General features: G+C 46.0%; 5 protein-coding genes across 7 annotated transcripts; 2 read left to right on the top strand and 3 right to left on the bottom strand.

The window, feature by feature from the left end:
• Positions 1 to 240: 240 nt before the first annotated feature.
• On the bottom strand, positions 241 to 13,023 carry ENO1 (enolase 1). The gene is made up of 12 exons (XM_062012781.1): positions 12,942 to 13,023; positions 8,767 to 8,860; positions 7,577 to 7,672; positions 5,050 to 5,108; positions 4,591 to 4,660; positions 4,262 to 4,395; positions 3,867 to 4,089; positions 2,610 to 2,807; positions 2,172 to 2,373; positions 1,690 to 1,798; positions 1,229 to 1,287; positions 241 to 719 (listed from the first exon to the last, which is right to left on the bottom strand). The coding sequence occupies exons 2-12, from the start codon at positions 8,849 to 8,851 to the stop codon at positions 650 to 652; spliced, it is 1,305 nt and encodes a 434-aa protein (XP_061868765.1). The 5' UTR covers positions 8,852 to 8,860; positions 12,942 to 13,023; the 3' UTR covers positions 241 to 649.
• Positions 13,024 to 24,717: 11,694 nt separating this feature from the next.
• Positions 24,718 to 35,031, top strand: CA6 (carbonic anhydrase 6). Its single transcript, XM_010201985.2, has 9 exons — positions 24,718 to 24,748; positions 26,819 to 27,001; positions 30,428 to 30,576; positions 30,963 to 31,058; positions 31,601 to 31,667; positions 32,110 to 32,267; positions 33,308 to 33,431; positions 33,782 to 33,871; positions 34,400 to 35,031. The coding sequence occupies exons 2-9, from the start codon at positions 26,980 to 26,982 to the stop codon at positions 35,029 to 35,031; spliced, it is 1,338 nt and encodes a 445-aa protein (XP_010200287.2). The 5' UTR covers positions 24,718 to 24,748; positions 26,819 to 26,979.
• Positions 35,032 to 35,862: 831 nt separating this feature from the next.
• LOC104557672 (solute carrier family 2, facilitated glucose transporter member 5) lies at positions 35,863 to 49,071 on the bottom strand. Its single transcript, XM_010201983.2, has 13 exons — positions 49,017 to 49,071; positions 47,100 to 47,230; positions 45,428 to 45,526; positions 44,814 to 44,974; positions 44,190 to 44,314; positions 41,541 to 41,693; positions 41,332 to 41,457; positions 40,871 to 41,058; positions 40,394 to 40,504; positions 39,811 to 39,912; positions 39,331 to 39,406; positions 37,963 to 38,090; positions 35,863 to 37,331 (listed from the first exon to the last, which is right to left on the bottom strand). The coding sequence occupies exons 2-13, from the start codon at positions 47,154 to 47,156 to the stop codon at positions 37,098 to 37,100; spliced, it is 1,560 nt and encodes a 519-aa protein (XP_010200285.2). The 5' UTR covers positions 47,157 to 47,230; positions 49,017 to 49,071; the 3' UTR covers positions 35,863 to 37,097.
• A 2,416-nt stretch (positions 49,072 to 51,487) lies between these two features.
• On the bottom strand, positions 51,488 to 64,656 carry GPR157 (G protein-coupled receptor 157). The gene is made up of 5 exons (XM_010201982.2): positions 64,085 to 64,656; positions 57,806 to 58,019; positions 55,265 to 55,459; positions 54,565 to 54,824; positions 51,488 to 52,259 (listed from the first exon to the last, which is right to left on the bottom strand). Exons 1-4 carry the CDS (start codon positions 64,459 to 64,461, stop codon positions 54,603 to 54,605), a joined length of 1,008 nt encoding a protein of 335 aa, XP_010200284.2. The 5' UTR covers positions 64,462 to 64,656; the 3' UTR covers positions 51,488 to 52,259; positions 54,565 to 54,602.
• A 35,194-nt stretch (positions 64,657 to 99,850) lies between these two features.
• Positions 99,851 to 111,442, top strand: H6PD (hexose-6-phosphate dehydrogenase/glucose 1-dehydrogenase). 3 transcript variants are annotated; one of them, XM_062012916.1, is made up of 7 exons: positions 99,851 to 99,908; positions 100,412 to 100,500; positions 102,418 to 102,538; positions 103,753 to 104,410; positions 105,554 to 105,671; positions 107,824 to 108,093; positions 108,711 to 111,442. In XM_062012916.1, exons 4-7 carry the CDS (start codon positions 103,784 to 103,786, stop codon positions 110,066 to 110,068), a joined length of 2,373 nt encoding a protein of 790 aa, XP_061868900.1. In that variant the 5' UTR covers positions 99,851 to 99,908; positions 100,412 to 100,500; positions 102,418 to 102,538; positions 103,753 to 103,783; the 3' UTR covers positions 110,069 to 111,442. The 3 variants fall into 3 exon arrangements, with proteins under 3 accessions (XP_061868900.1, XP_061868899.1, XP_061868901.1); XM_062012915.1 differs by having other exon boundaries at positions 102,369 to 102,538; XM_062012917.1 differs by lacking the exon at positions 100,412 to 100,500 and having other exon boundaries at positions 99,879 to 99,908; positions 102,369 to 102,538.
• Positions 111,443 to 117,409: the final 5,967 nt, after the last annotated feature.

The following is a 117,409-nucleotide window of genomic DNA, read 5'->3' as shown; positions in this document are numbered from 1 at the left end:
ATTGATCTCAGGGTTAGCCTTAGCCCTCCTTCCCATACCCTTGAAGGCCACTCTCCTAACAGCAGGCACATACATTCAGCTATTTCTTTGTCCATTTGCCACAAAGGAACATCAGTCTATCCCATGGCCATGACAGCAGCCCAGTTCCCTGCAGAACAACCTTAAAACAGGATCTGACGACACTGAGGTAGCTGTTCCTGCTCCTCAGCCTCCCCCAAAGCCACTCAAAGCCACACTTGGTTGAGTTGTCTGATGCTTTTATTTATCACATGTAAAAACACTACTGTTTCTGTTTGCAGGTACCTCTTGTTGCACTGCAAGCCACACAGCTCCAAATGTTGAAGACCAGAGAGGCAGAGAAAGGAAATGAAGAGTTTATGCCCAGAGTAACAAGGTCATGACCCCAGAGGGTGTTTAATATTCAGAACTCCCCCACAGGGACTGTTCTACAGAAGCAGTAGAGCATTACAAGTAACAGATGAGAGTGCCGGTGAAAACACTAGGTGAAGGGATCAACTATGAGGGGAAGAGGACCTGCAAAACTGGTCTTTTTCCTTCAGCTGCCCTTATCTTTCTAGTACAGGTAATTGTGATCTAAGCAGACGACTAGTGCTTTCAACCAGACCAGGGGTTGACTGATCCACACAGCTTAGTTGACACGAGGGTTCCTGAAGTTCCTTCCAGCAAAACGGGCCTTGCTGCCAAGCTCCTCTTCAATTCTGATGGAAAGGGAAGAGATGCTGGGTGTCAGCAGGTAGTGTCAGACTCCTGTACTGTGCAGCTGCTGGCCTTACAGTGTATGAACTCATCTGCCTGGTACTGAAGGGTCTACCAGAGTCACAAGCCAGATCCCAAACAACTGCAGTTACACACATTTACCACCCATATTACTTAACTTGGTCCCATCATTTTAAATGCTTGTCCAAGAGAACAGCATCATGCAGACAGGACAATGTCTCCTTTCTACCATCACAGGATGCTTTGTCTAGTGTCCCCTTGTAGTGTCTCAGGTATGGACACAAAGCCCACCCACAGCATTTAGCCTACAGCCTGCTCTGCAAGCACAGCACCAACTGCCCAAAAACACCTCCACCAGCCTCAGCTCCTGCTCTTAAGCTGCAGAGTGTTTCTGAAGTGCAGCAGCCCAAGTTGTGCCCCAAATGCATTAGTGGAGCACCCACTCTACATGAGGCTTAATCCTCAAACCTTTTCCCCGTGGGAGTCTCACCTCAGCAGCTGGTTGTACTTGGCTAGACGCTCAGATCGGCACGGGGCACCAGTTTTGATCTAAAAGGGAACCAGGAAGTTAATGAAGAACGACAGCAGTAGTAAAGGCACAGATGCCAAAACTATTCTACTTTGTTTACAGTAATAAGCACAATCACAAGCTTTATTTCAGCATCAGAATAAATGCCTAACACTTGATTAGAAGCAATCAGGAGTGTTCATTTGCTAATAGCTTCAGTATCAGAAAATCCTGATCCACCCACTGGAGTTTATGACAACTTTAAAGCCAGTGGGTAAAGGTGAGTTTACACAAGATAACACATTCCCTTGTCACACTCCCATTAGTCAAAGCAGCTTCCTATACACAGGATGAGCAGATCCCATCTACTGTGCAGCATAGCTTCATCACCATAAAAACCTCATCAGGCAAAAAAGGAAACTGCAACAGCTCCAGATACCAACCTGACCAGTGCAGAGCCCAACTACCAGATCAGCAATGAAGGTATCTTCCGTTTCTCCAGAGCGATGACTCACCATCACTCCCCAGCCATTGGACTGGGCGAGCTTGCAGCTGGAAGGGAGAAACACATCAAGTCCCACACTGTCGCCACGTGCCTCGCAGCCTTTGCTCTAGCCCTGCAGGCAAGTGGCAGGCATTTCTTGCTTGGGCAGGACAGAGCTGCCCTTTGGTACCTTAAGGTTAGGATCATGTGAGAACTCAGTGATAAGTAGCTGCTTTTACATGTGCTCAGACTCAGTAAAGCTGTTTAATGTCCCCATAAAACTTCAAGACCTTGAAGGTACAGGTTTACCTGTCAATACTGTTCCCCCTTCACAGATGCAAAAGTCAATTAACTTCTATTCTACCAGCTGTGGTCTACACCTTCACCTCCCCTCAATCACACAATCCTCCACCCTGTCACAGCCAAGAGGGGAGAACTTACGCTTGCAGGGACTCTGTCACTGAGCCAATCTGGTTGACCTTGAGGAGAAGGCAGTTGCAGGCTTTGTCCTCCACCGCCTTGGCAATACGCTTGGGATTGGTGACAGTCAGATCGTCACCGACCACCTGGATGCCAACACTGCCAGTGAACTTCTTCCAGGCAGGCCAGTCATCCTGGTCAAATGGGTCTTCAATGGACACCACTGCAGAGGGATACAAGGAGCTTTAGGTAACGCCACCCTGAAAGGTCCTGCTTGCAAACAGTTGTACCAAAGTGCTGCAGCCAAGCACCACCCACCTCAAAAAACATTCCTAAGACTCCTAAAAGGCCAACTCTGTTCTGCTCATCATCCCTCTTATAAGAGGGATGCATCTAACTCTTAGCTTCACAGTCAATCCCTACTTAGAATTACTACTGTGCCTCTTGTTGACAACTCACCAGGGTAGTTCTTGACAAAGCCCTTGTACAGGTCAGCCAGCTGATCAGGAGAAATGTATCTGCTGGGATCATCAGGGGATTTGAAGTCCAGGTCATACTTTCCATCACGGTAGAACTCTGAGGCAGCCACATCCATGCCAATGACAACCTTGTCAGTGTAACCAGCCTTGGCAATGGCAGTCTTCAGCAACTCCAGAGCTGAAATACAGTGAAGTGTTTGAGTCCCTGCTCAACATTTGAACTCAAAAGCTAGTCATTTACCAACACACATATGGCAAAAAATCTCCATTCCCCCCTAGAGAAAGCCTAAAGGCCACAGAAAAGGTTCTTACTCCCACTTCAGAACTCACTGGAACAAGATACTACTTTAATACTGCTTTTAGCTTGTAATAGCCTTGAGACACCATTATAGGATTCATAATCTGCTCAGGCACGCCTACATGTCAGCCCAGAAAGCTTAATACTAGAGGACACTACATCCTCTTTTAGCTTTATATGCATGTAGGAAGGAAGTAGTGACCACACTTTAATCCCTTTCAGCTCCAAGATCAGGTGTTGTCCATCCAAACCATGACAGGCAATGTGATCCACAGTCTGCCTCTCACAGGCTAACTGAAAACTTACAAGTTCTAGTCCTCTACTGTCTTATTAGCAGCTCCATTTCTGCAAAAGATGCAGAAAAACTGCTCTTCTGACACAGTTTATACAGGAACAAGTATTTCACTTGTTACAAGACAAACTGCCTCCCTCTCCCACAAGTTTGTGAACAGAACTGTTTGGCTATAGAAACAGCAAAAGCTTCAACTTCCCAGGCAAACCTCCACACACTCCCACACATCACCAGGCATACTTCAAACAGTTTTCCTCCTTTGTCAGCAGAGAAACAACTCCACCAAGCTTTTGACTATTGAGTTCTGGGAAATCTGCTGGGCACACAGCCATTCCCACACCACTTGTCAACAGAAATGGGGTAAGATTCCCTTAAGTTGCTACAGGAACAGAACAGCAAGGAGGCACTGAAGTCAGAGCCATCCTGTCAAGCTGTATGAACTGATGACCAAGAGAATTGCTTTGTGGTACAACACAGGACCACACCAGCATAGCATCTTGCAAAGTTGGTCAGGATAAGAAGCAGGGGAAAGAAAAAGCAGCAAGTCCTTTAACCTACTGATGCTGCCTTCCATTTCCAGTGGATAGGTATGATCTTTGTTCTCTGGCTATCACTTACACCTCCTCCCACACTTGGCTTACTCATACCTTCTTTATTTTCCAGGATGTTGGGAGCAAAGCCACCCTCATCACCCACGTTGGTTGCATCCTTGCCATACTTCTCCTTGATGACATTCTTGAGGTTGTGGTAGACCTCTGCACCGATGCGCATCGCCTCCTTGAAGTTGTTAGCACCCACAGGGAGGATCATGAACTCCTGCATTGCCAGCTTGTTGCCAGCATGGGAGCCACCATTGATCACGTTGAAAGCCTTGGAGTAAGCAGAAAGAAAAGCCAAAGTAGAGTATTTTCATGGTGAACTGACTTTTACAGCCTTTATGTTAAGGCTCTTTGTTCCCTGGCTAACTTGATTTGAGACCACAGGACATCACAAAGCTCCTGGTCAGATCAAGTCTTTAGCTGGCCCTTATCAGGAGACTTACGGGAACTGGAAGAATGACTTCTGCATTTCCAGCAAGGTCAGCAATGTGACGGTACAGAGGGACACCCTTCTCAGCAGCACCAGCTTTGCACACAGCCAGAGATACACCCAAGATGGCATTGGCACCAAACTTAGCTGAAACAGGAAAAAAATTGTTTCAGGAATGTTGTATCTTCATGAAAACACTCAGCAATACAGGCACTGCTGTGTTGCTTACAGAAGCACACAGCATATGCCATGTGCTGCCTGCTGTTTCTGATAAGGCAAGCTGGAATTCTATAAACCAATCTTCATCTTCTCATGCCTGGCTGCAACATAAAGCCCACTTACATTTGTTCTCTGATCCGTCCATTTCCAGCATCAGCTTGTCAACCTTCTCCTGCTCCACAACATTGACATTCTGCAGAGAAGCAAACAAAGCACAAATCCCCTCAGACTCCTCTCAAATTAACCAGCTTGGATAAAACCCAGTCCATACCCATCATCTATCCACCTTTTTAAGCGTAAAGCAGCTTCTATCTTAACTGCACACCACTGAAATTCCCAAGTGCTGAAGTATTTCCACACACTACAACACTATAGGCTGCTAGAGAGGGTTTTGATTAAGTGTGAGACACACAATCAAAGAAAGCAATTGCTGTAGGTCAGTTTGTTCACATGCAATCCACCACACAGGTTGACATCCCCCCATGTAATACAGTTTCTCTAACTGTTTCTAGAAAGAACCCATCTGTTAGGACACATTGGACTGGCATTAACTGATGTTAGCAGAAGACAGATTGCTCCTACCTTGCTAATCAGTGCAGGTGCAATTGTTTTATTGACGTGCTCAACAGCTTTTGAGACACCTGGAAGGAACAAGCAAATCAGACACTGGTCAACCACACTGGTTACACAGGCATTAGTAGGTGATCTCAGTAACCATAACATCAAGAACATCACCTCATGCTACTCAAATCCCAATCCAACCTGAGCCTACAGCCAAATCTGAACACTTCTGAGAGTCCATCTCGACTGAATGGAAGTTGCATGAAGTAAGCATCACCTAGGAATGCCTACTGCAGTTTTAGTCTGCAAGACCATGCACTGGAGAAATTCATCCAAGTGACAAGGTTGCACTGAAAGTACATCCATTACCTGCGTACACAATGCTGTCCCCAGGAACTCGTTAACATATTTAACAGCTCTGGATACACCTGACAGAAGCGAAATGGACAAGACAATCAAGGAAGAGATGGAGAGACACAGCCAAAAACAAAGCCAGTCATAGAAGAGAAAGGACACAAACAGGTTAACAGGCCTACAAGTCAGCAAACGTCTGATAGAGCAGCAGACCAGCAACAGAAAGGTTCGAAGGCAAGAGCAAATTGTGCATCAGCCAGCAAGGCTCTGTTTGGTCAATTGATCCAAACCTCAAGTGACTGAATGACAGCATTGAGAAAAGGTTTTAGGAGAGGTTACTGCTACCCACTCATACAACTGATGAAAAAGGGTAAAGAAAAAGGTTTTCCCCAGAAGTTCAACATGCAGCAGATGCACCATTTCATTATCTACTGTTACCTTGTACCACTGCTACATCTTCATCTTAGCACATGTTTTACCCTGGGTACAAAGCTGAAATAGTCTCTGTACCTGGATGCAGGCAAAGAAATGGGCTGTCTGCTCATGGCTTTGAACAGGGAATTAAGTGTGAACAGAACACCATCCTTTTTGAAGCTATGCAGACCCACTACTGCTTCAATCAGCAACTCCGGGATGAACTTGCATCTTCCCCACAAGCAGAGATCACCATCAGCTAGCTACCAATTTTAGGCTAAAGAATATTGTCATCCCTGTATCGTGCTTAAAGAAGTCTGAAGACCCAAGCTTCAGAACTGGTGAATGTTCATGAAGTGCAGCCTGAACCACATTCATTGTCTCCAGATGTATATTACAAAAGACTGACCAACTATCTGCAATTTATCTAATTTAGGGATTACTTGCTCATAAACTCATGTTATTCTCCAGCTGACCAAAGACTTCAGCTGCGATAAAGTGGTGTGAAAGCTCAAGACTGGTGTCTAGTTAAGTGCCACAAAGAACTGCCTGTAGGATCAGATTTAACAGATCTGAGCACAAATACATTTAGCACAGACGTAAGTACACATTCACTCTTCACAAGAGGCACTCTAGGTAAACAGCATGAGCCCTTCATCTCTTTGGGATATTCAGTCATCTAGGAGTTCATTCTGTGTAAGAGTAATAACCATCCATCTCCTCTGAGAAAGCTCAAGTTCAACTCATCACTCTGTCTTAAAAGACAAAATATTTCAGCTTCTTTTCACCTGACTGGCAGAGAAGACAAGTAACACTCTCTCCCAGCCAAAAGCTGACTGCATCACTGACACATTTACAGCAGTAAGATAAAAAGAAGTCCTGACTGTCCAAGCTCTCAGTAGTCCTAAGAATTACTATTACAATGTTCATTAGGTAACTACATCTTCTATGCTGCTATTTATTTTCCCCCTGTACTCGTTTCCAAGCCAGTCTGGTAACAGCTGTACTTTATTTCCTTTCAAAACCTACAATCAGTCCCTAGACAACTAAAACATTACATCACTACTACAAACTCAAGTATCCTGGCTACCTAAAATGACAAAAAGCTAAACTGTCTTGAGCTATTGTGCAGTCTAAAGCAAAACTATCTTCCATAATTACCAGTATAAAGCTCCACATTAGCTGTGGTCAGCAGCTGGTATAAGCCTCAGGTTCAGGACTTAACATGCAGGGATCTAAGGAATCCACAGTGGCCAAGCAGCTAAAGTTAACAGTTCTTTGAAAATCTGGTCTTTAAAGAGATCTTGTGACTAGCTGTAGTATCAACAAGCCCTCTAGAGCATGTGGTTTAGATACTCTTACAACACTTTGCTGAAGCACACTGTACTCTGACAAGTACCCACATGCACGGCAACACGAGTGGCGTAAGTCTGTTTGAACAAACTGCACTAGAGCCCTGAGCACTCAGCTGGCACGCCTGAGCCCCATGTATCCCCTGCACAATTACAGTTATCTCTACCACTATGTAGCTGCACTGCTGGAGGCAGAGTCACTGCACATTATCCCCTGCAGAAACTCAGTCTGTGCTTAATCCCTGCCCTAGCTATGCAGCCCACATGAAGCACATACTGCTGTCACCTTCCTGCTCCTCTCCACTGCTCCTGCTTCATTGCCATGCCCTGTGAAGGGAGCCCACAGGTCCTCTGCTACAATCTGACAAATCTACACAGCAACACAGTCACTGGAACAGGCCAAGCTGAGTATGAAAATTCAGGTTTACCTTTCCCCATGTAGCGTGTCTTGTCATTGTCACGAAGCTCCAGAGCTTCATAGATTCCAGTTGACGCACCACTGGGGACAGCAGCTCTGAACAGACCTGGTTACAACAGAAGAACTGCATTAACACATGGAAACCTCCAGAACATTCCTCATACGTACTCTACCCCTACCTAGCACATCCTTCCATCCCTGGAGATGATAGGCAACCTAAACCATATCCATGCTTACTTACACAGTGATCCCAAGATCACTGCCTGCCCTTACAGCATCACCAATTCATCTCCCTCATGCTGACCAACAGCAAGTCGATTCCCTTTCTTCTACTCTGTATTCCAAGTTAGGAAAGTCATCCATTCCCTCCTCAAAGGATAGCTTTATTAACTTAATGTACTGTTGAGCTCCGTCTGCCAAGCAAGCTCTTGAATTCTTCTAAGATACCACAGAGAAGGGACAATTAGAAGGTCTACTTCATTAATAGCAGTTCTGAGCATTTTGGTCAACAGCACAGCCACCCAGAAAGCCCCTTCTTCCAGCCAAGGATGCTGAACTTGGAATGAACCAGTACACTGAAGTCTGCTCTGCCTGTGGTTCAAGACACCAACTTCGGTTGCCAGTCTTTCCCTTATCCTGCTATAGCAAAGAGCTTAGAAGGGGCAATCTCATTTAATGACTGCATTAATCTTTTGAGGCAGAAAGATCAGCTATTTAGTTAAGTGTATTACAGCTATTGTGTTTGCTCATTCCACCAAACCACGCTGGTATGTGTTTGCACAATGCCTTTGTCAGATCCTATCAGATGTGGGATGAACAGCTAAGAAACCAAGGGAAAGTCCTACAATAATTAAAAATATAACACATTATAAGTGAAAACCCAATTAGAGAAGTTGTCCAGTCATGCCCAAATACTTGGGCAGAGAAGAAGCCATTACCCAAGACTCAACTCTGCAGCAGCAGACTGTTTCATTACACAGGGACCCCTAGACAAAACAAGCACTGAACTTTAAGTGCAGTCAATTCAGAGTTTGGGGAACACCAGTAGTTGCTCCAGGACAGGAACAATGGCAAATGCTATTCCAGTATATGCTGAGGACAAGGGTAGGAAAGCAGGTTTGGATTAACACTTGCAAACTTTAGACTCTTCAGTTTCATCAGATACAAGAAAGGAATAAATATCTACAGCTAAGGACTCACCTTTGTTGGTATAGAGGTCTACCTCAACAGTGGGATTCCCACGTGAGTCAAAGATTTCACGGGCATGGATCTTGAGAATAGACATCTTTAAGACCTGAAAAAGAAGAGTTTAGCATTAATCATACAATTGTTTGGGTTGGAATGGATCTTCCAAGATTCTCTAGCTCATCTCTGCCATGGGGAGGCACATCTTTCACTAGATCAAGTTGCTCAAAGGACCATCCAACTTGACTGGATACTTCCAGTGATGAAGCATCCATAAGTATCCCAACTACATCTCCCCTATTTCAGGTTAAAACTTGCAACTTGATCCTGTTTATCCATATTGTTCAAACACAGTCCTGTGAAATCAATCTTTCTTTTTTTCCTAAACACATGAAGGGTAACCACCACACCTCTCCTTCCTTGTCTGTCCCTTCTGAACAGCACCAGCTGCAGCACTCCAGTCATGTGATTCATCCCACCATTCACAGGATGCACTCCTCAGTCACAGCAATTAGGTAACAGGTTTCCAGGTGCACAGGGACTTCTACCTCATCCTGTTTGTTACACACACCACAATGGGCTGCTGCTATGTCAGAAAACTGCAGCCCCTCACTCTTAGCTAGACAAAATACTTTTTCCCTCCACTATGCCTAGCTTCCTTTGAAGTCTGGCTTGAAGTTTATTGGCTTGATATCTACATCCTGTAGGAATAACTGCAGTCATGAGACCCATACAAAAATGGTTCCCAAGTAACAAGTGAGAGGACAAGAGGAAACAACCCCAAGTTGCCCCAGGGGAGGTTTAGATTAGATATTGGGAAAAATCTCCTCACTGAGAAGGCTGTCAGACACTGTTCCAGGCTGCCCAGGGAGGCGGGGCAGTCCCCATCCCAGGAGCCATTGCAAAGCCATGGTGCTGAGGCTACTGGTGGGCTTGGTAGTGAGGGCAGTTTAAAGGTCTTCTCCAGCTAAAAGGATTCTACAATCCTGGAACACTTCACAGTACTTCAACTGGAAAACGTTTTTGTACTTAAGAGCCATCTGTTGAAATGACAGAAATCTTTACATAAATGGGAAGAACAGTCTGAAAAAACACAAACCTTACTTCCAGAGAAATCTATGGAAATGTCACTTTACCATGTAAGGGCAGCTGAGCAATCCTAACACAGAAAATCTCTGCTACCAGTTAGGATTCTCTTTGATAAAAGACTCAAGTGCAACAGATTTTAGTATGCACAGCAGCTGTTCAGAGCCAAACATAACCTAGCTTGAAATAGAAACAGTCGTGCCTCTAATTAAGAACTTGCATTAATAGTTACAGCCTTCTCGAGTATTTACAGGAATAGATTTTCCTCTTAAAGGAAAAATAGGACCAGTGTTTTGAATGTTTGCTTTTCCCCCTTCTCACGTAACTCAACACTCTTCCTTAAGGGAATTGCAGGAAGAAATGACTTATGTAAGCTCAGCTACATTTTAAAAGTCAAGTCATACAAATGCCTGCAAGTCATCGACTGGCACCAAACACAGTGCATCTGCAGCAAAGGAAGCTCTGCCTCAGAAGCAGAACTATCTGGAAGCTGGCTCCTTGGCAAGCCAGTGTGGGTGGTAACCCTGTTTACAGAAATGGTCATGAATCTCCGCACTTACGGCAAAGTTAAGAAAACAGGACCTGAGAAACACTGTTGCTTGTACAGACTGTGTGTGGGGGAGTTCAATTTCACATGCTCATTCTTCCTCCCCAGCAAATCTTCCCTCCAAGTTAAAAACATGGGTAGCTACTTGGTTTGTCCCCTTGGCTTTAAACTGTCCCTTTTAGTTATCCTGCTTCTATGTGGTCTAAGGCAGCTCAAGGATTTTACAGTAAGACTTGGTAGATGCTATGACTCACCTAAGAAGCAAGACAGCTCAGTTCAAGCTGGCCTTCACATTGCCACTACTTGGGCTTTAATCAGTAAATATTTAAGCTAAAAATAAATTCCTGCAACTCTCCAGCTATCAGTCCCATCCATACTAATGCTTATCACTCTGCACCTGCACTGAGAAATGACTAAGAAATCCTATTTATCAGAAAAGGGCTTTCAATCTTCGGCTGGCACCCCTTGTGCCTGACTATCATCTTCAGAACCACAGCTTCATGACAAAACCTTAAGTGGCTTATTCTTTGAAAGCACAGCCAGCTCACAGGAGGTCTTAGGACAATGCAGGAACTGTTTATCCACCTTCACAGAGGAGGTAGTGTAAGAGCTTCCACAAGGAACATCTGCCAGGTCTGACATTACTCAAACACCCTTGACAAGTGACCTCTCCAGTAGTCCCTTCATTTTGCTTTAGGAGACATTTCACAGCACCATGCCATTCCAGTGATCCCTCACACCATTTATTTGGAGGAGAGGAAAATGGTCATTTTGCAAACCCCCTCACTTATGTGTTCAAGAAACAGTTTTCCCACTAAGCTATTTGTGGTTAAAAATCTGAAGCTTCAGTTGATCACCAGTTGAGCATTCTGTGGAAACACTAACTGAAGCAAGAGAGCTCATCAGTAGCTCTGCCTGCTCCAGACCTTTGTACCCAGTGATGGAGCCAGCCAAACACACACAAATATCAGAGTGTTATTTAACAACTGCGCTGCCCTAAACCTTTTTTTGTACCATAATCTGCTGACAAGGTCAGTGTCTCCCTTTAGGAGAGGAACCACGTACGCTGGCCTTCTTAGGAGCACACATGTTACTACCTACTTCAAGGTTAAGTTACAGCCCACTGCACCACTGCCAGTTCTGAGTGTTATCTTCACCATCAACTGAAATCCAAGAAATTGCCATTTACCCCCCCCTAAGCCTGTGTTCTATGCAGGGAACAGAGTACTCTTACACTAATGTGGACTACTCCCACTTAAAATCTTTTCCAGAGATTTCATTTACAGCCCATTTAAACAGCAAAAGCTTTAAGTCAAGGCTGGGGTAAGACTGAGCACTGCTGGCATCTGAATGGACAGAAAATGCAGCAGCAAAATATGCCCACTGAAAGAACCACAGCAGTTAGCACCTCATTACAGAACGTCCATAGTTACCAGTGGAAGTCTTCCATGACATACAAAGGTCCTGTAAGACTGTAAGTCTCATATTATCACTGCTGGGGGAAAAAAAAGGCTTACTGCTCCTTAGGCCTTAGACCTCACTATGTGGGACCTGAACATACCAACTCTACTGCTGAAGCAGTCCTAACAACTGGACAAATATGGACCTACAAGGGCACCTTCCAATCCTATTCCGTGTTCCACACAGTAATAATTCACCTCTACAGTCTGCAACACGATGCAACGTGTTCTGAATAATGCCTGGCAGAGATTAAGTCATAGACACGTTGGACTACTTTCTCTCTCGTTGTTTAATAAGATGGAGGCCTGAAACTGCATTGCCTCAATCTGTGGGTTTGGATGACAAACTTCACTACTTCCTGCCAGGCTCAGAAAGTCACAGCCCTGTTCTGACTCAGCAGGCAAGTAACGGAACAGGAAAAAGCCCAAAATCCTCCCCAGCATCCCCGCACGAGGCAAGCTGGTCAAGAGGCAATTACTCTTCTACACCTTAACATCCAAAGATGCACATCGTCGAGTCCTACTCCCTACAGCGCTGCTTTACGATAACTAGTACTTAACTAGCCCCACTGGGAGACTTAAGGCAAGACCGGAATTCTGACACCAAACATTAAATATTCGAGATGCGAAGCTGAAGGACATCCTCTGTGCCTAGAGGGGAAGGTCCAAATCACGGCACACAATCCCAGAGCAACTGTTAATGATTAAGAGAAAAGAGGTTAAATCCTGCTTTTAAGAGAAGCCTTGACCCATCACAGCCCTCGGAAGAAAGATCTCACCGCCCGCCGCGCTGGCCGCCGGGGCAACGGCCGGCACAGGCCTCCCGCCGCCCCCCCGATGCGGCCCGCGCGCTGTGCGGCGAGAAGCGCTCCGGCAGCGGCCCGCATCCCCTCAGGGGTCGCCCAGGCCCGGCCGGGCCCGCGGGCAGCGCCGGCGGAGCCTCATCTCACGGAGCCGGCGAGAACTCCGCAGCTACTGCCCTGGGAGGCCAGGAGAGAGGAAACGGCGGCCTGAAGGGCCCCTCTGGCCCTCACACAAGGGCGGAGAGCCGAAAGGGCAGGCGGAGGGCGGGAAGGCCCCGCGGCCGCCTCACTCACCTTGAGCCGCTCTCGCACCGCCGAACGCGCCGCCTCACCTCAGACTGAGACCGAGCGACTGCGCGCAGGCCCGGCTATAGCCCACCCCATGCAGATGAGATCCCTCCTCCCGCCTCCTATTGGCCGGCTTAACCCCCTTCCGTATTCTCATTGGTCAGGCCGTCCCTTTGCCTCCTTCCCATTGGCTACAGCTTTCTCGCGCCAGAGGCGGGCTCGCGTGCGTGCGGTACGTGCCGCGGCGAATCTGCCGCCTCGTGGAAAAGTGCCATCGCGGTGGGGGCGGCGGGGCCGGGGGCGCGGGGTCCCTGTGCCGGGCCCGAGCCCCCAGCGCCCAGCCCCGGGGCTTTGCAGCTGCCCTGAGCCGGCAGAGAACGTGGCTCTTCTGTGCGTGAGTTGCGCCCGTGGGGTAGCTCGGGCAGTGGTGGGGAGAGATGGAATGTAACGGGCACAGGCTGGAACAGGAGCAGCAACTCCTGTGGTGCTGAGCTGAGGGAGCCCTGGCCCAGGCTGCCCAGGGAGGGTGTGCAGGCTCCTCGGCAGGCTTCCAAACCCACCTGGACACGTTCCTGTGCCCCGTGAACCTGCTTTAGCAGGGGCTTGATGATGGCTAAATGTCCCTTCCCATCCCCACCGTTCTGTGATTCTGTGGTTGAATGAAATCCCATCCTTGCACACTTGGAATAAAGGTACAGCCACGCTTTCACACCAAGAGGGTGTAGAAACAGACTAAAGCCAGCATGAAGCCAGCAATGCTGGTGAGAGGAAGGCTGGGGAGACAAAGGATGTTATTAGTCCTAGGAAAGGGCTAATTACAAATACAATAGTTTTTAACCTTTTGTTTTGAATAGCCATTACATCAGTTCAGACACATCAGTTACTACAGTGCCAACAGGAACAATTTCAAGTGCTTTACCTGGGTCTGCACAAGGGCATCTGATGCACCAAAACACATGTTTGAAGACTATGTTGTGACCAAAACATAATGGACCAGAACAGAGCTTAACATCAGGTCACTGAGTTAAAAGACCTTACCACAGTGAAGTAATTCCTGCTCCTGAAAAGCTCCAGCCCCTCTGTGGATGCTGGAAAAACACCATCGAATTATTCATTGATAATTCTTTAGCCTGCTGCATGATGAGTTGTGAACTGTGCACCACTCAATGAACTGGCTGCCCTGTGATCAACAAAAGCTCCATCCCTGGAAAGTAATATTCAGCTTCCTATGTTGTCAGTATTAAACACATGTCAGGGTGTTTCATAAGAACATGACTGCTCACATGAGTTGTTCCCATCTGCAGCACTGCAGAAGGATGCTGCTCCTTCCTGGACTTTTTTATCCAACACCCTTAGTAGCTGCTCCCTGCGGCTGGCTTGAGAGTGATTTGACTCCATCTGCTCCTCTGTGCTGGAGCAGTGGAGCGTGGGGGTGTGTGCTGGAGGGGGGACCTGCCTCCAGGCTCTCCCCAGTGGAATGGCTGCTGGGGAATATACTGATTTGGTTACCTTAAATAAATTGCAGTTGTAACGTGAGGTCTTTGTGGGGTTGTTATGGAGAATAGCTGTGCCCAAGATTCCCATAGGCCTGGTTTTCTTCCAGGATTGTTTAACTGAGGAATGGTCACACCTTGCACTGCAGGGGAATCTCATTGCAAGGTCAAAATATTTGACTGAAGCCCAGGTCTCACCTTCCCATGCTGTTAGCCTTCACTCCTGGACATGGTTGCTCCTGTTCAAGGCAGAGCATCATCCCCAGCCCTGAGAGTGTGAAGCCCAAAGCCCTGAGGGACTGGTGCTTTGTGTTTCTGGGACATTGCAGAACCCAAACTCTCAACTCCCCTGGATTTGCTTCCTCTCATTTCACCTGACGCTACACAGCCTGTCTTCAGACTGATGAGGGTCTGGCTCTGCACTATTTCAAGTACATAACATCAAACATGTGAAGTTCCCCAAGCCTGGAGTTGGGCTTCAAGGGTCTGACAGTGCCCAGTTCATCCTGACTGCACCATACAAAGCCATTTCATTGCTGTCAAAGTTAGTTATGCTTGTGCTTGCTCCAGAGCTGCCTCGCCCTTCCAGCCTGACTATCATCATTTCTGCAGGGCACATTTTTCTTTCCTTCCTGAGAACATGCCCTCAAGACAAGCTTTAATAAAAACCAAAGGACATCTGTTGAACCGACTGCCTTCCCTAGACACGCCACACTGACACGGGACCCCATGAGCCCCCCTCTATGACTCCTTGCCTCTTAGCAGGGAGTTGCTGTTTGAATCTCAAGCTGGTTTGTGACATTGCACTGTCCCACATGCCCATAGTGGCTCTGCATGCAGATCTTTTTGTGCTTTTTCTGCCTTGTGTGCAGATTGGTGTGGGCTGCACAGCCATGAATCAAGTTGAAACGCTGCTGGATTGCACACAAAGCAGTATTGGCCAAGAAAATGAAATGAAACTGTGACTTTGTGGGTAGATGATTCTTTGCAGTGCCAGCTTCACCAAAGCTATGTGTTATACCTCTTATAGCAGTGTCCTCAGCAGTCGTTGCTGACTTCTGGAGCTTCACCCTTCCTGGTACAAAGGAGGAGAGCATTCCCTGCAACGACATGCTCCTGAGCAATGAGATGCTGGAAATCATAAACCTGGATTTTTATGCTGGATAGCTGATGGATTAGAGATGCTTTACAATCTTTGCACTTTGTAAAAGTCCTTTGATTGCTATGCATGGACAATCAAGTAGTGGTGCAGTCTTATAATGAGCTAGAGAAGATGGAGCACCAGAAAGACTAAGGCTGAGGGAAATTCAACAGAAGACAGATTACAGAAGGTCATAATTAGCTTGCTGGTGGGCAGGAGTGGAGTGTAAAGTAAACCTTCTGGCCATGAAACTGAGCACTCAACCTTTTGCAGCTCTGTATTTCTGTTCAACCAAACCAAAGCTAGGGGAGAGAGGACTGGCTGTGCAACATCAGCCCAGACTGTTCCACTCGTTTAGGCTCTTCTTTCCTTGTGACTGCAAAAACAGCACAAAGCAAGCAAATTTCCTCTGCTGGAGTGTGAGCAACAAGCTCTGTGCTGAGAACCTGCATTCTCCTCTCCTCACACAGTCCCATCCCTGGCAGGAAGGACTCACTCCTGGTTCTGGCCACAGATACTGTGCCAAGAGCTGTGTCCGCTCCAGCGCATCGTGTGCCCGTGAGAGAGGGTGCAGCTGGAGACACTGGCACTGCAGTAGCTTGAGGCAGCATTGATCAGGCATCCATGATCACAAGGCTGGCACTGTCCAGGTGTTGGTATAATTTTTCCTGGATCAGCAGATATAAAATTGCATTGTACCATACATTTTGAAATAAGAGTCAGAGCTGATGTTAAAAATGCCACTGCTCAGTCATGTATCCTGCTTGGTTTTTCTTTAAAGAAGTTGAGCATCCCTAAGGGTAGGAGATATCTAGCTGGCATGAGTTTGTGTGGGAATCCAGGCTTGTTACCAGTTAATCAAGTACTCAGTGCACTCTTTTCATCTATTTCTGTCACGGTTTGGAAGGGGGGGTGTATGGCTAATGAAGGGAACAGAGAGTTCCAGGAGACATAAAGGCTCTGGAGCTCATAATCCAGTTTGACAGCCCACACAAGAACACTGACACAGTGGTATAACGTGCTGATGGTGCACAGGGAGGAAAAATGATGACACAGGTCTGGTTTACAGACATCCACCATCCTGAAATGGAAAATGATTCTCCTCATCAAAATCCCCTTTCATGGCAAGGCCCAGTCATTCCTTGTGCTTTACAGGCCATGATAGAATCATAAGTGTAATATATGTATGGTTTTTGATCACTTGCAACACGCTCATGAACAGAGAAGCTGACTAGGCCAGCATTTCCCTTCCCTGCTTAAAGTGGTTGGGCAGGAGAGTTGGGAGCTTTGCAGAGTGTGAAATTGCGGGTTCAAAGAGCTGAGGATGCCAAGGCAGGGAGCAGAACCACCACAGATCAGAACTTGTTTGCTGGTACATTAATATGCTTAATACCCATTATGCAGTGCAGGGTGCATTCCAGGGTGCGAGCTTTCAGAGCACCTTTGAAGCACTTCCTGAATACTCAGGGACTTCTCTTTCTCCCCAGTGCCTCACAAAACACCTGAACACCATGTGTCTGGATCTCTGTGTATGCACCACCCTCATCTGCTTTATCCAACAGCTCTGCAAGTGCCAGCCTGTTCATGCTAAGTTCCTTTTGCAAAGCAGGTGGCCCTTAGGACTGAGGCTCCCTGAGTGAGCTGCTACATCCCCACAGTAAATCCAGGTGAGATCTCTGCAGGAAAGTGATTGGATGCAGAAGTCGCTCAGATTCCTTCTCTTCATTGATTCTACAGACCGTGGTATTCTTAAGGAAGGTTCCTCTAGAAAGGTAATGGCAGAGCCTGACTAATGCTGTTTCTGGGTGCCTATTAACATTACTGAATGACTGTGTAATGACTGTTTTCTTCTCCAGGTACTCAAAACCTTTACATCCTTCTCTCTCACTTTTCATCCCTCTTTTCTGTCATGCTTTTGTCTTGCAGCTTAACTCTGCTGTTAACCACCACAGGTTTTAGGCACATGAATAAGGAAATGACCTGAGGTGACTGACCTGGTATCTTCCTGTGGCTAACTATCACCACTTCTCTTAATTCTCCTGTCTTCTCCAAGGGTTTTGTACTGGTTACTGTCCTTAAAATGATCTAAAAGCCAACAGTTCCTGTGTTTAATAGCCAGTAACTTCAGTACAATGACTGGGGTAAGGGAAGGATATTGACTGAATTAGGTCTTTTCAGGTCCTCATGTAGAGAGCTTGCAGTTATAGCACAAAAACTAACTTGCCAGGGAGGATCTGCTATCAGAGTAACAAACCCTACATGGCTACAGGGACCTCAGCCTGTAAATCTCACCTGACAGTCTGATTTCTGGTATTCTGCAACTCCAGCTGTCTTTGCTAGGTTTGGGATTTCAGTTTTCTCTGGAAGTTACTGTGCCTGCTTTGCAAAGCAGCAGTGACAGGGCAGGGGGCTTACAGACTTCAGCTGGAGAATTTTATGTCTGACTTGTATGAAATGAGTGCTCAGAGTTTATTCAGTACTAAAGGGGGTTTCATAGATGCTGATGGTGCAGGTGACATTAGACTAACTGGCCGTTTTTGAGAAGTGATGCTTTGTGTGCAGCTCTGAATGTCTATGGGTCAATCATCAGCCTACACAAGGATACAAGAGCTGGGTTAGACACTCATGTACTGGGAGAAGACTTGGAAGATAGATATATTGTGTAAAATGGAACATCACTGCACAATGACAAACCAGAGCAGGGAAGATGGCTGGAATAGGAAAAATATCTACTACTTTTTAACTACTCTAAATGCTAAACTACATAGAAAACTACTACATCAATTTTCAGGTGTTTGGAAGCAAACCAACACATCAATTGGGGTGCTAACACCAAAAAGAGCTTTTCCCAGCAGTTAAGCATTCAAGAGATGGTGATTTAAGGTGAAACTGAAAACTTTTAAACCAGCTGGGTATTAATTGCCAGGAATTGTGCATCCAAAGGCCAAAGCTGCTCATCCAAACCATGATAAAACCTTTAAAGAATCCCCCTTAGAGAGGCCAGTGTGCAAATCTTTCACTGCTGCTCACAGGGTGTTCCAGACTCCTCACTGAGCAAGTCTTTCCCTCTCACTTGGAAGTATATTCTGCTATAAAGGAGAAAGCAAGATAGGAATTGATTAGCCATTAATAAATTACATTTGGTGTGGAGGATTCTTTTAGAATGGAAACCTGAAAGAAAAACCAGTATGAGAAGACAAATAACAAGCCATTTGTTTTCTTAATGAGTGCATAATACTTATGGAAAGCACAGGAGTTATCAGGCAGGATTCTCTTGCTGCAGAACAGGTACAACACAGACAGGAGCATTTAAATTTCCTTCATGTGGCCTTCCTGCCTTAAAAATCGACATTCTCATGGGAATCACTTTTAACTCCTGCAGTCTTCCTCCCTCTTGCACAGGCAGACTGCAGTGGTGATGAAGTACTGGGAGAGGAGAGGCTGTGGGTGTTGTTGCTCTTGCTGAGTGTCCCTGCCTGGACTTTGCCTGCAGCAAACACCACTGCTGGTCTGAGAATGCAAACACTGGGGCACAGATGACTTGGGGAAAAGGCAGGGGGTGCTTTCTTGATCTCTGAAACGGGATACATCTGTCCATAGTTTTGATGTGAGTCATGGCAGGTCTGCTTTTATAACCAAAAGGAAATGGGCATGTCTGGATTGACCTCAAAAAACACAACATCTGTATCAAGGCTGTTTCTCTGCAGGAGCTAGAAAGCAAGTTTGAAGTGGCAAAGTCATATCTAGATGCATAACATTGACACATCTCCCTGGATGTTACGCTCTATAGGATACAAGGTAATTGCATCTCTAACACTCACTAAAAACAAGCTGTGAGCAGCTCAGCAAATACCCTCTGGCTCAGCCTCTCAGCTCATACCTCAAGCAAAGTCTGAAATGCAGCAGGTGCACTAAAGGCTACAACTCTAACAGAGACTTTATGCACACTAGTCCTTCCCATTAACATGGGTCTGGGAAAACCCATCTCTTGGTCCATTTCTTTCTTTCCTCCTTTGTGGAATGGATGACTGCTAGTAGCAATCTGGGATATCCTACTCTATGGGTGGCACCCAGATCCTCTTTTCCATTGTTTTCTGTATCTTCCAACTTACCTGTCACAACAGGAATCCCAGTTAACCACTGAGATCTCATTATAGACACCTTGCTTTGATGTCACCACTGTATTTCTTAATCCAAACTTGTACTTACACTGCCTCCCTACCTTCTATTAAAGTCCTCTTCCTCTGACAAAGCACCTCTTCCAAAACAACGCAAGTCCTGCTAAATCTTCTCACACAGTTTTCCCCAAGCCCTTACCACGGCATTGCTTGCTCTAGATAAAAAGAGCACAAACCTTCCCTCAGGTGTTGCCCTTTTGTTAGATGCTGAATGAGCTGCACCTTTCTGATTCCTTATCTCTCAGCAGCTGCTGTACTCTGGTCTGAGAGGCTGGTGCCTCATTTCCCTAGAGAGCTGGTTGCCATGCTTTTGGAGAGTTTGGAGAGTGGTTTCCTCTTCCTGTGTGTGCATTTAGGTCGCTCTGTTCAGCTGCCCCACTGAACCATGTAGGGGTTAATGAATTACTGTTTATACAGCTCTTTGAACATGAAAAGTGCAGTGCAAGGGCTCTGCTATTGTTACCATGTATGAAGAGTTCTATATCAAACCCAACTGTATTGTGTTTGGCCACTGGATGTCACAGCTGCTCAACACACAATTCAGCTGAAATAAGAAAGGAAAAGTGCTTACTCAGCAATGGGCAACAGCCACATTTCCACAGCCCTTATTTGCTTTGTGAAGAGCGTTCATTTGTTACAGGGCTTGGGGTCTTCTCCTGTGTTTATGCACTGCTAATAGTGATTTTCAGAGACAGAGCAGCAACTGTGCTTCCTCTGCGTGTTATGACACTGGGACATTGGGGGCAAAAAGAATATTTGTATGGAAGGAGGCACAGATATGTATTAAATAGGAATAACACAGTGTCTGAGAAGCTGGATGGGTACATGCTGACAAGCTGTCTTGTCACTGTATTATTCCTTCTTTATCTCAGCACAGCACAGAGCCCTGGTGTGATGGAAGAAAAATTCTGCTTTGATCCCCACACTGAGGCCACATTCCTGTGTACCTCACAGTAAATGCAGAGGGAAGATCGACCTCCCCCTTCCCAATCCTCCCTTCACGCTTTGGTTTTTTTCCAAGTCTCAAGTGGAGATCCAGAACATGAAGCCACTTTCAGCAAAGTCTGTAGAGCAGACCTAGACAAACATTACAAGAACTGTAATTACAATTTCCTGGAAATGAAAATGAAGACAGATTATTTGACCATGTTCTCCTCTTTAATAGCATCACATTGTCCTTTTTGCCACCTTGGGGAGACGGTGAGTGAAAGGCTTCTCATGCTCCTGGTGTGGTGAGGTGGCAACCACGCCAGAAGTGACCTGCACATCAAAGAGGGAAATGTGTTTTAAGATAAGGCAAGGGCTGTAGCTATAACTAAGAGTAATTAGCTGAAGCTGAGGGAAAGAAAACTGAGGCTGCTGATGAAGTGCAGACAGCTGATGCTGAGATCTGTTAGAGCGTGAAATGGAATTCGCAGAGCAAACCTCTCTGCTTTAAAATGGGCAAATCCTGCTTTTAGGGAACACTGGTCTAAACCTCTGGTGTCTACCTCTGCCTCAAAGCCCATTTCCACCACAAAGCTTCTGCAGAATCAACACATGTATATGAGCTTCTGTGGAAGGTGAACTCAGCCAAACACATCCAAATGTTCAGTAAGAGGAAGGAGGCCTAAAGGGATTGTGTGAAATGGAGAAATGAACTCCAGCACTCCTCTGCCTCTGACTCCTGTGATCTCTGTATGTAGGTGAAAAGAAAAACACCCCAAAAGCACAGCCAACATGTCAAAGCAGCAAGGGAGCATTTCAGAAGGAAGGTGTAAAAATGTGACAGGAATTGTTGAATAAAAGGCTCTCATGTTTCATTCCACACAGCTATTGCCAGCGTTACTCACAGGTCTGAGCCTACCAGCACTGGCTGCTTCTTGTATTTCATAAAACCTGTAGGCTCTGGGTGCTTTTATTCATTCAACATGACTTCCACAGAGAGCTCTATTTGGAGAGGTTATAGATTTGTTCAGGAAAACCTGGATAGCCTGGTTACAGGCAACCCGAATCACATCAAACAGCCTGCTCCTGGTCAAATGTTTGTTGGACTTGCAGCTATTACTGCAACCCCTGATGAAATTCCTGCTGATCCAGAGGGAAAGGAGTTAACCCTTTCAAGCTCTGGGTCAAAAGAGTACTGAGGTATTGAGCCAGCTACTTCAATGCAATGACAAGGTTTTAATGTGGCTACCAGTACTCAGAGCAAATCTCAAAGTCAGACTTGAGCTGAGCTTTAGGCCAGTGAGGACAGAGGGACTATCCTGGGAGAAGCAGGACTAAAAAGATGGCAAAGAGTCAGGGAAAACTGTAGAGATAAAAGTGGAGTGCATGGAAGCCAATGGTGTGGGATAAAAGGCTTATGTCCTGCTGTAGTCGAGGTGGGAGAGGAGAGGCTGGAGTCTGTGTAACTGCATCTGTGTGAAAGTAGCCTGCCTTTGTGAGGAAATCATGCCAAGAATATTCATGGCTCAGATACCTGACATTAGATATTCCCAGTGGCTACATTTGAGTGCAGAGATGAGTCCTGTTAGGCTTGAAATCTTTTTCACCTTGTAAAACACCAGTTTAATTCAAACATGGCCTGCTGTCATCTCTGGAGTTCCCAGGCACTGTATCTATACTTCTGTAATATTGAGTTATCTAAACAGATTGACAAAGGCCAGGTTTAATACCATATACACTAAAACAAGTTATGGCTCCAAGAACCAGTAAGCCATCATTGACAAGGGCAGCCCTTTATGCAGGAGGATTCCTTCCCCATTATTCAACTTGTAGTTAGAAGCTTAATAGTCAAACATATTTAGAGAGATTAATTAAAGTTACTGTTCTGTGCTAACTCCAAAACAAACTCATACCTGGTGCCCTTAGTAAATCCTCTCCCCAGATTGCTGTGTCTTCCAGAGTAGCCACTGGTTTGGGGGAAGCTAACAGAGGTGTGTTTTCGGCACGTGCTGAGCTCCTGCTGCTGTCAAGGGAAATGTCACCATTTTAGCGTGTTGCAAAAGCTCCATTAAAAATTAATTCACTGATGTCTCCAGTTTCCTGGCACCAGCTTTTGTTTCAAACCCTTTGTGCAGGCTGGGCCAGCTGATCGATAAAGCACAGGCAAGAGAAGCAGCTTGTCCCTAAATGACATCCATTTAAACACTCTTGGCTTTGCACACGGCCAAGGTGACGGGAGGGATGCTTTGGTGCAGAGGTGACCTCCTGTTCTGGGTGCTTCTGTGTGGAATCCTGGAGTGTAAACAGGTATAAACCTCCAAAATTTCTCCCTCAGCTGATTTCAAAGCCTATTTACTCAACTGGATACACAAAGATTATGAAGTGCATTGCAGGGCGTGTTTGATGAGTTTAGTCCTTACACAGTTCAGTGCAACTGTCAGAATAAATGACTTCTTCAGGGGAGAAAGGGAAGGACACATTTGGTTAATTAACTCAATATTACAGCACTTCTCAAATATTATATATGCACTGCACAAAGCAGCAAACCAGGAAAGGCCTTTTAATGTTAACAATTCCCTTGCAAAGAGTAAGAGCTTGAATAAAACCCCCTGCTTCTGTTCTTCAGCTCAGTCTGATCCCAGAAACCCAAGTTCACATGAAACCTGTAACTCACCTATGGCTCCTGGTGTTGAATTGCTGCTGTTACATACCTGACTGCTGAACAAACAATTGCAAATCTTATTGCAAGTCGCAAGGACGTTGCAAACAGCAGCACTGAGATGTCACTGATGGGAGTGCTTAATATTACTGCCTGTCACCTAAAATCAGCAGCAAAGCTGTTCTGCATTGGATGGCAACTGTAGCTCTGCTCAGTACCAGGTGAAAATTCCATTACTGGGGAGATTTCTGTTCCCCTTTTGTTACCAAACCATGGGTTTGTGGGTTGGGAGGCACTGCTGGGCAGAAAGGGCTGTCGGCAGCATGTTGTTCTTGTTGGGAGGAGAAGGCTTTGCAAAGGGAATGACATTTGCCTAGTAGCAGGATACAAAGAGGCAGCAGAAGATCTGTGGTCTGTTGCTTTGTTTTCCAAATGACTTTTTTACTAGACCTTATTTGGTTGGGACACATTATTAAGGGCCTGAAGATGCACAGAGCAGGTACTGTAATGCAGAAGAGCATCTAGACATGACACCTCTAGTTTTTATTTGACTTCCTGGATGATTTTTAAGGCAGGGTTTCCATGCCTTGTATCTTGCTTTTATCTTTCAACAGTGAACAGTTTTTCAGAGCTCTGAATTTTCCAAAGGTTGCAAATCTCTCACATTCAAAACTAGATTTTCAGTGACTGGGGAAGGTGTTGAAAGCAAAATGCTCTGAGGTACCAGGCTTGTGGGTGTGGAGCACTTTTAAATCTGGCCTCAGAAGTCTGATTTTCAAAAGAGCTAAGTGTCTGTATTCTGACTCCTAATGAGATTGTAAATGCTCAACAGTTTTGAAAACCAATCACTTAAATGCCTTCTGCCTTGGCTCCTTCCATTCTGTAACAAGTTGGCCACCACAGAATAGTGTTCTGAGACTGGTGATGGGTGTCTTTGCTTGGTTCTAAGGATACTTTCATTGAAGCTTCCCTGACTGCTCATTAGAAATGAACAGCCTGGAAAAGTGTGCAGAGAGTGTGTAGCAGCTGGAGTCAGACAGTGACTGTGAGACTGTCAGCTTTAGCTAGTGTAGGGAAACCTGTTCCATTTGCAGCTTTGTTGAGAGATCAATAAAGTGCCTTTAGTGTCTGACTGTCCAAATAAAATATTCAACACTGGCTGTCTAAATAAAACATCACAGTGGCATTGTTTGGTGTTAGTGTTTTGGATGGGTGAAGAGAAGGGCAAGATGGGTGCTGGAAGAGCCAGACCTGAAGTGAGCTGGTATTTATGCTTGAAGAGTTTAAAGGATATGCACTCCCCACCTTGGTTCTGTCTGCAGGTACAGGAATAGACATGTGGATCAGAGCTGCCTTGTCCCGCCTGCTCCTGCTGCAGCTGAGCTGCTCTCACCTAGTGCACTGGACATACAAAGGTAATGAAAACCGAGGCTGTTCTGGGATTACTATTGCTTGCTAAAGACACTCCCATTCTTTTTGTGCTGCAGAAGCAACCTCAGCACAACTGGCTTTCCATTAGTGAAAGATCTTCACAGAGCAGCTAATTTATTCTGGTTTATTGATGCCTGTGTGTCCTGAAAGTGACTCTCTTCAATGTCATCCCTTTTTTACTCCTTTGTGTGGTTAGGACACATTGTCACAGTTGGCAGACCATTGAGGTTCAAACAATGGAGGAAATCTTTACAAGGTGTTAGAATAAAAGCTGTCCTTTGGATGATCCTGGAAGGAAAAGCTTTAACTAGAGCCTGCTTATTATTGTATTGTCCTATTGCACAGAGCACTGAGAGGTGCTTGTTTATGTGATTATATATTTTGGTGAAATGTTATCTGTTTTTCTGGGGGTTTTTTTTAGGGGTTGTTTGCAGAGCTCTTCCAGTAAACAATCGTCCTCGTGTTGTGATCAGTGATCTTCAGAGGACTGGGAATCAAGATAACCTAAGGATATTATTGCATAGATACAATGTTGTAATTAGGACATAAAGCTGTTTGCAGAAGTTCTCTCTGGATTTTCTTTTAGCCAGGCTGTCTGCATCTCCTAAGCCTCTCCATGTCTAATCAATGGGAGGAAACAATCTGCAAACTGACATCTCTTCCAAGGAACAAAAAGAGAATAATTAGCAAATAGCAAATCCTCAGCTGTGGCTGTAATTCTAATGATTTGAAAATCAGGAAGGTGATGAAGTAGCTTTGATTTATGTCCTTTTTTACAACAAGCACCTCTCCTTTCAAACTGTCTCTGCAGGATTTGAAGTCAGCAAGTTCAGCAATCACACTGATGGTTCTTCCTGAGCTCTACTTGCTTGTCTCAGACAAACGTGTCTCTTATATTGATCAATATATTGCAGTTGTGGGGTGAAGAAGATAAGGTTTCCTTACTGATTTCCAGTCACAGCCATTACAGAAATGGCATCTAAATTTGTACTTATCCTTAAAGTCCTAAATATAGCACTATGGAGAGGGCAAACAGCCTTGAAGGGTTCAAGCATCTGTTAAGAGTTTCAGCAGCACTCAGACCTCTGCAGGAAAGATTCAAATTAGGGCCAAGAGGCTTAGAGCCACTGGGAAAAGGGTAACATCCAGTATGCCACCTCTCCTACACATTTGCTTCCTCCATAAGTGACCACTGGAGGATTTCAGTATTAAATACTCACAGATGGTAAGCACGTGCAGGTGAAGCCAGGGCCTTTTATTCTTAGCCCCATGTGCAAGGTCTGTGTCTGAGCTAGTGACACTGAGCAGGAATAAGAGTTGGTACTGACATTTAGCATGACCTTTAGGGGCTATCAGGCTTGGGGGCTGAGGCTGCACCAAGAGCTCAGAGCAAGCAACTGAATCCTGAAATTGAGACGTGTAGGTCCTATTCCACACCAGGATGTGTCTCACAAAAGCAAGGAATTGCTTTCTCCTTCTTTGTTGTGTATAAAAAGGGAGTGTCAGGAAGAAACATAGCACTATGGCGTGGGTTTTCTTAATACAAACAGACCCAGGATGTCAAAGCCACCCCAGCAAACGTACAAAAGGTTCCATTTATTTAAACCATTTCACTCCTATTCTTATGTTAGCCCTCTCCTTAGTTCAAAATAGCAAATTTACTGCCAGTTCCTGATCCTAAGCAGAGCTTTCCCCTCTATTGCCCTGTCCCTCTCACATTGGTTGAGAACCTTATTCCACAGCTTCGTGGTTGAAACCCATTTAAATCCCCATTTCTCCACAAACGCTGCTCATGTTTCTGGGGAGGTTCAGTCTCCAGGGATCAGTAAGCTGTTACTGCAATGCAGCTTTCTTATTTTGCAGCACAGTTGTCCTGCAGACAGATAATGTGTATTTTCACTAAAGGGAAGGCAGGGCAACCTTTTATTGCTGCAGCTCCTGGTGTTATAATAACCAGGTTGACAAGTCCTGCTGGCAAATGAGGAGAGTGTTCTGGCTCCTAACAGATGTTCTCACTGTGTCCTAATGCCCTGGTTTGCTTCTCATCCACACAGAAGGAGAGCTGGATGAAGAGCACTGGGGAAAGCACTATGCAGACTGTGCAGGCAAGCAGCAATCTCCCATTGACATCCAAAGGAAAAAAGTGAGGTACAACCCCCAGTTGCTGCAGCTGGAACTGAGTGGTTATGATGGGCCTTTGCAGGGGAATTTCACAATGACCAACAATGGTCACTCTGGTAAGACTGGGGGGATCCTTCCCATCACCTACCTGAGAAAAGGAGATGGTCAAGAAGTCTTTGCTGACAAAGGAGCAGCCTGAAACAAAACCAGGACACAGAGCTCAAGGAGTTTCTTTGGTCCTGCAGCAGCTCTAGCTGTCAGCCATCCTTCTGTCAGAAAGGGAAGCTTTAAGGCACAAGGAAGCAAGTGCTGCCTGTTCTCTCTAGCCCCATTTTGCCTCCAAGCACAGCTTGGTATGTGCTTGGATCACTGCACAGCAGCACCCAGGGGACTCCCATGCACCTGAGCAGCAGCATGCACTTATTACATGGTGTTTAGGGTACTAAGTAGACCTTATGAGTTCAGGTATGTGTTTTCCCAGCATATACAGGATGTGGGAACAAACACCTATATGTTCAGCACTCTGCCATAGCTAGAATGTGATCACAAACCTTCTGTGGCCAGCTAGCGCCAGGAGGTTGAAATGCAGTGGAATGAGAGACCTTTGGCATAGTGGTAGGCAATTTTTTCTTCCCTGGCTGAGCAAATGTCCTGGGAGGCTGTCAGGCTTGTTACAGTGCAGGAACAGATTGTTCCTTTTAGATGATTTAAATGCTATTTACAGACAATACCCCCTTTTTTTTGGAACTCACCTTACTTTGCTTTGCTGTTTCACTTCATTCTGCTCCAGTAGTTTTGGTGTTTTCCCCAAACACACAGGAAAGCTCTCCAGAAACACATATGTAAGCCAGAGGAACAAAAGGCAGTTGTGGTTCTGCAAGATACTTTCTCTGTTAGACATTAAAGAGGGATAAAGGGCAACTAGAGCATTATAGATGGATACTCTTTTAGCATACAAGACTGCAGGACTGGAGTAGTGGGGGGTACTTGGGGCATACTGACTCCCCTCCGCATGCAGAAAATGCATCTTTTACCTCTGTGCAGTAATAAAAGAATGGCAGGAATGGAGAATCACACTGCAGTAGCAAGTTTGCATCTAAGGTTTCATTAGATATAGGTCACAGAAAGTACAACACAGAGAATCCCTCCCTTCCAGTCAGAGGATTGGTATCTGAGGTCTCAGAAAAGGAGGCTGAAACACAGCACGGGTTAAATCTTTGCCTTCGGCTACACAGGGCAAGGCTTATAATTTAGGAGGTCCTGGATTCCCCTGCTGCAGTCTGTAATTCACTGTCTAAATAATTCATCAGCTGGTACTGTTGGGATAATGCTTTTGGACTACAGATGAGGATTTTCTAACAGCTGCAGTGGGGAGGGAAGGAATATTTTTGGGCAAGTTTGGAACAGAACCATTTGCTCTTTAATCCCACATGACAGTCCTTTATTCCTCTCTGTAAGAGAGAAATACGGTGTGAGAGGGATGAAATGAAGTGATGACAGACACATTGCTTTCAGAGGGAAACTGTTGTGACTGTGTTGCTGAAAAACCACCAGCCCTGTTTGTCGCCCACACAAGCTCCACATGCAGTTGGAAGCTCTCATGTCACCCTGACTGCCTACCAATTAATTCCTGCCGGTTGAGCTTTCAGATGTGACTGCACACATGTACTTTCCTATTCTGTTAACATCAAAACAATGATTTTCTGAAGCAGGGAATTCTAGTAAAGCATAAAGATAAATGGCAGTCCTTATTCACAGCTCCTGGCGAGTCAGGCAAGGTTTTCCCACTGGCTTCTGTGTGGGGGGACAGGATAGCACTATCTCTCAAGGAAAATACTCCACTGGGCCACATCACAAAACATTCAGCAGCTCTGAAAGGGACAGGAGATAGATTTATCAGCAGGACTCTCCTTACAGGCTCCCAGGAGCTCAAGACCAACTGTGTCACCTAAGAAACCAGCTACATTTTGTCTGTAGTTGTACAATTACCAGCCTAAATCTCACCTACTAAAGCCTATTTCCAGCCACGGGGAGTGTCTGTGTGCAGACACACACAGAGAACCTTTGGTTAATGAAGCATTTTGTAGTTAGCATTTAGACTCTTTTTACTAAACAGGATTGTTTCCCTAGCAGGTGATGAGGGCACATCCTACATGGAAGATCAAAATGTCATCCATGCAGGATGTGTGTGACTTCCTTCAGCAGCAGATTTCTCTCAGAACTGGGACCTTAAGCGTGACCTTCATTAAATCAGCAGCCTCAGAGACCAGAGATGGGGAAGATAGGCTGCCTCTGTGCTGTAATCTGCAAGGCAGTAACACACAAGAGTCCAAATTGCAGAGCAGAAACGCTAGAGAAAGGCATTGCAACACTTGGATTCACACTGCACAATCCCAGGTGATTTTCCACTGCCTGGCAAAACTAGAACTAAGCAGGAGTAAGGCATTGCCAGCTCTGAGCACTCAGACTCTCCACACACTTTACAGGGGTGAAATGTTGGAGCAAACTGGGATGTTACCTATCAGCAAGGTGTTTGCATAAAATACCTTACAGGAGACTTAAGCTTCCCATCAACTCAGAACATAATTCCCTGACTGTATTTTGCAGAAAGCAGGGAGCATAGTGAGGAACCTGAGGAAAACAACCCCAATTATGGAAGGCAGTCAGCAGGGATCTTATGTAAAAAGCAAGATGGGGCTTTTCCCCTCTCAAGACTCTTTGGGATATAACAAGGAAACATGTTTTCAACTTCTCTGTCTAGAAGCAGTTCAAAAACAATAGAAACTTCTCAGAAACCCAAACTACAAGTGATGAATCACATAGTATGCTACCTTTTGCAAGGATAGTTGCTATTTTTTGTAGCATGCTTTGACCTTTCATTAGGGATGAGGCAACTCTCCATTTTCAATCTTAGATAATATATGATTAGTGGCAGTACAGTAGCAGGAAGACAAATGTTTCACTGTCTCTTTGTGAATACTCCTTGGCAAGGAGAAGCAAAGAGATTTATCTCTAAAAAGCCTTCAGTATTAACATGTCCTTTTCACAAATAGAGGGCTCTGACCTAGTATACTTGTTCCTAGAAGATGCAGAGCCCACAATACTGGAGATGATGATGCCATGTTAGCTGAGGCCAGTCCCTAGGTTGACTTCTGTCCCCATTTTCTTCCTTGGAAATCAGGTAGTTAACAAACCTGTGCAGAGCCTTGCAAGCTGTGATGTACTATGAGATGAGCATTAAAGCACTCATTACTGCCTGAGGGGAAAAACCAGAGCTGCACAGATGGAAAAGAAGGCTGCAGACACAGCTAGTGCCCAGTCCTCTTTGTGCCTGCTGTGGTCTTTGTGGTGCACAAGCCTGAGGTCAGGAAGGATTGTAAGCACACCTCACTTCAAGCTTCTGAGGTTTTCCTGGAGTGAGTTCCCTGAATGGGACTGTGACAGCCTATGTTACAGGGTGTTATTGTCACAAAGCAGCAAGCACCATACCTACAAGAATGGGCATGGCTGCAGCCAGTGCTGTCTCCAATCCTGTTTTTCAGTTCAGATTGATTTGCCACCCAGCATGCACATCTCCCAGGGGCTCCCAGGACTCTACACAGCTGTACAGATGCACCTGCACTGGGGTGGGCTGGACCTGGAGACCAGCGGCTCTGAACACACCATAGATGGGATGAGATACTTTGCAGAGGTAAATGGAGTGGGCTGGAGGGAGGGAGTGTGCAGGTCCAGCAATTAGGAAATGGGAAGCTACTGCCCACAAAGGCTGCAGGAAGCAATGCAGAGGCAAGTGGGAGAAATGAGGCTCTCACAAGTACAGGGGGTTGGTGCAACGTGAGGGCTGAGCATGCTGGCACAGAAGACTAAGAGAAGCTGCTGCAATAGCACTAATACTCTTCAAAGATGGAGTAGTTCCTTCGCATTTATCACAGACCTATTAAAGTAAAGGTCTATTTGGCTGTGCTGTGAGGCACAAGCAGCAGGAGGTGGGATGGTGACTCTGTATTTGGTCCTTTGAAGCACTGAGAAAGCCATTTATCACTTCCTTCCTAAATGACCCTGTTTTCCTTCTGACAGCTACACATTGTCCATTACAACTCAGCTGACTACTCAAGCTTTGAAGAAGCCAAAGACAAACCAAATGGCTTGGCTGTGCTTGCCTTCCTGTATGTGGTAGGTTTGCTGTCCAGGTTACTGAGCAAGACCAGTCTGAGCACTGTTTATGGCAGCCTGAGCAGGTCCAGAAAAGCAGCCTGTACTGGATTTGCACATCTATCCTAAGAGATGTCTGACAGCAGTCTGAGGAAACTGCTGTAGCAGGACTGTCCTTTGCTTCTGTCATCTGGGGCTCACACAATACCAGCCAACAGGACTTGGGAGCCTCAGAAAAAGTTGCCCCTAAGAAGCACAGATGGATTATCAGGTGTGGCAGCTGGGTTTTCCCTGCTGTACCTCAAGGCTTTGCTCGGACTTACAACACTTGATTTTGTGTGGATTTAGAAGCAGTAAAAAAAGATCCCTAGAGTTCACTACTCTGCTGAGATCTATGTGTACACACCCTACCCTGCCTGGGATTGTCCAGCTTATCAAGGGATCTGCGATAGTATTTGTTCTCTTTGTCTCCCAGTTCATCAATTAGTCCCCCAAGCTGAGTAGTAGTATAGCAGGACAGGCAGGTCATTAACCTTTTGTTCAAGTTTCTATGCTGTGTTTAGGATGGGCACTTGGAGAATACCTACTACAGTGAATTCATTTCCAAACTGGCAAAAATCAGGTTTGCAGGTAAGATATGGGAATGCCTTTCTCTATCCTTGATATCCCCAAAGCCTGTGCTGCCTCTGAGGACAGACATTTTGCTGATGCTTTTCTTGCAACTACCTGGCCAAGCATCCTTAGCCCTGCACAACTTCCCACCATCCCTGCCCACTCATGTCAGGCAGCATCCCACATAGCAGAGTGGGAGATGCTCAAGGTAGCAATAAACATACTCCTGGTATATCTACACAACACACTGCAGCACCACCAAAGAACATCCTATGGCCCAGCAGTCTGTACACCCAGCCAGCAGGTGCTCTGCTGCACCACCACCTCCAGGACCTCAGGTATCTCAATGACACACTGCAGATCCACTGAAAGGACCATTCATTCCCCTCCATTTTCATCCACTTCTGCCAAAGGTCTAACATAACAGTGCTCTGATATTACTTCTCTGTTTCCTTTTGAGGTCAATCAACAAAGCTCATTTCTCTGGATGTCCAAGCCATGCTGCCTGAAAACCTCTCGCACTTCTACAGGTACCAGGGCTCACTGACCACCCCACCTTGCTCTGAGAGTGTTATCTGGACCATCTTTCATTCTCCCATTGTCCTGTCACACACACAGGTAAGAGATAGTTGCTCACCAAACAGCCTCCTAAGCAGCTGGACTTACAGGTGGCTGCAATGACACCATGATGCTACATGAGAGTGAGGGTCGGTTTCAGTGTGGCAGCACTTCACCTGAGCTCTGGTGAGCAATAACAAAGCTCTCTTCTCACTGAAGCTCAACCATACTGAAACACTATTAAAAGCAAGAGACCAGCCAGAATCAACAAGGCAAAAACTACTCCAAGAGAGTCCAACACCTCACCCTCCCAAAAAACAACCACCAAACCCATGAAAGAGCTATTCACAACATGCAAATGATGACACAATAATCAGCACATTTATAGAAAAGTGTTTCTTTGTTTTTCTCTTGCCTACACATACATTGTGCAGCCACATTGGACCATTTCAGGAGTGGCCTGCTGTGAGTTCTGGTGAGTGACAGGACAGGGTTTGTCCAGACTACAGCAGAGGCAATGCAGAGGACCTTGTTGTGTGCACGGTTGCCCTGGGCAGTAACCTCACCTGTGCCAGCAGCTGAATACCATTACATAGCAGGATCCCCTTCTCTTCTGTCTGCCTTGTGAGCACAAAGGCTTTAGCAAGGAAAAAAAGTAACACAAGTGAAATAAGCCTGTTGTTGAGTCTTGCAGAGTGGTTCGTCTTCCTTAATGAAAGTAAAGCATCAGAAAGCATCTCCTGGGAGAAGAACAAGATGAAGTGGAGACTACAGTAGCAGAGGGCCACAGTGTGTTCTCATTTGGAAAAGAGAGAGACTTTTGGACAGGAGGAAGGCTAGTGAGCACTTGTGAGAAAGCAGCACCCTATGGAATAGCAGCCAAATCTCCATCCATGTGTACCATCAAGCAAAACACCTTGGTCACTGATGAGCTGACAAGAGGCCTCACATTCTCTTCCCCTTGCTAACACGCAGCAAGAGACCCTGCAGGTTCCTCTATAGCAAATTGCTAGGTCTAATCCTGAGCTGCAGGATCTGCATTGCACTTGTAAGCAAAATTGTTGTCCTTGCCCTCTGTGCTAAGCCTGCCTTGCTCCCAGATCAGCCTCCTGGAGAACACCTTGCTGGACTGGGAGAACAGGACGCTGCGCAACGACTACCGGCACGCTCAGCCCCTCAACGGGAGGGTGGTGGAGGCCTCCTTCAGAGCCAGGCTCACCCCAGGTAAAGGGACAAGAAACATATGTGGAAGGAGTTTAAGGGCAAATGACTTCAGCTAGGCATGCTGGAGATGGTCTTTCCCAGGAGTAGCAGTGTCCTACAGAGCAGGGGGAGGTGGTCCATGTGCCTCTGCTCCCTGGCAACACATCTTGCTCCTGATGGTGCAATGGTGGCTGCAGGTTTAAGTGTGTGCATCTGTATGGATGGGGCACACTGACCATTGCTTAGTCAGGAGGTTAGATGCTGCATTTTCAATCAGTCTCTTCTCCAAACATTCTATCCATTAGAAAGCAGGAAGTCTCCCCATGTGCATGTCCCAACCTCCTGTAAATTCAGCTGTCTGATTGCTCTAGAACAATGCCATCCAGAGGAAATCAACCTCAGGCTGGAACAAATCCAGATGCAGCTCCAAGACATGAAGACAGAGCTGCTGACTGGACTGAGCCCCATGGGTAAGAAATACACATCTCCTCAAGCTTATCTTGCAAGGATGAAGAGCCCATTCCCTGCTCTCCCTGATGGCCTAAATCCTTAACAGGTCTGGTACTGATATGTGCAGCTAGAATTTTCTCCCATATCTAGGCCTGCTGATGGAAATTCAGCTACAGCATCATTAAGGCCAGTCCTAATCTAGCTCCTCTCACAGCAACTACAGCTTTATCCTGCAACATGTAAGCACATCTTTATAAACACTGAGGGATTGAAGCTCACAGTTCTCCTAAAATACATAATCATTGCTATTTAACAGAAGATGAGAAAACAGGAAGGGAGGGAAAGGGAAAGTGATTTTCCCAAACAGTTAAGTGAGGAGCTAAACTTTCCATCATTTCAAGCCTTTTCTCTGTTGGTACAACACATACCAGTAACTGTGGCTCAAGGGAGTTAGGGCTGCCACAGCCCTGCCAGTTCTTGTGGGTGTATTCTTCAGGATTTGGGCTTATTTATAGGCACAGCAGGAAATGTAACTGCAGGCTTTTTGATTATTTCAGGTATTAAATCCAGCACTTTTCCAGCTTTCTACTTTCCTGTGGAAAACATTGAGAGTTTTGTGAACGTTCATCCCCTCCATGACATGTCTCTCCAAGCCTTCACCTTATGTTTCTGGACAAAAGCCCACCATGCTGGCAGTCAGACTGTTCTTTCCTACTCCACACAGGAGAGGAATAACGAGCTAGCTATGACTGTGGGCACAGATGTGGGATTGTGGATAGGTGGCCACTTCACCAGCTTTCCTCTGTCCCACAAGGCAGAAGGTTGGCTGCACTACTGCATAGCATGGGCCTCCCAGTCTGGAATGGCCAATTTATGGCTCAATGGAGCAGTTGGTAAAGCAAAGAGTATCCAGAAGGGGTATGTGAGCCAGGCTGGAGGGACACTTGTCCTTGGGAAAGACAGAGACATTCTTCTTGGGACATTCTCCAATGGCTTTGCAGGGTGGATGACTCAAGTAAACCTGTGGAGCCAAGTTCTCAGTGCTGCAGATGTTCGGGCACTCGCCCTGTGCAAAGCAGGGCAGCTGAAGGGAGATATCATAGCATGGGGAGAAACCCCCATGACTCTGTTGGGGGGAGTGGTTCTGGAGCCTGACACCAGCTGTCAGTGACCCCAGTTGGTTTTGTTTTCTTTCTTAAAGGCAGTAGAAGAATCCAAACTGCTTGCTATGGAAACTGAGGAAACAAAACTTAGATCTTTGCTTGTGTTTGCTTTGTGTACGCTCACTATGCACCTGCTAATGTTCCAGGTCATTTTTCCAAAAGCAAAGCTTCCATCAGTGGGATAGCAGCAAAAACCAGAGCAGCACTTGGCACAGTCCAGCACCTTGCATCATCACATCCCTCCCAGGAGCCTGGTTTAGGTCTCCACACATAGATCTTCCTACATGCCAAAAAATTGCTCTTTTTGGTCAAAAGGAGACACTTCAATAAAATTTCTCCCACATCCTTTACCCAGGCTCAGTTTCTCACCATCTTCCCTGCATGTGTCCTTCCTTCCCATTTCTCCTCATCAAACCAGCACCCCTTCCCCTGCAGATGGATCACAAAGGGTACATAAGAGTCCTTGCAGGACAGAGTGCAGCTCCCCTGCAATCACTCTGCTTTGATCAGTGACATTGCCTTCTCTTCTCTAAATAGATGTGGAGACAGAGCATGGAAACAGCTTCTTTTTCACATACATACACCACAACTTTGAGGGCAGGTATAAAACTCATTTTCTAAGGTCAGAGTACCTGACATAAGCGATGATCTCCATCGACATCACAGGATCCATGCCAGGCTGTTCCACACTTCTGGTGGTGTTTGCTTTTTTCAAACCAGAGGGCAGCAGCCCCACATAACAATTAACTAAACTGAATTTCCCCAAGTTAAATTATGCAGCAATTAACTCTAAAACTCCTTAAACTAATAAATACTTGAAGAAACACTCCATTCTTACCACTGTGCACTTTACTTTCAGAGTCAGCACAAACCCTCCAGCCTCACAACTTTTCCAACCAGTTTAGCCTGGGGGTGGAATGGTGCCCTTAGGGAACACCATCAGAACCCAGCAGAAAGACCAGAAGGCTAAACAATTTGAAGACTTTTTCAAGTGGTTTCAAGTATCCAACAGCTGAGTCATTTCAAAAACTTCATTGAAGCAACTCAATGTGAGAAGCTAAAGGCGAGTTTGAACGTGTTTGCAAACACATGCTCCAACCTGTAGCCCACTGTACAGGAATCAACCCGGGTTTGACTTGTGCAACACAGCAGGGAGGTTTTTACTGAGTTCTTTACCATGTATCTCTGGGGAATGATTGAGCTCCAACTGGCTCTGGGTACAGAGTGGGGAGATGGAGGTTATGAAATGATTAAGAGATTCAGTTGCTCTTTGGCAACTGATGTGTAAACACTGGGGAGTGAAATGAGCTGAACAGCTCAAAGACTAGACTGGAACAAATGGGTATAATTAGCTGTGAATATGCATCAGCCAGATGGATGAATCCTAACTTCAAGATTCAGGCTGAGGAAGGGCTCTTCAGCAACAGTTGAGGAATAGGTTTGATCAGGAGATATTTGTGGGAGCAGAGTGGGGGTGACATTACAGTGACACACATTTTCAGCTCAGTGGTCTTTTGAAGCACACAAAGGAAGGACAAAAGTTGACAGGATAAACACCATTATCAGCCCATCTAACAAAGTACCTCGGAGCAACTGACACTCTCCACTGGAGAGCTGGTGCTGGCATCACCCATGTGGGTGTCTCAAACACACGAATGGCTGTTCCTCAGAGGAATACACTGCACCCCTTAGAGATGACAGACCCAAATCCAGCCCAAGTGCTGGCTCGTGTCACCAGAAATGCTTCAGTCAAGACACCTGGGACATACATCTTATGACACAGGTTACTTGATCACAGAAACTGAGTTGGCTGAGGACATTGCCCTTTCCTGGTGACAAACACCACAAATTGGTCATTTGCCTTGGCAGTGGCTATGCCATGAAGCAGAATGGTCCTGCTAATTACTCACAAGAGAACAGTTTCAAGACACAATGGCTTATTTGGGAACTCCTGCTGTGGGAAGTTTGCAGAAGATCTGAATGAAGATGAGTAGCAAACAATGAGTCCATGTATTTGTTCTCCAGCTGAAGAGATCCCAAAAAATGTCTGGGCCAGGCCAAACACTGGGACAGGTCACAGGTCACTGCTGGACAATTCCTCCTTTTCTGCCTGTCCCCCTGGGACACTCTGGAAATCCTTAAACTCTTCTTTGTCTTCCTGAATCTCCACCTTGTTCCTCTTGGCCATGATCTTGTTGATTTCCATAAAGGTTTTGTTCTTTGTCTCAGGAACAACAATGAAGATGTAAACTATAGTGACAAGGCAGATGGCACCGAAGATGAGGAAGCAGTAGGGCCCCAGTCCAGCCTAGGGTAAGGAAAGAAGACAGAGCATGGATCAGAGGAATACTCCAGTTATGTACATCACATGATTTGGACATTCTGAACCCTGCAGTAGCTAAAAAAAAGCAGTTCTAGATTTTGTCTTCTCATACCACTGCCATGGATTTATTGGGAACAACCATGGATTTAGTGGAAAAGGAAAGTGAGGGTCTGTTAGACACATCAAACTAAACTCACCAGCTCCCTTTGCACAGGCTAAAAATCAACAACTGCAGCAATTTATGGGTCACTACTGCTGGGGATCAGTTTGAACTGGTGACCTGGAGATGAAAAGGTAAAACTGGCTCCCCTGGACACCCACCCACCCACCACCCCTCAATGCAAGACAGGGAATTTGCCATCTTTTCCATGCTCCTGAATTCAGGATCATGCATCCACCTGGAAAAATAACTGTTTTCTTTTAAAGCATGTGCAACAGACACATATTATGAAGAAAATGATGATGTATATCAGTTTCTTGCCCTTAATAATCCTGCATAGGTATAATGGGAAGCACCTTGGGCTATCACAGCTCTCAGGATGAAAATGCTCTTTAATTGGGGTGAAGAGAGCAATTTTAAGCTGAAGTTTTGGCCTGTCACAGGCTTGAGTCTTACCTCCATGTAGAGGAACACAAGCCCCACGGTGAAGTTGCACACCCAGTGCACAGACCCCCCCACCATGAAGGCTGCAGGCCGGGATGACTGCAGGAACATCTCCGTGATCATCACAAAGGGAATTGGACCTGGAAGGAAGTTGCATAGTTGGAAATCCTGAAAGCAATTCCCCCCACTCTGAATTCCTAGAGTGCATTGTTTATTTCTGTGGCAGACAATGGTTTAGTGTTTAGAAACACCCAATAAAATCCAATAAAGGATTAAACTAAAAACCCAAACAAACAGGGTAATTAAATGACTTGCCTCAGCTCACACACAGTAACCAGCCTCCTCTCTCCTATGGCTGCACCTTGGCCATGAACCCAGCCCCAGCATAAATTGTGAAGTAAGTGATAAACACTACTTGTCTCTCCAGAGACCTTATGAACAGCAACTAAGCAAGTCATTGCTTCTTAAAAAAAGCCCAAAAAAACAGCCTAACACATGCAGGTGTTGGAAAATGACTCATGGAACAAGCCCTCAGGCTCACAAACTGCACTGCTGCCCCACGGCATGGCTAAGCAGGAACGGGCTGTGTTCTCAGGCCAAAGGTCCAGCTGACCTGGTGTTCTCCCCCCAGCAATCTCCCTGCCCCTGGCACTTGAATCTGTCTGATGGCATAAATAGAAAAAAGAAAGGTTGAATGTAATCCAATCTGCCAGTGAAACCTGGATAGGATTTTTGAACGCTCACTGCTGCATGCAGCGAGGGGCTGGAAGGGCAGCGAGGGGCTGGAAGGGCAGCGAGGGGCTGGAAGGGCAATGAGGGGCTGGAAGGGCAGCGAGGGGCTGGAAGGGCAGCGAGGGGCTGGAAGGGCAGCGAGGGGCTGGAAGGGCTGGCCCAGCTCAACAGGCAACTCTGCCACACTGAGGAGCAGAGTCAGGGCAGAGCCTTTCCCACATACACATCTATCTGCACATCTTCTTTCTGCAAAGTGTTCTGCAGGGCCACCCACTTAACATAAGTTGCTTCTGATGTGATTTGTTGCCTGCAGATGCAAGCATACCACATCTCTGCCCGGTTGGCAAGGCTCATGATCTCAGCATAGTTTTGCTCCTGATTTCACTGGGGGTAATCTCAGGCACACAAGCACAATCATGCCTTTGCTTTTCCTCTTGAAGCCAGATGCTTCCCTGCCTCATGGACACAGCCAGCCAACCACTGGAACATAAATAAGCCCAACTAACACTAAACAAGGTGCATGCCCACACAGAGAAGAAATCTCATCTCCTTCAATTAGGTCCACAAAGCTTTTGATTTGAAACTGAACTTAACATTTGGCTTTACCTAGCTTGTGGAAGAGATTGAACTACACTATGCCATACTTACTGGCTCCAATGGCATGTCCAATGATGTAAACAATGACACACACTATGCTGAGGTAAGACATCCAGGAGACAGTGTTCTGTGAAGAATTTAATCACAGATTAGATGTGGTTCCTCTCTGAACATCACCAGCACACTCGAGGCACTATTTGTGCTACACTTTAAAGGCTTTTTAAAGTGAGTGGCACCCTCCATTGCCAGGTACATCCACACCTAGCCATGAAAATCATAGCCTGGGTAGGATCTTGGCTTCCAACAAATGGATGCAACAAGTACTATGAACCTGATGTATTGGAAGTAGCATTTAGACAAGCAGGCTCATAGCTTTTCCTGGCTTTGCTTTAGGTGGTAACCCAAATACAGTGACCTTTCATACTGTCCCCTCCACCCCCCAAGGTGTAGCAGCAACTTCAAAATATATCAATGGCCTGTTCCCTGGAAGGTCCAGAAATACATGAGTAAGATCACCTGAACCATACACACCTGGAGATTGAGAGCCACAGTTAACACTGCACAGGAGACACAGCACAATCCAAAGCCAGCGAGGAGAAGGATTCTCCTCCCCAGGCATTCCACAATGAAAACCTGAAAGAGACAGAAGAGGGTGAGAAACCAGACACCTGGGGAACAGCATTTCTAATCCCAGCAAAAAATTGTCAAGGTAGTCTTCATCTTGTAAGGAATTCAGTGCCATTCCCACCATCTATTGACAGCCTGTGGGCATAAAGCCACCCAGGAACTGCAAACAGCTGGATGTGTCACTAACACTGGGAGAAGCAGTAAGTCATTCTTCAGTACCCAGTCCAGTGGGAATGTGGAAAGCCTGCATGGTAACACTGGACAGTGAGAAAGGGCACATCAGCCTGCAGACCAGAGATGGGAAACTTCTGAGGCATATGAGAAATCATCATGATTAATCCTTTGGGTTTCAACCAAAGGGCACTGCAGGGCATCCACTGTGCAAAGCAGCTCACAGTATGTGTCAATAACATCACCTAATTTCATCAGTGACAGACAGTGAGAGGCTGGACAAGCTAAAACTCAAAGAGCCCTGATAAAGACTTACAGCAAGCAAAGTCATGACGACGTTGACGGCGCCGATGGACACGGTGACGTACTGAACACTGTTGTCATCCACACCTGCTGACTGGAAGATTCTGTCTGCATAGTAGAAAACCTGCAGCAAAACCACAGCTGTGTTGGGATATGGCCCAAAGCAGAGCATAAGAACTCCAGTTTGGCTGCTTTTACATCCTGGAGCTGGTGCACAGAAGCCCGGGAACTGAATTCTTTCATCTTTCATTTCTGGACTCTGGTGTTTGGCTCCAGGCACAAGCACTTTGCTCTAAAAGCATCCAAACTGTCTTTAACAGCTGGACTCTGTATCTAGTACATGTGTGTACTGGATCTGGTACCGGTCAGGGTCAACCCACCACAACGTGAACAGGACCAGTGCCCCTCATGTTCCTGTGTCGCAGCAGCCCACGACCCACACTCAAGTCTCATCTCTTTATTACTCACCCCACATGCCTTCCCCACTCACCCCATTGATCCCAGAGAGCTGCTGGCCCATCATCATGACGATGATGGAGATGAGCTGCCATCGCAGGCCTCTGAAGGTGCACAGGCTGAGCACAGTGAACTGTCCTTCTTCCTTTTCTGACCGGTCTTCTTGGCGCATTTCTTCTATCTCACCATCCACATTATCATGGCCTCTCAGCCTCTTTAGAGCTAGTTAGGAGAGGAAGATGAGTTATAGACCCTAGAGAGCAGGTCTACAGTGAGCTCTCACACTTCAAATCAAGCCAGTACACGGGCAGCAGTGCTTCCATGGAAGGAAGTCAAGGGTTCACAGAGAGAGGAGCAATGCTGTGGGAATTCCATCCACCAGCAACGTGGCAATGAAGAATTTCACTTGCTCACTTCACTGTAGATTGCTGTCAGTTGTGTCCCACAGACAGATCTATCCCATTCCACCTCCCCTTTCGTTAAATGGTTTTGTACCTTTTCGGGCTTGCTCTTCGTTGCCCTTTTGTATCAGCAGATATCTGGGACTCTCAGGGAAAAAAGGCAATGTAAGGAGCTGGATTAGTGATGGGATTCCAGTGAGACCCAGCAGCACAGGCCAGCCTGCAACAAGAGAAACAAGATGAGAGCTGTGAGGAATCTTGCCCCAGTGGAGCCCACAGAAGAGTCCTGAGCCAGGGCTTTACCTTCAGCATTCCCGAGGATGCTGTTGAGACCGAGGACCTGAGCTATGAGGATCCCAACAGTGATGAAGAGCTGGGGTACTACCCCAATAGCACCTCTCAGATTCCTGGGGGATATTTCTCCAAGGAACATGGGAACCACATTGGAGGCCAGACCTAGTAATTAGAGAACAATGTTAGAGATGCAGCTGCCTGCCATCAGCACGCTCACCATCATCAGTAAGATGCCTTTCTCCCGTGTGAGACCAAAGTGATGCCTGCTGGACCACAAGACACATGGAAACCTCACACACAGACCCTTCTGCTCCAGCTGAAGATTCAATGTCATCTTCTGGCCAGTGAACAAGCTGTGTATGCTTTCCTCACTTGTCAGTGGCAACAAAAACCATGTGGCATTGGTTCACTCCGTGGGTAGAGAGGTACAAACCCATCACTGCATTTGATACCCTCAGAAAGACCCAGGAAATGAGTTTCCTCCAGGAGCCAGAGAGAGTAGTTTGTCCCACTGCCTCTCTGCTCATAAGTAATGCTGTCCCTTGGCCAAGGCTGTCAATATTACACTCACATATACTAAATTTAAGCCAGAGATTGTGTCTGTGGCTAAGCTTCAGAGGCATTCCCATGCTGGAGCTAGTTGAAGGAGGCTGGATTATTTCACCTATTTCAATTGAAACACAGTAGGGAACCAACTACCTGTGCACAATGCACTTGGCAGTGCAACCTGCCCACCTTCTGATGCTTTGAGGGTCTAGCTTATGAACTGCTCAGTTGCAAAGCATTTTAGGAGTCCAGAGAATCTAGCAGTAGCCTATCTTGCCTACAGAGCTGGCAGATGATTTGGGAGCTCTCATGGTTTGTTCCTCTTTCTTGGTACCTTTCTCCCAGCGGGATCTACCAAGTATTTCAACACAACACATGTAAATAAAAGCTGTGTGCTACTTCAGGTTTGGAAACAAGCTCAAAGTGTAAGGGAGGAATTTCTCCTCCCTCTATACCAAGAAACTGCTATCCAAACAAGCTGATGTGAGGGCAGGGGGATGCTGCTTCTTGCTGTCTTTTAAAAACTCCCTACTCCTTTAATTGCTCAGTAACATTTTGCAGAGACCTTTGCTGGTCTGAGATCTCTTACATGTGGCATGCTGGAGTAGGCATTTCTACTCAAATAGGACACGAAGAACCCGGGTTATTTTGAGGAACATTGCATGGTTACCCAACAGTAACCTCAGAGAGCTGCCAGTTCCTATGCTCAGGCTGTAAATCCTGGCATGCAAAACCCAGACTCCTGGAGTCAAATGACCACATGAGACTCATATTACTAAAGTTCCTAACCTTCAGGGACTTGGAGTTAAAGGTGAACAAGCTGTTATCTGAAAGCCAAAAGGCACAGAAATGAGGGTTAAAGCAGCTAGAAAACCTTGTAAAACTAAACTCAGGAGATTTGGTGATTTAAGTTCACTCCCTAATCAGCCTTTTAATTGCTCACATTAAAACATGCCAGCAGTGACTCCTGGACTACTGCATTCAGGTAACAGTGGCTTCCCAGCTGCTCAGACCTACCTCTTGTGGCAGTGGGGCCCTGCATCCAGCACAGCTGCCAACGCTGCTCCCAGATGCCCCTCTGCAAGGAAGGGGGATGCTTACATCCTACTAGAGCCTGAAGCAGCTGGCTTGGCTCAGCATCTTGCCTCCCTGGACAACATCCACTGTTCCAGTAAGTGGTAAAGAGCAAGTCAGGACAGCCAGTCCAGATTTTTTTGTCAGTTATTTATAACTGGAGAGAGAGAGATCACACTTCACAGGTCCCTTGGTATTTTTTCTAAGAACCAATGCTAAGACCAGATCCATTTCCTTCCTTCCCTCACCAATTGCAACTGCTGCTTGTTACAGATCAAGTTGTTTTGCTGTCAGTTCCTTGTTTTCTCATTTTTATCTTCACAGGATATCTCAGCTCATTAATAAACCATGAAGCATGCCAGTCTCACTAGCCCCAAGCCAATTAATGCAGCCTAAATGCTGTTAGGACCCTTATCAACCTGGCTCTACACACACTCAGCACAGCACTGCGTGGGGTACCCAGCCATTCTGGCTTTCTGTTTGTTCCATGTTAGAGTAACTCTAACAGAGCCACTTATAACAGCAGCTCACACAGACCCCACTTCTTGGCTTCCCACTAACTTTGCAGCAAATGCAGCTCTGTACCCTTTACTCTATTTTTTAAACACTTCTGCAGGATGAGCAGTCAGTGCTAGGACTGGGTTATATGATCTGGCCTGGTCTCCAATGATTTGCCTCTGGAGGAATACTCTGTTTCTCATTATGTTGAAGAACTAGAGAAAAAAGCACCAGGCTATCTACTTTAAGATGTCTGGGAAAACAGATTGTCATCAGGTTTCCTGGCTGTTGGAGCTTCAGTGCCCAGGAGATGCTTGTTGCAGAGCATAGCTGCCTCCACAGACACATCTCCTCTGTGCATCTTAAATTCCAGCCTCCTTGCCACTGTTTACTAGACATCTTTGGTACTTCTGCCACAAGTACAGCACTGTTATGCAGATGTATGGGTAAAATATGCTACCCATGCAACCATCTGTTGTGAGAATAAAAAACCAAGAAGATATGTCTTGCTCTCCCTTTCCCATCCAGCCTCTCACTTACCAGCATATATTCCCATGATAATACGTGAAACAATGATTACTTCAAAGGTTTTTGCTATCTCTGAGGTTCCCATAAGGATTGCAGCAACAATGGAGAAGGAGTTATTTATCAGCAAAGTGCCCTTTCTGCAAAGTAACAGAGGAGGAGACAGATTCAGTTAACTTATTTAAGGCCCCAGGAGCAGATAGATCCCCTCTGCTATCCCCAGACCTCAAAGGAACCACCATCCTGAAGACTAATCAAAGCAAAAATGGTGATTGTCCCATTTGTTTCTTGCAGGGAATGAAGGCTTCAAGAAAGAGCTGAAGGTTCCCAGGAAACCCAAGCAGCAGCAGTTGTGTCTCATCACAGATCCCAACCCAGGACTTTCATCCTTGCTCTCTACCTGGCTCCATGCCCAGCACGTAGCCTGGCCTTGACCATAGTGAAACCATATAAATTCTTCCACACGTGGGAGATGGCGTGTGTTGCAGAGCCCAGTGAGTCATCACTGGCCCACCTGCTTTACAGTCAAGGTGTGCATGACACAAGTCATGCTCCTGCTGGGCTTGGCAAGCTGGAGTGACCGGTGAGGCAGGTCTTATCTGAGCCCAGCAAATGACGTTAGACACCACTGTCACGTACCGGCCGCAATTGTTGACCAGAGGCCACACCATGAGGGACCCAAACAAGCCTCCCAGAGGGAACATGGACACAGTGAGAGACCAGAGCAGTGTCTGGAAGCTACTGTCCATAGGAACTCCATTCCTGTCAAAGTAGGTTTTGTTGTAGAAAGCTTGCATGTACTGGAATGAAACACAGGGTATGTTTAGCACAGTGAGGAAACTTTTCACACAGCAAAAGCTAACCAACAATAAATGCCATAAAGCTTTAACCAAATGTCCTGAAAAAAAACCCAGCACAGAGTGGCTGAATTGGAAAACAAATGCAAACGAGGGATGGAGAAGCCTGGGCTGGGTAACTGGTACAAGAAGTCATCCTGCCTTCCAGGAGCTGCCTGGTTTGCAGAGGGGAAAGGCATTCCTTGTGTCTTTGCAGGGCAAATCTGCAGAGTAGTGTTACACGCTTCAACATCACCCCTTTCACGTCTTGGGGAACCACTTCTCACCAGATTACCAGTGACTGAAAGCAAGGAGAAGTCCAAGCATCTGCCCACCCATAATCTACTGTTACACTCCTGTTTTGCTTTGTTTATAAACCTTCTCCTAGGTCATGGTCCACTCCACAGCCCAACCTACCGGTGCTGGGGAATTGATCACAGACACGTTGTAGCCATACTGGAAAGAAGATCCAAACGCAGATATCAGTGTCACCAGAGCAAGCAAAAGTGTCATTTTCTGCAAAGGGGAAAGAAAACACACAAACAGCACCTTAGAAGCAGCTTTGGCTTTTGGGCATAAATGGCATTTGATAGAAAGAAATACCCTAAGACTTGCCTTCTGTGTTTCTCACTGCACGTGACTCTGTAACTAAAGCCCAATGGGTTGTTTTCCTAACTCCTTTTGTTCTGCTTGATTTGCAAGTAGTCCTCATAGTAATTAATCCTACTCTTTCCTGGTATTGGCTTATGAATAATTTTTAAGTTATCATGCTTAAAATGCAACCCCACAGAGAAAAAAATGTATGCAATTATTCTTCTCCTGACACGCAAATTGGTTATTGAAAGAACACAGGATATTGGCAGGAGAAAGCATCAAAAAAGGAGAGACTTTGCATCAGGTGGCAAAATCCCTTTCCTGTTCATTTGTTCTGCTTCCACTTGCTGGCTTGTTCTGCCTCTCACTTGTCAGGATCAAGCTGTTTGTGGATCTAATCCGATTGCCACCGAAGCCAATTAGAACTTATCCAAGTAGCTCAGCGAGGGCTTGGTTGTGAGGTATAAAAGCAGCACTTGGCAGTTAAACAGAAGGGTGGAATTGCCATCCAGAGTAAGATCAAACACCAACCAATGTTTGTGGGTACAGAGTCCTCAGGGTTACAAGCAAGTGGATGTTCACAGTTTAGCTGCTGTTCAGCCCCCAGGCTGGCCCTCCTGTGTGGACTCTGCTGTTCAGCTGGGGTTTTAAAACTAGTTGGCTAATATACATGTCATTGCTGCCACATCCATCAAGTAATGCTTTTTCATTCAGATGCATATGATTTTCTCTCACCATCATTAGCTTTAATATCTGTAAGCTTTTATGTCTCAGCACTCATCTCAGGTGCCAGATGAAGGAGATGTCATTTCCCTAATGGAACATTTGTCCAAATAGCTGCTGGTACTCCTTATATTCCTCAGAAGCTCTAGCAGCACTCCTTCAGAGACCAGCAGAGTTTAAGGCAATGCCAGAGATCAAAACTCAAGCTGGTCTCAGAGCAAGGATCAGAAAGAAGTTGAGGCTTCCAGCTATATTTTCTAGGAGGAGACTGTTGACATTCTGGCATTGCTGATGAAAAGCAGGCTGCCTTGCTCTCACAAAACAAATCCCAGCAGCTCCAAAGAGCCACTGCTGTTATTCACAGTCACTTTTAGAAAAATCTCTGGCATACATAAACATTGCATGGTGCAAGAGTCCACAAAAAACGCTGCTGTGAAAAGCAGCCCTCACCCAGAAACGTCTGCAGCATAAAATTGGATAGAAAGTAGGAAAGGAAACACACACAGAAAGGGAAAGGAACGCAGAAGTTAGATGGCAGGTCAGCTGCAGGCAAAGGGAGAATAATCAGGAGATTCAGTGCTGCAGAGGGACACAAGCTGGATCTAAGAGCATAGGCACCTCTGCTCTCCTCATGAGATCAGCTGTGGACACGGCAGCCCAAAAGATTTTGGACTTCTAGCTCTATACGTAGCAGCAGCTCTCGAATTGCTGGCTCTGCGTGTGTGTGTGTGTGTGAGGCTGAAGTTGGAAGCACAGGGTCTGGCATACTTACCCCCTTTGAACCTTCATTGTCGTCAGAGCTGCCCCGCTTCTCGTCTTTCAACTTCATTTTGGTGTTTGAATCACAGATGCCAAGTCCAGGCTTTTATAGCCAAAACAGAAAACGCAGGAGATGGAAACACCCTGCACAGAAAATGCCCCTCTGTGACTTTTCAGAAAGCATCCAATCAACGACAGGCTCAATCAGCCAAAGTTGTTGTCTGATCATTCCCTTACGCTGCGTGACTGCCTCGTGTCTTCTTTCTTTTCCTTGTTCAAGTCTGTCGCTGCTAGATCAGAGGTTCTTTTGCCAGATCCTGACTCCCAACAGCAGCGTTGCCTAGCTACAGTGGAAACAGGCTCATCTGTCCAACTAGAAGGGGCAGACTTATTGCAAAAGCTGCTAAATGAGCAGTTTTCCCCCAGGAACATGGACATGAATAAGATGAGTCTGTAGCAACAGAGCTGCTGCTCCTTCACCCTGGAGCTCATGGGCAGCTGTGGATGGCACAGCTGGAGAGGGGAAAGCAGGGTGTTTTATTGGAGTCACCTTGGCAATAGAGAGGGTGTTTGGTAAAACCCATCTGCATTAACCCTCCTGCAGTCACAAACTGCCTATCTGCCCTCAGGCCAAAATACTGCTCCTTGTCCAAACTTGCACAGAACGATTTGCACAGGGCACTTTTGCACTGGCCAGAGAACAAGTTCATCCTCTCAGATTTCTCTTTCTGACAGTAGGTAAAACACAGTGTTATTCTACCAAAGCATGTTCCTTTCCCTCTACGTGCAAGGCATGCCACGTGTTGCTGGCTTACTATTAACTTCCCACACTACAAGTCTACTTTGAATAACACAGGACTTGGTTAATAGTCAACTACAATGCCAAGAGTTTATCAGAGAAATGCAAAGTTCACAGATAGCTGCAGCAGCCACAGAAATTGGAAGCAAACCCTTTTGTTATTGGTCTGTCTGTCTTTAACCACCAGTTAAAAAAAACCCACCCCACATCCTCTTGAGCAACAGGAGTTGTTCACATGTCTTCCATGCATTCTTGGAACATTTGCAGCCTGAAAGCATCCTGCTCTAAAAACCCAAAGGAGAACTGAGCGCTGCTCCTTTCAGGGTAGTGGAACTTAGTCCCTAGACTTCTTGCCATTTGTCTTCTATGGCACTTGTTATAAAATCCTCAAGGATGCTGTTTGCTAGAGCTTCTTGGCAGTGGATCACAGCGCAAGAACACTCTGTGTCTTTTAGGAACTACTCCTGCTTCAGTCTCACCTATCACATGGTGCCTTAACTGAAGAGAGATGCAAACTCATAACTCATCATTCTCTACCTTCCTCTGCATTGCCATTGAGAGAATGCAGCCAGCTGGCACTAACCAAGGCATTTTGAGTGAGCTCAGCTTTTCCCATGCTGAGCACTTCCAACAGCGCTCAAAGCACCCCAAAACAAGTGGGCCAGGCCATAGCTCACTCAGTTTAGAACAAGTTTAGTTCTGACTTTCACAGAAGAGGGGAAATGACAAGTGAGTCATTCTGCCCCAGGGGTGAAGAAGCTGCAAGGAGGATGAACTTCATGAAATTCCTGTTCCTTAAAGGCAGTATCATTCCTTTGGGAGCTTTTGTCAGAGTGACAGCCCCTCTGATACTCAGTGATTACAAGAAAGGGGAATTCTCTTATCAGTCTTTAAAGTCTCTCCCTGAACCTGAAGAAATAATCTTAACCCATACAGATATCAAACAGGATTTGCCTGTTGGCATTCATAAACCTTTCAGAATAACTACTTGCTTACAGCAGCAGATCACGGGATATTTGCCAATCACAGCACGGTTTCTAGTAGCAACATCTATAAGGTAGCAATTGACACTGAGATGACCTTGGGAGAGACTGACTAAAGGAGACAGGATGGTGAGTGAACTTCTTATACCTTCCAAGCAATTGCAGCGGTTTATCTTCTGCACCAGCCGAGATCCTCGTGGGCCTGGGCAAAGAACAGAGTAAAGAGCAATTAGAGACAATTTCATAGGCATTTTACAAGCACATTTTCAGTTTTGGCCACAGCACCTATGAAACGTCTGGCACCTGCCTGAGAACGTTTGCCTGGAGACATGAACTCAGCTCTGTATCCTCCCTCCTGTCCCCCACACGGCCGGAGCTCCCGTACACGTGTGCAGGCGACTGTTGACACTCAGCCCAATTGTCTGTGCTGAAAGCTGAATCCTATAAAATCTCCATATCTTTGGCAATGATAATTAAGAGAGGAGGCTCAGTTTCCAGGAGAAAAAAAATCCTGCTGGGGAACACGAGCAGTGAGTTGCAGAGAGTGCTGGTTTGATTAGGAGCTGGCAGTCAGCCGTGCTGCAGGATGCTGCAAGGAGCCATCCCACAGCACACGGCCACGAGGGAGACATCAGCAGCTTTCCCCCCTGCATTTTGGGAAGGAATTGCCATGTTCAGTCAAGGCTAATTGCAGTCCTGAGCTACAAGTGGGGCCTCAAGGTGAAACAGTAATTAAGTAAAAAATAATTTGTTTGCAAATAAGTCATGTACAGATACTGCTTTATCAGCTGCATAAATGGCTTCCAATCAATTAAGCAACAGGCAGATATGGCAGCCTGATCCCCTAGCAATAGGAAAGGGGGTGGCTGGATAAGTAAGCACAGCACACTCTGCAGGTAAACAGTAGCAGACATGAGGCTCTGGAACAAAGAGATAAATGAGACCTCATTTTCACTGCACAAAGGCAGCGCCAGGTAGCATCTTGACAACCTTCTTTTCCCGTTGCTGCCCTCAAAGACCATCCCACAAGCCTCAGCCACTCAGACACATCCCCAAAACGAAAACAAAGGAGATGTGTAAACTTACCATATCACCATCTGCTAAGCTGGGCTGGGAGCTGCCTGGTCCTTCCACTGTCGGCAGGGTTGCGGGAGCCAGATGATGTTCCAGAAAGTGGTGGAATGCTTGGATATTAAATCTCCATCTGCACTTTGCTCAGCAGAACCACCTGACTGTCCAAATGCCCACACTGCCCTCTTGGACCTTAATGGGTTCATTTTTCTATCCAGGACAAATACTGCCCATGCCAGCCCAGATCTGCCTTTCGCCAGCTCATTGATTTCTGTGGTTCCCCAGAGGGCTGCACAGACTACAGGGGACATGCAATTCAGTGCAGCACAACGGACATCACATGGCTTCTGGGTAGCAGGAGTGACTTGTATTATGAAACTGTCCTAGAAACATTCTGCTTGGCAGCACTAGAGTGCTCTGGTGTCATGTCTGTAAGTGCTCTTCATGATGAGACGATAGTAGCAGCACAACCACAAATGACTTCTCTAAGCCACTCCTCTGCTTTAGCAATGAGATTTATCCTTTTAATGCAAATTAAGCATGGATCTTCTAGGTTTTAAAGTAAAACTGGCATCACCCAGAGCATTGACACGAAGCACACACTGCAAGGGTCTCTGACAGAGCAGCCCAACTCCTGCCAATCCCTTCTCACTCTGCAGAACAACCCAGCTTCCCTCTGCTCGCTGCCTACAGCGTCTGCACTCCTTTCCTCGCCTGCCCACATCGACCAGTCAAACATGAGGCACAGATATAAGCCACAGCAGGGAAGATATCCCAGATAGGAATCATTGTGCAACCCTTGTAACAGACACTGTTGCTCCATCGGTTCTGATTATAGCACCCAGGGGTCTTGGCAGCCTTCAGCCGTGTGAAACAGCCAAGAAAGTTGGAACCTATTCTGAGAAAAGGTTCATTCACAGGTTGGAATCACATGGCAACTTGCAGAGCAAGACTCCACTGTCAGCCTGCCCATGCCTCTGGGTTTTATTCCCTAGAATGACTGGAATTGTCTCTCTTTGGGCAAGTCCTGGGAGAGGGCAGCAGCTCCTTTAGCATTAGCCTCACCTGTCTTACAGCCTTGTTTCTGGAACACGTGCAATTGTAATCTCGTTGTTAGATATTCATTTGCAGTGCCATAGAGCTGACACACACAGTAGATAAAGTCAGCTGAGGCAAAGGGAAACAAGAGCCACATAATCACTTCTTGGAGGTCTTGTCCTAGCTCATAGCAATAGGCCAGTAACAATGAGCTATAACACCACAAACTGGTGAGCAGGTTGCTCCAACTGATGACAGGTTTACACTCCTATACATATTAAAAAGATAGAAACAGATCCACAAATAGGTAGAAAAGATTTGTCTTCCAGCCCATGCCTCGGTCTTTAAGGTAGACACAACAGAAACCTGAAGGAGGATCTTGCAGCAGGTTGCCATCCAAGTCCCCCAAGGTGAGGAGACCCAGCACAACATGAACATCTTAGCAAAGAATAAAACTTTATTTTGCAAAAGTTGAAGAAAATGTTTAAGAAACAAACAAATGAGGAGCTGTAGATGAGGTAAAATGCTGCTTCCAAAGAGCAAACAAAAACCCATCCCCTCCCCAGCTCTGATACAACACTCCCAAGGGAGGAACAGGCTGTGCTTTGATAGAGGAGACCTGGAGCTCAGAGCACACGCCAGACACCGTCCTGTTGCTGGTGAGGGCTCTTGCTGGAGGCTGAGCTGGTACATCCAGATATCCCTGAGCACCAAGGAAGTCTGTAGAGTCCAGATCTTCCCAGGAGACAATTAGCATGTTGCCACCACAAACACTGATGATGACAAGCCCTAACCACCAAGGAGAAGGAACACACCATCAAGAGGAATCATCCATCACCCCCACAAAACAAACATGTTTGCACACTATTGTCCACATTCAAGTGAAGAACAGGAGCCAGTCTGGAGCTGCCTAGAAGACCTCGCCCTGGGACTAAAATCCACACCCAGGACAGCCCTAAGCAGGAGCCAGGAAAGTTTCTGTTACCGTGATATTTGTCCACCTCAGAACTCACAAACACATTCAATTCATCAGATAGAAAAGCAAACCCCCAAACAGTTGTTCAGATTTATAGTGGAGGGAGAGGGGAACTAGGGAAGAAAACTGTGAAGTTGGAGTGCAGTCAAGCTATCTTCCAGAGGCTCCTGAGCAAAGCTCAAGACCAAAGCAGCTGGTATCTGAAGGCTGAGGAGGAGCGGGGCCTCTTCTGCATGCTTGGCCACTCCAGTGGTGCTTTTCCCCAGGCTTTAGCTCCCTCTGTGAGGCTCTGGGATGATCCCACACCTGCTCAAAAAGAAGCACATTTAAAATCCAGAACCACATGGTCTTCCTGCAGCCAGTGAGCATGGGTTTGCCCTGAGCCAGGGTACCAGGCTTGCTGCAGCTCAAGCTGCAGGGACGTCACCTTGCAGCAGCTGAAAACAAGCATGATGAAAACAGGCATTGCTAAAGAACAGCCAGGTACCCAGACCTCAGCCACTTTCAGAAACATTCAAGTTCAAACTCTCCAGCCCATGCCTGACAGGGAAAATGTCAAAGTCACCTTCACAGATGAGTCAGGCTGCAGGGAGAACCGCACTCCAGCACCAGCCCTGCACGTGCATGTCATGCCAGAGACTGCGGGGGACCTGCCAGGAGCAGCCAAGCATTTCTGCACACCACTGCCACTATTATCCACCTGTGTTGACATTTAGGCTGCAGTTATCTTCAGTGTTGGGAACTTATACTTCTAGGAGGTTCTCTGATGGCTATTTTTGCTTCCTTTGTCTTTGCCCACGTGAGGATAACCTGAGATGCTGTGACCATAGGTGCTACTGCCAAGAGCTGGCCTTTACAAACCAGCATGCTTCCCCGAACCCCTGTGAGCTGGACGTGTACTTTTGTTGAGCTGCACATTCCTCAGAGCTCTGTTATGGAAAAAGGCAAACTGAGAACAAGGAGTTTGTTTAGACTGGTTGCTTGGGGGTTTGCTGGGTGGTTTTGCCTTTTTTAGGGGGAGGCTGGTGGATTTCTGTGTTTGCAGTGATTTGTTTTGTGTTCCTTTAAGCAAAGTTGGTGACAATTTAACTTGCTCTCCTTAGGACTGGCTCCAAAAGACTGAACACGGCACAGTTCCAAGTCTCGAACTCCTACTTCTCTGCAAGGGGTTTTTATCACACTCCTCTTTCCAAGCCACGTGGGACTAACACGAGGTTGAGCAATGGAGGTTGCTACTTGGCTTTTAGAAGTTTAAAAAAACCCCTCTTGCAGCCATCCATGCCAGAAATAAGCTGCTCACATCTTCCTTCAAAGGCTCTAGGGGTGCTAAAGAGCTGAGCCTCTCTGCAGCCCCATTACACAAGCTACCCAGCTCCTAAGACTCCTCCTTCCCCTGTTTACACAGCCTACGTACAAGGAGGCTTCCATATATGAACAATGATTAATAAAGTTAATGCCAAGCCTTCAGTTCTGCCTTAGAATCCCACGGGATCTCTGTATCATTTAACTGTTCTGCAACTGAGCTCACAAGAGCAGCTTTTGAGCAGCTGGGTGCTGGAGCAGCAGGAGCCTGGCAGCTGCACCCTCTCCCCAGGCAATTCATGAGGCTCCTGTTCTTTTGGCAAAAAATAGTTGTATAAATTCAAAAGAAGTGATTTAACAACAGGAAAATCCTTTGCTTTGGGGACTTTGTGGTCTGCAAGGGCAAGAAACAGACATACAAGAGAGGTCTACTCAAAGACCTACCAATGCACAGCTGCTTTCCAGGATGCTCAAGCTGCTGTGCCCCATGACCCAGGCAGGTGTGTTGCCTCTCAGGCTCAGCCTTTTTTACTCTGACCTGCAGAATAAACATAACTGCAGAAGCACACACAGTTTCATCCTTTTTCTGAAGAGACTGCAATTTCCAGCATGTCATAGTTTACATTCACCTAAGCCACCAGGACAGCTTCTCTAGGCTTTCACCTCCTTCAGCTGCACTCTTACTGAAGAGAGTGCTACTAATATCTGCTCCAGATAGAAGATGACACAGCACCTCAACCCCTAGTGCTCCCAAATCAGTTAAGTCTTGACAGCCCTGCTTGTTCTGCAACTATCACTCATGAGGTCAAGCAAGGAAACAAGATGCTTGCACAACTAGATCAATGCAAGGTTATCAGTGTCCAATCTTGCGCCTGAAATGAAGAGCCCCCGTCAAAGTTTTAGCTCCTACACATCTCCTACGTAAGCTTGGATGAATCATTTACTTTCTGTTTTCTTTTTATGATGATCAGCAGGAGAGATTACACTACCTTATAAGGAAACCTTGAGGCACCAAATGCATCTGAACTGTGAAGTACTGAAGAAATGTGTGCATGCACGGTATTTCACATCAGGAGACACTAATTCCTCTCGAGTTCTCACTGGTGTTCCCCACCTCACAGGGAAGGAAGTGGATCAGTTTCACCTCAAAGGATGAATAATGGGGAGCTGCTGTATAGTCAGACAGGGAACCTCCACAGCAGCAGCAGAACCCTGCCTCTGTCAGCCCCTCAGTGATACTGTCTCCACCCTCACATCATGAAGCTGTGCACAGGCAGAGCAAGGGGGAAGACGCACACTAGAGCTTTACCAAGAAAGAAGAAATCAACACTGAGCTGTGGACCAGGCTCAGGTGCTGGAAAGATGAGGTTTTGTCTGTTCAAGGCCTGGCACATCCTTGTCTTTGTGGAGTTCTGGGTGCTGCCAGGAGCCGTCTGATCTCTGCAAAGGCCAATCCAACTCGTTGTAGCGGCAACAGCAAATGTAGGAGAAGAGACGAGTCCGAACCACCCGCGTACAGAGGACAAACATAATGCAGTTGGCACCTCCTTGGAACGTGTTCCCAACTCCCTGCAAGGGCAAGACAGGAGCTCATCAGTGCTGTTCCTACAGGCACCCAGAAGCAAAGAGAAACACAGATTCAGAAAAATCAATCTGGCACCCAAAAGTGGCCCAGAGGGCTGCTGGGGGCTGCCACTTCCACAGCCTGGAGCAGGGCAGCAGCAGGCTGAGCCCTGCTGAAGGACAGACACCCAACAGTGCTGGACTGAGCCTGCATTTCCTACAAGCAGCTAGCAGTGCCCAGCACTCCTGTTGCAGTTCTTCTCTGTAGCCACTAGATGCTGCTGAAATAGCTGTTGATGAGCATCCCAGGCAGCGCTTGCCAGTGGGGAGCTGATGTTCATTCAACGGGCTGCATCTGCCACCAAAACAAAAGTGCTACCAAGAGCAACAAAGCCTTATCTCCCTCCCAGATCCTCGTTCTAATACGTTTCTTGGCCAATACTTACATGCAGGACAACCAGGACTGAGTTTTGCACTGCAGGGGAGTTACAGAGGGTCAGAATGAATCGGACAGTGCTCCAGATGCGGAGGATGATGAAGATGATGGGGATGAGAATCAACTTCTTATCTGCTATGGATGTCCGGGGCTGACAGGCAGGTGCTCTTGAGAGAATGGGGCGGTATTCTGAGAGAGCTGCATGCTTCCATGGAGGGTGGGAGGGAGACAAAAACATGAACAAAGAAACTACACATATGGGACATCGAGCTCTGGGGATTCTTTCCAAACAAACTCCGTTTTGGCATCTTGTGGGAAGTTAACAGGGACGTGGTTCTGAGCACCAGTCCCACTAAAGCTTTGTATTAACAACCATTGCTATGGAGTGGCCAACAAACCAGGTCATAACATAAATAAGAAGCAGTGCTCCACAAAACAGTTTGGCTGGGCCAGTGGCCTGGCCCTATTGCTGCTGGCTTGACCACATTGTAAGTGCATGGCTAAGGCTTTGGCCTTAGATGTTAATAAATACACAGAGAGAGGTCAATAATCATATATATATGTGTGTGTGTGTGTGTATGAGTCTGACTCATCCTTCTCAAACTAGTCAAACTTTTGACCTTCATCACAGCCAGCAAGTTCCACAGCAACGTGGAATGTGTCTTTCAGTATGTTTCTGTAGACCTTACTGCCTGATTCCTTACCATCTACTGCCAGCAATGGGTTTCCATGGATTTAGACAAACCAAATCTCTCTATATCAACCCATATAGAAAAAAAAGAATGAGGGATCTGTGTCCTGGATGAGAGTGGTTGGAGTTCTAAGGCCCAGGAGACCTTCCTATAGTGGAAGCTACTGGATGCACATAGATTGCTGGACTGGGGAGAGCAGGTTGACACAGCACACAGTGCAGCTGCTGGGACACATGATGCTTAATACCAGGATGTTAATGTGGGTGAAGAGATTAAATCTCAGCATAGGTGACCTGCAGGAAACTATTCCTGCTACCACCAGGGCTACAGAGCATACATAACTTTGATGCACAGTGTTCTCCATCCCTTCAGTACTCCCAGTCCTGACACTTAACCTCCTCCAAAACAGAGCTGTATGACAACGCTGCACAGTAGCCTGAGTCAAACCCCACTGAGGGCTTTCAGTGCAGCCTCCCATCCATGTCCCATGCAGTCTTTTCCATTTGGAAAGCCCTTGGTATGCACGTTCTGTGTCCCTGTTGTCACTGCCCCCCAACAACAGCTACTTCCTCCTGCCTCTCAGACTGTGTAGGAGCCAGTACTGTAAAATCCACTCCAGGCATTATTACTACAGCTCAAATCCAGCCCTGGCTGCCTCTTGCTCTTCCTTGGAAGCAGAAGCCCTTTTGTCAGTAGAGGCTCAGTAAGCAGGCTACCAGGCTTGGCAAAACCCCCGGTGACGAGAGGAAGATGATCCTGAGTATTGCTGCTCCAGCCCTCAGACTCCCCATTGTCAGAAGAGAGTGACAACTGCCTGTCCTCAGCATTGCTCCTGAAAAGAGGGTCAGGACTGAGAGTGGGGAAGGGAGAGCAAAGTGCCCAAGAATCCCTGGCAGAGCAAGAGGGCGAGAGTCTGGTGAGGTGGGGGGTCAGGTTTCCAGGCAGTCACACTGCTATCTTTGACAGCTGCTGGAACACAGAGTCCTGTCTGATTTATGTCAGGTGATGGTGACAGGCACCAGCAAACTCTTCCCAACTCCCCCTTCCCAGGACCCTTTGGGCTGCTTTACACTATGTTGCTCTTCCAATTTGTCTGCAGGATGCTGCCCTAACCAGATTTGTTTCTCCCTAACTACGACTGCCATGGCTGACCACACGAGCAGCTTTGCAGTGGCAGCATTTGCCAGGACACTTATCCAGGTGTGAAGGGGTTTTTTCCCTCCCTAATACAACTTAAAGGAATTTCTGCATGTAGCTCCCTCTGCCACTCTCAAGCTAGACTTCTCTATTATGGAAATGTTCTCCTAAATGCCTGGATTCTTTATGTTCACAAAGAACAGCACAAACAAGCCTCTGAGTTTTGAAACCCTCCGTCTGTGTGCATACGGTGTCTAATGCTACACAGTGCCCAGACTCCCAAATGGGGCTTGATGCTGCTAGTACAAAGCAGGCATTCATAAACACAGACTACCATTACAGATCCTAAAATGACTGAGGACAGAGAAGTCCAGACACCAGTCTCAGGGTTGGTTAAAGTGGAACAGGGGAAGGCTGATTAAAGCTGAATGTTGTCCTTCACATCCCATTTCCATTCTTACTGTAGGATTCACATTTCACTCATGTACATCCCATAACCACCATAAAGCTTTTACATGCTTCTTGTGCTAAGCCTCTGGGTAATGATGCTGCAGGCTGCTCAATCAAGTGTGCTGCTGATCCCAGCTGTGGGTGCACTTCAGTGGATATGAAGCAATTCCTGTCTGTGCAGCTACTAAATATGCCTCAACATCTCCAGAGCATGGCAGGACATAATCACACAGCAAGTCTGCAGCCTAAGCTGAAAGCAGCAAAATACTCACTGCTCTGTTGATGTGCTTCTTGATGAGGATGTAGAGCATAGGCAAAGTCACATAAGCCAGTATCTCCCACACTTTCCCAGTCAACAACATCCACAAGACCCGATCCTCTGCATCCAGGTTGACCCAACACCAGCCCACTGAAACGTTGGAGGCATCATAGCCAATCTTCTTCAGAGCAACAGCCGCCACTGTGATGCCAAGGGGCACTCCCCAGCTGAGGAGAGAACATGAAGAGCAAGGTTAAGCCAAGAACACACTCTGTTTAGTCCCTCCAGACATCAGGGAAAGTGGGTGGCAGATCAAAGGGTTTCCTCATCAGACAGGATGCCAACACCTATTCCAGGATGAAGGGAAGGGATTGACAAACAGGCATTTGACACCATCTGAGTGTGGGCTGCAAATGCACTTCCTAGGGGCCCACTCTAGGAACTTGGATCCCTAGTCCTGAAGGACAGATGCATAATGATATGCTACCCTCTGAAGTCGTGCCTGGCTTGCACAGCAAGCAGTTAAGGTCCAGTGAGATGAACCCTTCTCCCATTCTCTCTTGCATATAGGTGAGGTCAAGCATTTGACCAGGTCAGGGCATGGTACAGTGTGACTATCCTGTAGGACTCAGCCATTCAAGAGCAAGCTGACTGCTTCAGAGCTTTCAGAACACAGGCAGTCAAATCACACATTCTGATTTCTAAGTGACACTTGGCACACAAAGGATCAGCACACACAGAAACACACAAGTTTGCTCCATCAGTGTTCCCTTTGGGTTTTCTTTGGTTTTAAATGAAGGTGTAGTAAACATGGGAGCAAAAGGATCATTTGTGAAGGGCAGAAGGCAAGTTTCTTCCCAGGGAAAAGCACTGTGAGTAACAGTAAAAAGCTAAGAAAGCAAAGAGAAGCCACGTTCACATCATTTGTGTTTTGACTTCAGCTTCTCTTGACAGCAGAGGCAAATATAGGGAAGCATTTACAAGAAAAACAACGGGTGACGCACACGAATGAAGTCGATGATCGGCCTGGGCGGCCCACAAAAAACCATCAGCAAGAAGTGAAAAACTCCACAAGCCCAAAGGTAAAAATACTCAGCCTCTTCCTGGGTGCTGTTAACAACCAGGACTTTACAGACCTGCCCTAGCCTGTGATGCACAAGTCACAAATTATTCCCGACCTGAAATACTGCCCCACATTGAACGGCACGCATCACCTGCCCTCCCACATCCAGCCCCACAGGAAGGTTCTGGGGAGCCTTAGGAGGGACAAGGGACACTTATTCAATAAAATGACACAAATGCTTGAGAGTGCTCGGACTGAGCTTCCAGCATAACCCCTCCTCATCCCTCCAGATGCCAAGAAAACAAAGTCGTGACTGTATAGCTCTCATTACCTTCATGGTTCACACTTGTGTGTCACTGACAGCCCAGAGCAGCTGCAAAGAGCACAAAAAGGATCTTCCCCCTAAAATCAGTTTCACATGCATCAGACTACAGAAGCAACCAGCAATTGCCTAGACCAGATTATCTGAAATTCCACAGCCCAACTGAAACATCAGAGAGAATCTCATCATACTGGATCTCAAAAATACCCCATTTCCTACTCTCACATAATGTCTGGGCTCACCTGCTCACAAACCACAACAGATGTGAATACTGTAAAAGATTCAGAGTCAGCCTTGGAGCATGTCTAGAACATTTTGTTTCACCATTCAGTTCAGAACAGCCCGTGCTAATCCAAGGCAGTGTTGTTATTTAAGGAGAGTTCTGGTGCAGGAAGCCCTCCCCATGCTGTTATCAGAGCAGGCTTGCTAAAAACATTCCAAACATTGCTGCTGCCATCAAAGTTTCTACACAACTCAAGACTCATTTTGGTAAAAACAGCTGTCTGAAAACAAGGACTGCAGATGCAAAGACACTCAAGTTTCAGTGCATTTGGAAGAAGTGATCACTCAGGTAAAAAACTCAAGAGAACTTGAAGAAACCATATTAAGGGACACGAGCACAAATGACTCCAGCACCAAGAAAAGGGAAGTGTAGTAAGAAACTAATTTGCCCAAATTCAGGTCTCCACAGTGACCTGAAACTGAAAGAGAATTATATGAGCAGATAAAACCAGGTCAAATTACTATGCACAGGCATGAAAGAGAACAGAGTAAGTACCTACAGATACAGCAAGAGAGGCCACAGCATGAAATAAACCATTTGGCAAAGGATGTCAAACAATCTTCAAGCATCTCACTAGTTAAAGGAAGAATGTGGAAGAAAACTGTCACATATCAGGCAGTTAATTTTCACTGGAGTAGTGTATTGGGTTCAGATGGCTATGACAAGTAACAGCAAGGACAAAGGATCACAAAGTCCAAGTGAAGTTAGAAATAATCTCTAACCAGACATTACAGTCAACTTCTTCAGCTCCATTTTAGACAATTGGAAAGGAGAACTGAGACTAGTGATTTGGTTATTCTTGAGAATCTTTAAATGACAGTTTCCCCCAGACTGGAAAATATCCATGTTTGACACCCATCTAGAAGAATGGAGGAGGAAAATGATCCGAATATTATACACCCAAGGCATGTGGAAAGACTGGAACAAAAAGGATCCAAGACAACACAAAGAGACAGAAATTGTACTCTGAGCCCCAGAGGCAGTGCAATTATGTGGGCTGAACCTCTCAAGAGCACACTTAGATCTCAGGAGAGAAGGGACAACACCCTGCTCCCCTGGATCTCTGTAAAAAGGTTGGCAATCCCACTCCTAAGGCAGATACCACAGTACTTATTTCCCTAACACAGCCCCTGGCAACCTATTAAGAACAAGACAGACAATCCAGCACTATCTTTCCATGCTAACACCAATGCTGCATTTACACAAGGCAAGACAAAGACCCTTAAACTGCAGCAGTGTACAGCTCAAGCTGTAATGGTTTTCTTGTCCTGGCTATGCCTGGATCAAATTGCTTAACATCACATTTTGATTTATGCTGAACAGTTGCTTTGGGTTGGGTTTTTTTTTCCTTGCAAAGCCTCTTACAAGCAACAAAGATTTATGGTCACCTGCCTGCAGAGGTTAGACAACAAGCCATCCTAGCAGCAAGTCTGCAGGCAATTTCTTCTAGAGACAGGAAATTTTACTTTGTAAAGAGAGAAATACCAGCTAATTTCAGGAAGGAGCTCTGAGCATACACTGCAAGCAGAACTCCAGACCAAATCTGCATACATAAGCTCATAACCACCTGCATAGCCTGATCATGAAATGCAAACACTTCAGGGGTTGGCAGCAGTTGCTATCAAAAGAAAAGCAAGAAACAGAACCAAGGTGGTTTCTGGTCTGTTCCTCATCCTGAGTTTGAATTAACTACTCTCCCAGCAAAGCTGACATTACCCAGCTAAGTGAAACCTGGTAGATAGAAGTCCAGAACTGTGCTTTAGATGTCAGAACTTACACTTTACAACTGCAGATGACTTTTCAAAGCTAATGGTCAGCTTCTTTTTTCAAAGCCCATCTGAACTAAAGCAGCACAGAGCCTGGAGTTTCCCTCACCTAGCAGCAGAATGAGCAGATGTGTTACTACATGAATTAATAAGCAACAAACCTGCTGGACAGGTTTGATCCAGTGTGACATCCTCAGTTCTCTAAAAAGGAAATTTCAGGTACTGACTTCCTACACCGATTTAGTCAGCTCCATTCAGCTAAAGGACAAACAGTCTCTGGTTATACTCAACATTAAAAGAGTATTCATCTTTACAACCACTTCCCAGTTACGAGCAACTGTGTGTGAAGAATAGGAAACATACATGACCTAACTCCATCCTGCCTTGAATCCCTTCCAGAAGTGTCTCTCAGAGGACTCTGCACACAATGGTCACTGCATGACAGCATTAGCAACCTATGAAGTGAAGAGGGGAGAAAAAATCCCAAGTTCTTGCCTAGGCAAAAATACTGGCAACTTTAAAATCCCTAAAGCATCATGTGCCCCTTGGCACCTTTCCTTTTGCCCTAGTCAGGCCTCCCTCACCTTCTGCAATTAGTGTATGCACTATTGCTCCTTTTTTACCAGTTTTTGCAGTTCCTACCTGTGTGGTACTAAAAGATTTTTAGGCCAAGAGCACGACACGTAACCAGTAAGACTTTGAAGCCCTGACAAGTGCAAGGGGGAGCCATCTCCAAGCATTATGTGCAGAATTAGATTTCACAGTTGAGGTCTCCAGTACCAACAAAAGTGCAGGGAAGGAAAGATGGAAGATGGGTCACAGGGGACGAGCAGTGAACAGGTCCTCACTTGTTTTCTCTGGCTCTTCATACAGATTATAAAGCAGAAAGAAGCTTTAAACATCAGCTCTACAGAATGGGAGTCATTTAAGAAGCAGAACCCTTTAAACAAAGCCAGTGAGTGACCAATACCCAGAACAGAAGATGGCATTTCAGCTTTGCTGCAAAGACCTTAAAATACACCTAGCAAATTCAGCCAGAGGATGTTCAGGTTGAACCCTCCCTTCCTCTCTGCTGCAGGGTTAGAGCAGTCTGACAGGGTTTCCTAACAGAGCACACAGGTTACAAACAGCCTTATTTCAGTGAACCTGCCCATTTCTTTCTGCATTTCATGGCTCATAAGCATTAAGCTGGATGGAGAAGTTCCAGTACAGAAAAAAGCCCATGGAACAAGAGATTAGCAGACAGGAAAATTACAAGCAGGCCAGATTTGCATCAACACTTTGATGTAGCCTGATGGAGACAGCCAGCCTCTAAAAGAAGTTAGTCTCCTTTTTCCTGTTCCTTAAGCAAGAGTGAGGGCATAAACTTTTTGGCAGGGCCTGTTGCAATAGGACAAAGGGTAATGGTTTTAAACTAAAAGAGGGTAGATTTAGACTAAACATATGATAGGATTTTTTTACAATGAGCATGGTTCTATCCTGGACCAGGTTTCCCAGAAAAGTGGTTGATGCTCCATCCCTGGAAACATTTAAGGTCAGGTTGGACAAGGCTCTGAGCAATCTGATCTAGCTGAAGACGTCCCTCCTCACGGCAGAGAGGCTGAACTAGGTGACCTTTAAATGTCTCTTCCAACCCGAATCAGTCTATGGTTTGATGTGGCTCTTTAATGTCACTCTGTCCTTTCCACAATTCTTATAGTGCAACTCTCTATTCTCTTGAAACTAATTAACCCAACAAACTCCACTGTCTCACAGCATCTTATTTCAACATCACCATCACCACCCTGGTGCACCCAGGTGCATGTGCAGTCACCTCAGCTTTCCTTGTACACAGACCTTCATGTCAAGTACTAATTAGAACAGGCAGGGCAGGAATTTAAGTTCCTCCCTGATTCACACTTAGCCTTAATGTCTGTCTCCACTCATCTATATCTGGACTCAACTCCAATCACCTCCCAAAGGTGCTGTTTGAAAGCAAGAGGTGACAACTCCTTGACTAAGAAACCAAAGAAAATTCAGTACTTGCCCTGATGGCTTTTTTTGTTCTTTTAAAACCAGATCATACCTCTTACAACTTATTGCAAAAGCTTGGCAGCACACAGGCCTAAAGGATCACTGTTTTGCTCAGCGTGGAGGTAGCACATGATTCCACAAGCTCCAATTGCATAATGAAAGCTTTTACTGAACAAGTCCAAAATCAGCTTGCTAAATAGCAGAAGCTGAGGCATAAAGCTACACTGTGGTCTGCTTCATTTTACTTCCAATGTAGCATAAAAACAACCTTCAAAGTGCAAAACAATCTTCTAGCAGCCTCCTCACTTGTAGATTTACATTCTCCTACGTGTATTGAATTACAGCAACCTGCCCTGGAGAAAGGGGAAGGATCTGCAGACCAGACTGACACCGAGAAGTCCAGGACCTGTGGAAACAGATCCCAAACACAGGAGTTTTGGGAGCAGCTGACAGATGTTGCAAACTCAAGTTTCACGGTGTTTCAGTTATGTCAGAGCAGATTTAGGAGAGAAAGCAGAAGCCAGCATTGCCAGAGTTGTTATCTCTTGCTGTAGGTTTATCTGTGTGACCTTAAGCAAAAAAGCTTTGACTTTTCCACATCTGCACATCTTCACTTGGGAAGGGGTGGGTCAAAATAAGCAAGGCTCTTCAGTTAAGACAGCAAAACGCTTGTTTAAAAAGAACTTTAAAATGACACCTTATCCTTGAGAAAAGAGCAAGTGACCTGAGCAACCATCTGAGCACTTCATGGCCAAGCAGAGAACGCCACACATCGCAGCAATGGCTCTCGGCCACATTGTGAGTGCCCAGGGGGTCCACAGCAGAGCAAGAGCGACAGCACCCACCTCACGACGTGGAAGCAGCAGAGCAGCCCTGTGCCTGCGGGTGAGCCCCTCACAATGGTGACATAGAGATAAAGGGCAATGGCCATGGTCCAGAAGAAGGAGCTGGTGTTGGAGAAGGTGGACAGAGCACCCTGCAGCACGCAGTCCCACGAGGTCCTGTCGAAGTCCTGGAGCACCCCGTAGAAGTAAGAGAGGGCTGAGAGGAGGTCCGCCAGCGACAGATAGAGCAGGAGCTGGCGGGGACGCGTCCGCAGCTCCGGCCACATGGCATGAGTGCAGACCAGGAGGCTGGAACCCAAGAAGGAAAGCACACAGGAGACCAGCACGACGACCCGCTCCGAGGAGTACAGCTCTGTGGGGGGCAAAGGCACGGGCATGCCGGCGACGGAGGCGCAAGGACACGGCACCAGTCCGGGCAAAACAAAGCGGCGGGCAGGAGAAGAAGCCGGGGAAGGGAAGACGAAGGCAGCGCTGCGGGAGCGGGCGGGCGGCTGGAGGGAAAGGGACGGGATGGAGCCGCAGGAGCGCGGCGGGGCGGGCGGCTGGAGGCAAAGGGAAGGGATGGAGCCGCAGGAGCGCGGCGGGGCGGGCGCAGCGGGCAGCGGACCCGGCTCCGCCCCTGCCGGGGAACCCCCGCGGCCGCCGGCGCCCGCAGCGCCCGCGAACTGCTTCGGACGGCGAGGCAACCAGAGCGAGCCCCTAAAACAGCCCCGAGTGCCGGGTGCGACGGGACGGAAGGGGCCGGTTCAGAAACACGCGCTCGTGTTTTCCCCTGACGTGTCCTCGCAGCCGCGCTCGATCCTGTCCCGGCACGGCGCCCGGCTCTGCCGGGACACAGCTGAGGGCTGCGGCGCTTCGCACAACACCCGCGGCGTGCTTTGAAGCCGATATGGTCACATATCCGGGTCATCAAAACCAATCCTTCCCCTCCTTTCACCCTCGCGAAGTGGCCCCCACGTTATCTTCTTCCTCACTCTGAAGCGCAGCAGCACCGACTGTGCTGATACAGCATCCTGCAAGCTGCGAGGCACAGACACAACACAACATTCACCAAGCACTTAAACTGCTTCTACATTTCTTTGGTAGGCAAGTGCTTCCTTCCCACCCCCTTCGAAGAACTTCAAAATGGAAAGCATGTCCTTGTCTGCTTTGAACTTGCCTGATCCTTCATCAACTTCCACACCAAAAGCATGAGATAGGAGTTGTCTGTGTGGAAGTGATGCGCTCAAATGTCCAAAGGAGAAGGTTATTGTTTCAAGTGTCTTGTTCTCTCAGTTCAATCATTTCCTAGCTCTCTAAGCCATGCAGGATCCTTGCTGAACTCAGTTCTTAACAAGGTTTGCTCTGACCTGGAAAAGCAAGTGCCTTATCCCCCACCCAAGCTTCTCTCAGCACCCTGAAGCCATCCAACACACTCTAGAAAACACAGCTGACACATCTTTTAAAAACCTCCCAAATCACTCACTGTTTGTGTGTCACTTTTGGCCACGGTGTCCTTTCAGTTTTACCTTGCCATCTTCCAGCTGAGGGGTTCTCAACATTTTAAATCTCTTCTTTTGACCAGTCTTGTATTTAGAACAGACTGTTTTACAACTAAGTTTTTCAGGACAGAAAGTATTTCACTGAACTCTGGTTTTGCACTATTGGCCACTTTACTGCAAAAAAACCCCACCCCAATTCCTCTTTTTTAAAGAAAATAAACCTGCATTGCTGTCAGATGTAGAAAAGGGCCACTGCTGCTTACATGGGTTTTTATAGGAGCAGGTTTTCCCCTTTTCCTACTGCAGCAATTCCTTTTTCCACTACTCTGCTGCACAGCTGTATTCAAAACCCACAGCCAGTTCCACTGCCTCCTTAAGCTTTTGATTATCTTCATCTGGTTTTGACTTCTAAGTTCAAATCCAATTTTCCTAATGACTCCAGGCAGTCCCTGGGGATAAATCAGTTTGTCAGGATAAGTCTTCACACCCACTCTGCCAATTCCCAAAGCGTTTTTCACTAACATCCAGCTATGCCTAGGGTTGAGTGACAGTTCTGAATGAAGTTCTTAGAGCTCTTTATCAGATTGATGTAAATCAGTTTTGCCACATAGGTGAGTAGGCAGAGCATCTCACAAACAAACCACCTGAGTTGCCTTTCCTGTGCCATCCAAACACATGGCTTCTGCTCCAGAGAGTCACCCCAAAGAACAATTCACAGCAACACCTTTCCAAGAAGCTGCCAGGTAGAACTTCAGAGCTTTTACAAAGTCTCTTCACAAGGTCTCCAGCTACATCCAGGCTTGGTTTACTGCTTCTTGGTCACCTTGATGCATCTCCCATTTGCTCTATTGAAGTTATTTCCTTTGGGAACATCATCTGCTTTCCATGTATCTTTGACCTTGAGCACTCAGTTAAACTGCAGGCAAGCACAAGTTTATTTTGGAGCCTGATGCCCTCTGCACCATCTCAATAGGAAAAGGAAGTTGCAGCAACTTGCATTTCCCCTGAGCACAATCTGACACAAATAGCTTTTTTAAACTAATCATTGTTCCAGGCTTTCTTTAGTTACCATCTGACCCCAAAAAAGAGACAAAACTTGGTCAAGGCTGTGTTCCCAGTTGTTACAAATTCTTCCTTATTCACTGGTTTCCCTTCCCCCACATTTGTGGCACAAGACTTCCCACCTATCACAAACATCAAGACAAACCACTTCAAATACCCAGCCTTTGGGGAGCTGCTTTTATTCTGAGGTGACAGATGTGCCTCTACAACACAGCTTAATTAATTATTGAAAGATAACTGTTCATTTCTACAACTTCCAGTGACCTCACAAACTCCTTTTTTAGACCTGGAGAGAAGGGAATAACCAAATCACAAGCACAAGGCAGCAGAAACACAAATTGTGGTTTTGTCTTGCTTCACTGAGAGATGGATCTTTCCTGTAGCAATCAGAAAGAAATAGGACAAGCACAGGATCTTGTGCTGGATTTCTATTTTCTAAAATAATAAAAGGCAGATGACTTCTTACTAGAAAGTCCCACTACCTTTCATTTTCTTGACACCTGCATGTGTGAGACATCCGCCACTCAGCATCTCTCTGGCACTCCTGCCACCTTGGCCACCTTCTAATTGCAGGTCAGTGCAGTGTGTCTCTTCCCAGATACACATTCCTACATTCAGTCCCCTGCAATCTGCAATTGTCCAGGAAACATTAATATTTGGAAACTATGCAAAGATAGATGACAGTTGTGTGTAGCTCAAAGTAGAGAGAAGTAAAAATCTAAGCAACCAGCTTGTCATAAAGCAACACACGAAATGAAACCTCTCCTTTGATAACTTCACATTCAGATGCTCTTACAGCAGAGAGGGGTGTGAAGAAACCTGGTATTTGGTGGAAAGACAAAGAAGTTCTTTTTTCCTGACTTGAATTCATCTCACTGACTACTAAAAGATCTGACATACAGGCTACACCCTGCCTCTTATAAAGCATGAGTTGAGCTGTAACTAATACAGAAATTCACCTCCACCAACTGTGGGACAGAATGTACTGATACAACCTTTTTAAGAAATGGCTTCAACAGGAAGTTTTTCGTTTGCCTTTGCAGCTGGCTGGGAGGCTGGGCTAGGGTAGAGTTCTCTGTTAGGGACTAAGGCTCCCCCAGAACCTCTGCATTTCACAGACACAAGGCTGGCTTGGATAGTACATATTACTCTCTTGATTTTGCACCAGATTGGTGAGACAACTTTTATCAGACATGAAGACAGATCTCTTCTATGAGGTGCTTTTTCCATGAGGTGGTTTCACTCAGTATCTTGCTCCCTTTATATGCTCCCAGGCCAGCTTTGGGTTCACCAGGAGGAGAGAAGACTCTGGACTGCTCCTGAACAATTTCCCATCACAGCTTCAGAGACCATCCATGCGAGGGAGAAAAGTCTTCCCACCATTGATAGCTGTTTCTTTCTGGTACCTAACCAAGTGTATCCAAGCTGCCTTTACCACATTCCAATCACACAATTACAACAGAACAATATCCTCTGACTCCAAATGCCAACTGCCAGCAAAACCAGCCATCCTCACTACCCACAAGAGGTCACTGCTGTTCCAGACAGTAATAGTTTTCCCCATCACCATTGTCTTCATCTAAGGAGATCTTCTCCACCCTGTCTCTCTGATATGAAGGGAGGTGTCTCTAACAGCAGCAGGTGTACCTTGGTCACCTTTTGCCATCCCTGTTTCATGCCCACAGCTTAGAAGTAGTTTCAAGTAAGAGCTTGGAAAAAAAAAAATGAGCTCAATTTCATTGCACCCATAAAAAAAAAGCAGATGTGTACTGAAAGAAAGAGAAATGGATTTACTTTTCAACCCAGCCATTAGAGGCTCAGTTTGGGGATTAAATACTTTAATGTTTTAGTTTTCAAGTCACCACACAGTTCATCTCAAGGAAGCCAGTACAGCTCTTTCTTGTACTCAAGATCTTCTCAGGGCTTAGCCTGGGAGCAATAAGCCATTCAACTCCTTCTCAGAGGAATGCACCATTAAATGCATCATGCAGAACCTTTCATGAGCACAGATCCTCTCCATAGCCTGGCTATTGCCATGCAAGGCACTATGTGTATAGGAGAGCACCTGGCCAAGAATTAACAAATCCAATACTCTGGAAACATAAACCTACTTCTGGAATCAAAAAACAATAAAAAGAGGTACCCAACATTTTTACCAACACCTGAGCAATTTCCAGGGGAACAAGACCATCAGTCATCACCTGATCCTTAGGTTCACTGCATCAGCTGAAAGGAAGCCAGGGAAGCATGGTTAAGAAAAGGCTTCTGGGAGAGGCAAAAATCCTCCTGTTTGCCCTTTGTTGCTTTTTCTAGCATGTGACCAAAAAAAACCCAGAAAAATCTATGTTTCCAGCAGTCCTGGAGTAGATTAAAGACCTAATCCTTGACTTCATTAACCCCATACGTTCCATTTGGGATAGACACTAATACAGACAGCTTGTGATATAGCATGGCCCAAAGACAAGCATGACAGTGTAAAAAGCTGATGGATGAAGATGCCCCTGGATTTAGGCAGTGTTTCATGTTCCATCTCCAGTGCACTCGAGCTGCAGAGCAGAATGTGTGCACACGACTGCTGAAACAGGACACACTCATCACTGGATCTGTTTAACAAACACAATGGCTTTTCTTTCAGCAAGGAGAGATGCTTAGTCATTTTAAGCAGTTTTCCATTAGCACCAAAAATATGTAGTCAGGCTGCAGAGTTCATGCAAGAATTCAAGCCAGCAACTCTCCAAAAAGCCATGAGGAAAGAGAATTTTGTGCAGGCAGAGTGTAATTGGTTACAGTGCTGGAACCAAGCCAGCACAATCAGTGAATTAGGCTTTGCACCAAGGGTTGCGACAGTTTTCCAATTCACATTTCAATCAGGAGATTAATATGGGATATTCCTTCACGCTGTGGCTGTGTGGAGAGAAAGAAGGGTATTAATATTGTACATTCACAGTGAAACAGAGTATGCCAGGAACAGAAAAATGGTACATTTAAGACCTGGTTTAAGGTCACCCAGCCGAAGTTCAAGTGTGGAGCAGTGGCACTTTGGGAAAGGGCACTAGAAAGGGCACTTGCACAGCATAACAAGAGCAACTCTTTGCAGTGATCTGCATGGCAATCTTTAGAGGCTTTTTTTTTTCAGGCTTTCTCATTACCTATAATAAAAATGTATAGGCTGCATCTCTTGTTTAATAGTAGGGAAACAGGTCAAATAGTAAGATTTTTGGCTTGTAGCTTGTATTGTAAATTGAATCAGAGGTAGCCACTGTGCAACAGAAAGGGCTGCCTACAGCCTGTGGTTTTAACACAGAGAGACAGAAATAGAAAAGCTAATGAGACCCTCAAGTAGAAGTCATGAAGCATATCAGCTTCTCTGGTTACTGAGCTAGAAGCCTCAAGTCATTTCACACAAATCATTTTAAAAGGATGAAGTGCAAAGCAGCAGAGACAATTCTGATAAAGGGAAAAGGGGGAAACAAAGCTTAGACTATTTCTTTCATTGACAAAGGACACTCAACATCTGCAGTCCAGAAAGCAAATATGACTGGGTAAATGGGTTGTAAGACACCACATCATACCCTCCTTTGAAGGCAGAGATAAAATATTTAAGTCAAACCATTTACAGATTCTCTCTCCTTGTCTTGAGTGCTGACTACTCAGGCCCCAGCACAGCCACTGCCATTTGTCCAACTAAGGGGTCAGCAGCAGTCACATCCCCAGTGCAGAACTCCACCTGGCAATCAACACCACTCATGCTTCTTTCCCAGGCAGCAAAGAACATATTTAACACAACTGTCTGCAATGCAGTACCCACATATTGGCAGCAACCAACCAGTTAGTCACCACTAGACACACTCGTTTAAGCCTGTACAGGAAACTTGAACAGAACATTATCTTATAATTGAAATTCAAACACACAGACTTTATTACACAGGTGAAGTTGCTCAGCAGTTACATGCTAAGTGAGGGCAATCCCCACAGGTTTGTCACCCCAACCACATTCCAGTCATTGCATCAGTTCCATTCAGACAACACCCAGGTGAGACTCAGTAAGGAGCAGTGGCACTTTAGGAAAGGGCACTAGAAAGTGCATTTACACAGAACACAGAGACACTCTCTGTAGCAATCTTCATGGCAGGTTCCCAATGATATTTTTTAGCAATCCTCATTACTGAACACAACACCCCCTGTTCTTCCCCAAAAGTGTGGAATGAATGGTCATCTTGGACTTTATAAGGAGGAAGAAACCTGAAAGCAAAAAGCCAGAGACAAGTTAGCTTGTCATTACCAGCCCGAGGTTGAGGCTTGGATTAACTCTTCCTAAAAGCAAGCCCTGCTGCCAGAACCTAGTGTTGAATTTTTGCAGTGTTACTAACAAAAGCTGGTATTTTACTCTCAGGACGAGCTGTGTTGGGAGGACAAAGAATGACCACATCAACTGTGAAATGTTTGTCTTCATCTCTGATGCAGTGACCACATCACCAGGCACCTGTGGGATTGCTCACATTAGTCCTCTGCTCCATGAGACACCACAAGCTCCAGTGCAACAGCACACCTGGTCAGCATCCCAACCTGGATCCCCATCCACCTGAGGAAAGCCCAACAATGTGTAGCACTTCTAGGGCAGTATACTTGCTGATTGCTTCCTTGACTATTGTTCACAACAACCAGCTAAGACACTGCCAAAGAAACACTCACAGATGGCATCATGAAAGGAGGGAAGTCAGGGCAGGTTGTTCCAGCTCTTCCTCTCTTCTCATTCACAGATTGCAAGGGTCTGGGGACAAAAAGAGTCAATGAAGCAACTGCAGCAGTACTCGAGAAAACAACTTTCAAGGGAGAGGAAGCTCAAAACCATAAGTTGACAGTTACCCTGTCCTTTACCTCCAGTTTTGGTTAAAGCCTATATGAATTGAAAACATTAACATGATAAACTCAGTTTGCCTGCAATCAACAATTATCATGAGTTCCCAAGTTTCACACAGGGCCATTCAGGCAAGACAGTGGAAAATTACAGTGTTTCCAGATGCTTCATGGTTTAAGACACAAAACTGCTGAAACTCGAGGGTTCACTTGACTGCACAGCTTTGCTCTTAGGTCACACATGTGTTATGTTAGACAGAAAGAGAACTCACTGGGAGCACAATTATCTGCAAAAGAAATGAAAGAGGGACCTATATTTATTGTACTAAAGCCATTTGACTTTCCTATATAGTCATGGAACAGCCTGAGAGACACAAGATAGGGTGCTGTGTAGCATTCCTGGAATCCTCAGTTCCTGGAAACACAGGAACATGTGAGAAGACAACCTTCAGGGCAAAGCAATTCCCTAACTCTTGCATCATAGCCTCAAAAGCAGGTTATTACTCGAGGGCCTCTTGTGCAACACTTGAGTATAAAGATAAATCATGCTGCATGACTAGAAGCTCACTGCCTTTCATCAGCCTTTAATTCCTTGCAGTGATCCACTGGCAACCTACATCTGTATATTCCCAGACATCCAAGTCTTCTATGTGCCCTCCTAATGTGCCAGGTTACAAGGCTCAAAACCTGAGGAGCGTGGTTTGTGTTTGGATAGGAAGAAAAAGAGAGGTGAGAGGCTCGATTCATTCCTTCTCTTGGCCTCTTTTGCTCACAGTGAAACTATATTTCACCTTCCACCAAGTTAACAGAAACCTGCCACCCCACAAAGGAAGCCACGAGCACCAACTTGAAGGCAAGGACTGGAAACATTTCATACTGAAAAGCAGATGTTAAAATCCCAAGCTCCTGGCTATCACCAAGTCTTCAGAATGGCCAGCAGTTGAAGCATGTTTTTGCAAAAGACAGAGTAACCCAAGGCAAAACTGTTGGGTTTATTGCAAGAGTCATGAGAGAAAGTTCAAAGGCTTTTATTGTACAGGATGGCAGTGAAGGTGATATTAGAGGAGACTGACAATATGAAATGAAGTGCTGTACCTGCACACCAATCAAGTCAGCACAGCAGAGAGTAGTAATAAGCACCAGGCTTCGTGACTGCCACAGAACAAGGGCTCCATTCCCTGTGTCCCAGGAGACAGCACCAATTAATTAACAAATCACTTCTCGACTTCACCCTGAGGAAAAAAAGCAAACAATTCCAAAACAACATCAAAATCAAGACTTGACAACAGGACCCACCTTCTTGCCCTGAAAACGTGTCCCACTCTGGAACTGGCTGTCTTGTTTAAACAATGACCTAATCATCCCTCCAACATTTCCCATCAGGATCAGAACAAACCAGACTATCTCAAAGGCAATTAACAGGTCAGGGACAAGCACAGCTATAGGAGAGCAAAACAATCTGGTACAGAAGAGGAAGTTACTACTTCATCTTTCATCCTCCTCTGGGGACATACAAGACTGCAGAATTGCTGTTTTGGGAACTGTGAAATTCTCCTTTGAGCCACTAAAAATTAAGCATGACAGGGCCAGGGAAAAGATGCTTTGGAGAGCAACCTTGTACCTGTGCAGCAGGATAATGATCCTGCTTTTAATTTTTCAATTCATTTTAGCTCCCCTCTGCTGCTTGCTACCCAGAAGAATCCCTAGTGCTTTAGGAAAGGATGAAATTAGTCATCCAGCTGAAACTGTTTAACACTCCAGGAGAATGTGCAGCAGCAAAACCACCCTTGTATTCAAGCCTCACAGGAAGGCAGCCCAAGTAGAGAAGAGGGAGTGCAGAACCAGTACCACTCAGCTGCTCCAAACAAATGTACTCAAGCCTTTGGCTGCAAGGGGCCAGCATCTTTGATGCAAATGTACATCTCAGTTGGATCTAATACATTGAGTCCTACTCCTGGCAGAACTCAATAAATCTAGAAAATATCTATTAAATTAGCTCATTTTGGCCTTTTATGGTACTAAGATGTCAACTGATTGGGGTCCCTCTACAAGGCACAGTGCAGTGACACAGGACAGAAAAAGGTACCACACAACCTGTTTCACTTCTTGTTGGGGTGATTTCCTGGAGAGAGGTGACTCAGGCAGCACCAATTGACATCGATCCTGCACTAGGTTAGGTGTCTAGATGTAAGTTTGTGCTTAATCTGTCTGTTACTGTGTGGGTGACAAAGCAGCATGAAGCTGTTTGGTGGATCATGTAACTGTAGAAGGAATTAGCCTGTAAGGAAACCACTATTCTAAATCAACAAGCCGATGGGTGTGGAAGATGAAATACTCTCCTGTTACAGAAATACTGCATTCCAAGAAAGGTAAAAAGTCCTGCCAGGTAAGATCTGCAACAACCCATTTTGTCATCACTGAAATATGCAATATCATAAGCTTCATTTAATTAAGAACATCTATTTAAAGTTCATTCCCAGCATTGTCTCATCCTCCTGTTTTCAACAAGTGGAGTTTTAAGCTGGGACTGACCTAAGTCACAGCCTTGAGCAAGTACCTGAATCATCACACAGTTTCAATAAAGATTTGAACAAATCCTGCTGGAAGCCTGACACAAACAGATCCTCTGTCACTGCAAGCTTCAAATATTTCCTGCTTTAAGGCAAAACAAAGCTGAATTTTCATCTGTGAAACCTCTGGGTGAAACTCAGCAACAGGAGACAGCTCCAAAGAGCAAGATGAAATGACAGTTTTGAAACTTCAGAAAGATTGAGGTTGAAAGAGACTCCTAGATTTCAGCTAGTTCAACTATTTTAAACAAGGCTAACTTCAAAACTAGATCAGGATGCTCAATGCCTTTTACGCAGGCTGTTCTAGCCAACTCAGTCTATTTCTAAACCATAGGATTGGAAGTAATGACTATTACACTTACTAGGATGAAATGGTATCCCAGAGAAAAATCATCTTAAAGCCATATGAAACCACTAGTGGTGGCTGCAGAACAGGAACAAATTCCCTCCCTTTGTCCCAATGAAGGTGTCAGCCTTTCCTGTTAGGAGCTTTCAGGTAGGAGAGGAAATGTCTCGCTTCTCCAAATACAGTCAAGTTTTCCTGACTTATAAACTTCCAGAGAGGTTTCCCTTTTTAAGATAAGAATACCTTTGATAAATACTGACTCAGACTTGATATAAGTCTTATGATCCATTGATCTTGGCTTTTGAGTTAATCTCTTCAAGTTTTCAACCTAGTGCTGTTTTAGCCCATGTTTTACTGCAACTCCTGCAACATGCTGCTCAAACAGAGAATGGCTCTGGGCTATGACTCTTGGCAATGCTTATTAAGTGTTAACAATACTTTTTTTCTCCTCCCTATAGCATCCTAATTCCCTAAATACAGGACACAAGCTGCTTAGCAACTCCTGTTTGCCTTTCTTTATTATTTATACAGCAGAAACTTTCCTATCTAGGGTCAGGTCAATACATCTCACAAAGAAAAGTATCTCCCAGTTTCTTACCTTTCTGCAGTAGGAGATGATTCATCTGGCAGTGGTACCCCAAGTTCATGGCAGCTGCCAAGCGACCCCCAGCTTCTTGCTGTTAGGGCTGATATGCCTCAAGCAAACTGAGGACAGGCTCCAGAGTGGTGCAGACACCTGCTTCATCATTCAGACTCGCTGCAGTTCCGGCTCTCTCCCTATAGCTACGACTCCACCCCACCTACTGCCACCACTCCTGCAAGCCAACCTCACAGCTAATAAGGAAATGGGACAATACCTTTGCAGTGAGTCACAGGCTGTTTAAAATGAAGCAGAACTAAGAGAAAATAGACAGTACTAGCATTTCCTTTCTGTAAAACACAGTAAGGCAGACAAAAAACCAAATCACCCAAGATGGGTAAGTGACAGAAGAACAGGGTATGGGAGAGCCCTAGTCTGAGACTGGTCAGTGTTTTTATCTGTTGGACAACTGCATTCCTAACCCTACTGATTTTCAGTTAGTCATTCAGCTCAGGACACAGACATTTGGGTAAAAGGCTATCTTGTTCTTTTTGCAGAGGACAAGCAGCAGTTTTGCAGATGACAAGTTCCAAGTAGCCCTGGAATCACGTTGCAGATGGAAGCTAGATCTGTTCTCAGTAGCTTCTTTCCACAAATTGTCCTGCCCTCTGAGAAGTACAAAAGCTCTCAGATATAACAGGGAAAAAAAACAGGAATGAGTTCAGGTTATTACATTACTGAGATCTGCAGAATGGATATGTCTGTCACTTAACCACCTACTCCACAAAATGCAGACATAAAAATGGCATAAAACGTGGTACAGGTAAGGATACCATTAAGAGAATCTAGAGCAACCATCTCCTCCCATTTCTTAAAAGGCATCATATTTAAAATCTACCACATCTCCTCCCAGTGAATCTTCACTTGGGATCTTACTGGGCCTGGCTAATATCACTGGCTTAAGCAATATTAAATCCCCACATCAAACCAAGATAAAGCCATGGAATCAATACAGACAACACTAACTGAATTTCTGCACATAGAGTGGAATGAGAAACATGCACACACACACACACAGAGAATACACCAGACTTATGCCTCCTTCCACATCAGAGTTGAACAATTCATTCTTTGCCAAATTCATTTCATCTTATTCCTTTCAGATTCCATTTTTCTCTTTACATGAAGACAAGTAAAAAAAGTCCTCTACTTTCTGCATTCTAGTAAATTCTATTCTTCTTCCATCACCCTTTTTTCTCTCCTCTCTCAAATGAATCAGAGATGTCCAGCAGCAACATCTTAACTTTGCCTGCAAGCTCTTTTAAATAGTCCAGTCTCACTGTTTGGAAGAGCACCTAACACTTGTGTTACCAAGAAAGCAGATGCATCACCATATTTCACACACTGACCTTACTGCATGTTCTCCCTTTCCTTCCCATCCCTTTCCACAACTCCCTCCCCACATCTTATCTCACTTTAAAACCAAAATCACACAGACTGCAGAAGCAAAAATGTTCTGTTAAATGTGCTCCACAGTCCTTTGTGAAATATCCTAAACATTGCTTCTCCCCCTGTGGCCTTACAGAGAGGGTCCTTAAGGAGCTGTGAGTTTGGAGCTTACACAAACAGCTCACAATTCTATCAGCAGCTGAGCTGCTACTACAGCTACACCAGTGCCATTAATTTTTGTGTAGACAGAATTGCTTTCCAGGCTGCAATGCTGCTATAGGCACTGGAAGCAAGGCTACCCCCTGCCCCAGCTGGCTCCTCTCTGCAGCAGTGGGTATAAGCTAAGAACATCAGGCTGCTCAGGGGTTCTGCTGACTCAGGACCTTGGGAAAGGCCTGGGCAGAGTCCAGTGCACTGCAGATTTCAGAGGACTATAAGCCACATGTAAGCACCCATGACTCATTAACCAAGCACTGAACAAGCATAGATATCATAAATCCAGAGTCATAGCCATCAGTAGCCCCACATGTAACCTAGCATGTCAGTCCAAGAACCAAAAACCTGTGGGTTTATAACCCAGATGGGCCTGGAAAAGGCAAATTTATCCAACCCAATAAGTTTCTGAGCTGTTCCCTCAATTCAGTCTACTGGGACAGAGAGGAGGCTGCCAGGATGATTCATAGCAGGGATTTCTGTCACAGCAGTTCTGTGTTCTTGCTTCTTAAGCTCAGGCTCCTCCTTCAAGGAGGATTCTTTGAGGGGTCTCTGTAGAATCTCTTTCTGGGCTTGCCTCTTTTCTCTCTTCCAAGGCCAGATCCACCTACTTGTACATCTTTGTCTCAAAGCAAGAAGCCAAATGTCATAACAGGGTCTGCTGCCTGCACAGCTTCTCCCCTCGTCTGAGTTGCATCAGGGAAATTCACATCGTGATACCTGTTAAGTGCTCTATCAGCCACTCACCACAATAGCCAGAGAAGTGCAGAGGAGTCCCATGCACCACTGGCACCATCCTCCAAGCTGAGTGATGCTCACCATGTTTCACCAAAGCACAAAGGGAGAAGTGAAGCTGAGGATTATTATCATCATGTTATCTGGCCTTCCTATCTGCTCAAGAAGATGAGATACACTCTGTGATACCAAAGCTGGTGAAAGGGCAATAGGATGCCTGCAACAACTAGGGAAAGTATCTTCAGATGCTCCCCAGAAGCAAATCTCCCTCCCTACAAGAGTGCCAGACATTGCTCCTGCACCTAGCTTCATCCTCAGGTGGCTTCTGAGGTGAATAAAGCCTGCACTTAGCAAAACCTGACATGGGCTGCACAAGATGAAGGAGTATCACCCCTCATAAGCTGCATTTCCATTAACCAGGAGTGCACTGCAATATTCTACACAAGATACCAGTCTTGCATCTTAGCTGCTTCCCTTGTAAAGAGGTATAACAGGAGACCCACATCACCACAGGAGAACATCTACAGGATGGCTTCAGTGAAAAAGACTCAGTCTCCATTTTCAGCACTATAAAATGTGTTTAACTCCTCTTACCAAAGCTTTCTCTTGTCCATGCTTATTTCTGGGAGAAGGTTGCTTCAAACAGGCTGAGCATAGCTTTCATGCCAGGTCACTTGTCCTACAATACATTCAAGTGCAAATAGAAAGAAATACATAAAAACTGAAGTCTTGAAATAGAGACCCACAGTTGTGTAAGCCCCTTCAGCTGAGTCTCTCTGGAAACAAAACAATAGCTCATGTGTTATTAACTTCTCTGCATTTGCATTAAGGAGATGGTCTGTACCAGTTACTGGAAGATTACTGGTGTGCTACCTTCAAAATACAAGGAAACACAGACTTGCCTACCAAATGGACTAGCAAGCTTCATTGTACACTCAAAATGAGGTCCCAGTCCCTTCCATCCAGCTGGAGAGAGCAAGCAGAAATAACTGTGTCTTATAAAAGGACTGAGGTCTTTCCAGCAAGAAAGCACTGATATTTTGTTTCTCATTTAACCAGTTTTCTTCCAAGGCCATAGTATCAGTGAGTGCAAGGGAAATACTGCTTCTGAATTTGTACTAAAAGTCCTTGAGTTCCCCCATACTTTGAGACAAAGTACATGCACTGACATGTCAATAGGCCAAGACAGAAAAAAGCTCTCTTCTCACTACTGTTATTAAACCATGCTGTTGTGCCATTTACATTACAAGCCCATCCATCCTCCATGATACAGAACAGACTGAAAGAATAACATGTTAGAGAATACAACTGGTTCAACCAGCAGCAATAGGCAATTGTAAGCTACTGTTTTCAGAGGAGTTTTTCCTTTCCTGCTCTGATTAAATCCCCTCCCTAAAACTTCTCCATAGTTCTGCCTAGATAGATGTTTTTGTTAGCCTTTTGAAGTGTGGAGAATATTAAAAAGCCCCACAAAACTGGATTTAGAGAGTCTCAAACTGGTGCCAAAATGAAAAGCAACAAGCATCCCTAGCACTACCTCACCAAAACCAGTAGAGATGCTCAAGCAGTGACTTCAGCATAGTACTGCTCCAACATCACTCATCCATCACATATATTTTTTGTGCCTCAGCTTTCTTAAGTTACTTAAAATAGGTCAATCATCTTTCCCTTGGGGGACAAAACACAGTGTGAGATAAGACAGAGCGTGGTCACCAGAACTGCCTGTACCCAGCATCCTTGGGTCAGGTGCAGAGGGCAGCAAGAGGGAAGGAAGAAAAGAGGAGCATCATTATTTAAGTATCCTTTACCTCTTTCACTGTTTGGAATTTGGGCAGAGAAGGTCATTTGACAGGGTCCAGAGCCAACAGTATCACCATGTACATGGCTTTGTTGCACTCATTAGGCCTGAAGCAGAGTCTGAGATGAAATGCCAACCACAAGATGTGTTACTCAGACTACGAGTTCTTCACGGAATAGAAGAGCTGCAGCCTGACCAATGTGCTCCCCAGAACTGTCAGTGTTAAAGGGTCAAGGCTCAACCTGAAAGTCCCTGCAGCAAGCGAGTGACACACAGAGCATCCAGACACAGATAAAGCCAAGCTTCACTTTGCCTGTGCTCAAGAGGACTGAACAGGGGCAGTGGGGAAAAAGCCCAACACAGCATCAGTGACCTTTCTTCCCTCCATATGAGCATCAGGTGACATCAGCATTTAAACTGTATTATTTATCCTTTCCATGACAAAATTCTTGTAGAGGCAACATGTTCATCCAGGTAACAACACTGGAAACAGGATGAAGAGGAGAGTTTGTACAAGCATAGCAGGAGAGGAGAATAGCTGTCAGCTCCTTGCAAACAGCAAAGAACTGAGCATCCAGCTTTCATATTGTACTGTGTAAATGCTGAACCAGAGTGGCTAACAGAACACCAATTCAGTTACCTTGTCTCCCGGATGCAAAAGCCAGACAACTAACCCAGAATCACTTATGGCTTGTTAGACACAGGCTGCAAGGTATCATTCTCAGCTTTCCCTGTACAGTTGCAGCACAAATAGTGAGCACACAGCTGCTATTTTGGGTGTCATTACTATCTGGAAACCCTCAAAAACTACACACTCACCAGTATCCCCAGCTCCAACGTGCATTTGTGTATTAAGGGGCTGAACAATGAGGGCTACAGAAGAAGAAAGGAAAAGAAAAAGGAAAAGGAAACACCCTTCACCCCAACATGACAGACTAGCAGGGCACTTAATGTAACATTCTCCCAAAAGACTTTCAAGACCTCAAAAAGCTTTCTTATCTGTACATTTTGGCACAGACCCCCACCCTACCCCACTCAAACAGGCTCTGTAGAAAGACTGGCAGAAGGTGTAACACTGCCAGACACACACAGTACATCTGCAGGCACAAGTACAGATACACACAGACTGCACTTACCTGGAGAAAGAGAAGGTCAGAAAGACTCCGGATCAGGAGACTGCTGCTGGGGTCTCTCAAGATCTTGTCAGCAAAGCAGCTGCAAAATGCAGAGGCAGATCCTCTTTGATCCACTCCGATCCCTGTGATGGCAAAGACAAAGGAAAGCTCAGGCCTGAACAAGCCCAGACAAGCCCAAATAAAGCCTCTTCCTGAGCCTGCCCGGTGACAAGGGAAGCCAGCCCTCCGATGTCAGAGGGAGAGAGCACAGACTCGGCAGAGAGGTCAGCACACACATCCATTTGTGACAATTACGAGACCTAATTTCTTCCGGAGCGACATCATTGATTTTAGTGAGGCTGAAACACACCGAGGGAGCCTGTGAACTTCAGCACACTTGTGCCAGAGCTGAATTGCATCTGCTTCACTGAAAGAAGCTCACATTAGGAAAGATGTAGGATTGCTCCAGGATTCTTCCTGGCTAAGGAATGTAACCCACAACTTTGCAATCACATCAGAGGCTCCAGTAAGTGGAAAAAGCAAAGTGGCAACCGAGAGACACTGCAGCAGTGATATCTGAAACCCACGGGTGCAGGACCCCAGGCTTGAAATGCACACACTAAACCCATCCCTCAGGGTCTGGAGGCTTCCTTCCTGCCAGCCCATAAAGTCCACTCATCCCAAATATACTATCCTCTCTCTCCCCAGAACTGATTTTGTTATCAAAGGCAGGGTTGTGGAGGGAGGCTAAAGCACCTCACTCATCCTCCCGAGACACACTTATTGTGCACACAGCTAATTAATAACAAGCCCTTCAGAGACAGAACTGCAGCAGCCTCCTCCCCACTCACACAATGCAGATTTTTTCCTCTCCTTTGTATCAGTGAGTGTTCACATTTCCTTTTCTTAATAAAGCTGCAGGGCCAGATTTCTATTTCAGCAGGAAAAAAAAACCCTGCACAAAGTGAAACCAAGCTGCTTTTCCCCCTCCTTTGTGAACAGACTTCCACAGATCAACAACTTCTATAGTATTTTTCAACCAACAACCCACAGACCCCCTCTGAAGTTTCCAGTGCACACAGAGTCTGGCCAATTTGGTGCAAATAACAAATGTTTCAAGTCTCAAGTCTGTGCATTTCGGTTTATACAGGAAGCAAATGTAAAAGCTGCTACTTTAAAATCCAAAGGGAAGTGTGCAAACCCTGTTTCTGTCCCCTCTGCCTTTAATCTCATGGTTTCCACGGTTTGTATACAAAATGATGATTACTTGCTGCAGTAGCCAGAAATAACAACTGATTGTATCCCTAACACAGAAAGTGCTACAAACACCTAAGTTGTCACAAAACATCAGCTGTCCCCCACCTAGGATGAGTGACTGCTCAGTAAGGACTGGTTTTGACAAACCATTCACACAGAGAATGCAACAGTTGAGATACCTGATCCACTTCTGAAGAGTGACTCTATGAATTGTGTCTATACGTTGGCACACTGGGGCAGTGTATTGCAGCACAGCTCTGACTGGCTCAAGAGAAGGAACAAGCTCACAGTCTCTTTCTAGTGAGAGATCTCTCATAGTTTCATGGTGGAATTTGTTTAGCTATACACAGATTCACCCTAGTGCATGCTAACAATGGACAGGAGCATACAGCATAAGAACAAGATTAAGCTGAATGACCTTGTTAAGTGCACACATTTGGAAGCCAGCAATCCAAGGCTTCCTACAGGCAGGCTGGCACCATGACTGAACAGGTTTTTTGAAGGATTGGCATCCTGCCACACAAGAGGCAACTTCTGTCTTTAACCTGCATGAGCTGTCACCACTTCAAAACCATGATCCCATCCACTGAAGTTCGTTAAGGATGGATCTCACTGAGGAAAGCTCTCCAGAGCATGGAAACAGCAACCAGCAGCTGAGCTGCTCTTCCTGTAATTTCAGCTCTGCTTACTCTTGCTGAGTGTTTAGGGCTCTGACACTTGGGGAGCACTTGAACTGGTCTCACTGGTACTGCCCTTGTTGCTAAACCAAGCTGTCTTCAGACATAACCTGATTACAGGGTAGGAAGCGCTTCCCAGACAGAAATGCTGGATGCTGCTGCTTGTCCTTTACAGCAGCAGAGGGAGGGCGAGGAGCCAGTGGCTAAAAGCCAATGCCAGAGGTTCAGCTTAAACTAAGCAGAGAAGCTGCATCAGGGGCTGAAACTCAATACCTAGGCAAATAGCAGATTATTTTATCTCACTTCTCTGACATTCTGGATCAGCTCAGCCATCTAGTAGACTGATCAAATGAATTATCAGTGCTTAGTAGTCAGATTGCTATAGTAGATCCTTTCTGTCCTCAAACCCTGGAGAACTATAATCTGAATGTGAACTTACTTGAATTCAGAGATATTAGCTGGAGGTTTTAATGCTAGATGAAAAAGACAAATATATATGCATAGAAAATTACCTGCCATGTTTGCTGAGTGTCAGCTCGTTGGTCTGCACCCTGCAGCCAAGACACCATGACACTATTTCACCTACCAAGGGTAAAAGAGTACTCTCAAATACTGTGAAGAAAACATCAGTCTCAGCACCCCCTTTATGTTCCAAAGTACTCCCTCCATCCATTCCAACCCTCCTCCATCAGTGATACCACTTCAGATTCATGAACACTTATGCAAGTTGTTGTACGTTGCTAATGTGCGACTTTGCTCTCCTCAAAGAGCATCACTTGAATGTACAGATGGCAAAACTCTTGATAAGCATGAAAATAAAATCTGTCTTTCCACAAAGTACATGTTTCCAGATCTCCTTTGCAAGGGCAGATAAGCAGAAGACTTTGTAGCTACTCACCTGTAATGAGCAGAGGATCCAGTTACTTAAATTGCAGCAAAGTGGCCTATTAACAACGACCAGAAACGTTGTGTGTACACCACCAGTTACTGTGGTCATGCCTGTACTGTCTGATAAATAGCTTGTGCCTACTCAACAAGTCCTTTTACCTTGTATCATGAGCATTTCTCAGAGGCTAAGTAAAACATGGCTGAAACAGAGGCCAAGGTCTTCATACAAACCTGACAAACCTCAGTAACCTGTTTTACATCTTCCTTGTCAGAAATACCTTGGCTAGCATCTAGATTGTGAAACTTTAGCAGCAAGCAAATGTGGAAGACACCCAACTGCAGTGTCATATGTTTGAACAGGTTCCCTTAGTTTAGCTAAGGGAATGCCATGCTTCAGCAGAGCTGGATTAACTGTGCTTGTGTACGAGCTCATAGCCTATGTTAACAGAAGTTAACACAAGAAACATCAGCAAGGAGGGTTTGCCTGAATCAGCTACCTCTCATATGCCATAGTCTAAGAGTACAAAGGCACATTTAACCTACCAATTCAGCTTGAGATAATGTGGTTGGGGTCTAAGCATATCATTACTTCACTCTTGCATCTGCTGAAGTGTTTACTTGCAGCAACTACATAGACAAAGGCTGGAGACTAAGACTTGACAGTGGGAACTTGAACATAAGAGAAGTTCTCAGGGTGCTAGAGGAACACAAACTGTTATGAATGCACTGACTTGGAAACTCAGATACAGGTGCAGCTCTGCAGATACTTTCTACCTAGACTGTCTTCTGGCAAGACTGCTGCAGACAAACTTGCCTGTGCATGCATGCATTCTTTGTAGAGGCTAATTACAGTGAATGAGATGAGGACAAAATGTCTTCAGTTGCATAGGTGTAAACCCACAGTAAAGTGATTAGAATCAGTGAGCACTCTGGGAGTCAATGCTGGGCTTGCCTTTTGCTTTACATTTAAGGGGAGACTAACTGGAAAGACTGATGAAGATCTAGCAACAAGAACAGAAAAGCCCTGAGACAGGAGTCTCTGCAGAATTCAATGAGCCTTCCTAAATCCCTGCATAGCTGGCAGGTTGTCAGGGATCCTATGTGGCCCAGGCTGCTGGCAGCAGGCTGGCTGTGCTTATATCCCCTCAGCACTTCCAAACAGAGGTTCTGCATTTGAAAAGTGAACACTCAGAGGAATAAAACAAGTAAATGTATCAATACACACTTCTGAGGATTTGTGAAAGCAAGAGGGGAGAAATATCTTAAGATATAAGGAAAGAGCACCTCACAGGCAATGGACTTTACACAAGCTACATAGTACATAATACACAAGCTATCCCTGCATACCATGTGCTAATAAGCCCTCCCTTAACAGGACACAGCAGCTCAGGTCTCGTTCTGTTTCCTGCACTACCTCCATCTAAACAGACAAAAAGCCAGTTAGACATCACTAAAAGCATAATTTCCCAGAAGCTCCTGGTCTCAAAGTCCACTGGAAAATCCTTTCTCAAGTCATTATGTGGGTACCACAGCCTGTGAACATTTCCCCTTTCTGCAGAAACAGGAAACAGAAGCGGAGCAATTAGCACAAGGAACTGTACTAATTCAAGCACAGAGCAAGGGATGACGTTCCAGACAATTGAATATGTCTCCAGTGACGACTGAAACATCTGACTGCTCAATCTCAAGTGCTTTATTCACTCTGACAGTCTGCTTGGCCTTACTCTGACATGTACCAGTTGCAAGATTAGGATTTTTCTTTCTTGGTAAGATTCTCTCTCCTTCCTGATGGAATAGAAATGGAAGCAAGCACATACCCCTCAGATGTTGCTGCACAGGAGACGGCACCCAGCATTAATTGCCACATGGGCACGGTTTACAACTCCCCTGTTTGAAAGGATTTGTACCATTGATGGACTGAGACACAGTGAATTGCAGTGGGCTGCAAAAATCCAAAGTTGAGGCACTTCAATATATTCTACTTTTTTCCTGCAATGCAAAAACCCATCCCTCTAGTCTCAGGGAAGAGAATGCTAGAGGTCAGAGCAGTCTCATTCCTCCTGTGACAAGTAGACACCTCTTCCATCAGTCGTTAATCTCCACCTGGACTGCGTCACTCCTCACCAATGTCCCACCCACTCACATGAGCAGGGCCTGGATGGCACAGGGATTGTGCCACAGTTGATGGAACAAATAAAGAGCAATAATCTGGAAACCCAGTTTCAGATAAAAAAGGCAAGTAGACAAAAGATAGACGTTTGTACTGAGGTCATAAGAAGAACGAGTCACAAGAAACTTAAGTCATTCAGTCCCCTCCCTTGGGCTGAGTTCAGGCTAACTACAGTTCACCAAGTTCATCCGCCAGCATTTCCATTACTTTCTTAGCATTTCCATCAGCATTGGACTTACCTCCCTCAGAAAAGCAGGGTGTCCATCAATCTTATGCATGGCTTTGCCTCTTAGGGACAGAAGATGCTTCCCAATTCACTCATTCAACTAATCTCTCCAAAAGCACAGAACAAGCCTTAGCGTTTGCTCTGTCAAGAATCCAAGAGGGAATGAACTAAGAATAGTACCTAAGGTGAAGGACAGGGCTTGCTAGTAGGATTAGCTGATGCAATTACAGGTAGCAATTCCCTGCTACTCAAAGGCTTTATCTTTAAGCAGCAAGAGAATCAGCTCTTTTCTTGGTGAGGTGATGTGTGTGTGCAAGAGCTGTTTGTTTTTAATGACACCAGGGCTGAAAGAGCTGGGAGCAGCTGAAGGCTGGATGGTTGCAGCTTGGTGTGCTTCTGCTTCCCTCTGCTGGGAGTCAGGCAGCCAGCAGACCCAGTGGAGAGGGCACCATGTCCTGGGAACGAGGTACCCAGTCCTCCTCTAACCCAAAGTGCTGCTGGAGAGACATTCCCCACCACAGACCTCTGCAGGTGCACAGGGTCACAGGGCTGCAGCACTAGGAGAGGTATAAATGTATTTCCCCTACTAGCTCACTGCTTGAGACAAAGGGTAACTTTGGTCAAGTAGTTGAGGAAAACTGGGCTTTTTGCTGTCGGCTTTTTCCTCTCTCCCTGTCCCCCTCTGCAATGCCCAACAGACTGCAGGTATTTTCTTTTGCTGCATGTTTCACAGCTGCAGAACCAATTGAGCTCTCAGCAAGAAAAGGGGTCAAGTTCAGTTGCCTCACATGCAATGCTGCTTGGGGAGGGAAGCCTATGCAGCATGCAGCAGCAAGTATCTGCCCTTGCATCCAAAGAACTGTGCAAGTTCAGCAGAAAACTGACAGCACTTTTAGCCTGGTCATGCTTTCTCTGTCACCACTGCAGCCCCTTGAATCCTCCTGAAATGACTGCTGTGGAAACAAATACTTTTCCTAATCCATCCTTCTCCAAACACCTTGCCTGTTGCTGCCCAGTGAAAAGCAACTCTGAACCCAGTGAGATGGCACTGCACAGTGCAGTCATCAAGAAGAGAAGTGAATTCAAAGCTTTGTAAAACAGGCATGCAGGAATCTCCACATCCCTCCTGGCTGCTGCTGCTGCAACTCTTCAGGATGTACGAGGAAAACACAGCAAAAAAAGGCCAGCTTTAAATCAGGCTGCACAGACACACACATGCCAGTTCCATGTTCACAGTTCAGGTAGTTGGTTTTAGATATTGGGCCACAGGAGTGGTTTATACAACTCAGCACACCAGCACTGGCTCTGAGTTCTGAGCTTTGTTACCAGAAACACTCATCACATGTAAATCTGAGTCGGTTTCTTCAAATACTCTGAAAATAAACAACAGCCAAATATTATGAATGCTGCCTACCAACAGAAACACATTCATCACATGGTGTATTTTGTATTTAACTTGTGTGTTATGCAGGAATGGTCAAACTAGAAACTCTTTATCACTGCAAGTTTTTTCCTCTATCATAGGTCCAATCATCAGTTCACTAGTGCCACCAGAAACTGCTTCTAAGGTGATCTAAGCAAGTCTCCCCTTTTCCCTACCTCAAGGTTATGACTGTTGTATAAGGTTAACTTTAAGACATAAGGTTAAAAAGCCTTACCACACCCTCTTGCAACTCCTTCCAAAGCAAGGTGGCCAAATTCTGCTGGGCTAGCTGTCAGGAGGTTTGGCTTGCAAGCAGCGTAGCAGAACAACCCTTTAATGAGCACTCCTTTGAGTCCTTGGCAGACTGTGTCCAACAGCCTTGCACCTGGCCCACAGATCCATGGAGTCCTCTTCCACTCTTAGGTTGTGACTTTGGGTGCAGTTCTTCTAAAAGAGGCAGAACAGGTCATCTGACAAGGCAGCCTGCATCTTGCAATCTTCCTCTGCAGCAACAGTATATTTGTTGAGGGGGCAAAAAAGTCTTTTACCAATTTAAGAGCTTTAATGTCTGGTAGATAAGATGCATGAACTGCCCTTCATTTTACTGTTTGTCTCAGGGTATAGTCCCAGAACTCTGCATACACTGCAACAACAATAATCTAAAGATCACCTGCAGTGCATCTGCAGTTACCCATTTAATTGGCCCACACTTGCTTCCCATCAGCCCTGCTGCTACATAATGCACTGTATCTGTTAGTTCAGCCCCCAGAACATTTTAACATCCTGGCTGAGGTGACTGCAGAGAGGATGCTGCAGTAGTGGTTTGTCACCCCAGTTCGATTTACCTACTGGAGTCTTGCTGCTTCCTCATCATGACTAACACCTGAATTGTTACAATAAGCCCCTGGGGACATATCCACACACAGTACCATCCCTCTTTGCAATTGAAGGACATCCAGGAAAAGGACACTGTATTCTACTTGCAGATGTAAGTCATTGGACTTGGCATTGGCCAATTGCTAAATGATTGGGGGGGAATAAGCAGAGTACAGGGGTTGGCTGTCACAGCACTTGCAGCAGCATCTTTCAGTTGTGCCATCCCTCGTTGTGTGCCCCCCCCCCCCCCCCCCCCTTTCCCTGCAATGTCCTTCTTTGCTGAAGAGTTTTCAGGCAGGGCTTTTGCTGCAGTGCATCAAAGAGCGGGTGACTTGCCAGCAAACCACAAAGCATTCTCTCCTCTTCCCATCTCGCCTGTCTACCCAAGGCACTTGAGCTGATACCTGGTAATTGGACACTGAGTGACTGCCTAGTCTGCCTATAGGACTGAGTCTTTAAGGAGGAGCAGGTCTTATTTGCACCACCCCTCCTTTAAACTCCTCCTGGTGCACACAAGGATCCCGCTGGGTTCTAGCCCGTGTGCCATAACCACATTGATACAGCTGCTCTGCAGAGCACTTTTGCCTCTGCCTGGGACATGTTGATTTCAGTAACTCTACAGGCAAGGCAGCCGCAGAGCTCGGAGTATTTCCAGATATTCAGCCCAAGGTCTGTCTCCTCAGGACCATATCCCACTTCTAACTTGCATGCTTTTCCACAGTTCAGGTTAACTCTGAGGTAGGCTTCAGTGACCAATTTCCTCCTGCCTTTCAGCTCAAGGGCATGGATATTTGCTTCAGGCCCCTCTGCCTAGAGCAGCTCAGATGTTGCTCTCTCAAGCACCGCAAGCACACCCAAGCACTTCCCCAGACTGTGCAAGGGACACAGCTTAGCACCACACATTCTGCCACTGACAGTCTTGCTGCATTACAACAAAGACTTCTGTCAAAACAATGTATGTTCTTTACTATATGTAAAGGTACATATGTAAAGGAAGCATTTCAGAGCCTAGGAGCTCCACAGCAGCCAAAACACAGCACCTTAGGGATGACCTCAACCAGCAACTTTCTCCACCACTATCCCCAGTCTTGACAGTGACCTTCAAAGCTGAAAGTGGCTCTCCCCATCACTTCCCTTTCTTTAATCAAACTATACATAATCAGACAAATCTCCACCTTTTTTGAATGACAGGACTGGCAAAGCAATTATGACTGATGCTACATCACAATTCACTGGTATTTTAAACCTAAGAATTTCACCAACAATTCAAGGTCAACAGCTACTTCAAGGCCATTTCCAAGCTTTTCTTGAATATCACAGGCTCTTGTCTGTGAGCTTTCTGGGACAGGACCTTATTTTGTTTTCATAGGATTCAAGACAACTTCTGCTGCTAAACCAAGGAAGGGCATCTTCAATGAGCACATCCTTGCTTAGTTTTGTTCTTCAGGACATGAGCAGAGTACTTTCTGTCCATCACAAGCAGGCTTTTAAATGAGGTAAGCTTTGCTCTCAGTTTATAAATGTACACGGTTACTTGCTGCAGAATATTGATGCAAATTAAAACCCATTTAGATCTGCCAAATTTTAGTCATCCTCACTCAGCAGTAGGGACTCTCCCTTCTCAAAAGATTGGTTGTTTGAAAAGCAGGGGAAAGGCACAAGAAGGGTAGCTGGATGGCAACCCCGCTGCAGCTCAGCTCTCCCAGCTTAATTAGAAATTCTGAAGGCTGAGCTGCAAAAAATACATCTTAAGGACATTTATGCCCAGGCATAGAGGTAGGAGAAAAAACTGTTAAGATTCCTGGCACATGGGAATGTTTGTGTTCACGTGTCAGACAGGAATGGGCAGAGAGCAATTTACAGCAGCTGGTGAGGCTTTTGAATACATTGGTGCATCACATCCACAACTGAGCCAACTATTTCCCCAACTCTTGATCACTCTGGATTCTGCAGTGAAAGAGCCAACTGGAAGAATCTGCAGAGGTTTTGCAAGAAGCAGCCTCTCTCCCTTGCCCCAATCCAAATGTTTCAGGTCTGTGTGAAAACGGGCAAAACTGTTAAACGCATTACATGTTTCAGGACGGGAAAGCCTACCTTCCTGATTCCTCACAGGAACAGACACTACCAATGACTCTCCAGTTGGAGTCCAGTAGCAATTTTTAATTCCCCTTGGTATAAGAGATCCTTCTGAACTCCACTTCTGTATTTTTTCACTCATAAAACAAGATCTCTTGGAAGAAAGAAACTTACACGTGAGTCTGCTGCAGTGCTAGGTAATGCCCATGGAGTATGTCATTCATTAAGCAGGGGGGAGGAGAGGGGGAAGCACCTATTAGCTCTGAAACAAGCTACATCCCCACAGCCCAGCATGATGCCTGCTGTTGTACAACACTATATTTGCCTTAGCAGCATCCAAGGCAAGGATTAAAACAAACTGTGGACACATGCAGGTATTTAAAGGATAAGTGCTTTTTGCAGTGCAGGCACCAGACACAGAACCCATGACCTTCTCCAAGAATACATTCTGTCACTTGAACCAAGCTTTCTTAACCATTTTTATACCTGCCACTGGAAATGGATAACAAGAAGCCAGTAGCAAAAATCTTAAGTCCCACTCAAAGGAGGTGAAGCAGCCAATGGAGGCTCCAGTAGCAGTGCTGGCTATGAGCACACAGAATTTGGTATGGTATAACTCTGTGCAAGCTCCTGAGCCCCAAGAGCAGGCACCAGGAGTAAACCTCCAGACATTTTATAAAGCTAGTTCTTGCTCAAGACACCTAGCATGCAACAAACACCTCAGGCAAGCCAAATTGCTAACACTCACTCCAGAATCAATGTGGCAGCCAGGGAAAGATCACCACTTCCCAGACCAGAGACGGGCATTGAAGGAAGGAATCGGTTGAAATACAGTCTGTCACCAGATGCAGCGAAGTCTCCATTTCAGAGGCACTGAATCTGTGCACTTAGGCTTTTAATACACTATTCTCATCCCACTATTTGGATATCTGGCATGTTGGATTGCTGTAGGCATAGCACAGAAATCTGAGGTGGTACTGGAGGTGTGTTCTGATGATGCATTCCCAGTTAGGCAAAAGAACTGCTAGAGCAGCAGAGGATGGAAGGGGATAGCCAGCATGAAGCACATCCTCTCTCCCCTATCCCTTGCACTCTGTTGTGGTGTCTTTTTCAACTTTTCCTCCCATTGCTCAGGACTGAAGGGTTCTTTGCCTTTCATTTCCTTATATATAGCAGCATGTAATCATATACAGCAGCATGTAATACGTCACCTGTACGGGAGGTCGCCAGTGTGACTTCAACACAGAGACTAGTATTGGAAATGCTCAAATCTTGGATTGGGCTCATTTTTTGTCCTCTACAATCCTTCTTAATTTTTATGTCTGGTAGACAGTCATCTGTCCAAGCTTTCCAGGAGATATAATGAGAACCCTTTCAAGATGCTCTCATGCCCACTTCTAGCAAGCATGTAGCTCTTCCCTGCAGTTTCCATGCTTTCACCATCACACCTCCTTTAATGAAGTCTGTTCCTCTACTCAATTTTAGAGCAGTTGATTTTTCCTTAAGGCAGAGACTAATGTGCTTGTATGCTCATTACCCTTCCACAATGCCCATACGTTGGGACACCCCATCACATTCATTATCCTTTGGTGACTTACATCAAGTCTGGTCTTAACTCTGTTACTTTTACTTTGTTCCTATTCTGCTAATTAGAGAGGTTCTTCATAAATGCCACAAACTTAAGTACTTTACACATGCATTTAAGTGTCTTTGCTCATTAGTATGATGATGTAAGGAAAACAGTAGCAACAGAGTATTAGCGGGCTGCATAAAGTCTGCATCACAGCCACTCGAGCTTGTTACTTTAACTTGTGGTTTACATCATTCAAGGTTTCGTCCTTACATCTATGTATCCCCTTATGTCTTCCAGACTTGAGGCTAGAGATCTCTGATGGAAGATCTGAAAGTTTCATTGAATTTAAAAGGAGAAGCTTGCAGTTGAGGGTGCCTAGAGGCTTGCCTCTACCATCAGCTTGCTTTGCATGACCTTGAGAGATGAAGCTTTGGTCCCAGCTCCCCTCCTCTGTGATGAGGGTAACACTTACCTTTCCTACAGATCTGACTGACTTTTCTTAGTCCTTGTGCAAGCACACGATAAAAAAGCCACCACAATTACAGATCTAATCAATGTAAACATTCACTACTACTCTCAAACAGAGTTGCAGACACAAGTAATTGCCTCAGCCTCAGTGGAGACAAGAACACCCTTCCTGGTGTCAAGAGACATCACTAAAAAAGGGAAGTTAAATATTTGGTCATTTCAGATGCTGCTAATGTCATCCAGCATCAACTCCACAGCAGCAGCAAGGATCTAACTTGGTATGTGCTGTAACGACTGACTGCTGAGTAGCTTTCCCTCCCCTCGCCCCCAGACACATAATATGAAATCCATATCTACAGGGATTTCAGCACAGATGACTTCTCTGCTATTTCAACAGAATTTATAATTGCTCAAATTACATTTTTGCCCTTGCCCCATTCATTCATGCAGCCACCAAGAGTCTGGAACTGGCAAGAAGCTACATTTCAATTAGTATAGATATTTTTATATGGAGAAAATGCAAGTCAATAGCAGATATTTGTGTTCAAATGGATTACTTTTCACTTTATAGTTAAAAATGCAGCCCTCATGCCATGAACAAATTGGATTCAGTCTACACATTTGTCCAGAAAATGTGAGTTAAACTTAGGCAGAAAAAGGCTGTGCTACCACCTTTCAATGCAAGATCAACTTTTAAAGGCTGTAGAAAGGTATTAATGCTTGGAGGTCACAGGACCACGCTTCTTAGATTCATAAAACACACTTTCAAAGTTCAGCTCAGCAGATACAAGCTCACAAGGACACGGTCTTTTGGGAGAAGGGTGCTGAAGCTGAGATCTGAGTCCAGACGTTTCAGAAAACAACTGGTTTTGTAACGGATTGCTTAAAATTCAGAGGTAAAGGCAAGTCAAGTGAGGCTGCAAAAACCTTGATTCCAGCTGGCAGCTCCAAAGAGCTCAGGACGAGCACGAAAATGGGAATCCCTGGCTAAGGCTGCTGCTTTGCAGATCACTTGAAGGAGAAAAGCTCTGGCACTACTGCACTCTTAAAGCTGCAGTATCCAATTTCTCCTTCGTCCTCCCGTATCCTGCCACACAACCCCCAGTTTCTTTTGGGGGAGGGTGGGGGGTGACAGGGAGTGAGAGTAGGGAGACAAGCTGAGAAATGTTAAGGAAGGGGAGAAGGAGAGGAGATGTAGGAAGTTTCCTTTCCTGAAGTACTGCATCAGCAGCAAGTCAGTGCGTCCTGATGCACTCCTGCAAAGGCTCTGCAGCTTAGCACAGGGCTCGGACTGCAGCACAACTGCACCAGCCTAAAGGCATTAAAAACCCATCACCTGCTTAGAAAACCATCAGCAGACATAATGCAAAACCAGAGCTCCTGACAAGTCATTTTAGTGGTCTTTGTTTCAGGTTGGTTTGGTGTTTTGGGTTTGGTTGTTTTCTTGGTTTGTTTGGGGTTTTTTTTTTTGGGGGGGGGGGGGATGTTTTTAAAAAACAAATTGAAAATAAAAGATTTCACTGGTTCAGCCTCCCTCAGGTTAGTCCCAAGAAGAATTAAAAAGGCAGAAAGGAAACAAACTGAAAGAAGTTTAATTAGCAAGCACACACATGAAGTTGGACTTTTTAATCTCCTATCAATTATAAAAGGCAGCCCTGCAGCAGGAAGGACCACAGTGTCTTTAAAATGCCTCCCTTCCTAAAAACAGCATGCAAAGGAAAGAGCTTCCATTAAACCAGGTTAGGAAACCCTCCCTCCCACAGAAGTTCTCTCTTCTTACCCCAAATCCACTCTGTAGAGCTCTGCTTTCTCAGAGATGAAGCGTTGTCTAGAGCAGCAAAAGTTGCAGACTGCTTCTCCTGTGAGGGAGGCAGGACCTTGGCATAAGTAGTGTCAGACGGGTCCTTGCACTGAAGTGATGCCGGGAGAGCCCAGAGCTGTTCAGACAAGGAAGGAAAAAAAAAGAAGGGAGTGGGGGGAGGGGAAGTTAAAAAGTCTTAAATCCCTGACACTGCAAGAACCCTGATCCTATAGGATTGTGTCTAAAAAGCAAGCACTTGCTCTGTACAGCCCTGTTCCCTGACAAGGTGCAGACTGAGCCATTTGATTGCCTGCCGGGTTTTGTCACCTGGTGATGTTGCTCTTGCTAGAGGAAAAATGAAAAGCAAATCAGATATCTGTGGAAGCCTCACAAGCATAGTCTGCTCCCACCTGAGCTACTCTACATCTGGGGTGCGGGCTGGAACAGATTCAGAAGTCAGTGGTGGCTTCTCAGGCAAACAGAAGCCGGAAGGATGCAGGAGAATGCTCTTTAACTTTGATGAAGAACAGGGAGTGACAAAAAGAACAGGGGAAAAAAATCTCATTCCCCCTGGTATTGCTATCACCAGGCTTAACCATGTCAAGAATACAGACAGAAGCTGCAAGCATAAATATTCAATTAAAAACCCAAACCAAACCCAGAGCTCGCACCTTCCACAAACATTTAACAGGTTCAGTTTTATCCTGATATGCAGAACAGTGGAAAGATTGATCCAAAGACTTATCACTAACTTCAGCAAAGCTATGTTGCTTTAAACCAGCTTTTTACCCTGAGTAAATTTAATTCCTGCCTCTTACTGGTCTGACAGAAAGCACAATTTATCCCTCAACTACTCAATTGATTAAGCCATTGGAAGGTTACAGCTAATGAAGCTGTGTGATTCCTCTATTTCATGGTGGCTTGAGCCCCTGTGTTTCATGGCAGAGACATTCAGTGAACACAGGGACAGCATGCACCAGTCCATTTTCCTTCTGTTTCATGGAAGTCAGAGTCAGCACTATGAAACAAAAGAACTAGTGTCCAGAGAAGAGACTTTACATGCTGGAGTTACCAGTTACTAATTTCTGGTTCTCTTATTCCAGTCTCCAGTGCTGAGACTGAGGAAGGGGAAACCAGTTTAAGCTCAAGGTTACTGAAGGATATTGTCAGGGGACAACTGAACCAGGCAGCATTTAAAATAAGTGGGCAAGAGCTCTAAAGCAAGCTAGCTCTGGAGCCAACAGTTGCAGAGTGATAGTTTTGAAACATGTTAATTTTTCATCCACATACTTCAATGCACCACAGCAAAATGCCAAGAGTACATCAGGGTCAATCTAAATTTATTATTGCCTTTTGGTACCACCCTTGAAAGCTTTTATATCAAGTTTTCAGCTATGCTGATTATCTGCTTCCAAAAGAGTCCTGGCACTGACTGGAAAGCCTTTTTCTTCCTTTTCACCTTCATCAGTTTTCCATTTGGAGATTAGTTTTTTTACTGGACCACTTACACCTGCCTGTCAGCTGCACAACCCAAACACACAGGATAACTGTCCTCTGCCAGCTGGGAATGTGTGTTCAGATTAAGACCTGCATCCAGCATGCCAGCCATGCCCACCCACTCAGCAGGAGTCTAGCCTTGGATTCAGGGGACTGAGTCAGTTTTGACTTCTTTATACCTGTTGCATAAGATGGCATACTCAATTCTTCTGGTTTTACAGCACCACAGAAGAGCACAGAGAGGCAAAGCTGGGTATTCAGCTTTGTATTTATAGTTACTTGTGCCTTGTTAACAGCATTGTACTGCTGCAGCCACTGCATGGCAGAGTTAGCATTAACAGGCAGGATACTCTCCATGTAAGGAAGCCCACTATGAGAGAAGGTTAAAACCAGCATTGAGAAGAGAATCCCTTGACTGTCAAAATGTTTTAATAAAACTTTATCCATCTTTGCCAAGGCTTTGAAAACATTGATTTACTAAATTGTTTCCCAATACTTCAAGGCCACTCACTCTACAAACCAGAAGCACACAGTTCAAGTGCAGTAGATGAGAAAAAGCAGCACTAAGCTCCAACACACAGCCTACACAATATGCCAAGGAATGCACTGAATGTGTACCATGCCAAACTGCACCAAGGTACTGCTGCACCACAGGCCATTAATAGTGACATGGTTATGCATTTTGGTGGGGTTTTTTTTCATATTTCACTTTGTTAGAGGAGAACAAGTATGTTGTGATGAAGGATCTTGGCTTTAAACTTCAGTTTCAATTCCTGAGCCCTCCAGAAGCTGTCAGAGCCAGACAGACAGCAGCAAAAGTTACCTGCCTTGTGCATCTTTCTGAAGTAAAATAACTGATGATACAGACTCAAAACTGCTGAAGCTTGATGAATCAGTTTAGATCACATAGAGAGCACTTCATGTTCGAGAATAAACAGGGAAAGATGATTACTCCTAACAGCAATGGCAGTGAGGAGGCAATCACTTCATCTCTGAACTACCTTGGCTTATCTTGGGCAGACAGATTTTAGTCCTTCTTCACATCTTATGTCTACAACAATGGGAATCAGCAGCTGCTGTATGGGTTTTTTCTCAGATAGGATAGGTACAACTTACTCTTTTAGTTAACACACTAAGTGGTTCTCAGGAGCACACAAGTAACATCTTTTGCTACTGAAAGCAAAGCAAAGCTGCCTAGCTTCCTACACCCTCATGCACAAAAGGAAGCTATTTCCTTGCATTACATTGAAGAAACAGCATCTTTAGCCTATAACTTCCACTTCCATCCTCATTTAGACCAAGAGTGAACAGGGGACTGAAGGCAACTTGTCCCAGTGCAGAAATGCCTGGAGAAGAAGCCAGCACTTTCATCTGCCGATAAGAACACCACTTTGTTGGGGAGAGGAGAAGCAGAAAACAGGCACAGTTCACCATTTTACTTAGTGAAGATTAGCACAACTCCTTTCTCCTTGTCACTGCTTTTATGGAGTATTTGCGTTGCAGCTGCATCCTGGTTACTGAAGGATGGCAGACTGCATCATTACTGCAGCAATGCAGCTGAAGGACTCATCTAGTCTTGGTGACAGAATTTTACAGCACAGGCCATTAAGTCATGTTTCAGTCCCATGACTGGCTGGGGATGGTGCAGAGAGGTAATTGAATTAGCTAGTAATGCCATTCCCTCAAGCTTCACAGCAAGCCAGCTCCGTTAAGATGCTTTCCTGTCCCACTCAAGTCAGACATCTGTGAGGAGGCATTGACTGGACATGATTTCTACAGCTTAAAAGCTACAGTTTAAAAAGGAAAGTCAACAAACAATAGAAACAGTAGCTCTTAAGAGGCAGTATTACTCTAATATTCTTGCACCTTGGACTGTCTCAGCTTTACTTTGATGCTAAGCTCTTTAAGAGCCAAGCTGTCCAGACAGAGCACCAGGGCAGTCAAGTCTTGGGAACATCACCTTTCATTGCTACAACAAGGCTTCTATGTAGACCAGCATTCCAGCTTCTAAACAGTTTGTCTGGAGGCACAGAGGTGCCATTGTTTAATGCCAAACAGGCCTAAGAATTTAAATCTAAACCTCTTACACTGGATTGGAAATTTCCCTCTATCAGGCACATTCAAGGCTTTAAGTGAGCATGCTTAACCACAAGCCAACTTCAAGCACGACTGCAACTCCAGAACTCGTTAAGTAGATAAGTCATTGACTTACCTCAGTAGCCATAACAAAGCTCCTCTTTCTTACTCTCTCCCTCACCAGTTTGAGAACTGCTGGTATGATTTTTACAGTGTGCTTTTCCAAAAGCCACAAGACAGTAGTTTTATTTTCTACTAAGAACCCCAGCTGCTGTGCAGCTGTTCTTCACTGCCTCACAGCAAAAGTTAACAGCCTGACTCAAAGACGTGAACTTGACAGTCTAGAACTTCAGAGCTTTCCCTCAGCACCATGACTGGCCAAGGCTGACCAGGCTCTGCAGCAGCATGATCAAGCAGGACTCCTTGCTCATAAAGCAACACATGAGAACTATGGAATGATAAAGCATCCAGAGAAATTTCTCATTTACAGCCACATCTCTAGTTTGTTGGCATTAGACACCTTTGCAGAAGGCTAATAAATTTGGCAAGTATCAGGAAAGTTCCCTCTAGATTACTTCATCAGAAGTTTGCTATACTGAGGCACACCTTATGTCTTGAAAGCACTGCAAACCTCATCCTGGCTCAGTTTTACCTCTCCACATCTTCAGACTAGTCTGTGAATGGAACATCAAAGGGCAACAAACTCCCATTACATCACACTCACTTTTTATAGAGTTTCTCCTCACTCCTAACTAAGGAACAGCTTACTATGGAACAGCCTTTAATTGCTATGCCAAAACACAGCCTTTACCCATGGTTTATAGCCTAGACTCTCTCCGCTGATAAGCTGTTCTCTTCAACTTAATACTTTCTTCTCTGAAAGACAGACCAACTAGGACAACTTGTTTTCTTATAGAGCTTTTATTTGCTTTTAGAACATTAGACTCCTTAATACCCCTTTCCCTCACTATTACCTTTTATTCTTTTATTGGCATCATGTGTCTATCTGTCACACTGGACCTGTTTCTCTTAAAGGAGCAACTGGGTAAGTGTGAAAAGATACCGACAAAAGCACACTTCTTTTGAGAAAAGCACATTCTGATCCAAACCATCTTCCTATTAAAATCTCACTTGCCCCAAATTATGAGATGTTAGAGCTCCTTAATGAAACAGCTGAGATATTTTTAATATGGTCAAGAAACCTATTTTATCTTCTGACCTTCAGCTCAGAAATAGCTGCACCATTTTTTTTCAGACTTCCAAAAAACGATTGCATAGAGCAAACCTCCCTTACATTTCAGCCTCGGTGTTTAAAGTTTGGTGTCATACAACTAGCTGAAAACATAGTCTCTCAACAGAAGATGTTAAACAACTGTTGCTACTCCCAACCTCCAGTTCTGTCTATAATAATAACAGACTCAAGTGACAAGGGCCTAAGCTGTTCATCTTGCTCAGTGTGCCCGAAATAAGCAGCAAGGAGATTTACACTTTAATGATTTCTGCTAAAGCAGATGGCACCTTCTCCCCCCTTTTTTTTTCCAGAACAGAAAACAGACTGTAAAAGGGAACTCCCATTACCTCTTCTCACAGCCTGCTATACCCAAACAGACCCGGATTAGCTTCTGAGAGCTAAGCAAGCTTTGTCATCAGGCCATCCATGGGTTAAACACACAGCTATGAGATATAGCACTGATTCCTCTAAGCTTCTTGCTAAACGTTCTGTGTAGTAATGTCAGACACAGTGGTAAGGGGAGATCTCTGGAGCTGGATTATTTGTCTAGCTGGCTCTTTCAGATTAACTCTTTACCCCCTCACCAAGTTTAATTTGTTAAATTTCACCACTTGAGTTATGCCTGTGATCTGCTTTTTGCTGGGTTTCAGAAACAGGGCCACTGTTAGAGGCATTCAGACTTCACCTAATCCAAAGCTGCATTAATAACATGGTCAGAATCCTAAAGCAATGTGTAATGTGAAGCTGGGTAGACTGCAGTCTCCCTCATCTCTATTTGGGCCCATATCTTGCAGACAAACCGAGGTGCTAACACTGTGTCACCCTGACATCTTTGCAATACCATAGAGGGTCTTTTGAGACCAGGCATGCATGCTGATGGAATAAACTCCAGAACACATTAGTGAAGGTTATGGCACCAAGAACACACACACATATATATAAATAAAAACTAGACCAGCCAATGCAGCTGGGGAAAATACAGACTTTTAGTTAATGGCACTCCTGGCCTCGATAAAGGTTTTGGTCTTATGATACATTATGAACCACAACAGCCCAAACGCGCTACAAGAGTGCACCATGCGCCCATCCAGGCAGACACGCCTGATGCAACCCCCGGGTGCCGAAAGGGCTTAAGCCTCAATGCTCAGGGCTCAGTCACAGCGATGGTGCTTAAATGGGACTGTGTAAGGGGGGCTGTCCCATCCTCTCTCTGCCCTGCGATTTTCCCCCCTCCCGACCGTCGTTGTCGAGGGAGAGCCAACGCCAACCGCAAACTCCTCGGCGGTGGGAGGAGCGGCCTGGCGGGCGGGGCGCTGTGCCGGGCCCGCCCGCAGCCGCCGCCGCCGCCGCCCCACTCGCGGGCACGGGGCGGGAGGGAGGTGAGTGGGGGGCGGCGGGACGGGGCGGGGGCGGGGATGGAGGCGGCTCTTGGCGCTGCTGGCCCCGCCGCGGCTGCCCGTGGCAGCCTGCAACAGGCGGCCTTGTAGCACGGCGTGCATGGGCGTGCACGGGCCTCCGCGCTGCCGCACGGCCGGGTGGGCGGCCGGGACGAAGGGAGGGAGGGTCCCCGGCGCGGCCGCTCCCCCGGCGGGACAGCGCGGAGCCGCCCGGGCCGTGCCTCCGTCCGTTTCCGCGGAGAAGCGAAGGGCGCAGGCGTTTGTCGGCAGCGGGGTGCGTGGGCGCTGCGGGACCGCTCCCGGCGCCGCGTCTCGTACAACGGCCGCTGTCCTGCCGTGCGGGATCCCGCTTCCCAGCGCCCCCGCACACACCCCCACCCCCGCCTGGCTGCTTCGTACGGCCTCTCGCCCCTCCCACGCGTGCCGGTGTCTCGTACCACTGTCCGTGGGGAGAGCCGTTCACCGAGTCCTTTCTGCATCCCCAGGGCTCGGGAAGGCGGGAGGAAATCGGCAGCGGACGAGTCTGGGGAAGGTGGATGATGAGATTGGGGCCGCTTCTGGCTGTAGCAGGAAGGTACACGCACTTCAGAGGTTTCACGGCTTGGCTTTGGTGTCCGTGTGCTGAGGTGGTGCCTACGCACTGTAGTAATTTTTCTCACCATAACCCTGTCCTCCTACTTTTGCAGGGCTTTGGAAGCTGAGCTGACTGTCCCTGTGCTGGTGCCAGAGCTTGCTTTCCTTTTGGACTGAGACTGTCTCAGTGCAACACTGGATGGTTAACAAGAAAGGCCAAACGCTAATTCATGCATCTTTCCGCTTGCTTTTAATGTGAGTCTCCATGTGAAGCCTCTGACCTTTCCAGGAGCTGATGATGGGGTCGTTTCTGCTCTAACATTTGCATATGCAGAAGACCAATGTTTTTCTTCATTCTTAAATAACCTCAGTGACTCTTTCCTTCATGTGTTACATGTGCATAGCCTTATAGGAGCCCCAGGCCACACTGCATTTGGCCATAATGATTTTTCAGTAGGGATGCAAAAGCAACAAAAAAGAGCTTCATTTTTTCCATATGGCAGGGGAACTTACAAGACCTGAATGAGCTCCTGTAGAGCTGGAACTTCAGTGGCTGTGCAGGGAAATGCACGGTCTTACTGCTGGGTTAAGCTCTGATAATACTTTATATGAATTTGGCCCAGGTTATGTTTTTCCTAAAGCCTCACTGAACAACTTTGTTCTGTCCATCCGGGGGATTTTATGTTTTAATGGGAACAGGAGTGATCATCTGATATGAAAGCCATAACCAAACATGCCTGGGTTTACTGTGCTTATTCTGGGTAGTGTAGCACAGTATTTTGCAATTGGGAGTGTTGTGCAACTAGTTTTTGGTTGGCTTGGAAATACATGTGACTGTGTAGCTGGTTGTGCCAGGAAACTGTTTGGCTAATTCCCTCATTTCCTTGGCTACGTGGAAAAGAATGAGCCACTCAAACACTTCCCATTCCATAGCAGGTACCTGCTCTTCAGCTGCAGTCTCTGTACAGCATCACAGTAGCTACAGCCTGCCAAGGTGCAGTCTGTCAAACTCCTCTTGCTTCCTGGAACAGAGTTTGCTCAAGTAAATGTACATATTGTTTTACTGCACTGAAAAACTTCGTCATCTGCATTATGACCCCATAGTGAGGGAAAGCAAACCAAACCTCTGTTTGAAGTGATAGTTACTTATACTGCAGGCAAAATCTTAGGAGCCACACTTTTGCCCTTCTGCAATTGCCAGCACTTAAGTGGGTATGTGGAGCTTAAATAGTACAGCAAGAAGGGAAGCAGTCACAAGAGAAAGCTGGGCAGAGATGACATGAGTTAGATTGACAGACTCCATTATATCTTGTTGAAGCACTGGAGAGGAGCAATGGACACTGGGCCATCTCTTGAGGGAGGCCTGTGCCCTGTGGGGAGCGTTGAGGCATCTCCTTGCATGATGGCAGGGCAGAGTGGGCTGCAGTTGTGGTCAGTTGCCATGCTCAGCTGCTGTGTGATTTCCATGGAGGAAGTAGGGAAGGAAAAGCCTTCTTTATGCAAACTGACCTTTTAGAGAGCATCCATTACACAAGTGCTGTCGTGTTGTCCCATGGGAGGCTCACTAAAACTATCCCCCTTCCCACAGCATCAGGGTTGTAGTCTTGGAAAGCTCTTTCTTCTGAGAGTGGATGACTGCTAACAGGGAGGCTTGCTGGGGTCTCAGAGACCTTCAGCATTGATCTGAGCTGACATGCCAAGCAGAAGAGATGCTCTGGGAGCAGGAGTCTCCCCATATGCTTGCATTTTGCCTGCTCAAAAAGAGCAAGAAAAAGTGTAGCACAGCCAGTGTTTATGGGCCAAGAGCTGGGATATGCTGCCACAGACACTTTCACTTTTTATCTGTTGTAATTTCCTCCTGTTTACCAGAAAGGGAACAACCTGCCTTATCTCACTCTCTAACCTGACCGTTGATCAGAGAGTCTGCCGTACACTCAGTCACGGGAGAGGAGGGATCTGTGCTCTGGAACGGCTGTGAAGAAGCAAGTTTGCATCTGCTTTTGCCAGTGCAGTCTTTGTAAAGCTCCTGTATTACTCAGGTGAGTCTGCTGGGGAGAGAAATGCAAGATTTATGAAGACTAGTTCAAGCTGGAGATAGAGATTGATATTCAGAAGTTCTTTGTTTTGATTGAGTTATCCTTGTCCTTTAGCTGACTTAGATCCTGTATTGATTTAGTATTGGAATAGTGACTTTTCTGGGAGCTTTCCATAGGGAGAACCAGCCAAGAGCTAGGACAACAAATGTGTTTTGTTCCTCTGGCATTCAAGGGAACCAAGGACCATGCCTTGTAATGTGTACATGTCCCCGTCTCTTGAGATGTCAAGTCATTGCTGTGTTTCTGTGTTTGAGAACGGAGTGTATCATTCAACAACTTTATTTTGGATTAGAGAAACAAGAGTAAATATGAACAAGTCATGGGGGTTTTTTTTGTTCAGGGAACCCAGCTGTTGCTGGCTGCAGTGGTTTGAATGGGTGCTGAGTAGAGAAGGTCAGAATGGGTGTTGACACGCACTCTGCAGTGATGGAAAGTTGCAACAGGCAGAACACAAACCCCACATTGTCTCCTGGCTGCGTATGCAACCAACATGAGGCAGCATCTTGTCTGGCTTATGTCTAGACTCAATTTTAAGGATTAAAGTTCTTCCCCTGTGTTGTTGTATGAGACCATTTGTCACCCAGTAGCTCATTAGAAGCTAATTCAGCTCCATTCATGAGAGTGGTGTGGCACCAGTGAAGTGCAGTGTGTTAAAGAAGAGCCTGTGTACCGGAACTGGCAGCGGTCGTGCTTGTCTCTGAGCTGCTATGACAATATTGACATTAGGCGATGCCAAGACAGCATAATATCATTTGAGCAAAGTCCCAAAAGGGAAGTTGTTGAAAACACTACTTAATTTGCAGGCACATATGTTCCTTTGTAGCCAGTTCTGAAATTTGTCTTAAAATGGATTTCGGTTTCACAGTCTAAAGGCACTGACGCCCCCTCACTAACGCAGCTATGGGAACAATGCCTATGCTGCCAAAAGACCTTGGGCACACACTGTCTTCTGCTTTCTGGTTAGCATAAAGGGGATGCAAGCTTTTCAAGACCCTCCGTTACTACCATGACTCATGGAGGGGAGTAGAGACTGTTGGGTGGAGGATCCAGGCAGAAGTCCCTGACTCTTCAGTTGAGGGAAAGCAGGTGCCTTGTGTTGCATTTTGCAATGTTATAACATAGAATGACAGGTTTTCTTTTTTAATCCTGTCCTCTAGTGTTCCTGTGTCTTACCTCTTCTCTCCCGAGATGCTGGGAAGAGTCCTGTGTACAGTGTTGTTCATGGGAGCTTTGCCATCGCTGGCTGAAGTGTCCCAGGGCCACATCTCCGTGGTCTTGCTGGGGGCAACAGGTGATCTGGCCAAGAAGTATTTGTGGCAGGGTCTATTCCAACTCTACATGGACCAAGTGAGCAGTGGCCACAGCTTCACTTTCCACGGGGCTGCACTGACGGCTTTGGAACCGGGGCAGAGGCTGATGTTTGATGTGCTGAAGAAGCTGGCCTGTCCCCCAGATGAACCTCCCAACAGGTGTGCTGTGCTCAAGGACCAATTCCTGAAGCTGAGCCAATACCACCAGCTGAAGACTGCCGAAAACTACACCGTGCTGAACAGAGAGATTGAGACGCTGCTTCGCCAGGAGGGGCTAAAGGAGGCTGGAAGGATTTTCTACTTCTCAGTACCACCATTTGCCTACACAGAGATTGCTCGCCACATCAACAGCAGCTGCAGACCGCCTCCGGGAGCATGGCTGCGTGTGGTGCTGGAGAAGCCTTTTGGCCATGACCTGGCATCAGCCCAGCAGCTGGCTGCAGAGCTCTCTAGCTTCTTCAGGGAAGAGGAGATGTACCGGGTGGATCACTACCTCGGCAAACAGGTGAGCAGTTTATAATCTGTAGACCCTGGCAAGCTGAGGGACATAGTGGCTGGGAGAATTTTGTTACCTGCCTCAAATTCAAGCAGAGTCACTGAGCGTGCTCCCAAGGCTCCACTGGCTGATGGAGTCCTGTAGTGTCATTCTTGTCCTGTACTGTGCTGCTGTTCATCCTCTTACAGAGCAGAGGAAACATGCAGAATAAAGTAGGGCTTTCTCCTGTTAGCGTGATGTGGGTCCTTTCTCCAGAGGGAAGCCAGGATGTGCAGGTGGATTGTGTCTATGCGTGAACGAAGGACGCAGAATTCAACTGGTCTCACCAAGGTCAGGACTTTGATTTCGCAGAATAAGCAACGCCCTTTCCCTCTCACAGTTCTCCCATCTCATTACACACAGGCCTCTCTGCTTAGCTGGGGCTTCTAGAAGCAGGTTTTAATTTGATATGATATGGAGCTGACGGAATGTTGGTTCTGCGGGATGCTTTGGCGAAGGTTTCTTCCTGCCCTGTGCTCCAGTCAGGACTGGCTGCTGCAGGGACAGCTCAGCATGTGGAGCTGCATTGTCCCAGAGGGAATGTGTTCAAGGACATGCCATCCTTGTTTTAGAGGATTGTGATATCGCATTTTTCAAACAGTAGCCTGCTCCAGCCGTGGTCCTGTGGCCAGATTTCACTCAGAAGGTTGCATGTCCAACTGCAGGGAGAGTGTTGCTACTGAGGGGAGGAATTTATTTTCTTTTCCTTTATTCTGCCCAAAAGAGCAGATGGCTTTAGTGGTGTAAGCATCCAATATGATGTATTTCAGCACTTTGGAACTGTATGTTAGTCCCAGGATGGTCTGACTCAGCCCTTTTTCCTTTGATGGATATAAACTCAGTGCCTTGCAGTTTGTATCTCAGTCTTTTTCATGTGAAATATCAAAAAGCCTCAAAGACCTTTAATGTCTGCTCTGTGCAGTCATTGGAGACCCCATTGTGCATCACTACAGGCTGATTTTCTCTTTTCTGAGTCACTCTGCTCTCTGGTGTGTGGCATATCTGCTGTCACTCCAGACCTGGCCACATCCCAGTGCTGGATGGGGCAGTGAGGCAGAGGTATTGTGGACATATGCTGAGTTTTTGTTGGGTCTTTGGTTTTTCCCTTCACAGGCTGTTGCACATATTCTGCCTTTTCGAGATCAGAACCGACAGTTTCTGGATCCAATTTGGAACCGACATCATGTGGAAAGAGTGGAGATTGTCTTGAAAGAGACTGTGGATGCTAAAGGTTGGTGAGGCGAGTGTGCAGAGCTAGGGTGAGTGAGTGAAAACAAGAGGGTTCATTTATTATGGGAAGGTGGCCCTTGAGGTAGGTCTGGTGCAGAAACAAAAAATTGCTGATGAGTGATGTGTTGCTCCCTGGAAACCGAGAGGGACTTACACTTCCTATGTTGGGGACTGACTTGCTTCCAGGTAGTGTTGCTGCTTCCAAGAAAAGATTCCCATTACAGTTCAGCTGGGAGCCAGGACAGAATCCTCCACCTTTTTCTGCTGCAGAGCTTTGGGGGCATTGCACCTAGCTTTCTATCCCAAATCTTGGTAAAAGACCCTGGATTTAGGACGGATGCAATCTAAGGCCACTCCAGAGCTGCAATAATCTGATTGTTGTAACCAATAACCCTTTTGTATTCCTGTCCTGTTAGCTACCAAACCAAGTATATATTTGTGCTATTCTTTGAAAGATGCTCTTGCATTCTTTGCCTGGATGTTATTCATATGAGATAGTCTGTGTCAGTCCAAGTACCTAGATCAGTCTCTGTCTGCCTGTTTCTTTCCCTTCCTCTTAGTAGAAAGAAAGAGCATTGCAGAGGGAAAATCCAAGCCCAGAGTTGCTAGCATGGGTCTCCTGCTGAAGGACACGGCTGCAATCCCTCCCTGCAATGCTGCAGCATCCGCTCTGCAGTGCTCAGCATAAAGCACTCTGGGCTGGACTGCCACTCGCAGCACTCCTTGGGATGTCAGGCGCCTCAGTTCTGCAACATCAGGATTGCTTCTCCACTCGCTTTACCTCCCCTTTTACCTTCGTCCTCCCTGCCTTCCTTCCTCAGCCACCACAAACTCCATTAATGTAATTTTATCAAACTTGGAGTAGTCTTTGGCAGCCCAGTCTTCACCCAGGCCTGTTTGTGGGAGAGGGATGCACTGAAGAGAGATTTAGGGAGAGCAGGGCTGACTCTTCGTAGCTCTAGCTCCAGCCTGTACCCTCCCCACTCTGAATAACTTGGTCGTTTTTCATTTGATGGCTTTTTTTCCCCTGTGCGGCTTCAGCTGGCAGCCTGGCTCCCAGCAAGTCTGCAGCATTGATTACCTTAATGAATGCGCCTTTGGGTTAGTGCAAGGGAGATAAATGTATCAATCAATAGGGGAAGCCTATGGCAGTGCTGTAGCCTGCAGTGTGCAGCCTGTGGCTGATGCAGAAAGGCATCTGTTGGAGTGACTTTCTTTCTAAATGCACTGTCTTTCTCCCTCTGTTCCCACCTGCATGAGAAGTCAAGCAGGGAAATAGAAGCAGGGCTTTGGGTGTGAAATATTGTCTCTCAAGGCTCAACCAGAACCTTCTGAGGACATCAAAATCAGGGCAAAAGAGGCAGTGAAGAGCAGTGCTAATTGCCATATTCTGTGGACTTTGTGTGTAGCTGCTGAGGTCTTTGCTCTGACCCCATTTTCCAGCTATTCTGTCAAAGCTTTTCCACAGAACTGCATGTTATGTGAAGTCCCAGGCTCAGGTGCTGTGACCTGTGGGACAGGAATGTCAAGGTGAGAGTTATACAAGGGCCTTGCATCATGCTGTGTGTGGGAGGTTTGAGCTGCATGTTGCTGCCAGTCACTGACCACAGCTGCTGAAAGCACAAGCAGTCTAATACTGCAAAAGCTGCCTTCTGCTCTGTGCACTCAGAAAGCATCTGGCCAAGAGCATGAGTCCTGCTGTGTTTAGGCTCTATAAGCACCCAAGAGGAGGATGGTTCCTGGCTCTGTGGAGGACAAGCAGTCGTGTGGGTAGCTTTTGTCTTTATTAAAGTAGTAGAGACATTTTGGAAGCCCCTCTGGTAGGGGAGAAAAGGCTTAAACTCATAGAATCATAGAATGACTTGGGTTGAAACGGAATTTTGAAGATAGTCTAGTCCAACCCTCCTGCCATGAGCAGGGACTTCTTTCCCTAGGTCAGATTGCTCAAAGTCCAGTCCAAACAGTCCAGTGGTGGGACATCCACAACTTCTCAGAGCTTGATAGCTTCAAGTTAGTTGTTGGGCCAGGAGAGGAGGAGCTTGGTGCAATTAGGGCTTGTGCTTTCTATTCTCCTTGGCAAACGTTTTACATGCAGAGGACAAGACTGCAAGAAAGCCACGTTTATTGGAATGTACCCTGCTCTTTGTCCTCAGGCCGCACCAGCTTCTACGAGCAGTACGGAGTCATCCGGGATGTGCTGCAGAACCACCTGACGGAGGCCTTGATGTTCCTGACCATGGAGCTGCCAGCCAACGTGAGCAGTACTGAAGAGGTCTTGCAGTGCAAGCTGCAAGCCTTCCAGTCCTTGCAGGGCCTGGAGAAAAACAGTGCAGTGCTGGGGCAGTATCAGGCATATGCCAGCCAAGTACAGGAGGAGCTGCAGAAGGCACAAGACTACGTCAGCACAACACCAACCTTTGCAGGTGAGAGTTTGGGCTGGGCCCTAGAGAGGGGAGTAGCTTAGAGCTGAGGAGAGCAGGAGATGTGAGTCCTTGCATGCGGACGGTAGCCCCGTGACTCTGGGTCTCACTGCTGACACAGGGATGTCTCCAGGAATCCACTAGCATGCTAACTGGGAGCCGTAACAAGGTAATACTGTTATCATGTTAATTAACTAAGGATCCAGTGAATGGGAAGCATTGCATAAGAGCTAAGTCCCATTATTCTTGATAAGATCTTCTGGTTATTTTTAGGAGTGGCCTGAAAACTCCTTTGCCTTTACATAAAGTGTACATTATTGTGATTAGTAGACCATAAGGCCATCTCTGGCCACGCTTTATGTTCCATTGTCAGAATTATATTCATGCTCAGAAAGTGGTTTCCTGCAAGATGACAGGAGGCTAATCAAGTAGGATACCTAGGAGGAAGCACAGCAAGATAGCTGGAGAGCAGTTAGGCCAGTGATGTCATGGAAGGGATGAATGTGGAGCAAGAGACAATGGAGGCCAAGAGTTTCAGGAGATAAAGAAGAATGATAGGTAGGTGACGGAGTGCTTGCTGTTCAGGTTTAATTTGGTAACAGAGCTCACTGTCATTTCAGGTGTGCTGATTCACAGTGACAATCTGCGTTGGGAAGGGATCCCTTTCCTCCTCACTTCTGGGAAAGCTCTGGATGAACGGGTAGGGTATGTCCGTGTTCTCTTCAAGAACCGGGCCTACTGCACTCAGAGCGAGACTCTGAGGGATGCAGGGCACAGCCAGTGTAGAGCCAAGCAGATCATCTTCTACATTGGGCACGGCACACTCAACACTCCCGCGGTGCTGGTGAGCAGGAACCTCTTCAGGCCTGTCATGCCAGAAGATAGGTGGAGAGAAGCAGTGAGTCAGCCAGACTTGCACATTTTTGGACAGCCATTGTCTGATTACTATGTGTACAGCCCTGTGAAAGAGAGAGAGGCGTATTCTGTCCTCATCTCCAACATCTACCATGGCAGGAAGGACTTCTTCATTACTACGGAGAACCTGCTGGCCTCCTGGAGGTTCTGGACACCGCTGCTGGATAGCATTTCCCACCAGCCCCTGCGCCTCTACCCTGGGGGTGTGGAGAACCAGCACCTCCTGGACTTTGAAATGGTGGGAGGGGAAGTGGCATTCACACTGGCAGAGCCAGTGGAACTGCTGAACCCCAACAGGCTGATGCCAAGTGACTACAGGACAATCCAGTCCAAATTTCGGCAAAGTCCTCTGGTCTCAGCATGGTCTGAGGAACTGATTTCCCAGCTGGCTTCTGACATTGAGAAGACAGCAAGCAGGGCTGTGGCACACTCTGGGCAGTTCCACCTGGCCCTCTCAGGTGGCTCAAGCCCAGTGGTCCTGTTCCAGCGGCTGGCAAGACACCATTATGCCTTCCCATGGAAGCACACCCACATCTGGCTGGTAGATGAACGCTGTGTCCCTCTCACCGACACCGAGTCCAACTTCTTCAGCTTACACAACCATCTCCTCCAGAGTGTCAGGGTGCCCTACTTCAATGTTCACCCCATGCCTGTGCACCTGAACCAGCGGCTCTGTGTGGAGGAGGACAGAGGCACAGAGCTGTATGCCAAGGAGATCGTGGCCTTGGTGGCCAATGCCAGCTTTGACCTGGTGCTGCTGGGGATGGGCACTGATGGGCACACCGCCTCGCTCTTCCCCCGATCTGAACATGGCTTGGAAGGGGCTCAGAGCGTGGTGCTGACTGAAAGCCCTGTCAAACCTCACCAAAGGATGAGCCTTAGCCTATCCCTCATCAACAGAGCCAAGCAGGTGTTTGTCCTGGTTTTGGGGAAGGGTAAGCATGACATCACCACCCTGCTCAGCAGAGTGGGCCATGAGCCAAGGAAATGGCCTATCTCAGGTGTCAGCCCCAGTTCTGGACAGATGGTGTGGTATGTGGATTATGAAGCTCTGCTTGGGTGATGCCTTCACAGTGTTCCTCCTCCCCTGCCCACGTGGCCCTTACAGCCTGGATTTTCCTACACAACGTCCATGTTTTTCTGTTGCGAGCAGCAGCTTCGTCTCTGACAGACTCCTCCAACCTTCTGGGAAACCTGTGGCCTGCTGTGCCTCTGACATTTGAGCCCAGAAAGGAGCTCAGCTCAGTGTTCAGAGCTAAGTAGGAGCCAAGAACCCAGGGCAGCATTTCTGGCACTGCCAGGGATTCTGACTCTGACTTTGGACAAATTACCTCACCTTGAAGTGCCTCAGTTTTCCCTGTCAGGGCTTTGTGGTTGTTCAGCATTTAACTACCTCGCAGGCGTTATGGGAGACGTGTCAAATTAAATACCTGCCATTTGAAATTTCATTTCTTTTTCATTCTCAGGGTGGAAGACAGTAATAGCATGTTCATCCTCTGCCCTGCACAGTCTGGGTGGGACAGAGTCGTGTTTGCAAAATGATGTTTCTGTGCACAAAGGTCTGTAGCCTTGTGTGTATGCAGCCCATCTTGCTGTCAGCCAGACACTAGGGCTGTGCTCTCTTGCAAGCATAGACACCCATTTGCTTCTGTGGCATGTGGCCCCTAAGTGCTGACACCGACTTGTGAGCTCTCTGCTGTCCTGAGTCTTTGCAAATTGCCCAGCAGCAGAAGCTGAGTTTATAAGCAGTAATTTGCTGCTTTCATTAAGTGGATGGTGAATACCATAGGGGATGGAAAAGGAAGACACATTGCTTTTTAGGTTGTTAGAAGAATCGGGACAGGGTGAGGAATATGGCAGTTCACAGAGCTTCATCTTAGGTTTTATTTAAATCCAGTAGAAGCTTGCTCACGTTTTCCTTGGGGAACATAGCTGTCTGAGTTGTTTGGGACTCTTTTTAAAGCTGTGTTTTCTTTTCACATTGACAGTCCTGTTAAACTCTTTAATACTTAGCAGTTACCCAATGAAAAATGAATCTTTTAAACTATGTAAAATCTGTGACTGGCAAGAGGGAGACTGTGGGTGGGAAGAAGGGTTAAATGAGCAACAAATCTGATGAGGAAGAATGGTAGAAATCCACCAGGCTCCAAGCCAAGGAAGCAGTGCTATTTTTACTTTGTGAAAGCTATTAATAGGTGTGCACCTTCTTGAGAGCTTGTATTAACCTTTCTTTGCAAAAGCACCTCCATGGAGTAACTTCTTATGGTCTGATTGTCCCGTAAGTGATTATTGATACCAATTTCCTTGTTTTTAAATGGCAAGTGCATTCCTGGGTTTCAGTGTATGCTTATTTATATGCTTTACAGGAAACTAACACTGGAAGTAATTAATTTTTCACTTCAACTTTTATAAATCAAGTTGTAAATCTTATTTTCCCATGAGTCAAGTTTTGTGATTCCTGTCATGTTGTGTAATGAATAGAGAATTATATTTGTAAAAAATAAAGTTTTTAACAAGAGTATCTTTTCCTTGCTGTCAAAGATTTGTGGTCATTCTGGTTTGGTTTTTTTTTACTGTCCTTGGAGAGTGGAGTTTTAATGTTCCATTTGTACAAAGAAGACAATGTTGAATCTTCTGTAGTGTAAAACCAGCAGTCTTAAATGTTCACTGACTCTCTTTTAGTGTGTATCATCCAAAAAAAACACCAGGACTTTTCAAAACAGAGGAATGGCCAAAAACCCTTTTAAGGTGAGAAGATGGAATCACCCAGTATTATGCAGGGTCTTGACATGACCAGGCCTTAGGAAAGTATCCGCTGATCTGCATTTATTCCCTGAGTTGCATTTCCATAGATACTATCACCATAGTACAGAATTGCTTAATAACACAGACTTTATAGACCTGCCTTTTTAACTATAATCTGTTCAAGATCTGTGAGCTGAGATTATGCAGTTAAACTTCAAGGACCTGTGCTGTGACTCAGGCTAGGAAAGCATTGCATGGGAGCCTGACCTCGGCTTTAGCTGATACCCAAGTGTTGCTGTCCAGAACCTGCCAGCTCCTCCTTGGTGAAAGGTAAGTCTCACCAGGCAGCTCTATTACACAGAAAGAAAAAGATGTAATGTGCCTCAGAGAAAGGAGGAGGAACATGGCAATTTCATACTGTTGCCCCAGGGTAAGGTTTCATTTTTTTTCTGGCAAGAGGATAGGAGGATTTAAATCTGATGTTTTCTTGCTGCAGCGTTGCTGATTCACAAATGCTAGTTCCCTGAATGCAGTTTAAAGGGGACTCTCATTCATAGACTTGTGAGTTTTCAGTGGACTCCCTGTAATGCAGCAGAGTATTTCTGTAGTATCAAGCAATGGGGATCTTTTCAGGGCCTAGGTCATCTCCAGTGCTCCCTTGGGTGTCTAGGTACATTGCTATAACCTGCTGTGATACTTTCTGATGCTGTTGGTGATGCTGAATTAGCTCAGTGACCCATACATTCAAAGATGGCTGTGCAAGCGAGACAACCTAACAGTCATATCATAGGGCTGGGACAGTATTTTCCCATCCAGGTCAGAAGTGTTTTAATTCTAATTTCGAGAGAGTTGTGTTCTAGTTTAGAGACCATTGCACATCACTGAGGAGAGATACTGCAAGCAATTCCAGGATTAGTGAATCCTCCCCAAACACAAGGAGCAGAAGCAGTGGTGGTAAAAGCAGCAAAATTTTCTGTGTCCTAATGCTTTTCAAAACAAATTTTTCTGGTGCTGTGTTTGACTTCTCCTTTGGCCACAGCTCAGGGCAATCCTTAACAGGATTTGTGCCTACTGATTCATCGCTTGCCTTAGTAGGGATCTGGTTTATCGCCTTCCTTTTCCCAGACAGATGACTGAAAATATGGCTCTTGCCTGAAAAGGGGCAAGTAAGGAGATGGAGAGGAGAGAGTGAAAAACAGTACAATTCAGGAGCCAGAGCAATCCTGAAACAGGCTGCCTTGTGAAATGTCTGTGGGTAATGTGAATCGATCCAGTTCATTCCATCTGCTCCCCCTGCAGAGAGCTGGCATGACATCCTGTAGCAATGCAGCACCAGGTTCTCCTGCAAGCACCACTGCAGACTCTGCCAGGCCTGTGCCCTCGAGCTGCTCCCTGCGGCGGGACATGTTGGCTCTCCTCTGACAGATTGCTCTACCGAGAGGAATTTCCCGCAGAAACTATGTCCTGGTGACGCTCTGACCAGACATCGCCTCATTTTTTCCTTAAACAGGGCTCCCTTTTTGTAGGCATCTCCTTATCCACAAAACAATCTGCGTCTGTGTAAATGGTGGTTGGCTCTGAGCAGGGTTACTGAAATGAGACCTGCACACAGAGAAAAACTGTTAAGCAGGTTCTTTTCTGTTGATCCCAGCCCATTTTTAACAGCATTCGGTAGTTTTTGTTTTCAGGCTTACATGGGCATATTTTATGGGCTGGCACAGTACTCACAGTCTACATACAGTCTGAAAATTTGGGGAGGCTCAGCCCTGCTGCTTGCAGAAAGGAAGAGAGGGAGATCAGGAGACAGCAGGGAGGGTGGTGGAAAAGGAGCTCAAATATATGTCTCTAGCTGAACTGTAGGGGACTGGAGCTGCAGCCAATACCAAGTTTAGCTTATTTTCCCACATGAAGAAGGGAAACCTAGCGTCAGACACTAGGGAAGAGGGCAGGCTGCATAAAGGGAAACAGAGGAAACACGAGGAAGAGACCAAGCAGTCTGTGTCTGTCTGAGGTGTGCATATCCCATTGGGATTATATTTGTGGGATAGACCTGATTGGTGTTAATCAGCTTAATTAGGAAAAGCAGAAAGTCCTGAGCAAAAGGGAGGAAAAAGATCTGATATTCATCTGACAGCACGGATCCTGCATCATCCCATAGCTTTCTCAGGAGCCAGTTTGGGAATGATACTGCATCACTCTGCATGCCCCATGGTAGGATTGCTTAGAGTTGGAGGAGATGAGACTCACTCCTTGTGCTCCCAGCCCCACGGGAATTACTGCCTGGTAGTTAGTAGGAGAGAGCTGAAGGGTAGGAATCTGCCACTGACTCACTGTGGGTAAGTCACGTTGCTTGCCTGAACTTCCCTTTCCTCTTGCTGTGCAGCAATAGTAAATTAGCTGCCTCATGGATATATGAAATGTTTGAAAGAGGCTGGAGGAAAGCTGCTGGAGCTTTATCTTATGGTCCTTGTTGTGTGTATCCAGTCATGTTCATTGAACAGTATCAGCCTAAGCACTTATCGGGAAGAGCAACAGCCAAAATCTTTTAAGCATAAAGCCAGGGCCTGTTCTTATTGCTACTATCTGCTGCAAGCAGATGCTGCCTGGCATCTCCTTTCCCAACAGCAGCATTTTTACATGACCAAACAGTCTGACAAGCAAACCACCTGCATGCTGCAGTGTTTGGACTTGCAGGGGGACGTTGCTGTAGATGCTTCCTGAGTTTCTCTCTGGAAGCACTTAGGAAAAAGGTGCTCCAGCAGCAAGGATGCCAGCAGCAGAGGGTGCTGCTTCCTCAGGATGCGAAATGGAATCCTCCTCCCAGCTCTGTCCTGCAAAAGCAGCTTTTTCTCGAGGCACAGACAGACACAGCTTGGTCTCTGACACCAGTGCTTTTGCTGCTGTCCCTTGAGCCACACACAGTGCGGAGATGAGAGTTGATCTCCTGTGGCATAGTGAGCAGTCCAGTCAGCCTGCTTGCCTGGGAGCTACTCCACAGACGCTATTCCCATACTGCCCTGGTTTCTACCATTTTCCAATCATGTCCCTCCATCAAAAAGGCAAAGAAGTCAGTTTTCTGCTTCCCCATTCCCAATGGCTTCTCATGCACAGACTGTGACCGTGTGCTCAGCCCCCTACATACAGGCTTGCAGCTTACAGTGCAGTAAGCAAAAGATGTGTTATGATGTGTCCTCTTTACTGCAGATACTTGTATCAGCCAGCAAAGTTGCGGTGATTTTAAGGGGATGCTCCTGGCACGTGCTCTCATTAAGAGACAGTCATGTCTGTAGTACATGTACCTCAGAGATAATTGGGTAAGCAGACGTTTTACAAGGGTTGCTCCTAACAGAGCTGGAAGTTTGTTGAGTTTCTTCTGCATCCACGTGCTCCAGAGTTATGTATATCCCATTCTTTGAGGCAGGCCAGTTCTCATCCAGCACCCTACACTGAAGCAGAAAGGCAAAGGAGCAGTAAAGGGGAAATCAGAGCAAGCTCCTGCTTTCAAAGTGGATGTAAAAGAAAATACTTGGATTCCACTTTGTTTTAGATAAAGGGATTAATGTCATTTAACAACCTCATTTACTTGTGTGACTGTGCTGACATCTGAATTCACAAGAAGAGACTAACTAAAAGGAAGATGACTACTTTTTTCCTGCAAAGGGCCCCTGGGGGATGCTTCTTTTTTCCTCTTCCATCCCACTCTCTTTTGGTCCCTTTTCCACCACACTGATCCATCTTCCAGCTGAGGAAGGCTTGTCGATTGTCCTTTAAGCAGGCTTGGCAGGATTTCTACCTCATGAGGCTGCTGTTTTAACAGTCTCTTTCTCTGTTCTGCAGCACACTGGGTTACTTTGGCTTTGTTGCTGTATATTACAGACACTCATTGTTCACTATCTTTGCATTGTCTCCCTTAATTCCCACCGGCAGAGCCTGCATGCAGCACGTACATGTTTCCGGGCAGAGTGTTTATTCTCTCTCTCCCCAGGGCATAGAAAACTGCATGCTTTCTGCCTGCCTGTCTTTACACTTCCCCACCCACAAATGCAAAGCAACAGTATCCCTTTTTTTTGCTATATTCTACCAGCCTGCTGTTGCAAGGTTAGTTTCAGTCAGGCATAAAGCACATCTACAAAGTATCAGCCTGTGAATCCATGCTCTTAGGACAGATTTAGATGCTTGAGAACGGGACCCATTTTTTAGAAGATGGGTGCTCATCCATTTCCAGACCCTATAGTTAATCTACAATACTGAATGCTGACCACAAAAAAAGGAGGCATGACAAGTCGTTTCCCCTCCCACCTCCCTTTTAATAATCTTAGCATAAAGTCACAAGGATGAGAGCTGGAAAAGTCTCTTTTAATCCAGGCTCCATCCCCAGTGACTTTTCCAAACAGGCTTAGAGGGTTTCCAGTGCAGGCTGTAAACACTGGCATTTGTCAGCCACCCCCCTCTGCCACTGCTTGCTCTGTTGTTTGAGATGTAGACAGCATTCAAAGCAAGTGATTGATGCTTAGCAATTCCTGCTTCTTAAGGAAGCAAGAAAGTCAAATAGTAAGGAAATAAAAAGAGACAAGATTCCGTAGGAGCCGTGATCTCATCTGGCGAGAAGCCACCACAAAGCTGCAAAGTTCTGCTTCAGCACTTGTCATGTCTGGTTTCCTCCAACTTCCCTGCTGGCCTTATACCTCCTCCACCCCATTTCTCCCTCTCACTGCAAAGAACAGAGATCTCTGTAAGAGCAGGAAACCTTTGCACACCTGCAACTAGTGAACACCAGAAAATGCCACAACTGTGAGTAGCCTTCAAAGAAGCTCACGTCTGGCAAGGACAATGTGCTGCAAGGTGCTCGGGAGAAGATAATGGGACCTAGTGCTGACCAGGAGGGTAACTCAACTGTGGTGGAGTGAGTAGAGCAGCTGAATTCCCAGGCAGACTGAGACCTGCTGAGTTTCCTGTACAATTCTGACATCATTCACAACTTTCTTGGACTCAGTGATGACATGTCTCTGCTGCAGTAGCAGGTGCTCATGCTGTGCTGACCCAGGGGAGCTGTGACTAGGCAGGCCAAGGAGAACCTGCTTTTGAATCGCCACAAGCCATACAGTAACTATTCCCCAAAGACTTCAAAATCTGCTTAACAAATTAGTGCCTCAGTCCTGCAAAGATATGGATGCACATATGAGCAACTTCATATGAATGCACTGTCCCATGGAGTTCATCAGAATTTTTTCTCTGCATTGGCTGAAGTCTTCTTTTGGGATTTTTTTTGACTGCATGGCCTGAAAAGGGTGAGGAGGAGGAGAGCATTCAGCAGGCTAGTTACCCCACCTTGGCCTTCACACTACATTCATTTTTTATGACCTCTTCTGACAGCTCAGTGAGTTCAACTTTGGATCCTGCCCCATTATATGTGACTGAATGCCCTGGTATGACCACCTCACTGAAGAAACAACGCATCAGTGAGGAGCTGCTGGCCCCTGGGAACTATGCAATTTCATTTCATCTCATGTGTAGCTGCAGGATTTTTTTTCTTGTAAGCACCGATATAACTAAATTGTACATTAAGGCATGGCCCGTGAAACATGACAAAAAGCCTCTTCAGCTCTCAGCAAAGCACACCTCCTTCCATCAGCCTCCCTAGAGCCCAGCACACATATAC

Source organism: Colius striatus, chromosome 21, assembly GCF_028858725.1.
Source record: "Colius striatus isolate bColStr4 chromosome 21, bColStr4.1.hap1, whole genome shotgun sequence".
NCBI classification, from domain to species: domain Eukaryota; kingdom Metazoa; phylum Chordata; class Aves; order Coliiformes; family Coliidae; genus Colius; species Colius striatus.
This window is presented reverse-complemented; position numbering and strand designations above follow the sequence as displayed.

Excerpts from the sequence above, each read along its gene's own strand:
- ENO1 (XM_062012781.1), bottom strand. The coding sequence starts at position 8,851 with ATGTCTATTCTCAAGATCCATGCCCGTGAAATCTTTGACTCACGTGGG. Across the intron at positions 4,090-4,261 it reads AAGTCATTCTTCCAGTTCCC|GCTTTCAACGTGATCAATGG; the intron begins GTAAGTCTCCTG and ends GCTTACTCCAAG. Across the intron at positions 1,799-2,171 it reads GTGACAGAGTCCCTGCAAGC|CTGCAAGCTCGCCCAGTCCA; the intron begins GTAAGTTCTCCC and ends TCTCCCTTCCAG.
- CA6 (XM_010201985.2), top strand. The coding sequence starts at position 26,980 with ATGACCAACAATGGTCACTCTG. Across the intron at positions 33,432-33,781 it reads CAGAGCCAGGCTCACCCCAG|AACAATGCCATCCAGAGGAA; the intron begins GTAAAGGGACAA and ends TGATTGCTCTAG. Across the intron at positions 33,872-34,399 it reads AGAGCTGCTGACTGGACTGA|GCTTTTTGATTATTTCAGGT; the intron begins GCCCCATGGGTA and ends ATGTAACTGCAG.
- LOC104557672 (XM_010201983.2), bottom strand. The coding sequence starts at position 47,156 with ATGAAGTTGAAAGACGAGAAGCGGGGCAGCTCTGACGACAATGAAGGT. Across the intron at positions 45,527-47,099 it reads ACAATGAAGGTTCAAAGGGG|AAAATGACACTTTTGCTTGC; the intron begins GTAAGTATGCCA and ends TCCCCTTTGCAG. Across the intron at positions 44,975-45,427 it reads TGATCAATTCCCCAGCACCG|TACATGCAAGCTTTCTACAA; the intron begins GTAGGTTGGGCT and ends GTTTCATTCCAG.
- GPR157 (XM_010201982.2), bottom strand. The coding sequence starts at position 64,461 with ATGCCCGTGCCTTTGCCCCCCACAGAGCTGTACTCCTCGGAGCGGGTC. Across the intron at positions 58,020-64,084 it reads TGCTGCTTCCACGTCGTGAG|CTGGGGAGTGCCCCTTGGCA; the intron begins GTGGGTGCTGTC and ends TTCTCTCCTCAG. Across the intron at positions 55,460-57,805 it reads AGAAGCACATCAACAGAGCA|CATGCAGCTCTCTCAGAATA; the intron begins GTGAGTATTTTG and ends CCTCCATGGAAG.
- H6PD (XM_062012916.1), top strand. The coding sequence starts at position 103,784 with ATGCTGGGAAGAGTCCTGTGTACAGTGTTGTTCATGGGAGCTTTGCCA. Across the intron at positions 104,411-105,553 it reads ATCACTACCTCGGCAAACAG|GCTGTTGCACATATTCTGCC; the intron begins GTGAGCAGTTTA and ends TTCCCTTCACAG. Across the intron at positions 105,672-107,823 it reads AGAGACTGTGGATGCTAAAG|GCCGCACCAGCTTCTACGAG; the intron begins GTTGGTGAGGCG and ends CTTTGTCCTCAG.